The sequence below is a fragment of the Arvicanthis niloticus genome, chromosome 15 (genome assembly GCF_011762505.2).
Source record: "Arvicanthis niloticus isolate mArvNil1 chromosome 15, mArvNil1.pat.X, whole genome shotgun sequence".
In the NCBI taxonomy this organism is placed as follows: domain Eukaryota; kingdom Metazoa; phylum Chordata; class Mammalia; order Rodentia; family Muridae; genus Arvicanthis; species Arvicanthis niloticus.
Window position 1 is genome coordinate 45,847,586 of NC_047672.1, and position 144,179 is coordinate 45,991,764.

Here is a 144,179-nt window from a genome sequence, read left to right on the forward strand (position 1 = left end):
CACACACACACACACACACACGTATGTATGCGTATATACATAAACATATGCAAGCAAATTATACATATGAAATAAAATGAATAAATCTAATAAAAAAACTTTTTCATCATTTATTTTCTCTGGTCTACATTATTGTAAGTAACAGAGCCAAGCCAACTGGGTTTGTTTGTTTGTTTGTTTGTTTGTTTGTCTTCTAATGTTTTGAAGGAAAGAACCTCTTAAAGGATGCTGGTCAAATTGTACTGAGGTATCCTGAGTAGATGTTAGACTCAAGTGTAGAGAAGGCAGTGGTGGACTGATGAGATCATAATTAGGTAATTTGGAGAAATGAAAAGAAGCGTGTGAAAATGGACCTTTAAGACAGAAGAAAAACCAGAAGTCAGAAAGAGAAAAATGTTCGTGGACTGAACACAAAGGAAGAGCAAGACCAGAAGACACCAGAGACCAAGTTCAGACATATCCCTAGAGCAGAAAATAAAAATGGCTCACGGGTGGCTAACACTGCATTGTCAAAGGACTCCCATGGTTGCATTTTCCAAAGGATTACTGTGGCTAGCCTGTTGCATGTTCGAAATTAATTTAGTTCACCATTTCAAACTATTCTCGCAGAATTATTGCACACATAAAGCTAATAAGTACCCATGAATTTCAGGTGATTTACATGTCACTCTCTCTCAGGAATGTTTTATGAACTGTCATTCCCCTTGAAGAACCTTGGTACTCTAGGTCTGTTACACAAGAAAGGCGTTGAGCATCAGGGTTTTTACTTTCTCATATTTTACCTGATTGGAAAGCCAGAACTCGATGTGTAATAGTATTAAGCTGCCAAGAAGACTCAGAACCTTTCACAAATAAGGAAATCGACATGCTTCATTGCTTAAGCCCCTTTAGAGGGACCAGTTCTGATTTATACTGCTAATTGCTTTTGCCTTGCAATAGGAGGCAAGCAGAGATGATCTGGAATCTTTTCTCGTTTTAATAAAATAAACATGGTGGAGAGATAACAGACTGCTATGCTGTCCCAAATTTCTGAATTCCTAAGAATAGGGGAGATTTCTTAACTCTAATAAAAGCCTACTTTTCCTCCTGAGTACAGTGTACCCTCGCTGCAGCCACACAATACTTGCTAGTCTATTGTGCTACAATTTGAGCTTCTGTGGATTTCTTTCTTCCCCAATATACTACCAATGGCCTTTGACAGGATTTGCTGAGCACAGTATGATCACTTTTAATCTGTTCTCTATCTGCCCATGTTCTCTGTATAACTGAGCTGTTTTAACATAGTTCTCATCTCTTGGGAAAAAAGAATGAGGCTTCTCATAGCAATATTATACTCACATATTTCTACAGAAATGCAGGCTAATGGTCTTCCTATTCATCATGCAGGGTGGGTCCTGGGATAATGTAGGTGGTAACAATGAGACAAAGATGTGCACACAGATATGTGTACACACTCATATGACTCACACAGATATGTGCAACTCATATGACTCACACAGATATGTGCGCATATTCACATGGCTCACTCAAGAGGAATGAAATTTTTGTTTAGTGAAGTGGAAAGAAGATTCAAAATGCACGTTAGAAAATGGTATAAGCGTAACTTTTGAAATACATGAATAATAGTGACACATTGCAAATATAAACTTGGATAACATGTTTTTCATTCTTTGCTATTGATGAAATTCAATGTAAGATATTAATTTTTTATTTATATATAAATATAAAAATATGTGCTACCATACACGTACCAGTTTCTCCTATTACTTTATAGAAATTCCTTCCTGGACCATAAACTATTCCTCAGAATTGATTCCACACTCCCTCAAATATGACTTTTTCATAAGAAAACTTTTTCAAAAATATTATATTTCATATATTTCCCAGACTACACATCAAATCAGTTGCACACAAACATAATACTTTTACTACTTTCTTAGTGCCTGGTGTTGAGAGGGAAAAAATTTAATATATCGGTATGATATCTACATTAATGTAATGGTGGAATATTGAAACTGCTTTTATCTGCCATGTTCCTCAAATGAAAGCGGCAGCTAATTTTTATGGTAGTTAAACTGTGAACCTGGCTCACAATCTTGCCTCTGTGGTTGTGCCCTATGGTATTATTAAGCAGTAGTCTTTATTCTTCATCTTAGACTTTCAAAGTTGCTATGGATATAAGAAGCCTATCATGTGGCCATGTCTCCACCGGAAAATGTGTGCAGCAAATTCTTAATAGAATTCACAGGCCTTTCAAGAGATTGCGGGACAATTCTCCTGGCATTTCCAAGGGATGCTACAGTGAGTTCGCCACACTCTACCTGTTGCTTGTCTGACACGCTCTGTTATAACCCACGTGTGAATTTTCCTTCTGGCCGTGAGTAAAGGCTTTCATTCAGATTTTGAGGTAAATATGGCAACAATAAATCTTTCATACAAAGATACTGCTAGCAACAAGAAAGGACGTGCTGATAAGCAAACATCCCTTATGAATGCGTGAGTGGCTGGAAAGAGATTATGCTCAAATATCCTTATGCTTTTATGTCAGCTGAGCATGCCAGAATCCTTGCTGCAATGCTGATAAACTCCTTGTTTATCACCCACAGTCAACAATATCTTTTCTTTAGCTGTCCTGATTCAGTGAGTGACATTCACTGTTGGTAAATCCTCCACAGAGTAACTGGAGCTCACATGTGCCTAGCCACAATACCAGTAATGACAAGATCCTGAGGGGATTTGAAACCCTACCTCAACAAATTTATTTCTGTTTTTCAACATATATTCAAAGCAACACTTTGGCATTGTAATGTGATTCTTGACAGGGTAAGGTAAATTCATCATGCTAAACTGAAGTGTTTCTGGCAGATGTCTACTCTGTAACAATCAAATTGCATGCACTGTAATATATGACAGCCATGGTACTACCTCTAGTTGTAAAACTTACAAGTATAATACTTTATTAATGCAAACCTGGAATGCAATTACATAATGCATTATCCCACCATGTTTTTTCATTTAGAAAAAGTTTTTGCAGACAGCTTGCCAACTTACAAACAATGTTTTTTTTTTCTTTTTTTTTCTTTTAACGAATACAGGGAGAAAAAGAAACCATAACCTTTACATTTTGAAGATATTCAGGCATTTTGATACTTTTCAAAATCATATGCCTGCTGAAATTTAAGAAAGCATAAAAGTGAAATGTTTTCTCTTATTAAATATTAACTTTGCTCTCCATGGAAAAAGTCATTTGTCCCAGATGAATGCTCTTCTTTAGAGAAGAAATTATTAAAATGCCAACAGTAAGCACTGAACTCTTAAAAGTGAATAGTTTTTGCAATAACCTAAATATGAACACCATTTATATACTTCAACACAATTTGTCTTATTTTACCTCCAGGCACCTAAAACATATTTTGCTTAAAAGAAGATGCCATCCAACGCAGTGGCACCCTTTTGACTTCCTTAAAAATTCAAAGGCTCAGCATATGACTTCGGTTCTATGACATGTTTATTCAAAACAAAAGCACTCATGGGATCAAAACACAAAACCTTTTAAGTATCCGCAACATTTAGCTACCCTTATTATGGTTTTTCAGACAGCAACCATTCTTGTTGCCTCTCATCCGAGACTTTCAATAATTATTTCAAAATATGTATTTGCCTGAACAAATAACCTGTCGGTTCCTATTTGATGACCCAGTTTCCAGAGATAAATTGAGTTTCTCCTAGGAAATCTGCATTCTGAATCCCTTCTAGTCTCTACCTCTCTCAGTAGAAACACTCCTGACTCCACTCCCTGTCCAAAAACAAAAAACAAAAACAAAACAAAACCAATTGGCATTTTCTTTGCCTTTATAACTCCCCTTCTTTTACCCTTATTATTTTTGTTCTTCAAGACTTCCTTGGAATTCCATTGATATTTGAAACTCAAATTTAAATATTTACATTTGAAGTTAATTATTTAAAAATATTTAAATATTTACATTTAAAGTTAATTATTTAAAAAAAAATCCCACAGCAACTCATTCAATGTCTTTTTTATAATTTAGTGTGAAAGTTAAATAGTTAAAACAGGTTTGGGGCATTTTATTAGAACTCAGGGAAAAATAGCATATGATGCCTGGAACTCGAGGCAAGTTAGGTAACTTCTGGGCAGACCAACATGAAATTGAAACATCTCCAATTGAGAACTTGAATCAGGTGGTGCAAGAAGACAAAAATTGGCAAGAATGAAACATTTGGAAACTTTACTTACTAATTTTATTGCAGCTGGAGGCCAATCAGTGATTTGAGCCATAGAGTACCTAAGGCTGATGCCTGGAATTGGAACTACACTAGTTACAGAATTATTTAGTCAAATGATTAATTACCAGTAAACGAGTGGTTGGTGATCTGGTGACTTAGTTTTAAAAGGTCAATCTAGAGGATCTAGAGGGATGTAAATAACCCAGTAGCGACCTTTCTGGCTATTACATACCCCTCTTGTAAACTGCTTAAGTCTATGTCTGAGTCTATTCTACCTTTCTAAAGTTTCTACCATGTACACCACCAGCAGACTGTTGGGAGCCGACTTTTAGCAGAAAGCGGCTAGGTCAACTTTGCAGCCATCTGGAACCATATTCCCTGATAGAGACTTGTTTTTCAACAGCCTACAACAGCTGAAACACACTCTGACAAACATCTTGTTTATCCCACATAGCTTGTTTTGTTGTTTAGTGACCCCAGGTGCATGGTGCACGTGGTAAAGTGTCTTCACCTGTGTTCTCCTGCTTGTGCTTATAAATACCCAGGATTTCCTTGTAATAGTGTCAATAGGAGGTATGAATATAGTCTATGGGAGACAGTAAACGAGACTTGACCACACACTGGGTCTTGTCTCCATTCTTTGAGTCTCTTGCCCCTCCATCCCCACTCTCTCTCTTGACCAGAGCACTTAGCCCCAAAGTGTAGGGCAGTGTGGACAGCAACATAGTAGCCTCAAAGCGTGGGGCAGTGCCAGCCACAACAGCAGACAATGGAGCATTTCTTCTCTGCCAGCTCCTGTGGATATCTTTGTCCATGTCACCCTGTTCTTTTTCTTTCTTTTACATGTCTCTTATTTATCCCATCTCTCCACATCTCACGTGACAGTTGCCCAGTCCCTAAACTGTTTGCCTTACAGGGAACAGTAGCCAACTAGAGAATTGGAACACTCTGTTCCAATTAGTCTCCTAAGATCAACCCCAGGCCACAACATGTGCAGCCATGGTTACCACCCAAAGTCAGGAATTTTGACAAATGTTTCTACCAGTGGTAAGGCTGCTTTAAGCACCTTCAAATCCAACATGTTGAGGGAAGCATAACATTCGTGTCTTTAAGAAAAAAATATTCTTTCAAATGTTTATGAGCCTGATTTTATCTCTCACTAATATAGTTCATTTGAGAATACCAGACTTAACAATACTTAACAAATCCATTTACCTAGGACATGCTTTCCATGATCACACTTTTCAAAGGGGTTTAATTGAAGCTGTCCTGCATGTGTCTCTGCAGAGTCTTGATATGTTTTTACCACCATTTGGATAACTAAACCAGTGCACAGTTTTACTAAATTGTGCTTCATTGCTGCCTCCAATGCTCCATCCACATTGCTTCCTTGATAAAATGCAGGAAAATACGAATTTGTTCTCATTTGTCCTCATTTAGAATCCTCGAAGGCTTCATGCAAATGCCTTGTGGGAAGGAGTCCAAACATTTCCAGAAAGCATTCACAGAATCGCCTACTGTGGCTCAGTTTTGCTTCTCAGCTCTATTCCATCTCTATCCCGACCACTATCAGGTTTTCCGAATATACTGATGATTGTGAACTTTCTCCATATCCAAGTAGAGGTATTTCTACTTGGCAAAATATCTTGGTAATCAGAGGAAGCCTGGTACTCTCATCCATCTACTCTATGGACACTCTTCCCATCTCTATAGTAATGCTCTTCTTCGCTCTCTAAACCCAGAACTTGACCAATGACATTGCAGGAATGTGTGTGCACATCTGTGCGTGCAGGCCAAAGGATAACCTCTGGTATTCTTTTTCAGGCATGATTTACAGTGTTTTTGAAACAAGGTCTCTTATTGGCATAAAATGTGCCAACTAGCATAAGCTTGATATTCAATTACTCAGATAACTACTTGTCTCTTGGTACTATCATGTCACATTTTGCTTTTCAATGTCTTACAAAGATGATCAATATATGTTCCTTAACTAACTTTTTGAATAACCGAGATGGCAATAGAACTGTTTCCAGTTTCCTTGCCTAGGGGTGAACTGGTTCTGGATATATTTTAGTTCAAGAGAGATATAGTCACTAAAGGCAAACACATATCAAATTTTGTTATTTCCATTGTTAAGGTTATTTAAGTAACTCAAAAGGCCACTTCTGAAAGATTAATTTCCAGATTATGATTTCTGCTCTAGATCTGTTTATGTGTACCTGTGTGGAATCATTTCAGTTTGTGGAGGAAAGTAAAATTCTATTACACTTAACGATCTTACAACATTCTTTGTAAACCGGGATGCAAGCTGGACCATTTTGAGTAATGATGCTCTCCTTTTTGCTTTCTCTAACCAAGCTGTAATAGTATCAAATGACAGTGGGTGATCATTAAAAGAAGATTCTTGAGGCGCCATCTGGAGTGTCCAGTGTTGCATGTTGCACTTGCTCTACAATATTTCACTAGCTGTCCATGATGAAGATACTTTGATGTTTTGAATGAAATATAGAACACACAATAATATGACTAGATTCAGACATGTGCTTTTATTCAGAAAAACATATAACCTCATGAGTCAGGACACTTGTGGGAAATAGATGGCTCACTCAGAGGGCCATGATCTGTAAGCCTTCATATCTTGAACAGTGAAGCAGAACAGTGGTGATCAACTCTGTTTTTTTCTATTAAACAATGTGTGAGATTTCATAAGACATGGGTTGATATAAAGAAATGATCCAAGAGTACAAATCAGGTTTTCTTGTTTTACCAGTGAAGTAAGCAGCACTCTGGGAAACAAAATCTAGTAATATGTCCCAGTTTCTTCATCTGTAAAATGGAAGTAAAAAAAAATTATATCCAAGAAGAACTGTAACGTTGAGAAGATCAAATAAGAAAATGGATTTGGTTTGCTTTTGAAAAGTTTAACAAGCTTTACAAATGTCAAGCCCTATCACTTCTGGATGCTATCTCCCAAAGCTGGTCCCTGGGTATGTGCTTGCCAATCATCATATCCTGTCTTTTGGACTATCTTCCCTTAACACATGGAGCACTTCACTCAACTCCAACTGAAACATCACACACAAAGGAAAGATAAGCAGTGAGGAAATCCAAATGTGTTGGCAATACCACTGCATGTTAAAAAGAAAGAACAAGATTCCCGTTGAAGTTCATTTCTGCCATGCATAACTCCTCTTTCCATAGGTTCTATTAACTTCAAAGGGAGCTCCGTGCATGTAAATGATTATATTTATTGGATGCGCCAACTCCTTCTTATCCTCCGGGCACAATTAGAAATATCATAGAAAATGAGTGTTAGAGACTTGGATCCATATTTGATATTCTATGGGAAATTTCCCATCGTTACAGATGTCAAAAATCCTGCCCAACAGTCCAGCTCTGAATTTGAGGTATTCACCCTTTTATAGCCTTGAAGTTTGTTTTTCTGCCCCCTATGGTTTAGAATTCTCTTCTTCCAATAAAATAAACTTATTTTCTTTATATCTATATAAACTGGTGATAGTCTTTGGCAGATATACAACTTGATCTAATAATACAAATTTAGATTGCATAGAGAGATTGTTAGAGTTTTCCTAAAATTATCTCATAAACACAGAAATTCTGTTCCAACTTCCATTTCACTCTGGGAAATGCTATCAATTCAGGGTCCAGGATCTAAGTTCCGGGATACTCAGTTCTACTATATTCCATTCACTAAACTACAGTGTGATCCCAGGGTTCAATGTAAATTCAGGCATTATCACTATTCTTGTTAGATAGTGAGGTTTCTCTGATAAGGATCTCTTGAATCAATGAAAACCCCTTGGTGTATACACAGCCCTGAGCCTTTTACAACAATTGGTTGTTTATCCACTCTGTATTCAGGAGTCTTATAGCTTATAATGAATGAATGTGTCTCTGAGGCTGACTGTGGCAAAGAACTTGATGTCCTCATTCTGTTCTATCAGTAAATATAAAGATCTGATAAGTACTACAGACATCTGGCTTCAGCAATATTGTGGGTATGTGTTTGTATGTTTACAAATTCACCGAAGAGGACAAGTTAATATTCAACTGTACAATCTTTTAAAGTGTCACATGGAGAAAAGTAATGAGCCTTTCAAATTAAGCAGATTGAATTACTGTGAGAGAATGATATATTCACACGCTGAACATATCTGTACTGAAAGATACTCATATATAATGAATCTTTCCAATTCACCTTGCAGACCAATAAATAAAGCTACATCAAAGTAATTTAGGCCCAGCTTGATTTATTTGTAATGAATAAATAAGGAGAGTCTAGCTTTAGTAAATATTTATAAAGCAAAATAATCCGAGGTCTATATAGCAATCAAATTTTTAGTGAAAATATGTGTAAGTGGGTTTATTTTGAAAGGAAACGTCCTACTCCGAGTGTCATAACCAATTAAATTCTCCAGGTAATGACCCCATTTGCATAGTGAGCGGAACCCACAAGTGGGAATTTTAATGGGTACACCACCTGAGTACAGTAATTGGGAGTGACACAACTTGAACTAGTTTTGTGCTTACCTCACTGAAATTCTACTCAGATTATTTTGAATGTCAAGCTACAAGTCAAATTCCAAGATGATGGATTTGTTCTTTTTTAAGCACCAAGTCTGAATAAAAAGAAATGCATGGCGTATCTTCGCTTTAAGTCATCTGTGTGTCTTTCTCCCCATTGCTTCCTTTTCCTCAGTGATTGGAATTTAATTTTATTCATTAATTTGTGAATAATTAGATAAAAAAAAGAAATAATGTCCCCAGCAGCTAAATTGCTTTCAGATTGCAAGTTAATGTACATTTACCAGAATGTGTATTATATAGTTAAACTAGCATAACAGTTTACTAAAATGTAATTGTGTCAATATGCCCAATTATTCTTTCTGATGATCTAACAAAATCTAAGGTAATGAGTATTCCTGGGTATTTCACTTGTCCTTTACCCTGATGCCGATAAAACACACTTTCCACAGAGCTGATCAGAGATGACTTGTCACCTGAAAGTGCTACTTCTAAGATATTCTCTGTATCTCTCGGGCACTATTCATGTCCTTGAAAGAACTGTGCACTCTGATTGAGGGATCATATGACGGCCACATTAAATTATATAATAAAGGAGATTTTAAAACTCTTAAGAGTCAGACACATGATGAACTGTGCTTTCCAGGTTTTGGAGGTGACATTTCAAAACCTCTTTTGTTTCACTCCAAGCCTGCTTTCAGTCCTGTTTGTAGGCGTTCGACACAACTCAGCCACATCTGTAATTGGCATAGCATCCAGCAGACAGGCTCTGTACATCTTTACTCTGCAACCTACCAAGTTAAGAAATGGATTGGTTCAATATAAAACAGCAGGCTGTTTTTAGACATAGTTACTAGTGCACAAGCTTTAATATGGCTTAGCTTCATCCTATAATGAGAGCTTTTGGTTCCCTGCTCAACAGACTTTTATTCCTTTGGAAAAGGCTATGAACTATGTCAAGTGGCTCGGAAGCTTTTGTCCAGCCCTCTTTCTTGGCTTTGGAATGGAATTCCTTTGCTTCTACCCCTTTATGCATCAGACGGAACTTAAGAACCGTTTCAGTTTTTTTTTTTTCAAGTTAAACTTAGAATTTCTGTGTTTGAATTTGCTTTTTGCTAATAAAAAAAGGGGAAAAGAATAATTACTTTCTAACTAAATTTCACAAAAAAGAGCTGGTTGGAGATACATACTTAACTGTAGGGCTCTGCTTTGTCTTTAACAGATGTATTTTTAGCTCCAGGTGGCTAATATATCAAAGGACAGGTTTCCTAAAATGATTTCTTCACAGCCACCTCACAACCAGGTAAGTGATTCTTGGTTTGTGTTTGTCAAATAGGCTAAGGGGACACTCTTTGATAGAAACATAAACAGATACAAATAATGCACAAACAAGCAAGAAGACTAGAAATGGAAGCTACTGTACAGCTGGGAGACATAAAACTGCTTATTCCAGAATTCTGAGCTTCAGTTATGGCCATTAACTAACATTAGTAGAAACCATGCTCTATCTGAGTATGGTAGGAACAGGAGAGTACAGGTCACTGAAGGATTCTGGTCTATAACTAGGGTCTGGTCATGGCTTTGACTCACTTCCAGATTAGCTACTGATATCATTAAAATTTGATCTTATGAGTAGTATTTCAAGTCATAGTCCTTTATTTTTAAAAATTATCTATCTATCTATCTATCTATCTATCTATCTATCTATCTATCTCTGTGTGCCAGAGGGGCCATGAATTTAGATGCACATGTGCATATAGGTATCCCAGGAGGCTAGAAGAGGGTGCAACATCCCTCAGAACTGGAGTTAAAGGTGGTTGTTAAGCCCCCTGACGTGAGTGCTGGTAACCAAACTCGGATTTTTTGGAATACAGGTCCTCTGCAAGATCGGGAGTTGCCCCTCCAGCCCAAGTCTCAGATTCTTAAAGTAAAATGTGCTGCCATTGTTCACTGGAAATTTTGCAATGGGAAGATACAGGGTCAATTCAGTAATCAGTGACCATTTCTGCTAAACCGACTTTCATGTTACCACAATGTACCACAATGCCATTCTGTTTCCATAACTTTTTTTTCCTATTTAAAACCAAAGCTCTCATAATAATCTTAAAAAGTTAAGCAACAATGGAAGCCTCAGTGGTAGAGTTATCAGTTCCTCTCTGGAGATGTCCATTTTCCTCCTTGGGTTGAAAATTCCTGAGCATCATGTCATTTCCTTGGGATATCTGGTATCAAGTCAAGCACATAAAAAAACACTCATAGAGATGAACACTGCCCAGAAATAACAAATTCATGGTTAAAAACGTAAGGAGATGTGGAGGAAATCCTAGCAATATATTACCCATTGTTTCAAAAAAATTGGCATTAACATAAGAAGAAGGTAAAATAACATTTTATAAAACCTTAGTCCTGTGGACCTACAAATCACAAGTAAATGAAAAGAAGGATGAATAGTGTTAAACTCAAAATGATCTTAGTAGTAATGTTATTAATATATTAGTAAATATCATTGTTACTAAATGATTGATTAAGAGGATAGAAAAACATAAACAGTAAGTGGCACTGTAGAAGGCAAGTCATTCTTTGGATGGAGCTTTGATTTTGTTAGGTAGTGATGCATAATGGATAGAATTTCAGAGTCTTGGAGGATAGAGATTTTATGGACAGATAATGGCAAGTTTTTACACAAGGTTGCCTTGGCTAGTCTTTGATCTATTCAGACAACACCAGCACTTCAGATGAAGAAAATGCTTACAGAAACCCACTGTGAAGAGAAAGAATAAAGTTATTGTTTTCTTAAAAAAGAAAAAAAAAAAACAGACAAAAACAAAACAAAACAAAACCCAGCAAAAGAAACAAAAAAAAAAAAATGAAAATCAAAAAATCTTCTCATGAATAGTTATACCATTGTTTTTTGTAAAATCTCAACTCCAAAGTATCTCTAAATATTTGCCATTGCTGTCTTAGGTAAAAAGAGTTCTGACAATGGAGTTGTATGTAAAATTCATTAAATGTAACACCCAATTTTATGACTTGGAATACTTGCGTTTGCCACTCAATGTCAGCATGTACAAAACATTTTTTTTTTTTTTTGAGTTTTGTAGACTAAAACGCATTCCTTAAGTAAATAAATGAAATCAATCTACTGAAAAAGTTGGAAACCAGTGTATTGTTTAGGACTAATTCCTGCTCTTGGGTAACTCAGAAGGGTGATTGTGTGAGTTTGACATTACCTTGCGATTATAGCGTGAGGTGTGAGTCATCTCTGAATACTGTTTTGAGGGAGTGAAGTTCATGAAGAGGGAAGGAGAGAAGAGGTGGAAGGAAAAGAAGGGAGTGAGTAAGGACTGAAGAGGGAGGGGGCAGGTAATGAAGAAAGAAAGAGTGAGAAAAGAAGCTCATATTTTTTATATGCTGTGAATATTTAAAAGAACACTGTATTTTGGTATCAGAGCAGCAATGACTTGCAGACAAATGATTTCCATATATTTCTCAGTTCATTAGCAGGCATGAGTCTTGTGCAGGGAGACTAGGAAGTTTTTCAGGAAGACATATAAAAGGGTAACGAAAATCTTCAGGTTTTAAATTATTGTTGAAATTATTTAAATATAAAGCAACTAATACATTAATTACATACAAAAAGATCATAACGCACAATAAGTAGTCATACATCCTTTAATTTTGAAGTAGCCAAGATCCAGTTTGAAAATATGCCACATTTAAAATGAGACTGAATGTCTAGGTGTAAACTATAGCAATCAGTCTTGACGGCCAGAAGATTCAAGAAAACATTTTACATACCAAAATTCTAAAATATGCTAAAACTGTTTTCACATTTGCCTATTTTTTCTTTTGAATTATACAAGATGCCTTAAGGAATGGCTTGCCTGAAGTAGAGAGCTGAAGAAAAGTCCTACATGTACAAGTATGGAAATTAAATTCTGGTATTCACTAATGCTCTCTTTTACAGAAAAAAACATTTCTAATGCACTAACATTTTCATTGCAAATCATAGCAAGATATATTCAAGCATCAGACAAGTCTCTTGGTTAACAGTTTTACAGGATAACGAGGCAAATATTTTAACAATCATTAGGAGGCTTATCCATAAACAGATGGCTCTTCTTTGTCCTATGATATAAGCAGAAGCTAACATTGAGTATATAGAAATACTAACATTGCCATTATACTTGACATAGCAAATCAAAGCTTCTGTTTCAAAGACAGGAAAGAAGGCTCTACATTGTATTTAAAGTACATGCACATGTAAATTGGACTAGAAAGGAGACATACTTGCTTTTCTTTTTCAAAGAATATTTAAAATAATAATTTAATTGTAAGCCAGGCTAACTTTCAAAGGAAAGGCACTGGTGATGTTGTCATTCTTCATGAAAAATAGAAAAAAGTTCAAGTCTCCTAAAGATCTAGGCTGGCTAAAGGATTCCTAAGAATGCACAATTTCTAACAATTTAACATTCATCCAGAACTAAAAAGAATCATTAACAAAAACATACTCTCAAGAGCCTACAAGGAATTAGTCAATGTAACCAAATTTGAAATCTGGAGAGAAAAAAAACAAAACAAAACAAAACAAAAAAAAACCACATGGGAGGATGTGTATGAAACTGAACTCTCCCTTTTACATGAGCTGACTCCATCACTAAAGAATTAGTCTCATCTCAGACTCACTTCTTCTTACTTTAGTATCTTTATAATCTGCCACTTGGCATAATTTCACACACAGTTGGAATCCTAATATTTGTTGATGGTGGTGGGCCTCTGAGGTCCTCCTGTAGTAGATCCAAAACTTACATACTTATGAAATACAACAAGGTGAGGACTACAAGCCAATGAAAATAAATAAAGCCCCCCCCGCCCCCCCGACCCCTGCATGATAAAGAATTGAATCTTTCCAAATATAATCGAGCTTTGGAAAAACCCCAATGAATACTGGGATTTTTTTTTTTTTAATCTTAAAAAAAAAACTCATTTAAATGAACTTTGTTAAAAAGTGTTCTACAATTTTTTGGTAAAATATAGTTATGTTAACAAGGTATTATGTTTTCATTAAAATTTATAACACTTAAATTATGTGTAGGAAAGTGCATATTTGCATTAGTTCAGATTTTACAGTTCTAAGAAAGCTGTGTCGCTGCAATGTACAATGAAGGCAAATTCTTTTCACGTGTTCAGAGCGCAGACAGTTCAAGCTGTCCACCTTCAACTTTTTCCTAAATTTAATTAGCTCATCCTAGGGCATCCACAATGCCACATCCTCCTCCACGTCTTCCTCAGTAATCCATTATTGGCTTCTGTTTGTTCCTATGGCCTCTTGCCTTTACAGTCCTGAAGCCAGCGCGCCTTGCAGCCTGGTTCGTTTTTTACAGGTCTCCTCCTATTCTCCTTCATGGTGCTTCCTATTGCTCTGGATAGGGCAACAGGATCTTCCTCAGTGTGCTCTGGGCAGAACAAGAGAGGTGGAAAAGCCAGAGCAGACCAACACGGGAGAGTTCCACATCTGTTTACTGCTCTCTCTGCCCAATGTTTGTGCTTACTTAGAATAAAAAAAAAAAGTTTGCTTTTAACCTTTAATAGATAAACATCAAAGTGATCTGGTTTAAATACATACTGAGCAATGCTGTATTTAGAGCCAAGAGCTGCTCAGAATGGTTAGGGAAAACAGACATGTCAACAGAAAGAAGACATTTAACATTTTAGGCTGTGTGTGTCAAAATGTCTTCCGATTATTATCATCTACGAAGAAGCTTAAAAAAACCAGTTAGTCAGTTAAAACTTCACATATTAAACCACATACATCTGGTGAAAGAAGAAGAATTTCAGATATTACTCAAAAGGAATGAGTTAAACAGTGCAAATACTTGAGTTGCTTCATGGAAGTCTTACCATGTGCTTTTCCTTTCCTCTACAAGAAATATTGCAAAGTTGTCTCCAGTTTTAGTACAAACAAGAGATAAATCTTTATGACGGAAAACAGATGCCACAGCATTCCATGCAGATTTCTAAACAGTCTGAGGATTCACAGCAGGCATCCATGATGCCGCAGTCCATGTCACACGGGCAGCTACAGTCATCTCCCATCTCGTCGCCACAGCAACAGCAGCAGGCTTCGGAGGTGCAGATGCCACATGAAGCTTGTCCCAGGACAATGTTGCAGAGGGTCAGGAATTCACAGAACAAGCATGCCAGGATACAGTGGACACAACAGTCTTCATTCGAAGGCAAGAGAGGGAAGACACAGTGAGAGAAAGAGGAGACACAAAATAGCACGTGTTATACAAAGACTGGGTTAAAAAAACTGGTCCAAGTTACAACCCCAATGACACTCAGCCCTACACTTCTGTCGTTGATTGTGAGCTAGATGTACAACAAGGAGTTCCAGTTCAATTCTAGATGAGCCATCTCTACATGTAGAAACTGGGCTAGAAAAGCGAGCTGTGGTCATGTGTATGTGCATGTGCATGGGTGTTAGATTACCACTCTGACTCGCTGTGTCTCGGCTCTGGATCCCTGGTCTGGTCTCCCTTTTTTGTGTATGTCATCAATTGTTCCTGCAACCTACTGCTCTCTGGAACAGTGTGCTAAAATAAATGTACTAAGTAGAAGGTTTATACATTTGTTACACACACAGGCTTTAAAACTGGAAACAGCAAATGGGAGATATTAGACATATTAATCATTAATGCAGAATGTAAGCTAGAGTCCATTAACCTATGATCTATATGTTGTCTTTTCCAATCAACTCAATCTCTATCTCCCTCTCTATCTCCTTCTCTCTTTCTGTCACAAGGCCATTTATAGAGAAGCAGTGAGGCTGTCTAGTTGGGTTCCACTATAATAACTACCTTTACCTATTTCTAACAAAAGGGATAGGAAACACCAAGAACGACAGTAGCTTTCCCACGTCTTGATGGTGGCAAAGTCATTCAATCTCTATCATTTCTTCATGTTTTCCTAAATAACACTCACCATATTTCACCATATTTCAATATTCATATTGAATATATTTCATCATATTCAAACTGATGAGAAGAAAAAAAATCAAACAACCATCTAATGCATTTATTAGATGCTGCAAAATTCTTTTTTTAAAAAATTGTGAGAGGATTAACTGATGGAAGTATTTATTTCTCGATTCCTTAACACGTATCACAGAACCATGTGACTAATGCTTAAGACGTGTGCCAAGATCAAGGATATTTATACTTTTTAACAGTATACATTTTAGGTTATTTTAGGTTATTTTGTTGGTTATCAGTCTGTTTATATATTGTACAATGTAAGTTGTACTGTCCTGGGGATGAAACCTACATCTTGATGGTTGCTGGGCAAGTGCTCTACCCCTGAGCTACACTACCAACCTTCAATCGAGTTTCAACAAATAGTGTGAAAATTGAAGAATAAAGGGAGTCTCCCAACTGAAACCAAGGTTGTTGGCATGGATGGTCTGCTGTAATAGAGAAAAGCAGTCCTCGATCTGCAAGACTATTATTCTGTAAGCACCTGTGACCTGACAGGGTTGTTCCATTACCACTGTTCTAAGTGGTTCTGGTAAGGAAAAGCAAGCAGTAACGTTTCACTTCCACAAACCTAACACTAGCCATCCAATCAGCGTCCTAGCTCCTGGAACAGTTAGTTTGTCTGAAGTGGAGAACTTAAAGGGTGGCTGAAATAAAGGTTGAACTGCAAAGGCCTTTTCCATACATGGAACATCATGAAGGCAAAGGGGACAGAACATTCAGCAGAGAAATTACAGAACTGTTTGTGACGCTAAAGACTAACATCACATCCCTGACCTTTTCAACTTCCAAACTCATTCCCAAATACAATGCTCACGCAGAAACTAAAAGGACATGGGGGTGGTGAAGAGCTGAGATCTCTCCATCTTCCCCTAATGTGTGACTTTGGGGAGTATCCAAACATTTCGAACAAATTCTCTGTTTTTGATTACAAGAACATCTTATGAAAAACAGTGAGTCAATGTGGGAGTTTTGACTGTGCAAGTATGAAGATGGTGTGAGTCTGAAGACTGAGTTTGAGAACAAGTCTAAGGATTGTGAAGCCCATGGCCTTACAAGGTTCCTAGTTTATAGAGCATCTCGGGGTGAGTTCCTCTGACAATTCTTCTTGTAAATCTTCACCCCAGTTTCCATTTGATATTTCCTTTTTCATTTGATATTTTTCAGAATGATAATATAGTCATGATTTGTGAAATATGTGAAAAGTTATAGAGAAGTATTTATCATTAAGAAAATAGTGTTGAAGGTTTCCTGTCCTGCTGAATGCCTATAATCCTACCACTTAAAAGAGGGAGGATCATGAGTTAAAGGCCACTCCGTGCTACACAGTGAGAAAATGTTTCAAAATCAACATACTATTTAATTGGCAGTATTTCAGCCCTATTTAATTTAATGAGTCTTCAAAAATTTCCCATACTGATCAATTCCATCAACATTTCATTGAGAATTTAATTTCTAATTTCTATCCTAGGTAGAATGTTTAAATTTCAAGAATGAGAAAGAAAATTTCTAAACAGTATTCATTTCACTGAGTATTCTTAAACACTAGAACACTGGGCATAGAAATTCCTTATATAAAATATGCCACAGGAAGAATTATTTGTGTATGATAAATCTATCAAATATAAAGAGGAAAGAATGTTTGTCCTATTGAACATTATAACTAGAAATGTAGGTCAAACATGGTGGGGTCCTTGCCTGTAATCCTAGCATTTAGGAGACTAAGAGAGGTGAGTGGCAATGAGTTCTGGGCTAGCATGGGCTACACAGTGAGGCCCATCTCAAATAGAAGACAAAATAAAACAAAAGAAATTCATTGACTGAGGGAAAAATAGTGGATTTTAATATCTACTTGTGAATACTCATCCCATCAGAATGGACTCATCCTGCATGAAGTCCAGTGAGTAGCACATTTTTCTGAGAGGGCATGAGTTTCATCCACTTTGACTAGTATGGTTCCTTTTCCTTCTGTGCAGTATTTTAGTTGATGAACACACCAGATCTTAACTCTTGCAAATCTCTAAACATTCTGGTTGCTCCTGGAGTTCTGCTTGACTACACATTGCTTTTAGAGCAAACTGCATACAAGTTCCTGAGAATACATGCTAAATTAGTAGCTGTAGGATATTGGGGTTAGAGTATTGCATATATTTGATATTATTAAGAAATGGAATTGAAAAAAAGTCCCCAAAGCAACTGCTCCATTGTTTATTCTAACAAAGCAAGAGATCCTTCACTTCTTTTATCAGTCACTGAAACTGTCTCACTTTACCACATGACAAGTCATTGAATTTGACATAGCCACACCCCCCAAGAGCTGTGTAGTTTTGTGTTTGCCAATACAGACTGTTTTCATTTCTGTTGACTAATCAAGTTTTCTCTTCATTGTAATGTATTTTCACTGTGTTCATAACTGTTCCCACGTTTGCACTTTTTTTCTCATTGGTTAGTATACATGCTTTATAAATTCAAACTACAAGCCCATTGTGAAATGTGATGGACCGCTCACTGTATAACATGAGTTAGCTAAAACAAAGCAACCGAATGGAGAGCTGACCTGATCTTTAGACTTGAGCATTCTAGGTGCTAAAGGCTAATGCTAGTCAAATCTTAGAGCAGCTGTAGATACAGTATCATATGGTCAAGGCAGTGAAGTGCCTCAGACAAAATGAGAATACAAAGAAAGAACAGAAGAATAGGAACTATTACTAAGACTTGGTAGAAGAATGAACTGGTAACTTTCAGTGTTTCTGCTTTACTTGATGGTAAAGGTGAGCCTTTAAGCCACACTGAGTTGGACTGATAAACAGTCAGCCCCATTGTTGAAACAGATGTAAGAGAGCAGACAGCCTAGAGATGATACCTCACTGAAAGATATGAATCTGCAAATCTAAAACCTAAAAATATGTGTCCATGCGTATGCAAAAGAACAAAGATGTCATGAAAAATTCCAGTGGGGAAGACCTGATGAAGACAGACTTCTCAGAAGATGAAGCTCTTCACAGAAAAATTAAAATTCACAAAAACCCATCACCACATGAAAGACATGGTTCTACATGGTTTACTAGAGAGCCATTAAAATTAAGAGAGTAAAAACCCTAAACCAAAATATCCCAAACACTTTAGATCCCTTTAAAACACAAATGAAGAAAACCAATCTATTAACAAGTACCTAAGGAAGCCACAAACCAAAATTGTAATGGTTACAATGATATCAGATAAGACATCTACACATGTGCACTCATTCTCTACTTACTCTCCATAGAGAAACAGAAGAATCGACCGACCCCTACATTCTAACACACCAATTACACAGTCGTATTTATTACTTGCCAAAAATAATTCTTTTTTTTGTTTTGTTTTGTTTTGTTTTTCAGAATTCTGACTCAGCACAGTGGAACAACTACAGACACTGAGCGCAAAGATTTATTACAGATTTTGTGCTTCCTGCTGTCTAGAGGAGTCAGAGACCACAAATGACTTTAAGGTAGTGGAGACATGTGAAGCAAAAAATGGATTGTAAGGATTGTCCTGTCAGTGTGGTAGAGCATGCCAGCAAGTACCACACTAGGGAGCTAGAGGAAGAAAAAGCAGAACTTCCAGAGCAGCCCTGGCCTTAAGGAGAACAATGCCTCAAACCAACAAACGAAATCAACTGCAGAAGAGGAAGAAAATGTCAGGTGAGGAAGCACACATCATAATGCCAAGGAAGGAGCCCTACCGAGAGAGAGAGAGAGAGAGAGAGAGAGAGAGAGAGAGAGAGAGAGAGAGAGCTGCAGAGATGACTCAGTAGTTAAGGGCACTGACTGTTCTTCTAGAAGGCCTGAATTCAATTCCCAGCAACCACATGGTGGCTCACAACCATCTGTAATGGGATCTGATGCCCTCTTCTGTTGAGCCTGAACACAGCTATAGCATACCCGTATATATATAATAAATAAATAAAATCTAAAACAATAAAGAGAAAAAGAGAAAAAAGAAGGAAAGAAGGAAGAGCAAAGGAAGGAAAGAAAGGAAGGAAAAGAATAAAGAAAGGATGAAAGGAAAAGTTAAAAAAAAAAAAAAAACTAAATAAAAAATCCCAAATAACCAAACCAAATTTGGGAAGAAGAGTAGAGAAACAAAGTTTAAAAAAGAAGAGCTCTCTGCCTGTATGTGGTTCATTGTCAAAAAAAAAAATTCCTTTTCCCTGGGTCCTTGAGGTTTTCAGTTTTTATGGGTTTTATTTAGTCATGATTTGCAGTTTTTACCAAAACTGTTTAACCTTTAAGAAGCCAACTGGGTTCTGGGATGACTGCCTAGCCTAAACTGGGCCAAGCAAGAATTGTGCAATTCAGTGTACTGAAAGAACTCAGCTCAAGACTGACAGCTACTGTAACTTTAGGAAAAACAAAGGAACACAGCAGCAGGAAAAAGCTTAGAAGAACGCATCAAAAGAGATGATTAGCAGGACATTTGATTTTAAAAGCATCAGCAAATAAAAGAAAAAAAAAAAAAACAAAACGTACCATTATGAAGTACTGCTGTCACAGTCCCAAGCCAAGGTCACCACTTGTAAACCAGTGCTGCAGCCCATCTGAGGGGCTTGCGGCCCCACCCCATCCCTAAGGTAACAACTCAAGCCATAAACAGCCCCTTAGCCACTGGGGGAAATTGTCAATGACTGATCTCAGGAACTCTGTTTTGTTGAAAATGAAACTGAAGGCTTTGTTTGTGAGAAGAGCCAATTTATAATGAAAGTATCCCAGATCGACTTATCTGATCAGTATGTTGCCAAATGCACTAGGAAATACTGACATCAGGAAGGCAGTTTGTTAGAGCAAAGATTTGATCAAGTGTCATCAAGAGACAATTTGAATGATATACTCAGGTCTATGATAGACAAGTCTTTTTCTTTCTTTCATTTCTTCCTCATAAGATGTGGTACAACAGGTACTCTTAATTTCTTGGAACAAAGATACCCGGAACAGGAAGTAGAATACAGGAACGAGCAGAAAGCAGAGAATTCTCAGAATCGCCCACAACCCATTTTTGAGTGAAGAAAGGTATACATGTCTCTTATCTTGACTAATCTGTAATAAAGTTTCCTATGACTTAAAGTGAGTGAACATGAACATACTTTCCTTTCTGGGTAACTAGCATGTAAATGAGATGCTGAGAAGCAAAAAGGTACATTAGCACTTGGCAAGCCAAGGGAAGCGATGCTGCATCTTAACTGGCAGAGGGACACGCCATTAGTGTTTGAGAACACTGCTTTGAGATCAGTTTTACCATCATGGTAAAGAGAACCCAGAATTACTCGCCCATCTATTTGCTTAGTGACGATACACACAACACAGAGGCTGGGGCCTGACTGGGGAGTGCATTCCTGATGTCAGACATCACATCGCTGACCCCAGAAATTGCACCATTGTTGTTTCTTAATAGAGAATGGAAAAGCAGGCCAGAGGTATGTTTGACTTATCCCAAGTCACAGCTACAATGGCTGAAAGGCTACCCTTTGAAAAAAAAAATTCAGCTGGTAGGGCCTGGCACAAGCATCTCCCAGGGAGTTCTGCTTTTCAAGTGTGTGGAGTGTGGGTGGGTCAGGCATATTTATGAATTCTCCACAGTAGCTCAGCTGCAGGCAAATGACTGACTGAAGACAGGGGCTGCACAGCATTCCCGGCCCCCAGCCGGAGACTGACCACCTGCCTGAGAAACAGGCCTGGAGGTCACCGCCCACACAGAGCCTCTGGCACATGGCAGTCCCTAGGGCTCTGGGCCATGGCTAGAAAACAGAGGCAACATTTTCCTAATGGAGGGGAAACTGAGCTAGGTCGGGAGGTTTTTAAAAAGAAAGTTAGAGAAGAGTTAGATTTTCCATGCGGAGCTGACTTTGGGGAAATGAACAATCATCTTCATTATCATCTTTCTTCTCAACAAATTCAGAAGAATATTAGAAAAAAAAAGAAAAAAAAAAAACCACCCTGTCCTCCTGCACTCACTAAGAGACTCCTCAATGGCTTCCCTGCCCTATATCCAAGCCCTGGAACCCACCTGGCCCAATGGAGGGGTTACTATAGGTCACAGGCAGATAGCCTGGTGTTGTGTTTCTGCCCCCCTCCCCACTGCCCCCTCTGTTCTTTATTCGGTTGCCAGCATTGTACACAGCCAATGCACTAAGTATTCTAAATTCCCCAAGATTTGATCCAGAACTTGGTCTCAACTACAGCACTAGTCTAAGAAGTCTGTTTGAAGGGTCATTTTAGAGTCTAGGAAGACAACATTTATATCAGAGGATTTATTGTTTCATAGAAGTTTAACACGGACATCTGAAGAGGCAATGGCCCTTCAGGTGTTAGATATGTCACTATGAATCACTACGTTTTCATTTTCTTGATTTATTGAGTATAATATATGATGTGCATTTGAGTAAAGGCTCTCTCTCTTTTTTTTTTTTTTTTTTTTTTTTTTTTTTTTTTGGCACAGTGTGTGTGGAGGTCAGAGGACAACTTACTGGGATCATTCTCTCCACTTAGCATGTGGGACCTGGGGGTTAAACTCAGGTCACCAGGCTCGGAGGCAACCCACCTTTAGGTCTTGAGCCAGCTTGCTGCCTCAGAGGTACTTGCCTAGTACATTTTACATGTAAAGTTAAATCAATATCTGGGTTGAGAGTGTCTAGAATATCAGTGATGCAAATTATAGCAAGGGTTTACTGACTCGTTCATATTTAAGATGGCAAATTTGATAGAATGTCACTTTCCTCAGGGACATGATAGACACTAAACAAATACAGGATTAACAGGTGGCACTTGCTAAGTACTAGCAGTGTGATGATGATGGTGGTGGTGGTGTTAAAATATGGTTCCAGGGAGACTACAGCTCTCCGCTGTCCAGCCAGTCTCTGTAGTGTAGCAATAGAGGCCATTCTCCTCAAATCCAAGAAAAGAAGGCCTGGAGAAAAATTGCTCAGACACAAAAGAGGAGAAAGAACCAAAAGTAACTAATTCTAAGAGACAGACACTGCAGAAGTGAGAAACAGAAATCCAGCCCCCCCCCCACCCCCCAAAAAAGTAATCTGTGTCTGGCTATAGCAGAAGGTTTAAAATAATAGTCGAAAAGTTTCCCATATTGCAATCATTAGCTGTTTTCTTCAGAAGCAAGAAGGCTGAGAGAGAAAAAAGGCAATATTGTATGTTTTTCTTGAATGTACTATTTTTAAGTTGACCATTGGTAAATATATCTAATTGGTAAATATAAGGTTGAGTATAGTTTTGAATAATAAAGTCTACAACACTTTATTTACTCATAAAAAAGCATTTTGAAGGCTTTCTATAAGGTTCAGAAGGTAAAGGTACTTGCCACCAAGGTGGCTGACCTAAGTTTGATTCCCAGGACACATGTGGTAAGAGAGAACTGACTCTTATAATTTTTGCATTTCACAAGTGCACACACACACACACACACATACACACACACATATACACAACCCAGTAACTAAATAAGTAAATATAGCATTATTAAGAAAACATTGTTTTGCTTGAAAGAGCAATAGCCAGTAGTTTGCACAAGTTGATAATAGTGCCTTTTATGGTCAAGACAAAACAAATGTGAATAGTCCTCTAGTTTTAATGAAAATATGTATTTAAATAAAAATGATGGAAAATTTCTTTCCAGATGCTTAATTTAACATTTTTCTCAATTTTATTTTCCAAGCTGCATTTATTTCACAGCTAAACTTTTGGCTCGACTCTTCTTACTTATGTCTTTGGTTTAAGAATTGTGCAAGGCATATTTCAAGAGAACTCAATTTTTTAAATGGCAAAAGGCCCACAATGATGTGCCCACTACACTCTATGAAGTGATGATAATGAAAATAGGTAAATTAACGTCAGTGAAAGTAGTCTATTACAGACACCCATGGAGTTGGCCAGGTTGCCTGTATCTGAAATCCCCATGGCAGAGTGAAGCACACAAACATAGCAAGTGAAGGCTTGAGTCACTCAGGCTAAGAATTTCACAGGACAGGGATCATGCGCACTTCTCTGGACACTTGACTTGCTGGGACTTAGCAGGAATACAAAGGGTACCTCTGCCATCCAAATTACATAAAAGCCCCAAACAAAGCTGTCTTTGCAGCAGGGTCCTCTCCTGCAGAGGCAAGACAGTTTGTCCAGCAGGAGGCACTACGTCCTACAGGCAGGAGATGTCTGGTCTAGGAAAGGCCCAGGATGTGTTCCCTAGCCTTGACAGAAGGGAGAGGCCCCAAGCAAAAAGTCACAGCAGTCTAACACACACACCAGGCAAGATGAAGAGACAGGCAGAGTGAGCAGCTACCACGGGACAAGACACCAAAGCACAATTCAAAGCTGTGCACAGGAGGTAAATCCTATTATTTATGGAATTAATTTGTGAATCAAGGATGGTTGTTAGTCTTTCCACATCACCCTTTCTCAGCCTGTCTCATCTATTCATGTAATGTGATGCTTTTCAAAGGCACCACCGCAAGCCTCAGATGAGCAAGACAGCATGACACTAAAATTATAAGGTATACATGTCGCCACTTGAATTTAGTCCCCCAACAATTCTGAAGCCAAAACAACCTAAGGACGTGTTGGCGAGTGTCCTAAATGTGACAGCCGTGGTTTCTGGCCTGCTAAACAAGACGTTTTGTAGGCGTGTCGACTACTTTAAATTGTGGAAGAGAAGATAAAAATAAAAACCCTCTCCGTGAGATGCTTCACAGTCCCCTCTGCACTTCAGCCCTGCCACCCCCCAGCTGAGCCATCCCTCCCTCAGTCACAGCTCATTACTGACTACTGCCATTCACACTACAAAAGGCAAGGCTGTAAGTTTCCAGGTGGTTAAGGCTGTTTGTGTTTGTTTGAACAAGCATAACAGGGAAAAAAACATACTTCCGGGGTGCACAGACAAAAGGACTGCAGAGAGGAATCATCCTTCTGTCCTCCCCGAGTGTCACAGTTGGGGAAATGTCATGTTATTTAGGAGGACTGTGACGCTAGAAAGCTTAGACTGGCTTTCCAGGCTGGCTCTCTCACTAATGGATTAAGAAATCTTAAGCAAGTCATTTGTCTCTGTGTTGGTAGGCACACGGCAGAGGGGTAATAACTGCCAAGCTCTTTGTAAGCACTAAGACTCCATCACCATGGAACCTGTTATTTAGAAGAATAGATTTTTAAATCTAGCTTAGGGTCTTCTCTTGACCTTTTTTTGAGCCATTTTTATCTGTATTGCAATATTAACTTCTCTTTTAACAAAGGGTTTATTTTTATTTACAACCCCCTCCCCCCCCACACATACACACACACACACACACACACAGAGAGAGAGAGAGAGAGAGAGAGAGAGAGAGAGAGAGAGAGAGAGAGAATATGTGCCACAGTGTGCAGGTACTCCAGAAGTCCATAGTGCCTGGTATCACAGAGGTAGATTTACAGGCGGATGGATGCCTCCTGGTGTGGGTGCTGAGAAATAAATGTAGGTTCTCTGGAAGAGCAGCAAGTGTTCAAAACCTCTGAGTTGTGTCTCCATCAAGTTCCCAATATACATGTCCATTTACGTGCATGCATACCTACCTGTGTGTGTGCCTGTGTATGTACGTGTGCATGCATGTGCACGTGCATGTGTGCCTGTGTCTCCATGTGAATATGTGAATATGTGTGTGCATGTATGCGTGCATGTGTGCCTGTGTGTCTCCATGTGAGTATATTTGTGTGTATATGTGCCTGTGTGTGTCTGTGTGTGTACATGCATATCTCTGTGTGTGTGTTTCTGTGTGTCTGTGTGTGTGTGTATACAAATGAGTGGCTGTGGGTACCCATAAGTTCATACTGAAGCAGACATCAGGTCTCTTATTATATCACTTTCTCTTTCATCCCCTCAATACAGAATTTCTTGCTGAACTTGGAGCTCAGAGTACTGGAGCTGGTCTGGCTGGTCAGACAGCACTGGTGAGCCTCTTGTCTATCCCTAATGTACCTCTATTATAGGTATGTGCAGCACCACACTCAACTTTTACATGGGTGCTAGTGTACCAAACTTAAATTGCATATTTGTTTAGCAAGCACTGATCAATGTCCCCAGACTCTTACCCACTGTTCTCTGTCCTGATCTTCACTGAAATAAAGTACAATGGAAAGCTAACTAATGTTGAATAAAAGCAGACTAAAATTCAGATAAGCCTACGGGACTGGACATCCATAACATACATAAACCATAAAGTACTAGAGTCTTCAGGCAGAGGATGTAGGCTTCATAAAAATGTTGGGTGATCGTCAACATATAAACTACATTCTTTAGACCACAAGACACACAAGACAGGCAGTATTAGACAGAGAGGACTTTTGAAACTGGCAAGATAGTACGAAATGTGAAAAAAATAACCCAAATGACAAAATATTCTCATCATTTTTTTTTCAGCAGAGGAAATTCAGGGACAAGGCCTTGATGGTTAAATTCAACAAAACTTACTGAGCATTGGCTTAAGAGACAGACACTGCTCTAAGTACATAGACAAATTGCAAGAACATGATGATGTTAAGGAGAGTACAGTGGCAACAGAGTAAGACAATTGTCATGGTTCAGCTAGAGACATAGTGCTAGGGGGGTGCTGGCAAAGCAGGCTGCCATGCCACCCCCACACTACCTTGGTTCCTATTTCCCAGGCACTGATAGAAATAGTTCACAAATATGTCTTCATTAAACATAAAATTGTATAAGATAGCTGTTATGGTTATCCTTCAAAGTGAAATAAATAGAAGAGTCCCTGTCGATTCATATTTGCAAGACGGAGTTGCGAAGGACAAGAAGCATTGAGCACAGGGTTGATGGGGAAAGTCAGACGGATACACGAACTATGCCTTAAAGAAGGACAGGCTAATTGAGACAAAAATAGGGAAATGCTCCACCCAGCAGAAACATTATGCAAAGGAATACAGCAAGAATGTGCTGTACTATCTTTTTCTTTAAATAATATGATGATTCAATTTTGTTGAAGCTGGATTAATCAAGAAGAAATCCTTCAATTTTCTATGTCAGAAGCAAGGAGTCACAGAGGACATGCAGTCACAATCACAGGATCAGTGGGGTCAAACAGGTGACTTTAAAGAGATATGAGGCATTAGAGTGATATAAGTTGACATGACACTGGTTGAAGAAGAAATGAAAAGAGAAGCGTCATGTGTCACTTCCTGGCCTCTGGAGCCATTTACCAATGAAGAAATCTAGATTTGCTATAAAATTGATTTTCAGTATGACATGTCATCGATATGAGGCATGTTAATCCCGAAGATACTCAAATGGGGGTATTCAAAAGGAGCAGACGCTGGCCTGAAGCCTGGGGAGCACAAAGATCTGTAAGGAGTGGAAGCTACTACAGCTTTCATAGAGAATGACAATGTGCAGTTTCCCAGGGAAAATATACCCGGGTGACAGGAAAGGAACAGAGGAAGAGCTGAGCTATTGGAAATAGGAAGTTGCTATAGAATGCCATCCTTTAACTATGGCATGGCTACTCACGTCTTGAAATCAGAATAGCTGCAATTATCCACATAAAACCCTCACAGGATAGGTCCCACTAACATTCCCTTGTGGAGCCATAAACAGTTAATTTTGGGAGGGGGCTGTGGTTCTTTCTACATGTCACCACCTATGAGTTGCCCATAATCCTCAGTGAGGGTCCTACTAGCAACTCCAGTGAGACTCACTGTTCACCAAGGTAACTTGAATGCAATTATTTATTTGATCTGTCCTGGTGCTCTATCTGGAATGAGCAGAAATTTGTGAAAGTCTCTTGAGAAAAACTCACACAAGAGCAGTTAATAAGAACAAAGGCCGGGAAGATGGAGGTACCATGAAAGGGAGAGGAAGAAAAAAAAATGACTGAATAGGTATGTCAGGTACTCTGGCCAGAGAAATTCCAGGGATACAATGGGAACGTAGGTGAATAGCCAAGCCATCGGGAATGACTAGAAACAGACAAAACAGGTCACAAATGTAAGAAATCTATCTGCCTATATAACCAGAATGAGAAATGTAAAAGAAATGAGCAACTGAGAAAAGATCCTAAACACACACTCACATGTATGCCCGCCCATACACTCACATGCATGCCCATACACTCACATGCATGCCCATACACTCACATGCATGCCCATGTACTCACATGCATGCACATACACTCACATGCATGCCCATACACTCACATACATGCCCATATACTCATATGCATGCACATACACTCACATGCATGCACATACACTCACATGCATGCCCATACACTCACATGCATGCCCATATACTCATATGCATGCCCATACACTCACATACATGCCCATATACTCATATGCATGCACATACACTCACATGCATGCACATACACTCACATGCATGCCCATACACTCACATGCATGCCCATATACTCATATGCATGCACATACACTCACATGCATGCCCATACACTCACATGCATGCCCATACACTCACATGCATGCCCATACACTCACATGCATGCCCATACACTCACAAGCATGCACACACATATAATGCACAACACACATGTTCACAGGCATACACACACAACACATATGTTCATCTGCCTGTACACACATACAACACACGATCACAGGCACACGCATGTTCACATGCATCCACACAGAACATAATGCTCCCATGCACACACACATATATTTCTAGGAATTCATCTCTGGGCACTACACTCTGGAAGAGCTCAGATAGAGTCAGGAATGGCTTCTCCTGGAGTGCATAGAAAGCATTCACTGACAAGAAGTGGGCTACCACAAGAAGACAGGCATCTCCTGCTTTGAAGTAGAGGGAACCTGCTGAGGCTGAGGTTCAGGTGAGCATGAAGGGAGTACAGAGTAGAAAGACCTTGAGGAAAAGCTGGTGGCCTTTTCTGTCTTTGCAGAATGAGAGAGCTACTGTATAAAACAAGCAGAAAGCTCTGCTTGTCTTCCTAGCTCACTGCTATGTTAGGAACACTGAATTCCACAGATCAAGTACTCAAAAAATATGTCAGTTAAGTCTGGGGCACATACTCTGATGAGACTCTAAGAATCCTGTTTAGACCCAAGGCCACATGAGTGTAAGGAGAGCAATTTTAAGACCATCAAGATTTCTTCAGTAGTGTTACCGCCTGGAATAGACAGACGTTGAAAGTACAATATGGATCTCTAGTTTTGAAAGCAGGTCCACCGAATAATGCCAGGGTCACAAGTAAGACTGGAATTTCCGTAAGATGGCCACTGTGAACAAGGAAATCAAAGCACAGAGAATCATAGAGAACAGTTTTAGATAGGTAAGTAGATACATAGGTGGATGATAGGTAGGCAGTAGATGACAAAATGATGATGACAGACAGGTGACAGACATGGAGGGATGATGAATGATATTAGATATATAGATAATGATTACAATAAATACATTTTAGGGTGTAGCTTTTTATTTTTATGTATGTGATCATGTGTGTATTTGTACTAGTATAGGTGAACATGTGTGAGGATGCCCCTGGAAAGCAGAAGAAGATGTCAGCTATTCTTGACTGGGAGTTGCAGACGAGACTGACTGCGCCCTTAACACAGGCACTGGGATTTGAACCGCTGTCCTTTGTAAGAGCAGGAAGCGGTCTTAATCACTGAGTTATTTATTCCTTCTGTCCTCAGATAGATTTCTAAAAATGTTTTTTCTTTCTTTTATAAGCAATAGAAAAGGAGAATCACTTGACTATAATGTAAGTTGGCACTTCCCCTTCAGAGTCTAGCACACGGGCTGACCTTTGGTAAATATTCATTTACTCAGAGGCAGCCATCTGAGTGGCCTATGGTAAAGTTGGCTTGAAGTTTCACTGGAAAGTCTCCCAACAGTCCACAAACACCCAGCCTCAGGAGTGATCTACTACAGATATTGAAACACTCTTTTTAAAATAACCATTGTCATTCCAAAATGCAATTTCTGCCTCACTCACTGAGCATAATTATTAGGAAAGAAAATAAACTTCAACTCCTTGTGTCAAGTTTAAATGATGTTATGCTATTGGGATATTATTCCCCAGGAGGTCCACATCCTTCAGACTAATTTCCCCAGAGAAGCCACAGAACAAACTTAGGCAGGCTTAATATGTCTCTGGAAAACTGTATATTAATCCATTTTATTCTTTTCTTTCAATTATCCTCACATTTCCCCAAACTCTTGAGTTTTTCAGTCTTCTAAGCAACAATACTATTTACTTGTGTGCTTTTATTTCCTTTCAAAATAAGTGGATTGTTTTCTAATGATCCTACCTCACTCCTCCGATGGCCTCCCACTCCTCTTCTGACCACCTTCTCAATTTCCCTCCAGTGCACTCTGAGAGCAACAGATGGCAATACCAACACCCCCAAGCTCCAGAAGGGCCTGAGGCCACACTCATTACACACCAGTTGAGATCACATATGAAGATTTGTCTAACAGCTCAGAAATGAATATATTGTCAGGTTGTTGACGTGAAGTTTTTCCTATTTTCTCTTGTACTTATCTATAAAGATTTAAATGATAACACAAGACATAGCATATAAACGTAACATACTCCCTTCTGCTATCACTTGGCATTGCTAAGTATGTGTTAATAAAAATATGGCTTGAGCTGAAGGGGTTTGCAACCCCATAGGATGAACAACAATATCAATCTACCAGACTCCCCAGAGCACCTAGGGACTAAACAACCAATCAAAGAGTACACATGGAGGGACCCATGGCTCTAGCCAAATATGTAGCAGAGGATGGCCTTATCAGGCATCAATGGGTGGAGAGGCCCTTGGTCCTGTGAAGGCTCAGTGCCCCAGTGTAGGGGAATGCCAGGGCAGGGAGGCAGGAGTGGGTGGGTGGGGAACATCCTCATAGAAGCAGAGGAAGAGGGATGGTATAGGGAGTTCCCAGGGGATTAACTGGGAAAGGGGAAAACATTTCAAATGTAAATCAAGAACATATCCAATAAAAATATATTACTGATTTAAAAAAAGCAATACTTCTTTAGAAATTTTCTATGTACTGTAGTGTTTTTAAGGATACCATCTGCATGTGCCCTTTAGTATCAAGTCAATTTACTGAGAGTCCCCCCCAAAAGCTATTTGAAAAGTCTTTTTCCCTGTCAAAATACATAGTATATACAAATTTACAATCTATGCATGTCATAAAACAAATAATTTTCATTACAAAGAATGTTCAGACAGTAAGGAGGTAAAAGCATATGTCTCCATGTTGTTTTGTGTTTGCCTTTTGTTTTTGATGTGTCATGGGAAAACATTTTTAAATTTGTGAATTAAAATACACAGAATTTTAGGACAATCACTGATGTTAAATTACTTATGCTATTAAAAGTGAAGGTAGAACAAATACATGTTACTTTGTAAATAAACTAGGAAGATCTTGTAGCAATCAAATAGCTACTGATTTCAGAGTAGTTAACTAAGGTAAGCAACATTCATGATTTCTACAACTGTAATGCAAAAATGAAAATTCTAGTGATAAGGTCACAGGTGCTATAAATACTACAGAATTTTATTAAAGAAATTATACCAAGGAAAATATTCAATCCAATGTAAATGCTTCCCTTCGCCCTATCTAAGTAATGATCATCTCACCATTATCACCTCAACCAGCAAGGCTTAAGGGTCATAACTAAAGGTGCAAGGTTGGAGCTCCCAAATAGTTTTTCTAGTATACTCATCTTAATACCACACACACACACACACACACACACACACACACACACACCCCAACACACTATAAAGCATACTATGAACCATACTTTGATGTTCTTTGTCTCTCTCGCTATGTGTTACAAATAGTAGAACACTCTTGAGTCACCAACCAGCTTCTGTCAGAAGGTTCAACACATCTTGCACATTCTGGATCTTCTCTAACAGCCTTTCTCCCTACATGTCCTTTTGTCCAGTGCCATTGATACAACTATGAAACAACTTCGAGAACTCCTTCTACAATGTCCAGAATCAGAATCATTTAGCACATCTGACTTGGTGCCAAATCATAACATTTTTTTTTTTTACATAGATGGTTTCCAAATGACATGTATAGTATGGGGATAATCTACAGGCCATTTGATAGATTTCTATTTAAGAGACTAGAAAATGGCTCATATAATTAAGGCATGGCATAATGTGGGCACTATTATAATGTTCTCAAAACAGAACAATTTTTGTAATAATCTAAAATCAGATAGGTATTAACATACACATACATACATACATACATACATACATACATACATACACATATGCACACACACACACACACACACACAGAGAGAGAGAGAGAGAGAGAGAGAGAGAGAGAGAGAGAGAGAGAGAGACTAGCAACACAGTGTGTCATGAACTTCCTCCCCTTGGACTCTCTCAGCATCAACATTATGCATCATCAGTATCTTCCTTTATTAAATGACTTTGTCAATCAATACATTCTATGTCTAAAACTTTCATCTCTAGCCTCCAGTTCTATTACTATGTTTCTTTAAAATAAAGTCTCCTTGGGAAGAATTAAGTAATCTTCTGTCTTTTATTTTTCTGTCTAGAATCCATATGACATTCACACAGCCCCCCAAACAGACCAAAAGTATGAATATCATGGTGACAGTTAATCTTCACTGTCAATTGAGTGGATTTAAAATGATTGAGAAAACATACTTCTGATTATGCCTATGAGGGTGTTTCCAGAAAGATTTATATAAGCAGAGAAGACTCACACTCAGTGTGGACAGTTTACGAATGGAGTGGAATCCTGAGCTGAATACAATGGGAAACCTAGCTGAACACCAGCGTTAATCTTTTATCTGGCTGACTGAAGATGTAATGTGCCCACCTACCACACATTCCTGTCACCATAACATCTCTGTTCTCAAAACATGGCCATTCTTTTTGTAATGGTCTAAATTCTGATAGTACACACACACACACACACACACACACTTATAGAACAGCACTATGTTATAAATCCCCCCTCCCACTCACTCACACAGCTTCATTATCTTGCACCATTACAGAATGTACCCATGAACTGTGAGCCAATAGAAACCAGTCCTTAATTGCTTTTGTCAGATATGTTGTCATAGCAACAAGAGCAACTGATACAAGCACCACTGAGGCCCTCCACAAGTAAGTCTCATTCATCGTATTGGACTTTCAGTTGCATGTGACACATAGATACTCAATCTATTTTAAAACACTTTCTTCATTTGGCTGCCAAACTGGCTCTCTATTATTTTTTGATAAATGTCTACTCAACTGTACTTTTTCCCCAGTTCTTTTTCATTTGCTGTTTTCTACACAATGAAGTAGCCGCTCAAAGCTTTGCTCTTGAGATATTTCAGTACTTTCCTTCTTGGCAGAATGCCTATTAGACTTACATGGAAAGTGTCCAAAGGATGCTGGCTCCATGGACAAAATGAATCATAGCAAACCCCACACTTACAGTCTGTTTCATGTTCCCATCATCTAAGAGTATGATGACTCAGACATTATATACACTACACCCTCATGTCCCATAGAAAATATCTCAAACTGTAGGCCTTTCTTCTGAACTCATCTTCCTGAACTACCACACATTGTAAACCACCAGTCATAAAAATTATGGCATCTCAAATCTAACACCATCAAAACCCAAACTGTCTTCTATCTCTTGTATCACATTTAGATAGTGGCAACTTCATTCTTCTTCCGGCAGAAACTATGGGAGTCATACTTTAATCCTTTTAACTTTCCGGTTGAAATCATATTCTTCACCGAGTGTATTCTACAGTCACTGCATGTCCTCATGCAACTACACCTCATGGCCTCCAGCAATGCCATACAGATACTAAGCCATCACTTAACCTCTGAATCATGGCGAGAGCTCTTATAAAAAAGACTTTCTTTGGCTTTTTTTTTTTTTTGTACTAGTAACCTACACTCTTCGGATAATACAAGGTGATGTTTCAAAACACTAAATCTAATCATGTCAGCACAGTTTGCTGAATACCTGCTGCAGACTTCCTGTCTCAAAATTAAAACTGGCCACAGTGGTTCATTAAATTCTACCATCAGTTTAGTTCTTAGAAACACTTGATTTTTAAATAAGATATCTACATATATCTAACATCCTTAGTTACCTCAAGAATGCCACAAGAACTAAGAAGATTTTTTTTACCTGTCCTTAAGTCTTAGACAAAAAGGAACAACTTTTATGAGATTCTCAAATTAATCCATTAAACCAAACATGATCAGTAACTGTGTAAGACACAATCACAATTGCAACCCACAATTATAGATTGAATCTCAAACTTTTCAAATCTGTTCTACGATATTAATTTGTGAAGAGCAGACCATTTTAAATTGCACCTTTGTTTTCCTTGTGTAACACTTTTCTTCAAGATTAAAATCCATGCACTTCAAGGAAGATCCTAAAACTCAAGGTATAAACATCTCAATAGATTCAGGAAGTCTCTGAAACTGACTAGATTCACTAGTACTCTCCTTCCCAAGTGGATGTAAACTGTAGGGATTGCTGAGAAACAGTCTCAGGTGAGCTGAGCTGCCAAAAAAAAAAAAAAAAAAAAAAAAGCAGAGATCATGTAAGCTAAGTAGAAGAGGTAGAGTCCAAACTGAGCTGCCTGGAAAGTACTCTCTTGAGCTGTTTGTGTGTTGTGGAGTATGCTCCAAGCTTCTACTGTGATCTGTTACCTGCAATGCTGAGATGAGCTTCGGTAGTATGGACAGTTTTAAGGTATTTCTACTCCTATAAGTAACTCCTCACACATATTCTTTTAAGTGCCTCCAATAAAACTTACTAGTTCACTAAGTTGGGCTTTGGTTTTTCATTCCCTATCTAGGATGAATAACAATTGTTCATACCTCCCCAGGAATAGTATCGCACAATATCTTGAACCATATATTAAACTCAACATATTGTGTTCTGCTTGTCTCAATTACAGTGGTTTCCTGACTCATCCTTCCCATACACATGTTCTAATGCCATAAGTCTTTGTTCACCACTTTGTGTCTTGTTTATTTTCTAATTATTAGTTTTGCAAAACTGTGACTAAATTGAACACAGGGCCGTGAGAATGATAGTTACAAGAAGCTATCAAGTCCCATGGATCTGTGGACCAAGGCAAAAGTCAGAAATGTGATACTCATACTCATAAGACTTTTTAATGCCTTCCATTCAAATAATACCGTTATTTTTAAAACAGAATGAGTGTGGACTTGAGAAGAGGTGCTTTTTAAATCAGAAAAGCTTCATATCATGCCATTCCAAAAAAGTTACTCAGAAGACTTGTAGGATTAACCAAGCCCACATCACATACACAGCAGAGCCCCTGAGGTCAGAGCCTCATCAAATGTTTCTCTGGCTGCTCGATGCTCTTGCTTTGATACTGTTTGTATATTCATTTCAATGAATGAATGTATTCATTCATTTCATAGTGTACTGAACTCAAGATCTAAACTCTAAAGAAACTACATGTTGGTGTGTAAAAAAGCCATGATAATTACCTTCTTCAACCTTTTTCTCTCTCATGAATCTTTTTCATCCAAATGTAAACATACTCAAATCTTTCCCATCTTAAAACAAAACAATATAAAGACCCATTCCCTCCATATGCACTTTGTCCCTCATCTTTGATTTTGTTTGTTTGTTTGTTGTTTCGGTTTAGGTATTTTTCTTTTGTTTTTGGTTCTCTCTCTCTCTCTCTCTCTCTCTCTCTCTCTCTCTGTGTGTGTGTGTGTGTGTGTGTGTGTGTGTGTGTGTGTGTTACAAGACTTCTATTTTGTGTTTTCCTAATTACTAAATCTGTTATTTGGGGGCTAATCTTATTTTACCAAAAAACAAAACTTGGTACAAGCAGATATGGTCACCTTCATGTTCTTAAAGCCTTTGTTCTCTATACTCTTGTCAACAGGCTATAGAGTTTGTATTCTCACCTTTCTTAGTTCTTCTCAAGAAAATGGTCTTCTACTTCTCTCTTACTCTGAATTCTTCCAGGCTACCTTGTCAGTTTGGAATTACTCAGACTTGTTTACCATTTGATTTTGTATCTGGAAAAAGTCTCTCAATGCTCTGTCTGTCTCCAAAGACTCCAGCACTTACATATCCATGGCACCAAATTGCCTCCATGGATCTGATGCATTCTGATCCCTAACATCTGAATTTCACTTGGAAAACTCTACTTCGGCCATAGATGGGAGAGGAGGTCCTTGGTCCCATGAAGGCTGGATGCCCCAGTGTGGGGAAATTCAAGGGCAGGGAGGTGGGAATGGGGAGGTGGGTAGGGGAACATCCTCATAAAAGCAGGAGGACAGGGAATGAGATAGGGGGTTTCTGGGGGGGGGGGATGGGGAAAGAGGATAACATCTGAAATGTAAATAAAGTATCCATTTTTTTTTTTTTTTTAAAAAAGAACAGACCATTCAGTTTCAAATATCTTCTAGTGAGGATAAATATTAGTAAGCATCCTTGGTTCTAAACTTTCTCTCAAGCCTCTTGAGTGTGTTTCCAGATGTGCTTGGAACTTGCCACTTGAATTGTTTCAGACAGATCCCCTATAAGGCTAGCCATAAGCAGCTGTCAACTACATTCAGCTATTCCTCTTGATTTTGTAATTTTAAACCATTTTCCTAATGGCCAGAACTAAGAAAGTAATGGCCCTCTTTCTTAGAATGAGCATGTGACTTCTGGTCATGTTCTACTTAAAGGTATCCCCAGGCCAAGACCAAGACTTGTCCATCTATCTGGATCCCATGCAGCAAAATTCCAGGGCTTGTACTGTCCACACATGGCACAACCTGGGTTTGAGAACAGACCTTCTTATAGTCTTATTCCTATAGAGTACAAATTGGTCTCAAAACTAAAAAGTAAACAGGCAACACACACACACACACCCCTAGAGTTTTAAACAACTGTACTAAAAATATTCTAAAAATCATGTGTGCAAACAAGGTCATAGTTTTACTCAGTTCGTTCCATTTCAGTTGGCTCTGAATAGCCTCTTCTCCCAAGCACCCACACCCTAAAGCTTCCTGGCCAATCTATCTGTATCTCCATTGTTTGATTTCCTCCCCACCCATCTCCTGAGTGGATGCTGAGCTAATTTAAATGGTAAGATCAGTTGCCTGAGACAAATAACTACAAAACCAAAAGCCAGATATTCCATACACAGCTGACAGCTTTTAACACCATTCCTGATTGATTATTTTAACAAAGTGTTACTGGGTGGACTCTGAACACAATACTCATTCATAAAGCTTCTTGTGCCCTTCTAATGTCTCCTTCTATTTGACGGCTACTTTAAATTGTTAGCTTGACATGGTATAAAATCACCTGACAAGAGAGGCTTAATGAGGAAATGTTTAGATCAGAAGGGTCAATAGGTGGGGTAATCAATAGTCTTGATTACATTGGTAGTTGTGGAAAAACTGAGTCCATGTGGGCAACAATATTCCCTGGATTTGCATTCTCAATAGTATAGTGGTAGACAAAGCGAGCTGAGTGTTAAGCAAGCATGCATTCAGGTCTCTTTGGCATTGATCATTGATGTGACATGACTTTTGAAAGTTCCAGCTGCCTTGACTTCCTTGCTATGATGGACTCCTATTTTAAGTTGTGAAATAACATAAATGCTTTTCCCCTTAAGTTGCTCTTAACAGAGTATTTGATCACAGCAATAGAAAAAAAAAAAAAGAAAAGAAAACCAGGACAGTCTTACCTTCCACCATTTAACTCAACTCTACCTTATCTTTTAAGTCCCCACTCTTTCTAGGAAGCATACTTTCCTGCCACCAATCCCATACCCCTCAGTAATGATGACCCCAAAAGTGTGCAACCTCACTGAGTACTTATAACAATCCTATGACATAGCTACGTATAACAGTCCCATTTTTCCAAATAAGATAACTGCCACATGAACAGGCTACTAACTCACCCTCAGACTAATAATGGCCAAGGGTAGAGCTGATAAGCAAACCCAGGCAGACAGGTTCCAGAATATATGTTCTATACATCAGACTGTCCCACTTCCGTATGACTAAAAGTGAGATAACTCCAGCTATTGCTGTAGAGCCAGTGCTTTTTCCTGTCTTTCCAAGCACTGATGTTCAGTGAGATGCTGAAATCCAGTGTGTTCCTTTTACAAATACTGACTCTTGAGTATCAAGTGTGGAGCGCAAATAAATTACCAAACATCCCTAAAGAGAATAGAATTCTTTAACAATATTTTTACTGAAACCTAATTTTTACAAAAAAAATATAGCCATAACTGGCACACCTAAAAGATATTAGCATTTACCATCTCTATGAAAGGAAAAGTATCTTCAAGACTAATGAAAACCCTTGGCAATTTGAATATTAGATGATACTAAATTACGCTATAATTATTTCAAAGGTCAAGAATCTTACATTTAGTTTTACAACTCTCCACCTGGGTGATGCAATCAGAAAATTTAAGAATGTATGAAAATATTTAATTATACAAAACAGAAAGAAATCTACTAATTTAATAACCTTTAAGTAAAATGTGCTGTCTTGCGACATAAGTATTTTTCTTCTCTCTGCTACAAAAAAATTGAACATTTTAGAGGAATATATGAGCTATGTTAGTTGCAAGGAAGAGGGAGACACCATGGTTTGAAATAAATCAACACTCCACTCATGAATACTTGGGAAACTGTAAGACTAGAGACACCATGGAAAACACAACAAACAGAGTCAGAACCACCCACCAGTCTTGAGAATTCAATCTCTAAGGGGAGAAAAGCCAATACAGAGCACAAGTGTGATAGCCTCTCCTAAAATCTCAAGAGGAGCGGATTTAAGTAGATACATGCTTACTAAAATGGAAGTCCATGCCTCTACTGCAGGTAGATTGCCATTTACATTGAAGTGATGTTGGGATGCTGTGTAAATTGCTTTTAGTTCAGACTATTTAGTTATTTGGTTGGTTAGTTAGCCCAATTCTTTAAGGTCATATCTCAGTATGCAGAGCAAATTGGTCTTGAATTATGCCTGGTGTCTTCAGGGGCCAGAATTGAGTATTGGATCTTCTGGAACTGGAGTCACAAACAATTGTAAGCCCACGCAAGTGTGGGCTGCGAACGGAACCCAGGTCACATGGAACAGCAGCTAATGTTCTTAACTGCTGGGGCACTTCTCCAGTGTATTGATTACATCATTTTAGAAGGCAGATTTGTCTTTAAAGTTTTGAGTGCCTTTTTATAGTGAAGCTACTTCAGATGCAGGACAATCCTCTTTGTGAAATGTGGAAAAAAACTAAGGCATTCCCAGAAAGACAGGGCCACAGCAGGAATGGTTTAGTTCTCCTGGCATTGTCTCTGGTTGCAGAAGGCCTATCGTGCTTGCTAGAACTGTGGGTCTTAGATTAGTTTGGTTACTTAGATAAATGAACATGCATAAAATTTGTTCTTTAAAGCAATTGTCATGGAAAGTTTTAATCCATAGACTTTTTTAAATAGCTGCCTCTGTTTCTGTGTTTGGGGGATATTTTCTTTCTTTCTTTCTTTCTTTCTTTCTTTCTTTCTTTCTTTCTTTCTTTCTTTCTTTCTTTCTATTTATTTATTTTAGTAGACAGGGCCTTACTATGATGTAGCCCTGGATTTTCTAAAACAGGTTTGTGGATACCACTGACATCAATGCTCTTTGTATATTATAGGTGTGCACTTTTTTGTTTCTGTTTCATATTTACTTAAGCCTTCATCATGTATGCTTGTTCTACATACAGCAAACTAACAATAAAGTACACAATAATATTATCTGAAAACTTCAAAACCAGCTCTCCATACCCACTTTGTCACTATGCTCTCTTTTGGTTGTAACATTTTACATTGAGTATAAAAAAATATTGACAACCTGGAAGACAACTTTTTGGTTCAAATGAAAGAATTACTAAATTGCCAGTTACAACGTGCTTCATTATGAAGATAAAGGGCTTCCACTGACCCAGTATGGGAAACACTTTTAGGGACTGGACATTGTATGTACTAAGGTGAGGCCTGCATTTCAACATGGCTGAGTGTGTGGAGTGATGAGAAGTAGCTGATGCCATCAGACTCTTTCATCTCTGATGTCTCATCTAAAGAGAGCGCACCTTCTATGTACCAGAAACAGTCTACCTGCTTCGGACATGGGGACTCCTATTCCTCTCAGCCATACTATTGTTCAGTGAATTGCACAGAATTATCAAAATATAAATGAGAAAACAGGTACAGAGAGGTTCAGAGGAGACACCACAGTCATCAGGTTCAAGGTAAAACTGAGCTTCAAAACGAGATGCTGTTGTGTTTCCACAGCTTGACCTATATGCTATTTGCCTTATTCATCTTCTCTGAGTTCAAAAGAGGAGGCATATGACTGTAATCTTGAGGCAAAATTTAAGGGCACGGTCTTCTGTGACAGCTAAATTCATGAAGATCTCTAATGATGAGAACATAGGAAATTGGTCAATGAAATGATAATCTAGATTCAAAAACAGATCACAAAATATGGAGCTACCAAATACTAGAAGCTAAGAGAGAAGACATGGCCGGGTCTCTGCAAAGCATTTGATACTTTCCTTGGTGTTTCATTCTCCTCATGCCCCAACTTGATCTTCAATGCTATTTTGGGGAATTAAAGTTTAGACTCCCCATATTTCAATATTTGTGGTCAATCCTAAGTAGAGATTGGAGGACCGAGAAGAAGAAGATGGTATAATAAAGAACTGAGGAAAAACCATGGAAAAGAGAGTGTGTATGTTTCATTCATACACTTTGCTGTTTCTCCTCCATCTTTCTTCCAAAGCTGCATCCTTGCATTTCAAATAAGTGTAAACTCAATTAAAAAGCAAAATCTATTGAAAAGCTACATAGGCTATTTCCAGTTTGGCTGAGATGCCAGTGTTATCACTTTTTAGTATTAAAACAAGTAAATATCAACTGGTAGACAACGCTTGAGAGTATAACAAGTAAATTCATGTGTATAAAACAAGTAGATTTCAATTGCATTCAATTATTTTACCCAATCACCTCCAAGTAAAGATCCTCCAAAGAAAATTGCATTGCCTTCTCAACTCCTTGGAGAGCCAGTTTAGTTAACAGCCTACCTATACTTCAGAGATGACCATGCAGCTTACATGTCAAACTCATTTTCAAATGTCAATCATATCCCTTTCAATCTAATTAGTTTGGAAAGTAGTGTCACTGACCTGGAACTATGCAGACCATTTATTATCATATCATTTGATCAACCCAACACTTTGCCTCAGTTGAGTTTAAGACATCTGTAGCCAAAATGTAATATCCTTTCTCCTACTCATTACTGGTAACTCTCAATAAAATTCCCTATTTACAGCTCAATTTATCACTGTGAGTTGGCATAGCTAACTTTACAGAAGTATTCCAGAGACTCTTCTTTAAGATTTCAGAGAAATAAAAGTTAGAGAGGTAAAGGAAATATGCATAGATAGTGAAATATATGTGTATATATATACATATATGCATAAAACATATTTTTACTAGTACCAAATATATATAGCAGATTCAGAATTTTAGATAAAGAATTGCAAATAGGGAAAGGAGGAAGAACAGAAGGCTATACACAGGCTGGGGGTAATTTACAACCTTAATTACACAGGTTGCGTCTTTCATGTGACACAAGGAACCATACAAAAAGAGTCTGCAGGTTTCATCATATTGGGTTTGTTTTATAATAAAGAAAAACTGCCCTGGATTCATAGTATTTAACCTGACTTCCAGTTGGTTAAGGGCAAATGAGGTACCATTGAAGAAGAAATAACTAGCTCTCTTAAGGTCAAAGAGCACTGGCAAGAATCTCTGAGAGTGGAGCAAAAGGGTTGGGCAGGGCTGTGTGTGCTATGTGCTGGGAGCAAAGGAGCTGGAAGATGGCTCACAAAGTGACCCATCACCTGGTCCACTCGCCGGCGAGATCAGAAAAATTACATGATTTTTTTTTCCCATTTCAGCTTTGCATATTATGAATGAATTTGCAAGACAAAAAAAAATGCAAGCAGGTAATCTTATCTCTACTGCACAGAGTAACATGTTGCACCAAGGAGGGAAAGAATAGAGGCACTCTGATACGCCCCCAAATGGAATATTTATATTTTTAACTGTGGCATTTTTTTTTTTTTAAAGGCACCTGTTATATTTAAAGTAATGAGTAGTCACTCTAAGACGGCAGTCTAAAAGCAGAGTGCTAGCTGCAAGATCTCCCTTTTTTTTATCCTGGACTTTTGATTGGAGAAAGTTAAGTGGATTTTACCAAAATTTCTGTTTGTGTGATGAAAGGCAAAAAATGTTCCTGGTGTTTTCTGGGTCGATTTACTATGACTGAATAATTTTACGTGAGGTTTTTTTTTTTTTTTTTTTTTTTTTTTTTTAACACATCTATGTCACACTTACCTTCAGGTGAGGAAGCTGATTTTTGGGAAAAGACAGCATTTACTTTACTCTTCTTACTGATATCATTGTTTACAGACAAGCTGGACTGAATTTTTCTATGCATTTTCTGAGAAACAGGAGCTGACATCGTGTGATTATCCACGGACACATGTTTGGCTCCGTGATGAATTCCATTCCCATTCCCCATACTTGTGTGGCTGCCGTTCTTTATCTTGCCTGTTTCCTCCTTGCTGCATTCTGGTGCTGATGTCTGCAGTTGAGGCAGACGCTCAGGTTGGGCTGAATTAAAAAAAAAAAAGAAAAGTTTATCTAGTTACTCAGAGAAGCTATTATTTTATAATAATGAAAATATAGATTTGAAGATATAAATACAATAATATAGACTTGAGATCTAACCCATGATAATAAAACTAAAGAAAAAGGGGTCTTATGGAAGACGAAGAAGAAAAAGAAGAAAAGGTAGAAGAGGAATATTCCAGAAGGAAAGGAGAAAGAAAGGAAGGAAGGAAGAGAAGAAGGAAGGAAAAAAAGTAGATATAGCTCAGATTTAGAAAGAAAATGTAAATAAATTCAACAAAAAAAAAATCACTTCATACAAAAATATAAAATTAGAGAAATAAATTGAACTTTTTGGTAATTTAAAATAATACTTAAGTTAAAATACATGAAAATATAATTCAACACTGGTTTCGTGAAAGCTGCTCTTGGATTTTTTTTGTTTGTTTGTTTTTTTATTTTTTGTATTTTTTAACATTGTTTTTTTTTAATCTCTCCGAAATGCTATAAGTAAAACACCAAGATCTCATTACTAATCATACCAATTACATTTTGTAATGAAAAGATTAATAAATTCAGACATTCAAAGCTGGACAGTAGTCAAACATACAGTTTTCTTCAAAATAATTCTAAATCTGGGAGAAAATCTTTTCTGTGTTTATTCTTTCAATTTCATTTTAAGGAAAAACTACTTCAATCTGATCTAGTACCATTGTCAAAGGCGAATATGAACACTTCCCAACAACGCCCATTTGAGTCTGGAGCAAGCAAAGGAGCCCACCTTTTCTCTTAGACAATGCTATACCAGAAGTCCCAAGAAAAGAAATAAGATAAAAAAATTAAGAAGAAAGTCAGAGTTCTAGAAAGGAGAACACAAACTTGTAAAATTGTACACATGAATGAATGAATAATCTAAGTAGTAACTTAAGGTTAAGAATTAAGAAAATATATTTAGGATAAACTGTACAAAATAAACAGTATTACAGTACGTCGATGGTAACCAATTAACAAATGAATAAGGAAAAATTAGCTTTTCATCATAGGGTAAGAAACAAAATCTCAAATACTAATAGATAATTATCGAGGTCCAGAGCTAAAGCAGGAAGAATGGGCAGACATACATACAGGTATCAAAACTATGGCAAACTATAATTGAAAAGCATGAAGGAGTCCAAATAGTGGGCAAAAGAAAGTTAATCCTGTTATATTAGTTTGGTAATTTTTTTCTCACTAACAAAAAAAAAAAAAGGGGGGGGAGTGTAAATAAAGAAACCCTTTTTAGTTTAAAGCGGAAAGATAGAATACATTAATTGAAAGATAGTAAGAGGGACTAATACTTTGGACAATACATCATTGAACCATTGGGTGAATAGTGGTAATCTTTGTTGACCAGCATGTCTAAACAGCTACATGTGACCCCAGGAACAGTATGTACAACCCAGCCTCTTAAACAGGAGATCCACTTCATAGGAACATGCAATCATGTGATTTAGAAAATCATATGCTCTTGCTTCGTGGAACAACAAGAATGACATCCTAATGGCAGCCACTGAACCCACCAATAGTTACACAGGTGCATTTCAGAAGATGCCAAAAAAGACTGCTACACTCAATTCAGTGTCCTTTACAGAGCCCTTTCTAATAATCTTTCCAAATAAATGGAATGTTTGAGCTACCTGTTCTCTAAAAGTAACAAGTCAAGAGATCTGAGAGCTCGGTTAAGTCGAAATGTCATTGCCCAATGCTGGGCAACTCCTCGTCAATCAGTCAAAAATGTCTTCTCATACTCTCGGCCAAGATAACCTAAGAATTACTATGTAACAGTTAAACACTCTCATTAAATATAGGGACAGTGGTAGAATATGACTCTCCTGCCTCCAAACTCTAAACAATGTGAGATTTGACCTTTTCCCCACCTAACAGAACTAACTCTACAAATTACAGGTTACTGTTAAAATGATAGTTTAATGCATCCTTAACAATTTATCTACATTTCAATCTTCAAATCGGATCTATTTCTGATGGCAGTTAAATGATACTTTTATTTTTTTTGTTCCACTATCACCTAATTATTTTCTGTGGTTTCTGAATTACAATTAAATAACCAAATATTAACTCTTCCCTTACATAATTTTTAAACATTAAAATTTTTTTTTTTTTTAGTTGAGCGATTTTGCCATATGTGTGCCATACAGGAAATCAAAACTGGATAAGCTTTCTCTTACTCTTCTCAATAGATAGGAAACGTAACCTCATCCGTCAGTTTTTCACGGCTATGATTTTAATCGTATGGCCAAGATACAATTAAGACTAAACAGGAAACCCGATTTTAGGTTCAAGTGAAGAATGAAACTGCCTGCCTGATTATACCACAACTATTTGGTTTATAATAGATTTCTCCTTATTGTGTACAAATCATGTATAGCTCTGAAAGTGCATGCTAATATGGAGATGACACAATGCTTCTTAAAACACAGGCAACGCCTGGGGACCCTCGCTCTAGCTTTAATGATGCACTGTTCTCATTCAGCTGTCTCTCTTTTTTCAAATCTTTACATATGTGACAGCTCTCAAAAGTAGACCATAGACCATCTGGCATTTTCTGAGGTGTAACTTTTGCAAGTTCAGCTCTATTGGGAGTACACCGCTATCTTCTGCCTGTGTTATAAAGGGACAATAGAATGTAGAACTTAGGGGTTGTTTTGAATTATTCATTTTTTTGCCTGTATATTCAAGAAATTTTTTTTTACAAACTCTGCATTTTGTACTACATAATCACATGCGTTAAAGGTACAAAGAAACTTTTTGACACCTCTTTTCTACAGAAGGCTGGCATTTTGTTTGATATGTGAACATTCAGCATCTGCTATATCACTCCAAACAGGATGGGTGCTGCTACAAAAGACCCCATTTTAAATTTACTCTCGATGAGCAAAAATGTATTCTCCATATTCAGAAACGAATGCAATACATGTCAAAATTTCAAATACCAGGTATTAGAACATTCAGCATCTTCAAACCTGGATAGCATTGGTCACCTGATCACTATATGGGTAGGGATTTTTTTTTTTTTAACCATGGCTCATACAATGCAGCATGATTGTAATTTTAATATCCATGATGAACAGTTACAAATGTCTTAAGAAATACTGTACTTTCTAGGTTCCAAATGTTTTCAATCAGGGAGGAAACCAGTAGAATTAGGTCTAGCAGTTCTCAGTGGGAATAATAAACATGGAAGTAAAGGAGTCAATAGCATGAACTTTTTTTGATAATTTAAAAAAAAAAAAAAAAAAAAACCCTTGGTGATATTGTAGCTAGCAATAAGTATACTTGAAACTGAAGTTGCTGGAGTAGCAATAGAAAGCCATGTTTTACTCCAGTGCATAATCTATTAGCATGAGCAAATCATCTTTATTGCTGGTCACGACCAAAGCTATATCTGATAAAATTACAAGAGCTTTCATGCACTTAGTTAATTTGAATGGTTGATGTACACATAAAAATCACACTAAATCCAAATACAGAGATATCTGTAGGGTTCTTAGTGGATACGCAGTACCACATGGTCACTAAAGAACAGACAGACAGACAGACAGACAGACACACACACACACACACACACACACACACGGTAATGGTAGAGATGTTATATATGCAATACTGTACATGGATTTATGTGTATAATATAGCACACTAAATGTTATTAAGAGATAGCTCTAACCCTAACACTTTCTATGCACTGGTGTCCTTAAGTGGGAGATGAAATGTTTTTAAACATGACCCATGATAGATCTATACTAGTTTCTGGGTTGTTTGCTTGTTTGGTTTTTACTACATAATGTAAATCTAGGTAACAACCAAAGGTGACAATTTTCTCTTTTTTAATCAGCCAGGGTCAAGACTTTCTCTATGTGCAGAGGCTGGGTGCACAATTCCCCTAAACCCTGCCCAGCCAGGTATTCTATAGTACCCTCCAAGGGCTTCTGGAAATCTTTTATTTACCCCATCCTTTTATTTACCTATAAAAAGTTTCTGAACTCTTTTGGTCACATATACTATTTTCTATTTTCACTGCATCTAATGTGTACCTTAATATATTGTTATATTTTGGAATTTTTATGGTTTTTTTTTTTTTTTTTTTTTTTTTTTTTTTTGGAGCACTCATGAATTTGTGCTGTAGCTCCCTGGATGTGAGTTCAAAAGATGGAGACCAATGTTGAGTCTGGTACATTGTAGTTTATGTTAAGAGATTAAATCAATGGTGAAATAAAATGTTGACCAGATGACAATGGGAAGTAATACTATGAGAGAGAGAGAGAGAGAGAGAGAGAGAGAGAGAGAGAGAGAGAGAGAGAAAACAAATGTTCAAAATTGTTTAGAGAAATAACTGGATTATGGTTACTGCTTTTCTTAAAGAACATTTATCACATAATTAAACATATTTAAACCCTGGAGGAGGAGACTGGCGACTTCAGACAAATCCATTTCCATGATGTTCAAAGCAGGAATCTACTCCTGTGTTCAGTCTTCCCTTGAAAGCAGATTCAGCCATTCACCTATGTTCTCAGAGACAGACTTGTTTCTTCACCCTACTACCTTGGCCTGGCCCTAAGGCTTTGGGTGTGACCTCCCCTCACTGTGGCTAGAAGCCACCAAGCTTTAACCACAGCTGAAGAGCATAATTCAGGGCTATTGAAAGACCCACACACCAGGAATCTTCATGGCAGTACGGAGAAGACTGATGTCCCAGTCTCACACCGTGTTTCATCCTTCCCTTAACCTCTCTTACTGAGTTTCTCCACATTTTAAATTTTCCTTGTTTGCCTCCTGTCTTTACATTCTGTGATACTGCTCATAATTTTTTGTTTTCCTACCAACCATGGAAAAACTTCTATCAAATAAATATGCAAATATAATCTCGCATTTTCTAGAAAAAAAACGCAATAAAAATAAATAAATTCAGGAAAATTAAGGAATATAAAGCATTTTTCAGTTAAGATGCATATATATTTCTAGAAAGTCCTCAAACTATGCCAGTGAAAAACAAAATCCCACTACTTTTCCCTCTGCAGACATAGTAAATCTGCATCTACTGCTTGATTTTATATTCAAATGAATGAAATGTTTGGCCTCATATCTTAGGATGCTTCATAGTTTCCAGTTAACTTATCTGGGTAAAGAGTATATTATTCATTGATTTGAAAAGTTTATATTGTCAGGTTTGCTTATAAAGCATCATCTACAAGCTTCATGTATGTGTTTAAGATAGTAATCTTCCTGGATAATCTCACAGCATTATGCAATTTGCTATGGTATCTCTTTTTTCCTGATTCAAGAGATTTTTCTATTGCTTTCTATCACTGAATCAACTGATTAAAAATGGCTGCCACCTATAATTATTAATACTTAATATATTGTGGATATACCTAAGAATAAATGCAAATGCATTTATACATATTTTACAGAAAAGAAATTACTAAAGTATGCTTTAAATTATAGAAACAGTAACTCAATAAAATAATTAGCATAAAGGTATGCTCTTCCTAAAAGCTATTTTTAGACACTGAAATTTGTATAAGATGGCAGAGAGTTTTATGAGGATCAATGAATTCATCTCTTCAAAGGAATCATTCCTGATTTGCTTACAGGCAATAAGGGGCACATTTAAGATCAATATAACTGTGATTTTCTTAGGAGATATACAACACATTACTTTTATGTTTTATAAAGAATCAACTGGTGGACAAATAGAAGTGTGAGAAGTTATCTACATACTCTTTCACCAAACAAAAGTTCTGCTGAGAAATCACAAAATAATAGCCAGGCAGTGACTCCAGTGACATTACTGATTAATACTTCGACAACCAGATTATAACATTTTTTTTCACATTTGGTGATGTTTCTCCATAAAGGATTTAAAGATCCATTTCTTCAATTATTGTTTGAAGGGTTCATTTTTCCATGGTCATTTTAAAGGCACCCTTGAGTCTATATAAGAGAATAGGATGTACTTAAATATAATCTTGTTTAAGTTAACACTTTGGAGCCACACCACTTAAGAAAGGTTAGCATCCACAAACACACAATGCATGTTACAGTGGAATTAGGGTGAATAATAATGACAATTAGTGGGGAATTGTAAGGCTCAAGCCCAAAATTTCAAACAACTAAAACCTCAGATTTCACCTAGAGGCTTTTCACACTAATTGAAACATCCAAGAACCAGAAACCATACAAGATCTCCTTTCAGGAAGCCTAGAGCACTGGAGATTTATCCTAATGTGGAGCAAGCCCCACTACCTCTTCAGGCTGGTGACAAGAAGCTGTTAAGTGGTAACTAAAAGAAAACAGAGAACACCAGATCTCAAAAGTAAAAGTGGCAAGGTACCATGAAGACAAGATTCTCCATAAGGAAAGTGGGGGAGGAGAAGAAGTGGGGAGGGGGAGAAATTGGACTGCTACAATAAACACCTCTTGAGACTTTTTTTCACTCTGAGGTAATCCCTGAATCTAAATATTTGTTATCAACTGGAGAAGAACTGCTAAGTCTCCTCCAAGGGAATCTTCTCTGCAATGGCTGTGATGGATACCAAACAAGGAAATCTTAGCAGAGTCCTCCAGTAAACAAACTCACTGCACATAGAACTCAGGCCTAAAGCAGGGAAGAAACTCAACAGGGAAATGCTGTGCACGGGCTCTGTTCATCCAATCCTCACTACCAAGCATTCCATAGACCCACCCTGTTCTTTATCCATCCATACAGGGACTGCTCTGCATTGCCCTTGCTGTCTTAATCTACATATTGATGAAAACAAGTTGTACCAAATTTGATCTAGGTTGGTCTTCCAAATCATTTCAGAGGGGGAATACATATCACCCAGCAGTCTAGAGAAGAACAGGCACTAGATCTAGATGTACAATCTACGTGACTAGTTTCTCATGAAGAAAGATGAAGTGCATAGGTGTTCAGAAGGAGAGGAGCAATTGGATCTCATTAAGTAAAAACTATGTGAAATGAAGTGCACAGGACAAAAAGGATCTGCTGTAGATCCAAGCATAAATGTACGGTGCTGAGCTAAGGTCACTAGAGCAGACACCTATGCTTGTCTACTCAACATCTCTCTATTTCCCTGGCAACAGTGTAGATGTTAATGAGAATGGAACCTAGATTTGCTGACAGTAATTTCTGCAGCAATGAAATGTTTTTAGTTACATGCATTTGTACACAGAACTTGACAATCCCGAGTCTTTGGTGGCTCGCACTGACAGCAGAATGCTCCTTAAGGACAAGATCCCGGATTCGTAGAATTCCATCAGCCTTATCAGGCACATGCATGCTGACAAAGAGCCTTGTATGATGTTCAGCACCCAGTGGACACCCAGTGAAAATTAGCTGATGATGATGAATTACACTAGCTTTTAAGCTGTCACTTGATCCCAGAATATAATAACCTTCCTGAATAAATCAAGCAACAGTTTGGTATTCAGTACCATTATAAACTTCATCCTTCACCTTCCCGAGCCTAGGGATTTGCTGTAAAAGCATAATGCAAGGAGAGTAGAACTGTAGTGAGTATTCAAGAAACCCCGTCTGTTAAAATAAGGGAATTAAAGATTCAGTTACCAATATCGGAGGATGTGTGGAGAAATGCATCAAAAATGCTCACTAAGTAACCTTTCTGAAAAGTAGAATACAAGAAGTCGTCGCCGAATTATATACCTAAGAGGTCCTTCCCATAGTAAAAGCAAACTCAACTTAGTGTGCAAGTAAAGACTGGATGTCTTTGAGCATAGAGCAATGGATGTACAATGGATGACGTCACGGGTAAAAGAGATGGAGTCAGATAGAATGCTAACCTAAAATGCTACCAAGCAATTTACTACCTAAGAAGAAAAAAGGTGTTTCTGATAGCTTAAATAAAATAAACCAAAAGAAAAACAAAATCCCAAAATAAAAGGCCCTAGCTTTAACTGAGCACATGGTCCCCAAGTTCACTGGTGAGTGGTTGTGATGGGAAGAACTTCAGTAAATTTTAAGGGGATGAGCTTTCTCTTAAAATGTGGCCTGAGACTAGGAAACCTCTGTGCTTTACTATCTGTAACACTACTTGTTATCAATGACATTCCTGCTGAAATAATGTGAAAATTCAAGACAGAAAATAAAGTTTGAAGAATTGACTCAAGGACTAATCAGGCCCTAATAACCATATCTGACTCCTACAGAGGGTCCTGGCAACATTCCTGTACGTGCACATTTAAATATGTACACACATAGCAGATATATAGCAGATTCTAGTTGATAATAAGAAAAATAAATATGTGAATGAGTAAGGAAACAAAATATTGTTTTCTCATGCACAACCCCCCCCCCCCAAGGTTAAAATCTTGACTCCTCTTTGATGTGGTTGCTTTAACTTTCCGGATTCTGATTTAGATTATCGGAGTCATCAAATTGCAGTATTACTTGACAGAATAAAATATTACTTAAAACAAAAGCATCAACAAGTGGCTACATATAGAGGGACAAAGCCATTAACCACACTTGAAGAGTCACAGATTGAGACCATTTACATAAATGGTTCCTCTCCTAATTTCTCCATTAAAATACACTAAATCTATCAAGGTCACTTTGCCTGCAAAACGGCTGAAATAAGTCATTATAAAATATTTGTTATGTACTATTCTAGGGACAAGGGATCTAGCAGGGAACAAATTTACAAAGACGTCATCCACCACCATCGAACTTATGGATATTTATGATCTCCAGTAACAATAAATCCAGAGAACATCCCTACGAGTGTTAATTTCACATTATTGTCATTAGAGGCAAGGATTCAAAAGTAGGGAAAGTAGCTATCAAAACGACATCACAGTTTTCCCGTGTGCCAGACACCAGACTGAATAATGTGTGGTACCCTCTCACTAACTGCAATTCCTTCAGTGGTTACTTGATGTACATTCTGCTGTCCTGTGCTCAAGGACATACTCGCTTCACTTGTACAGTGAGTTGAGTTTGCTTTTGGTGTAGGAAGGGAAATACCAAAACAAAAAACCATAATCACTTTCAGCTATACAGCTTGGCACATTTTCCTGAGCAACACATTTCCTCTGCAAATGTGCGTATAAACACCACACTGCAGAAGCACAGTGCACAGTGCTATGTTGTTTGTCGGTGATATGTTTAAATCACAGTGTTCTTAAAGAAGAAAAACAAAGACAAAACTGAGATACAATGTCAGAAAGCAAGGATGAAACAAAAGACTGAATGAAAAACACAGCAGAATAGGAGATGAAAGAGGATGCAAGAGAATAAAAGAGACGGATGAAGGCAGGGTTGGGGGATGAGCAAGAGCACATCCAAAAGCATCACAACTCCACAAGCTGGCTCCCTGAGGATCTCAACTGCTTCTCCTCTCACTGCGTCTTCCACACAACCCTGTATCACATGCCACCAGTACTAACATTCTTCCTTCTGCCTGGGCCCCAGCAGTCACTGTCATTTAGTACATAAGTCACCGAGGCCACCTAATCAGAGCTCTCTAGCTCCAGCCCACTTTCAAAGTAACACAAACAGAACCATCCCAGACTCTATTTGCCTTATTCTCCCCATGAATAATTCTATGTGTATTTTTCTATCTTTAGGATAAAATCAGTACTTTATTGAAACATTCCCAATAATGTCATCTCCTATCACACCATTTTCCTGGCCCCCAGCTATAAGGCACTTGTCCTGTTTCTCAAATAGTCTTTCCAGGCTATTGTGACATTCTCTTCTATCCACTGCCTTGGGATGCCTTCCACTGTCTCTTATTTCAAATCTACACCACATTTCATCAACTCTCCATTTTTGTTAAATGGTTCTTCCTGAGATGTCTGTGGCTCCCTCCTTTTGGAATGAAGAAGAAACATGTATAAAACTCCGCCCTCTCCACCAAAAGGTGTATTCCTTCACATCAAGCATCTTGTTGGTAGTGCACTGATACAATAATACTGTTTACTAGGACATGCATGTGTCATGTGCCTATTAGCTCTGCACGGTATCTGCTCCAGCACCTAGAACAACGAACATTAGGAAAATGACAGAAACAGAAAGACGAAAGCAATAGTTCTCTTTTTGCAGCTCCCAATTTCAATTCTAAAAAAAAAAAAAAAAAAAAAAAAAAAAAAAAAAAAAAAAAAAAACCTGATGACTATATAGTGTTCTTATGGAAAATCTAAGCATAATTTCCTTTCCTTACACTCTCTAATAGAATCTGGTTTTTTTTTCTTTCCCTTGGTGATGTTTAGAACCTGTGTCAAGTATCTGAATCCTCTAAATCCCCAACCACCCAGCATAGCTTGTAATTCATTAAGCCTATCCTGATTTCTCATTCAAATGAATTAGGAAAAAAATGTCAAATTTATGTATTATCATGAACTTCATATTAATTTTGCATTAGTATAATATTGCCATGTATTTCAACAGTGGACAAGAAATTGTAAATAATTAGAGATAATAAAAAGCTAAAACAACAAAATATTTTATCACTTGAGGTGAAGAGTTGATGCAAACAGCTGTTGTGCAGAGACCTGGGTTTGTTTGGGGGGTGGGTGAGGTTGTTGTTGTCTTGCTTTGTTTTGGATGTTCTGCCGCCTATTATCAAGTGCTTACTGAGTATATTTTAAATATCAGACACAATACACAGGCTAGTGAAACAATGGTGAAGAACACAAACAATGCACAACTGAAGAGTATGTTAACTATTACAAAGCAAAAAAAAAAAAAAATAATAAAAATACCACTCAAAACAGTATTTTCCCAATAACAAGAAAAAAAAAAACTTTTCCATTTTTGGAAAGCTACAAAGGCCATCTAAACAAAGAGCTGAAAGGAAAAGGACTTCCCAAAGAGAAGGAAGAGGAATCTGGCCAGATGAACAACCTGGCAAAGCCTTGAGGCAGAATAGACCTCAGGGTTTTTGCTGACCTGAAATGAAGCCAGCCTCCCTTGGGAGTTCACAAACTACCCTTTGGACAATCCATTTATCGCCTAATTAAAACTATAAACAGTAATGAATATTCTGGAAAAATACAGGATGTGCTTCCATAACTGTTCCTGGAAATACTTTTCTGAATCTTCTGCTTCTTTACCATAACCCCGTTACTACAAAAAATTATTCATTTACAAGACCATTCTCAGTTTCCATTGACCAGAAGCTGGCATAAATACTTTGATATGATTCAAGACACTCCGAATAAAAGGGCTCTTAGGAAGTTACTGAGCACAATCGTCAACAATATACAAATGTAACATGAAACCACAACTGGGATGTTAGGAAACATTTACGGAAATTTTACACTTTAATTACCTCCCCAAAACAAAAGACATATACTACTATGCCACTGAAATGGACTAACCAGTTTATGCTGCAATTCAGAGAAAAGTGATCGCAGGCTCCACAGAAGAGCAGGAATACCTTGATTCTCTTTCAACAAGGAAAAGGGTTTAAAGAATCACACTGCTCTTTTAAACCGATCTTAGGAGTGAGACTCTAAGTCCAGTTTGTCTTTACCTTATATGTTCTTAAACCTGTTTCCTTGATCAGCTAAAGTGTGTAAGCCTCAAGCAATAGTTCTCAAACTTTGTCCAGCTTCAGAGAGCTAAGCAACAGATTTACCTCACGTCACTCCTTCTCCGGGAAGTATCTCATCTCTTCCAGCGTGTTCTGTGCTCACACCACCATAGATAACTTGCTGAACATCAGCACGTCCTCAGAAAGACAAACTACCAGAATGTAGATAGACAATGTGATGGTGAGCTGAGTAGGTTTGCCTACACAGGACTTTAAAAGATTCCTATTAGCTTTGATTAATTGATTCATATTAATATACCTTTTTATATCCTAAATTGTGGGTTAAAAAATGCAAGTGGTTAGCACATATTCTAGTGTATAAACAAAGCCCATTATCAAGAATTGCATACAACCCCCATTTTATTTTAGGCATCCTTGGGCAATTCCTTACCTACTTCATTTAACCTCAGTCTGTCAACTGAGAAACACAAGACACACACACTAATACCTATGGCATCTCATTGATCCATAATATTCCAAAAGCATAGGCCAGATGTTCATTGTCAACAGGTAGGTACATAATCTGTACATACCTTGATATCTAGAAATCTAGTAAAATAGAATAAACAGTGAAAATACTCATTTCTCTAGGAACCTGTAATTTTGAAAACTAAGTCATCCAAATATCTATCTTGTTGGAAGGTTGACTCAGCAGTTAAAACAGTTGTTGCTTTTGCCAAGGGCCAGGGTTTAATTCCCAGCACCCTTACGACAGTCCCAGTCTCTGTGACTCTAGTCCGAGGGGATCCACTGCCCTCTTCTGTCCTCCTGGGACATCAAGCACAGATGTAGTACACACTCATGTAAATGCAAGTAAAACACTCATACACACAAGATAATAAAATAAATAAACCTAACAATAAATGATATCTATCAATGACATTATTTAGCTTTTCTTAGGGAAAGAACAAAAGAGTGCAAGTATTGCATCTTTTCTAGAAAAAAAAAAAAAAAAGAGTTTGGGAGCAACACCGGCCTGCATGAGTAATAGAAGAGATCAAGTACTTTTCTACATGAACCAACAAATATGAACTGAGCAAGTGCCAAGTTCCTTCTTCTCCAGGCTGCTACAATGACATGAGCAATCAGCAGGGGGTAAGGCTACATCTCTGCCTCTCTTTGTCATTGCTCTTCCAATTGGAAAACCACTGAACAAAAAGGGAATATGAAAATAAACATTTCCTGTGTCTGATTCATAGCATCTGGTTCATATGAAGAAATGCTTAAGGGGGAAGGGGTAGGACAATATATGTGTCAGTCACTATGTATATATGTCACTATGTGGCCCTGCCTGGCCTGGCTACTCAGATATAGATAAATAGAGCAAGCTGGCCTCACAACTCAGAGATCTGCTTGGCTTCATCTCCCAAGTGCTGAAATTAAAGGCATGTGCCACCATACCCAGCTTCTTAAAAGAAAATTCAAGCTTATGTAATATGACAAAATGTTAACCCACATTAAAAATGAACGGCAATACATCAGGGCTTGGTTGTACTGTTCCCCTTTTTCATCTGATTAAGGCAAGTCACAAATTAAAACTCAAAGTTAACCTTAATTAGACTCTGCTCACTGCAATGGCTTCCTGCCTTACACGTTGAACACAATCTGGTCAGATACATTTTTTTTAAAAACGTGTTTTTATGATCACAAAATAGAAGCCACAATAGATCTTCTGCTTGCTTCTCCCAAAATGCTGAGTGATGAATGAGGTGTGGAGTCACACTCTGCTTTAGTCCCTTGCTTCCACTTTAAATCTCTACTTGGGTCTGAAAAGGCAGTATTTCCAGAGTAGCATAGTCTACAGTGTGCCCACACTTCTTCCTCTAGCCCTGTTATGGGACACCCCATCACTGAGGACTTAGACAGTGAAGAGTGTATTTAGACTTTCTTGCTTGACATATCACCAACTGAATAATGAGGAGAGGGATTACCTCCAAGTGTAGATCAAAGTTGGCCCTGAGTTTGCAGCTTAAAGACAGAGTAAGATTTGCTTAGAAATAAAATCTAAACCACAGGACCCTCACCCTCCCTAGGCCTCAGTTTGTCTATGTACATAAAGTCTTTCTCTGAATCTTGATGTTGTATTCTGCCTACACCCTGCCTGTGTCATACTCTTGTCAAAAATAGAGCTTGCTACTAGCAAATTAAATTTGGGCCAATAATTCATTTTCAAGCTAATTGACTAATAATGGCATGTGTACTTTCTCTTTTCCTATAAATACAATGCTGCATTTATCTGTCCATGGCGACTTCTCCAGTTCTTTCAAAGTGTTCGTACGTTAACTTTAGAGTATGGGAGCTTCCCGCACACCCATCAGGTAGACAACGGATGGAAATTATCTGGACTGAAATGGCTCTTTAGAAAGATTTTAAAAGTAGGACCTGTGACTAAGAAAGCATCATTGTAGCATGTAACAGTCAAAGGACTGTGTTTTAATGTGGTGTGCCAAAAGGCTACCACCGTGGTGCATTTAGGATGCGCATAAATATGGTAACAAGCTGATCTTCTAAAGAGACCTCCTGCACATATTGTCAGTTTTCTTACTCGTATGCAAAGAAACAAAAACGATCGTGTCAGGTAAGCGGGAGACTAAGAAGAAAGCCATCCATAAAGGATGTCCCCAATCCTGAGACGTGCTATTTGAAAACTACAAACTGCCCGTTTTTCAATTCACTGTAATTTAGTGTTTCATACACTAAAATGGACACTAAAATCTGTCATTATTACTGACCAGACTGTAATTGTTTCCCTCTCAGTTCTGCCAAAGCTCTAGATTCTGACTCTGAGAGCTTGGAGGTTTAGGCTCAAAATGTGATGTGGTTAGCCTTTGTTTTTAGTTAAAAAAAAAAAAAAAAAAAAAAAAAACAACTAACTGCACAAAATGAGCACGCCCACATGGGCTTTGCACATTAGATATATACTCTGGAAACTGGAACATTCAAATATGTTCACCTTAACACGGTTGACAGCATGAGGAAAACAGGATAAATTAAAGGCTTCTTCCCAAGCTGTGTTATACTAAGCCCCTGTTTCCTATAATTGTAATGAACTCAAGTAATGTAATGTTTTGTTATCAAAACAAGCAAACCCGAGAAAAAAGGAGAATCGAAGGGTAGTGGACAGAGCAATGTCACGGGCTCCGTTGTTCAAGAAGCAAGGTTGCATTGTTTAAAAACATGATGATCATGCAGACCACCTTCAGGGTATACATTTCAAAATCTCAAAGCACTAAGTCTTAATGCAGTGACACAGACTTGTAATCCCACCACTTAGGAGGCAGAGACAGTCTGATCTCTGTGAGCTCCAGGCCAGCTTTTGATTGAACTAGGAAATTATAGGTCAGCTAGGGCAACATACTGAAACCCTGTCTGAAAAGAACCAAAAGAAGTATAGATTTCGGTTTTGTGGATTTGTATTATTTCTATAGAGAATGCAGAAATGTGAGCATTTGTGATACTGTGCTATATATTACCTCTTTCCTAAGTGGTATTTATCATACACCAGCCCTGACTATGCCATGCTTATACCATGAATTATTTTACCCTAAGGTACCTTGGCGTCATTTTAAGTTTTTGACAGTTATTAAGGATGCTGCTTTGAAAGCATGTAATAGAAGTCACAGCCAACATGAGGAGGCACAGTATTTTGTTTGAGAGCATCTTTCAAAAGGGGAAGCAATAGGAAAACTATTCACACATGTAATTCTTTGTACTATGCATTCTGTACCCTCATTTGCTTCCATGATGAAAGTGGACTCTTACTCCACATGAGGATGAGCGGAACTCCTACTGGATAACCAAATTTTACTTTAGTATATGCACTCCCTGCAACAAATCTGTTCCTTGCAGAAAGGCCCTTCCTTCTATTTCACCTAAGACACTGTAAATATTACAGTCTCTATTCTTCTTTCTTACCCATTGTTTATTTCATGATTTCACGTTTTCTTATTCTGTGAACGCTGACTTTTCAGCATTGCTCATCAGCAAAGAAAAACTTATCATAATTTAAATAGTCAAGCCCTATGTAGTGTTAAATATTGTCATACCATAGCTCACATACAAACAAGTGATCATTATTAGTTCACTGACTACAAAAAATGGCACGAGAGTGTATAAAAGCTGTATTCTCCCAGAGGCTCTAAGCACTGGCTATCATCCTTGTTTTACTTTCTGTCTTAAATAAGCAAACTATGAACCTTTATATCATAAGAATGGTTTAAAATCGCACCTAATAAATCTTCTCAGACTTCTTCTGTATTTCCATACCATTGAAAGAAATAGCTGATATTGCACAAAGTTTAGAAATACACTGTTCTCCAAAGTATATGCTTCATCAGCGATTTATTCTAACATTCACATCTTTCTCTCAAAGGGAATTGAAACTAATTATGTATTGTCCCAAATGCCTTGATACCACTGATACCATATGGATTCATATATTATTCAAAAAGCTGATTTTTTTCTCTTATGAATATGGCTCTTAGGTAAACCATATCTCTATTACGGAAGACCTCACTTTCCTCCAAGAACAAGCTCTAGATGTAATAGTTAAGATATTCTTTCCAATTTATCTACAAACACTTGATTAGAGACTGCTTATTCTAGGCATTTTTAACTGAAAGAGAAAGCTTACTCCAATTCAAGACACAGTATCAAAGGAAGATGAAAGAGGCAGGTGTGTGTAATTCTTCATAAAATAAGATAAAATGATTTTCATCTTTAGAATTGCACTCATATATAAGATAAACTTTGATTTTTATTTAAGGTATCAAGAATACTGAGGCAATCAAATAATTCCTTAAGATTACATCTAAAAGACTCTGAAGTCCTTTCATTCTGCCATTTAACAAGGCTACATGTGCAAATTAAATAGTTCTGTTTTAATATAATGAGACTGACAAGCCGTGCATAGTGAAACTAAAAGTAAGAAACATGTCTGAACATTGTTTGAGAAAACAATTTCCCCAAAGGACTATGGGATTTAAAAAAAAAAAAAAAAGCTGGTACCTGTTCTACCAGTCACACGGATGGGGTTTTAGTAATCATAGGAAACTGCCTTCTTTTTCTTTTCCTTTAAGGCAATTGTTTAGCTGATAACTAATGCTCAGATTATTCTACAAATGTATCTGTTCTGGGGCAGTATGTTCAAGTGCAAACCTTACTGGGTTTCTCTGCAGGCTGAAATTATCCAGGGAACTCAAGGATGGGTAAGTTCTACTCCCACAAGATTCCAAGTTAATTGGTTTGGGCGGGACCTGGAAAAGTGTTTGTTAAACTAACATGAAGAGTGGGAGCCATTGCTCCCCACAGAGGGATGTGACCACAGCATCTTGTCTCTGCCCCACCCACATCTTCAACTTCAGTCATCTAGGTTTCTTTGTATTGAAAAAGAAATGGTGTTTTAAAAAAGAATGGCATATGCCAAGGTCCTTATCTCTCCCTTGGAATGAGACCAAGCTCAAATTATGAAAACCAAAGCAGTTTCTTTTCTAAGATGTCAAGTTTATATTAAACCCAGAAACTGTCTTGAATTTATTACAACAAAGATGAAATATGGAAGGCACATACAATATTGCAATTATTCCAACTTTTCCCACAGCTCAACAGTAAGGCAGGTTACAGACTCATGGTTAATGATAGTGAAGCAACGGGAACTTTCAGCTAAGGTAGTGGTCTAGAATTTGGGCTTCAAATACTTACATGTTAGAGGAAAGAAAGAAAGAGAGAAAGCAAGCAAGCTAGCTCTAGAGGACCCAAGACATCAGAAAAATCCTTCCCCTCTAATAACAAGAAAAAACTTGCCTTTATCCAACAATGAACACAGAATAGATGGAACAACCTGAGAATGGCCTTGCCCTATACGTAAAAAGGGCACCACAAAATTCATTGAGATGCGAACTTTGCCTTGAGGAGACCTCAGCCCAACAGTAGATAAGCAGGTCACACACAAGTGGACTGCAACCATAAAACCAGTGAGTTTGTCCTGAGGGAGGCAGACAAGCCCTAACCTAATGAGAGCAAAGGTACTGGCCTTGCTATTGGCTGAACAGATAGAAGAAGCACAAACTAATGCCAGCCCTGAATAAGGAAGTAGAAAGAGCCTGGAACAAGATCATGAACAGAAGTGGTAAGAATGAAGGAGGAGGAACCTGGAATGGGTTCATGAACAGAAGTGATGAGATCAAAAGCAGGCCTGATGTTAATCCCAGATTCAATCACCAAGAATCATCCCTGAACATTTCCTTTGGTCCTGAAATTGTGCTAATTTCTATGACTTAGAGCCAGGTGACTGTAGGCACAGACTTGAGCAAAGTCACAAATGATAGAACTGGCTAAAAAGGAAAGAGCATTGAGTGAAGCAGGATGTGTATTTCTGGGAATTCACGAACGTTGACATGACCTTAAAGCTGAACATCATGAAGGTGCTCACAGGGACCTGAGAGAAGGGAAAGCCAGGCTCGCTACAGAGGCAGACAGTGGAACTAGAGAATGAGTTGGGGGGGGGTGCGGGGGGGGGAGGGAATATACCTCAGGAGTCCTGTTCCATCAAATACTACAGAAAGGATAAGTAGGAATATAACCATCAAGCACAAAAGAACCTTGAATGGTACCTATATAATTTTCTTCCTCTATCATCTACAGCCCTGGAAACCACATTTACTTCTAAGGTAAAGTTATGAAAAAACAACAAAGTTAATTTTGGATTTGAAAACCTTAGGTAGAACAGATTTTGGTGCTAATAAAGATGAAGGTATGTCCATATTTGTAAAATAGCAGAAACGAAGTCATCTCTTCAAAGGGAAGACTATGTCAATCAATGATGCGAAAAGAAGCCCTGGGTCAACCAAACACTGTGTAGTCATGACTGAGAAGGCAAGACGCTAGTCAGAGTTCAGATGTCACCTTCAGGTTAAACCAGAAGTATGCATGCTGGGTAAAGTGTCACAGTCGTCTAACACACTCTTTGATTCACTAAGTATCTGCTCTCTCCTTTCCACTGTCATCCAGAAATCTCTAACATTAAGAAAACAGGGCTGAGATGCACAACCAATATCACATTTAAAATCATTAAATCAATGAGATTTTATTCAATAAGTCTTCAGTAATTTTAAACAAATTTGGAACTTAGAGAGACAGTATTATTCAAATTATCTTTTAAAAGGATATTTTAATAATTATACATGTTTTATTTTATTGAGTCATTAGCTTAGAAATTTAAGTCATTTAAAAATTAGCCAAGTTACTTAAAGGTATTTAGAATATCGGTTGTGTCAATATAAGTATGTTATTATAATCTTTAATTGTCAACACAAACATCAGCCACCTTAACTCAAGTATTGAAAATTTGAATGTATAGGAAAATGGGTTTACCTTTGTTTCCAATAGTAAATTATTGTACATAGCATTATTTAACGTCATAAAAGAAGCAGGACATGTTGTTGATCTTATCACTCTCTGTGACTAGGACAGCAGCTTTGAAATGTCTAAGGAATAGTGACAGGACAATCTGCAAAGTGGGACAGGGGACAAGGAATGGCAGGCAGTATCTGGAGATGAGCCGAATGGCCATTTTCTGGCTACACTGGCATGAATCAATTATTCATGACAATTGGAGATGGTGGGAATCTCTATTTCTTAAATTTTTCAGGCCAAGTTCTCACAAGTTCTCAAGAGCCATGGCAAATGTATTTAATTAAATAATGTTCCAAGGCAGAACACATTCTGTATCCGCTCCCTTCTCTGTTTCACTTAATGTAATTTTCACCCTCTAATAACACCATTTGAGGGCTTCAAGGCGATTTCCCCTGATTTTTGTGTATCTTGCTGCTGAACCCAGGAAACTTGGGAAGAGTTCAGCTTTTAGTGGAGAACTGTGTGGCAGCGATTTGCTACTGACTCCTGAGGACTAGTTGAAAGAAACAGGACAAGTGGTAGCATTGATTCTTCCCTCTGCTGTGGCGAGAAGGGAACAGAGCTTCTGAAAGGGGTTAAAAGGGGTTTCCACAACCTCTCTCATTGTGTACACCCTCACCCTCTGTTCTGAGCCATGAACTGAGCTGAAAGCGAGTCTCACCGTCTCTAGGCTGTGGCTGGTGCAGATGGAGAAGAAGCTTCACTGTGCAGAGATTCTCAAGAGTTCCTTCTCCCTCAGCTATATCAGCTATTCAGTATTGTTACCTAAGAGGTCAACAGATTTACCTAAACCCAGAAAATCTCATTCACCGTGAATTGCAAGAACTCAGAGAGAAGTAAATTATAAAATTAGGATACGGTAGTGTTTCATGATTAGCAAGATTAGATCCCTGCTCCTTCATGAACACTACCACTCAATCCACACCCAGCTTTACTGATGTATAACCTGTATGGATATCTACAGAGAGCCCAGTTCTTAAAATGGCCCAGCATTGAGTTCAATGCTCTGTCTCTGTTTGCTTAAAATTCACAGTTGTTTTGGAATAAGAGTTTCTCTCTTACTCTTTCTGTGTGTGTCTAGCTCTGTCTTCTGTCTTTCTCTCTGTGTCACTCATATCTCTATGTCACTTTGTCTTTCTCTCTCTCTCTCTCTCTCTCTCTCTCTCTCTCTCTCCCTCCTTGCTCTCTACCTCTCCATTTGTACTTATCCTCCATCCCCCAAATTGTGTGGTGGTTTCTGCTGTTTCCAGAATCCGAAAAAACAATTAAAATTTCCTAGCCTGCCTATAACCTGAAGTTTGCCCTATATATGCTTGGGTGAGCTCTCTGTTGTCTCAAGAAGCTGGTCTCTACCCTTTTATTTTTCTGTGTGGGAGCGCTTGGATTTTTGTTTGTTTTGTTTTAATATCATTGAATTACATTTAATGTAATAAAATAATTCTCTTAAGGAGAAGATCAGAAATGCAGACTAGGTACACACAATATGTGGATACCCTTTCCACCTCTACACTCAATTTCACCAAACTCTCCAGTAGAACTACTCTAAATGAGTGGCCATATACCTAGTAGTAAGAAAATATATATGCAATGATAGATAGATAGATAGATAGATAGATAGATAGATAGATAGATAGAATCATTCAAATGTTGTGTATTTACTATACTCTATGAAAAACCCTCCTTAGAGTCCCATAATAATCAAGACCAGCCGTTCCAAATGATCTGTATTATGTCCCATCATTTCAGAGGCTTAGTTTGGAGATATCAAGCTACTGTCCTATTTAGACACAAGCAGATACAAGTGCAAAGCAGAAAACAGCAATATACTCTATTGAGTATGTGTACTACTGAAGGACAGTGAAGCACTGAACCCAGATGTAGCACACTGGCAGCTAAAGCACCAGCTTTATTCCTCACTGAGTCAGTTAACAGGAAGAAACACCTGTATCTCTGCTTCCCTGCTAAGTAGCATGGGACTTTTTTTTTTTAAAGCCTCCAAATTTTGTTTTTGAAGTTAGCCCTCTGAATTTGACATGAACCATTCAGTTGTCCATCCCCCATGACCACACTTAGACCCTGAGCTCATCTAAAATGGTTTCACCTACAAACCTTAAATCCATATTTTCCATTACTATATTTGAACTTATCTTTCCACATTTCCTGTCCAGCAACAACGACTAGTCCTATATCTTGAACTTTTCTGAAATATTAATTTTTGTTATTTTAGTTGTAAGCCTCTTCATGTCACCTTTCCCCGTATATCCATAGCTCATCACCTTAAACCCTCTAATGACAGGACCTAAAGTGCTTTGCCCCATTGTCCTTATATAACAAGTAACATTTATTCGAACCAAAATCCTTGGCCTTGTTCCCAGTATTTGTTTCATCTGGCTCACAAAATAAGGAACCTTGTGAATAATACCAAAGGATTCACATCTGTATTCTCAGAACTCTGGAGACAGAGGCAGGAGGGTTGCCATGAGTTTGAAGCTAGCCTGGGCTCCATACAGTTCCAAACCAGTCTTGCCTAGAGTGAGACCCTATTGAAAGATCTGAGAGGAAGTCTCTTGAGAGAAACCCACTTCCTGTTTCTTCCTTGCTGCAATCCTCCGTGACAAAAATCTAAACAAAACATCTTGTTTTCTTATCTTGATTAACACAACAGTCTATGAAATCAAGAGTTTGTTGCTGACTTCAGTCCTTTTCATTTCCATTTACGTCCCAAAGTATTACAAAAACAATCTTCCAAAAATAAGTCGAGATTGAAACAGCATAAACCTTATCAGCCCCAAACTCCAACACCATCACTCTTTACCTAAGAAAGTCTTTTCCTACCATCACTCTCTAACTCTAAAGCACACACTTTATATCCCAGTTTATGCAAAACTTCAACTCCATTCAACTATTCCCTTTCCTATTTCTAGATCCAAAAATGTGCTATGTTTAAGGCTTGTAACACACACACACACACACACACACACACACACACAACCACATTCCCGATTTCAGTTTAGATCTCACAGGCATGGTTTCTTCATGGCTTTTCTCTGTAGAGTGCTCTCTCTCTCTCTCTCTCTCTCTCTCTCTCTCTCTCTCTCTCTCTCTCTCTCTGAGATGCTCTTCCCATGTCAGGACTTGGATTCTTCTCATGTAAACATACAGGATCTCTGCACTTTTCCCTGAAGTATTGCTAACACAAGCAACCATCTCAGGAGCAACTACCTCTCCCACAAGATCATAAATTTCACAGGAGAAAGCCACACCTGCACAGATCATGACTTAATCCTCAATGTAACTCCGTAGTAAACAAAGCAATCATAATGTGTTCTTTCAAAGTTTTAGTTAAATTTCTAATCCCAAAACTTTTGTATAAAAACAGTCTACAAACAAATAAATAATTTCAGTACAAGTTCTCAGAATTTTCAGATGCAGGAAGTTTGAGGTTGGCAAACTAAAATTATCTAGACCACAGCACTTGTGGTCATGATAACTAAATGCTATTTATTTCTTCAGAGGTTAACATTTTTAAGATGATCTCTAGGATAATTCCCAAGCCTCAGTTCTTCTTAGAGGCTTGAAAAATTTACAAATGAGAAACTAAATCTCAGGTCAGTGGTAAGCCCTAATCCCCTACCTACACTCCAGCTCAACCACATAGCTGGCAAGGAAGGATCAAAAGACTTTAGGATGACCAGAAAGAACTTGAAAATCTGTGGCAGACAAATATATGATGTGTATTAAAAGGCAAATGCCCTAGCATAGGATGACAAACATATGCAAATATGCAAATGAATTAGAACAAAAACAGGGGCATAAGAGCAATAAAGACCACATGTATTGTGTAGTAGATAACTAGAGGAACTTTAATGTGCAGCCACACACTCTTCACAGAAACAACCATGAGTTCTTAATTTTGAATTAATCCAAAGCAGTGGTTCTCAGACTTTTTAATGATGTGACCCTTTAATATAGTTTCTCATATTGTAGCAACCCACAACCATTCATAACTGTTGTTTGATACTGTTATGAATCCTAATGCAAATATGTAATATGCAGAATATCTGACAGGAGACTCCTGTGAAAGGTTTGTTCGACCTCTAAGGAGGTCTTGATCCACAGGTTCAGAACCCCTGATCTAGAAAAAGAAAAAAGAAATGGTTTGGGGAAAGATAAAGACGCATGCACACAAACACCTATTTCTATAAGTGCAACACAATATTATTTTACATTCTGTATAATGGATTATAAACATTTTGCTACTTTATAATATACTAAAGCTCTTAATAAACTGAATGCAGCAAACCTGTGGCCATGATATCAGGGGTCTTGGAAAACTTAGTCTATGTATCTTAGTGCTTCCATTTGGCCCAGTGGAACCATAATGAAAAGAATCTTAAAATTCATAGCTCAGCTCAAGGATGATGCTAATACACACTGATGAACTAACTCACCATCCGTTCATACAATGGAACAAGAAGTCACTGGTATAATCCTCACAAGGACACAATGAGCCTCCTGGTATTAGCAGCTCCATTTGGAAAATAAGAAACAGGAGTTCACTGATCTTAGGCAACTCACTCAACACCAGTAGTAACCACCCAATCAGGACCCTTTCCCTAGCAGCTCATTTCCACGGGCCTTCCCATACCTAATATTAAGATGTTCAACACAAAAGATGAACAATATTACTCTCCAGTTAAGGGAAAGGACCATGGGTGAGCATGGAAGACTCTACCCTGAAAGTGAATTGTGTACGGAAACTTCACCTCTGCTCTAGACTAGGGGTCTAGATGGCTACAATTATCAAAGGAGGTAAATACAGAAGAACATCCAAAAAATTACCCATAACTACACCACACCCCACCTGGAAACCGAGCCGTCAGCTTGATTTTGAAATAACTGATGATTAAGTGTTCTGCTCTGGGACAATAAGCAACTGCGCTAGTGGGTGTAAACAACTTGGTCAGCATAGTGAAAAACAAAGAATTTACTGACAGCCGGATAGAGCAAGAAAGGGCACTGAGCAACTCAAAAGTCAGAACGACTCGATCCTAGTACTTCTCAGAGACACGAATGAGCACGAAGTGTCAGGCAATACCTGAAATTAATAAGACGTGATTTTTTTTTTTTTAAATAGGCTACAACTACCAGTCCTCGCAAGGTGTTACATCAATGGGGGGGGATAATTTTTAGTTTCATCTAAACAGAAGTCTAAAGAAAGCCAAATAATAGTTGTCAAAATGCGCATTCAAACAAGAGAGCTGCGGGAAAACTCTTAAATCAAAAACTCTTCATGCTCTCTCTCACTCTCTCTCTCCCTCCCACCCACCCACCCCACCCCACCTCACCCCACCCCCCGTCGAAAATGAGAAATGTTCTAAGTATATGACAGTATGCCCGAGCACCTGCCTTTCTTTCTGTGTTTTCCACACAGGCAGAATCCCCTGGAGTGATGGAATGGTGTTCATTAAGGGTGATCAGCTCTAAGCTGGCAGAGGCTCAGAAAAGAAATAATAGAGTTCCTAACAGCAGAGCCTGTTGATATGGAGAGGAGATTCAGAGGATGCCAAGAGGAAGGCTTCAAGTAGGAGGGTGAGTGGCAAGGCAAGGAGCCGAGGCTGCAGAAGGGCTGCAAGTGTGAATTAGAGAGCGGCTTGCATTCTCCTGCCAATTAAGTGCTTACTATTATGAGAGCTAAAAACTCTTCAAAATGAATAAATGGGTTAAACAGAATGGGGATTACCTTTTAAGTAGAGCATTCTAACTTTGCTTCAGATCATGGGAATTCTATAAAACCACAAAGGAGAGAATTAGCTGAACCAAACTGTTTAATTTAATGGGAAATTTATTTCAGAAGAGAAGCTGAGGAAAATTTCTGGAGTTAAGTAATAACATTTAGAATTGGAGGCATTTACGCACAAAGCGATGTCCATGGATAAAGTTAAGTAACAGGAATGTTCAGAAAGACCTAGAAAAATCTGCAGTAGAGACCTCAGGCACTTAAGAAGAACAAAGGAAAATGAAAGCTCTTCATAGGAAATAACCAGGATAGTAGAATTTGACCTAAATTAAATGAAAACATTGTCGACGTATGCTATCTGCCTGTCAATAGAGGTTCATGTGTGCAAACATGTACGTTCACATGTCAATGCATATACACAAATTTATAGGTGAACACACATGTATGTATCTGCATATACACACATAAACATCCCTTCCTATTTTAGAAATCACCCCAAGATCATTTCTTTTTAATTATAATTAAAACATGCAATGTTGCCAATTACCTTTTATGAATTTGTGTGAATTACAGATTAAATAGAAAAATGAATATTAACTCAGGTGTCATTTCATTGCAATGTCTATTTTATGAGGTCAGAAAACCGGTGATTATTAAAGCAAAGCACTATTAAAAAGTATAGGTTCCAATTATACAGCACACTATATATGAAGGAATATATATTTTATATTATATTAATTATGTTAATTTATATTATAATTTATAATTATATATATATGGAAAAACTGATATCTCAGCCCATGCTCTCAAGGAAATCAAAACAAAATTATATAAATTCTGAAATCTGAAATAAATTCCCCCAAGTTAATTCTCCCCAAATTAACTTATACTCAAAAGTATTTTCTCAAAATATGAATGCTTTTTTAAGCATTTTAAGGATCTCTTTTTAAAATCATAAAATAGAAAAGCAGCTTTCCAATTATAAAATTCCCTCAGAAAACTGCTAATGGGCTCTTAATTCTTTGCTAATTTAAGACCTTTTAAAAACAAACAAACAACAACAACAACAAAAAAAAAACTCTAAGTAGCTAGGGCTGTCTTTTTTTTTTTTTTTTTTTCATTTAAATTTTGTAAGAAAGATATTCACAGGGCACAATTCCTGCACTAGACTCTGTGTGGCCTATTTATTCAAAATGTCTCATTCCTTATGGATTTCTTCTTTTATTTATTACTTCCAGGAAGGATTTTCTCTAATAAGTTAGCAACACAGGGGCAACAGATTTGAAATACAAGCCTTCAAATAACAGTCGCACTCGGGCCACCTGCCATGTTTCTTCTAGAAGTCCTATGGAAAGGAGAGAGGCTCACCATCCCACCCAGCATGGCACAGGAGCCAACTCGGTGTGAGCTACAAGCAGGTGGTCCACAGAGGTCAAGGTTAAAGTTCGTGGACTAATTTAGAAATAGTTCTCTGCTTCATCTCATCTAGGAAGCCTGAGAATACACCCTCTAATTAGAATGTAATTTCCAAAGCAGCCACTCCCTTGACTTTCCAGGGCTGTTTTATTTTCAGTGAAGAAAAGTGCAAACAGCCTCTGCACATTGCCAGAGATATGGTCCATCATAAATTACCCCCTAAACGTCCAGTAGAGCAGGCAGCAGGCATCCTGGACCGTGGAGATAGCCAGTGAGTCATCGGCCCTCAGTAACTACTCTCAAGAGCAGATAAAGAAAACTCACTCAGATTCAACAGTTGCTCTTTGCACTTTTGACTTAGGCAGCTGAGCCATCCCATGGAAGACTGGAAAAAAGAGTGGGCTGTGCGCTTGAAACTGTTCCCACACCCCGGCCATCTACTTTTTCTTTTCTTTTTCTGAGGCTCTCTCTCAGTGCAGCCAACCTAGCACCTCAGTGGGAACATTCACATCAATTCTGTGGAAGCCAGCTGTCCTGTTCTTCCACGGCCCTCAGGGAGCCACACAGGACTCCTGGAACCAGAGTGAGCCAGTACTGACTCATCGCTCATGTTCACTTCCAGCCCAGCAGAGTTCTGAGCTGCCAGCTCCCTTTCCAAGGCCCATTGTTATTACAAAAGATCTGCTGAGCCTTCACAATGCCCTGAACCGTAAGTAAATCCAGAAGAAAACCTAAAGTGGGAAGCAGACAGACTTAGAAAGAAATGGCTGAGGACTCTGTTGGAGAAGGCCATGAAGGAAAGGCAGACAGACAGCTTCATGGAGTACTGAATCAGGGAGATGGACTAGCTACATGGAGTACTGAGTCAGTGAGATTGACAAGCTGTTACTAATCACAATGGGAGACTTCTTGGTGCTGGCTGGGATGGAGCCACGTTTAGCATGCTCCAAGTTGCTCCACTTCATATGTTTCTTATACATCCAACCAGATAGCCTTCAGCTACAAAAGTATGACTGGGAAACTAGCAGAAATAAGAGCGTTTGGAATTTTTAATCCTCATTCTGAGTCAGATGTTCACCCACAAGTATTTGAAAATGCTCGCCAGCTCGGGTTTCCAGTAGTATTACAAGCGATGGCCATTATTTCCCCAAGTCTATTTATCTGCCAAAGGTCACGAAGGCACTCACATAGGAGGTGATAGATCTCAATATTTGTACATTCTTTCTGTGAACATTAGTCGAAACCTGGACACTTGTTCCCAAATGCTCCAGTGTCCCACGGCACACATTGCATCATTATCTCAGTAAGGAAACTATTTCCTGCAATATTTTTGAGCCGTGTCCACTTAAGCGGAGAAGACAATGGAAAGAACAATTCACTTTAAATCCTGTTTTTAACAAGATGAATTCTGTGTCTAAGATGAGCCCTACCAAGTAGCAAAAAAACTTTAACACGTTAATCCGAATCTCCAACTACTTATGCCACCTTGTATTTGGGAGTTTGCTGTAAGTGAATTTATTTACATTTTTTCCCACTATGGGCTTGGAAAAGAAGACTGAAGAAATAGATCAATTAAATGGAACTCTTACAATTCTGCTTCTACAAAGAGGGGAGCGGAACTACACGTGTCCCCAATAAGTGGAGGTTGAACTCTCTTCTGTAAACCTTAGCACCAAGTCTACTTTCTAGGAAATCACATACAAAATATGCCAGCATTCCACCAAATCTTATGTTTTCCAATTTTAGAGTTAATATTTCGATAAAAGAGGATCAATATATATTGAAAGATAAGTGTTTTCTTCAAATGCTGTTTACTTGATTCTTTAGAAATGGCTATATAAATCCCGTTCGTCATGAATTTCTACGTTGCATTTCCTTCCTTCCTATTCTCTTCTCTAAGACAAAAGTATCTCAAATCTAAAGTTAAGAGAAAGAAAGCATGTTGGGGAGCTTTTGTAGAAAGGAAAACTATAAATATCTTTCAACAATATTTGTATTACTATTGGTAATTTTCTGCCAAGTTGGTGTTTTTCTACTATTCAGTGAAGGCCAGGAGCTGAGCATTCTTCAGAAGAAAGAAACTTCAAAACTTTTGACGAAAAAAAAAAAGTAACACAAGTGGGAATCTATATTATAAATTGTCTGAAATGATGAATTAACATTAAATTAGCTAGTACAACACTTTAATCTGAGAAATGCATTCTCTCTGCACTCTGGCATACTAATACCGAGGCACAGTAACCATGAACAAGAATTCAAAAGATTTCCTTCTATGCGTTTTCAAATGTGTCCATTTATACTCTTCCCTTTGCTAAATACTTTTCAATGCCAAATGTAATCTGAGCAACATAGGGGGACTCCGGGACTAGACATAAGTTCCACACGTCTAAGGCCTCACACTGAAGTCACATTTTGAACGTCACCCAAAAGATACTAAATATCTTAACATCTTCAGAGTGAAATAAATACACCAATGCTTTATAAGTACTCTATAAAGCCACCTCAGAAGCAAGAGACGTGCCAAAAAGACATAAATAGCAACATAAAAACAAGTTAGGTATCAATTGCCAAAAGAATAGCAACCACAGAGCATGTTGTCCTTCAGATCTTATATTGTGTTGGACATGTACTTAGAGACGCCTGCTTTCCAATGGTTGCTCACTCAAGAAAGAGCTGGCTAACTCTAACAGTGGAGCATAACGTTTGCAGGCCAGTTATTCCATTCTAAAGAAGATATAAAAGCTCATAGTATATTTACATTCTAGTTTTAGCTCTGATGTTTTAGCACCAGTAGAAACACTGTCAGATTTAGAGATGTGTCGCAAAATTACTTGGGAAGGTAACTGAGGGCGGGCTATCGTAGCTGAAGCGCCCCAGTTCTCTCTTAAGAAATACTTACTTCTGACGAGTTCACCATCTGAAGGATTTCTCCAAATGGACTGGTCCCGCATTAGCCCACACCTGGTGTGGTTACTGGTAGCTTGCCTTTTATCTTTCTCGGTATTTTCCTCATTACATGCTTCTGAAAAAGATTAAACATTTATTAGCACTTGAGGAGTGCTACCAGTCTTTCCGTATTTTGGGGAGGGTTGTTTGTTTGTTTGATGATTTTTTTGGAAACAGCATCTCCTAAAACACAGGCCTGGAACTCTCTATGTAGCTGACAATAACCTTGAACTCCTGCTTTTCCTACCAGCACCTCCCAAGTGCTGGAATCATAGGTGTGCAGCCCCATACATGGCTTAAGTTTTTCCTACTGCTTCCAAGTCTGCCATAGGTTAAGGAGATATAATAATAGCGTTATCGGCTGTTGCATATATTCTTGGCCCATTAACATTTGTTGGGCTCCTACTATCTTTTCATCATTAAGGAAACATGCTCCAAAGAAAATAAAACCTATCAAGATTGCAGTAAATAAGTTTTAGCACAGCAAGTGATCTGTCATCACAGAGAAATGTAGAAAGGTTACATCAAGGATGAGAGCGAGTGAGTCCATACAGGTAGGAGGCAGGTGAGACAGAAAAAGTATCAAAGGAGAAGAGACTACAAATGATTGATGGACATGAAAGCCAGAGCACAGTTGAATGAGAAGTAACTGGGCAGTGAGGATATAGGAAACAGGTACAGAGGTCTCTGTAGAAACCGAAGGAAAAAGTCAAAGAGTGTGCAATGCCTCCTCGGAGAGGCAAGTGTTTAGGATGAGAGGTTGATATGTAGGATTATGAGTTCTCAGGTGGAAAGACAACATGTAAGAAAATGGAATGTCTTATTGGGAGCATAAGTCAAACAACAGAGAAAGAGAGACAGAGACAGACAGAGACAGTTGGAAAGAGACAGACAGAGACAGAGATAGAGACAGAGAGAGGAAGAAGAGGAGGAAGAACAGAAGAGAGACAGATCTAGGGGGGGAGAAAGAGACTGAGAGTACCTGCATAGGCTCACAAATGTGAACAGCTTCTCCAGGCTAATGGACCTATTTGCAAAGGTTGTGGAAATGTTATGAGGTCAAGCCTCAATGGAAGAAATGGATCACTTGGGGTAGGCCTTGAGGTATCATAGCATGCTCCACCTTCCATTCATTCTGGGCTCCCTAATCGCAGAAGAAATGTAACCACTCAACTTCCTGTTCCTGTCACAGTGCTTTCTCTTCCTGCTACCTTGTCTTCTATGCCACGAGGACCTGCCTTTTTCCACAGTAAACCTTGTCTCTCTTAAGATGGTTTTGTCAGGATAGTTTATCATAGCGACAGGAAAAGAGCTAATACAGGCACTGAAGTGGAGAGTTAGCCAAGTCCAAACAGACACTGAGAAGAGTTTAATTGAATGACATATCAGAAACGGTGGTAGATGTGAGAAACTAAGTAAAGTTTGCACAGATAAATGGACAGGGTTGGAAAAGACCCAAAGAATGGGAGAATAAATTATACATTATGTACTAAAGACCTATGGTATATACAAACATTTATTCATTTCACTGGGTGATGTCCATATCTTGAAATATAACATGTTACCCAACCTCATGCAGTTCGTAGTCTGGGAGATGAGTTGAAAAGTGAGTATTATTTGAGTGTGCAAACCAGAAACAAAGGTATAGTTAGCTAATCTGCAGGGAGTGGGCGAAGTCCTGAGTAAATGTGTATTGTTGGACATGAGCCAGCCATGTCAAGGACCAAAGCCTTGGATTCATGGAGAATTGGCACATTTCACACTATGTGAGGCTCAGATAGATTGCAAAACCTTCCTCTAGTCAAAGAGTGAATATTCATGGTGTATGAAGAAAATATATGCCATGTCCTCCTACCTTACAACCTGAAAAAGAGCTATCCTGTAGAGACTGCTTCTACTGATTTTAGCTAAATCTGCCTCTGCTTCAGCATCTGTAAACCCTCCATGACTCAGCTGTATACTGTAAACACTGCCTTCATGTTCCACTGTGTAAAATAAACATGAGCTTCCATCATGCTGCGGCATCTATCAGAGAGCCCAGAACACCTGATCCCTACTAGGTGTGTGTGTGTGTGTGTGTGTGTGTGTGTGTGTGTGTCCATGAGTTTTGTCTTCTCTTCACTTTCTTGCTGTTCCAGTCAGGTCAGTCCCTGGTACCATATTGAATACACACTAGTCATCATCCTCACATTCCACTGCTGAAGCATTTCCAATTGCTGAGCTCATCAGCAGAGAGACTAGAGTCTGTACTATTAGGGAGGAGTAGAGAAACTACATGATGTCAAGCTACAGAGGCAAAGAAAGGAAGGAGACTCAACTCAGACAGTTGTTAAAATTTCCAACAGAAGAGAGAAGAAATCTCTGCACTTGCAAAAAAGTTTCATGACATCACAGAGATTTCACAACAAATTAACAATTCTGTCACAAAGCTCATTTCAACACATGAGAAATAGTTGGGTGTAAACTCAGGATGAAACCCAGAGGCTAAGATTGCTACAAAAAGTGGGGGGGGGGGCGCGAGGTCAGGCATTTTTAGACTGCAAAACTATATTCAAACATCAGTGAAATATAGATTAAAGCATGCTAAAACAGTATGTTCTAGATTTTTATAACATTCAGCATTATCGGAGGGGAAAATGTAATCTTCAAAAGATGTGTTAGTTTCAATTAAAATCTTAACTTTCTTAAACAATTGCAGAATTCATTACTGCTATAGTCAACCCCAGCCTTCCGGAGATTATCAGTAAAGAAAAGACTTTCTGTGACCTCACTAGTACACACGAACTGGCTTATCAGCAGTCCTACATGCTCACACTGTTACGAAGCTGACTGCCGCCAGGTGTCATGCTAGTAGGCTTGATTCAATTAGTAACTTTAATTGAAGCTGAATGAAATTAATTATATAATTTTGAGCTGTTCAAGTTTAATTCCATTAAAATTAATTCATGAAACCGAGGCATTATGAAGCATTGCTGCCTAGAAGAAAATAGGTATGAATAAACCCTCTAGACACACTTGACGCATATTTGAATCATGTCCAATATTCGAGTGCTAGGCACAGACCCTCTCAACTCCTTGCAGAATAAATGGCAATGACACGTGCTTCATAGACACATGGATTTATGATGATGATGTAACCTATTCCCGGGGTGGGGGAGGGAATGGAGTTCCTTCTACCCCAAATTCTTATTAAGAGACAGTTGATCATGCTTTTTTAAATGAGCTTTCGTATCTGCAAACTATAATTAGATGATCCCTACTATCCTGAAGTCAAAAGAGGAAAAAAAAAAAAAAAAAAAAAAAAAAAAAAAAAAAAAAAAAAAAAAACCTACCACTCCATGTTTCATTAGATTCAAAGGGAAATAAGTTATGTGTGATTCCTGTGACATCACAATCACCAGGATGGTCAACTTCGCCTCCTTTGAAAGCTAAGTGTCTTGGCTTGAAAGCTGGTCTCTAGTTTGTCCTATGATGATCTACTGCACCCAGCCCAAGGCAGGGCTCAGTAAAGGCTCCAAGTAAAAACTTAAATTGTCTTAGGCTAGTTCTTCAGTTGTATAAACTAAGCTTCTGTGGCCACTTGACAGTGCTAGGAAAAGCTAATGCATGGACACCATTTCATTTGTATTATTTTACATTTCCTCATCTTAAAGGAAGATCAGATATTAGCCTCATAAACAGTGGGTATTTACACACATCACTGAGGAAATGGAAGGAAGGGAGAAAGAAGGATTTTACTGATAGACAATCATGCATGTTACAGACAACACCCAAACAGAATTAACCATAGCAACAGGTTTCAATCAGCTGTGTCCTTCTTCAGAAGAGTTAATTATTAGATATTTATCAGATGACCATTATCAATGTAGGCATGGTACAATGTTTAATAACATGATCATCATTAATATAGCCCTGCAGTGTTGCATGTGCATTGGAAAGCCAAGGATTCAATCCATTTCATTTTGTATATGCGTAGATTTGTGGTTGCAATTCAGTTACTATGTGTAGGCCTAGGATGGAGACCCCCAATACCAAGTGATTTCCCTAGCATGGGACATCACTGTGGACCCAATTGTAAGAGTTTACAGGTATAGCCAATGGGTTCTTTCCTCTGTTTGATTATTCTAAGCCATGCTTCTTGGTTTTGATGATGAGTCAGAACCATACAGAGAACTCTTGCCACATATAGATGGGACAGACCCTAACCTTAGAGGATTTAGTGCAGGTGGCTTTGCTGAATGGAAGAGTGATGTCAAAAAAGAAATATGGCCAAGCTGGACAGGTAGTAAGATTCATATCTTACTGTTCACCTCCTCAACACAGGATTCCAAGGAATCAGAAAATGAAAGTTTGCCTAAGCATCTAATGAACACATCTATATTTAGTTATACTTTCTTGTCAGGACAACTATGAAAGCACAAAATCTGAATGATTTATAATACTATCCAATTCTACCATTATATGGGGTAACATAAATATATTTTAGTACCAAAAATTGAAAGTCTTTTAAAATTACCACAGGGCCAAAGGTTTGGCGTGTATTTGTGGGTGTGTCAAACTTTCCCGTGTGTTTCTTCTACACAGAGAAGTGGAAAACAATTTGTAGATAAACGAGTTGTAGAGGAGACCATGTCCTCCAACAAATCTCTCAGCCAGGGAGACCAAACACACTCACATGAAACAAGCAAGCCCCAACAGAACAGAAGGTGGTGGAACCGGTCCAGGGTCAGCCTTCTGGCTCCATGGCTGACAGCTGTGTAAGGAGGGCAAGGCCCTACTCTCCTCTTCCTCCTCCTCCTCCTCCTCCTCCTCCTCCTCCTCCTCCTCCTCCTCCTCCTCCTCCTCCTCCTCCTCCTCCTCTCCTTCCTTCTCCTCCTCTACACGGGAAAACAGAGATATTGGACTACCAAGGCCATCTCACACTCAGACAATGTAATTGACTGCATTGGGTAAACAATAGAACTCAAATTCCCATAAACACTAAAGGATGCTCAGAATAGAAGAAATCATAGGAAAAAATGTAGGCACAGGACTTGAGTTCATTCTTAGAGAATTATGAATTATGAATTCTGTTAAAGAAAACTGAAGAGGTAAAAAAAAATAAAGGTTCTAAATGATCAATTTAAGTATATTATTTTTTCCTCCAAGATCACTAACATGATAGAAGTTCTGCACCAATAGTGAGAGACTGCCCACACCAATAATCTTGATTGTTTCTGCTGAAGGAGAGTAGGAGATTTCAAGTAAGTACAATTTTTTATTTCAGTTAAAATTCTATACTATTTTACTTAGCTGGTATTATCCAAATTTCAAACCTTGATAATGTTACTTATCTCAGACACTTGGGGAAATCAAATAATTGATTCATAACAAGAAAGAAAAGCTAATAACAAGCAAGAAAAATTTAAAAACATTAAATAAATTGGATAATAATTTACATGAAATTTATATATGCCATATAACAGCCATTTACTTGATATCTGGTAGTTCGGTAATTTTTTTTTTTAAGGGAAAGATAAAAATGGTTTGCTTTGTTGAAAGAAAAAGTTAATGAATTCTCACAATTAGAGTACTGTCGTGGAGATTTCCAAAAGACTTAAATATATATCATTTAGTTGATCTTCACAAGCATCAGTGATATAATTAGGAAGAAAACAGTTCAGTTTTACAGATGAGAGACTCATCATGTCTCAGAGTCAGATAACAAAGTGGAAACAGGAGGACAATGGAGGAAATGGGGCACAGGGGCAGAAGAATCTTGTGGCCCAGCTGATTTCAGCAGAGAAACCTCAGTGCTCAGTCAGCCCTTCTCTCAAACTGTATGACCCCACCCGGGAACATGGTCTGCTCTTAGTCTGATATGTCAGTTAGGTGTTCTTTGTTTTAAACGAATGTGTCATCAGGGAGTCTATATCTATGTTATCTCTTTTGTAGACAAAATGTAGTGAACTCAATTCCTTCTATTAGACAAATTACTAAAGCTATAAAACTGGAATGTGCCCACCAGTCTATATGTAAACAAATGTTAATTTTAATAGCTGATATGTGTGTATATGTATATGTCATATGCATGTGTGTACTTGAATGTGTGTGTGTGTGTGTGTGTGTGTGTGCTCACTCATGTGTGTGGATGTGAAGATAGGAAGCTGACACTTTTACTACATCATTCCTCCACTGTTTGTTTGATTGAGACAGGTTCTCTCACCAAACCTGAAGTTTACCATTTTGGATGCAGTGGATCCCAGGGATGGTCCTGTGTCCACCCCTGCAGTGCTGGGACAAATATGTCCACATGCCAAACCTTAATGTGAGTTCTAAGCATCTGAACTCAGGCTCTCGTGCTTGTACAGCAAACACTACCCACTGACCCATCTCTCCAGAACTAGTAACTGAATGCTTCCAACAAACCATAGTAACAAAAGAATACAGACTGCTTCTTCCAGTGAGCTATGGTTAGTGAAGTTTTTGGACAGGGATGCTTGATTAACCTTTGAGACACTATAAAGTCTAAACACACACAGCCTTCCAAGAAGTAAGGATAATGCCTTCATTTTAAATCATAGACGTGTGCATCCTTCCCTGTCAATAAGCAAAGATTACCTTTACTATCTCTAGGACAGACATAATATCCCTAATTTGGACTCTGCACTAGAGAAATACTTAGGAACACAGGTTTGAAATCAATTTGCCACACCAAAGGGACAACTACTAATTATGAGAATCCTATAAAAATTATTCTTTATTAAGATTCTTATCTTTAAAGTTCCATCTTTAAAAGGAGAACAATAATATACCTAGAACATAGGTTATGTCATAGTAAATGAACTCATATATAGAAAGCAGTGTCTTGTTCATACTAAGAGCTCATCAACAGTGACTATTAACTTTTACATCTTTCAAAGTCCTGCAATATATATATAATGGGAAAGCTGTTGAGGTCAAAAAACAAAAATACAATTGGTAATCCCTTTCTGAAATACCATACAAGCTACCTGTCTGTAGATTGACTAAGGAAAAGTACTATCCTATGGGAAGTTGTGGAGTTTTGTTTTGTGTTTTGTTTTGTTGTTGTTGTTGTTTGTTTTTTGTTTTGTTTTTGTTTTCCTTCGTGGATAAGGCAGTTCTAAGAGGAGAAGAATACTTTGAAGTCAAATTTGGATACCTGCATCTGACTTAGCATTCTGTGGCCACAAAGTCTGGGTTTTCCTCAGCCTTTTCTAGTAGTCTATCTAAATATTTTTTTCTTTTTTTCTTTTTTTTTTTTTTAACATACTATCATGTCCTCTCAAATATTCTTCTGAAGTAAGCAAGGGTAAACTCACAAAGCAGTCATCAAATATGTTGTCCTTTGCTTATCTGTGTATAATAATGTGTACATTACTGGATGTATAAACAATCATAGAACTAGGAAACTATCTTGCAAGCCCTCCTAAGCCTGAGTAATTGTTCAATGCACTTATATTTCTACAAAAAAGAAAATACAGATCACTGTGCTTAAATTTAGGGAATTATACAAGTTAGGTCTCATATACTTTAATTAAGTACTCAGTAATCTATAAGATACAGTTTAGAAAATATCTACATTTTCACTGTTTACTAACCTCTATCTCTATTTCTTCTATCTATAAAAATTGTCTCCTATAACTTCATTTTATTATCCATTCAAAACCCAGACAATTGTATTCTTGTTGACAATTTCCTTTAAAAAACATCTTAGGTGAAAATCACTAAAAAAAAGTGAAAAAATCTGTGACTATCTTTTCCCAGAAGCTCAGAACAATGTGGAAATTCTGCAAATATAACCTTTAAAACCAAAAACAAAGTTAAGCCAGCTCTCAGGAAGACCTGGGGCCTGGAATTTCACTTCTTCACTGATCCAAAAGGAAAACAAAACAAAACAAAACAACAACTCTCAAGCCTAATGACCTTTACAGAACAATGCAAATCCAACCTTCTTTGTCCATTTCCCCAATGGATTACAATCTCCTTTTCCAAAAAGCATGTAAGATCATATAAATAACCACTCTAACACACATTGGTGGACAAACAGGCATATAGATAAACATACATGATTTTATAAACAGAAAAGTGCATGTAATCACAGATAAATAATGAGTATTTCTGGATTGAGTTGAATGCTTACGTCAATTCAATAAATTCATCATTACCCAAATTTTGAAAACAGGTGAGACTTTTTAGCAAGATCTGAAATGTATTCCTTTGAAAGAAATTTGGAAGTCTATGGTCTGATTGGATTCAAAATGTAAAAAACCAAACCAGAACAAAAATATAAACAAAACAACTTTAAATGACCCGGCTTATCTATTGAGGTAGCCAAAGGAAAATATACATAAGCAAAATGGAAATACTTACAAAATAGAAATATATGATTGGATATGAACATTAAAAGAAAGTATAAAATGCATTGCTGGTTAAAAATATGTCTCAGTAAATCAGAAAGGGAGAGAAGGGTACTACACTGTCCATGTTTAAATGCAGGGAAGGATTAGAAAGAGAAATTTAGTAATGGAAAAAGAATGTATTACCTCTTAACATCTTAATCTCAAGTACCTTTATGCTCTTAATCTGGTGAACGTGCTTTTAAGTCATCTGATCCTGAGGTACAGAATTCCCAAGCTTAACAATGTTTTCTCGACCAGGAACACTCACACTATAGCCAAACATTCAAAGGTTCATGGAATGTAGCATTCTTGTCTTAGCAGCCTCCAGAATTACTCATGACAGGAACTCAGACGAAAACATTCAGTACTCAGCATGCCCCCAAGAAATGACTAAAGACACAGACATTGGTCCTAGAGAAGAAAGGAACCAGCTAAAGCAGAACTACAGTTGCCAATCAGTTTTATCCATAGACCTCCTCCATGTCTAGCTAACGTCATCTTCCATATCACTTTGATTGATTTGCTTTAGTTTGCTGTTTACAAAATTGACAGGCAAACAAATCTACATGAATGTTCATCCTTGCCTTATGTGACAACTGTACCTTTTAAAATGTCTCCTGTTCTCTCTCCCCTATGAGAACTACCTCAATTCATTCTCTTTATTTGCATTCTAGTTGTCTTTACATACACAGTAGTCTTACTTAACCTTACCTAGAAAACAAACTGTTGGGAAAACTGTGCTGAAATCCAGACATGGTGTCCACAGTAGCTTCCTTACTTAGCTGTCTATGAACACCATGTAGAATGAACTAAAACTCTGCCATCTTCTCCTGTGTCAACATGATGATACTCTCAACTTTAATCTTGTCAAGTTCACCTTTCTTTTTTTTATTCCTCCTTTAAAAATTATTAGTATGTAGTGCTTATAGCACATCATGGGTTTCGTTATGATGTTCTTGTTCGTGCATATAATGTACTTTTGAATCCCTCTTTCAGTGGGTCTCGGCTTTAAACACTTTTCTGCTAGCTCTCAGTGATTTGATCAGGACCAAATTCCTTTTCTGGTTCTCTGGCCAAGCAATGAACCCTTATTTGGCAGTTTTACAACAATGAAGAGCACTGGAACTCGACAATGAGCCAAAGGGGTTGTTTAATCTGTAACAGCATTTCAAAGCTCAAGACTCAGACTTTGAAGTAAATACACAAGAAAAGACAGAGCAGGCCATTACAAGTTGTGGTAAGGACACAAACAAAATAATGATGTACGAATTAAAACTTTATTGACATTGATTTCTTACACTGCTGATGAGATTTCTTACACTGCTGAATGATTGATAGAGATTCGATTTAAAGTTGGGGTAGAGCCTCTGCTAGTTCTCAGAAACACTTAAGCCAGAAGAGTCTCAAATAATTCCCTAACTCACCTTTGGGACACTCTCAGCCCTACCTCTGGGATACTACATTTGTCAAATTGTCCCTTAAGCACACCAACCCATTTTTCTGTAGCTCTGCAATCCCTATCATCTCTTTGTCTTTCACCCATTCAGCAGCTATTGCATGGCATTGTATGGGTGGGTCCCTTGTCTTAGATATCCTGATAGGCCTATCGTCATTAGCAAAGGAAACACAGTGATTTACCAAATCCCTTCCAGTCTTCAACTCTTTCTGCCTGTTTCCCTAGTGAAGTCCGAATCCTGGGCAATGGTAGGAACAGAACCATCAGCAACTTTTATTTTCCAGTTTTCCTTGTGCCTTAAACATTAATCATTTACCATTCCTGCTCGTCAGGAGTCCTGAGTCCCCACCTGCTTACAAATCTCCAGTCACTACCAGGATGCGCATTTGTTTCCGTCCCAAGGAGAAGTGCTTTTCTTTCAGAAAAACTCAACAAAGTGTTCCTTAGATCAAGAATTACACAGAAACTCTATTTTCTGTTCTCAGATTATGCTATTTGGTTTTATATGTTTTTATGAAAATTATGTAAAACACTTGTTTGCTAAGCAACCAAACAAAAAGAACTGCCTTTCACATTGTGCACTGGCCAAAAGCTTCTTTGCTATTTTCCCATGCTTGATAATTTATCTTACTTCTTATTGAGAAGTGATATGAACCCTTTCAGGAAAAAAAAAAACAACTAAATATTCTGCTAATAACTTGGGTAAAATAAAAGTTTATATTCATAAACGTTCTGAAGGTCAGAAGCTGCTCCATCATGAAACAGATGAGGAAAGCTATACTTTGGGTAGAGAAGGCAGAGCTGGCTCCTGACCACTCCGCCACCTGACTTCAGAGTTTCTGACACCTGCTCTACCACAAGCTACCTCATTTTGAGTGTCAGCTCTACACAAATTCAAACCAAAATAGACCAGTAAAGAAATAAAGCCTAACATCTGTCATACGTTCTCTAAGTTATGTCACCAGCAACACACGCCCAACAAAACCAAACCCTTCCCATCACCCTGAGAGTCTCTCCCAGTCACTACACGTTCTGATAAGCTCTAGAATTAGACCACAACCGCCTGAGTGACAATTGGCATCACCTAATCTGTCACACATTCTTGTTGTAATCTTCCAGCGGTAGGTAAGCAAGGATTGCAATTCCCTTTAGCAGCTCTCACGTCCTCCCTCACCAATTTGCATATAGCTATATGCCTTATGGGTACATCTATGTGCATAAACATTCTTAATCTTCAAGGGGCCATGTACATAGCAGGTGCACAAAACACTCGGGGACAGGGTCTTCCCTTTCAAATGTCAACACTAAAATGTATGTGTTAGCGTAAAACTCATTTCCAGCTTCATTCCTGAGACTACAAAAAGACTGAGCCAAAAGGCACATGTATATGAATCATCATCGTTGTTCAGATCATGTGGGCGTGAATCTGAAAACAGAAGTAGATTGCAAGTAGAAACCACAAGCAAAATCAACATTTTCGGGCTAAAACAGTAAGTTCCTGCTTACTGGAGTTTGAGTGATCAGAATTAGAATTCTACACTAGAACTCGTCCTTCAGAACCTTAAGGTTGAAGAGCTTTACTCCTCCCAGGTATGCATGCTAAGGCGAAAAGAGGAGCTGGACTTTTACATCCTTCCGGGAAGAGCTACTGTTATTATCAAGAGGGACGGAGCAGGAAGGGAGAGGGAAGAGGAGGAAAATAGGAGGGAGACAGATCTAAAATACTGGTTCATATACACAACCTCTCTCTGAAATAGAAGGGCTGCAACGTCTTCAGTCTGCCCCCCCCCCCAGGGGAATCACCAACATTAAAATCATTCCAAAGTCTAGAATGATGCAACACACAGTTGTCTTTTTAACAAAAGCAGAACACAGATACTTAGGGACAGAAACAGAAATCACCCTCTTTAGCCTCGGCCTTCACTCAAGAGAACCGCATTATCTCATGCGGTTAGATGGAATTTTTTCCCCCTGTTGTTTGTTGTTCTAAACAATTTTCCATTTTCAAATGCCATAACTGTAGACTATGTCAATTTATGTTTCCTTATTTTTCCCCCACCCTTTTATTGCTACAAAAATATAATACTGGTAAAATGCACTGTTATTTGGCTTTCTTTCCATGAAATCATCTCAACCAGATCCAGGAAATAAGGTTGAAAGAAACAGGAAAAGCCCTAACACGCCCCAAAATTCCACAGCTTCCCTCACAGCTCTGTAAAGGTCACTGGATCATATATATCAAGTCCTTGAAGGCAGACTGACCAAACAAAGCCGCCCTCGCTCTGCTGGAGTCTTCACCTGCCTGTGGCAATGTTTGCTAGCTGGGAAGCTTTCCTTCACTATCTTCCTCCTCCTCCCTTCCTCTCTCTCTCTCCTCCTCCTCCTCTATCAACCTGAAATGATGACAGAAGAGTATAAAGACACTCCCGTCACATCTGCAGGATATTTGTCCTTTGTTCTTTTTTCTTCCATGGCTTCTAAAACCCTGCCAATTCCCAGTCTTATGCCAATTCCACAATCCATTCTCTCTGCTTCTATTCCCAAGCTCCCACATGATCCCTTCTGAGAAAGGCAATCAGCCATGCTGATGCCTGTCCAGCAGAATTCATGCCACTCATTCTTAGCTAAGCCCTCAGCCCCACTGAGTAGCCCTGGGTTTGCATCGGTTTGATTCCCTCTTGAATACTTTTCTCTTTCAACAGTTCCCACAAATCTCAAATGTCTTGACTCATCCTAACCTCCCTTGCTCCTCACAAATACTCCCATCTACTTTAGGGAAAGGAACTGAGCCTTCCATAGTCTCTTTTTCTCTAACTTCCTCCAGATTATAGTTTAATCCTTTTCTCCCACACCATTTCAAAGGGAAATATCCCAACCCTTTAAACCCTTTCTAGAAATTGACTCTTTGTTCTACAAGTGCTCGATACAACACAGACACCCAAATCAACCCATGTTACATTTTGATGCCACTGTCCTGAGCTTTCTTCCCAGTAAGGTGAGAATTCTCAACCAACCATTCTGGGAGAAGCTTTCTATGCACATTCTTTGTCCTTCACAAATGACAATTCTTACCTCTTATAACCAACAGGTATCACTAAATATTCAATACTTCTGGAGAACCATTATATACTCCTCTGTTTTGTTTTGTTTTGTTTTGTTTTGTTTTTCGAGACAAGGTTTCTCTGTTTAGCCCTGGCTGTCCTGGGACTCACTCTGTAGTCCAGGCTGGCCTCGAACTCAGAAATCCACCTGCCTCTGCCTGCCAAGTGCTAGGATTAAAGGGGTGCGCCACCACTGCCTGGCCTATACTCCTCTTCTGTATTCTTCCCAAGGTATAGACTTCCCTCAAGATTTCATCCCTTCCCTGACTCTGGAGCCCACCATCTCCCTCTGCAATGGTGACAGTCACCCTAGTTACAAAGCCACTGTTTGGCTACCTACTGGTGACTATGACTAATGTGAAGCTCCCTGGACTCAACATACTCAAAACAAGACTAGTGACAGAGCAAATCTATAGATGACCTTAAATTCTTACCTTTGCAACAGCTTCCATATTTTATATTTTACATAACAATGCCAATTTAATTCATCAACATGTATAAAAAATACACTTGCTGTTCTTAAATACATTTTCTCAGTGTCCCCTGCACTGGCACTGTCCCAGATCTTCTACTATTTCCAGGGTACTGTAGTAACACTCTAGATAATTGCCAATTCAACTCTTTATCCTACTCCAAAATCACCCGTTGACCTGTCATCATGCTTGGTCTCCTAAATGCAAACGGTCTTCTACATTCCCCTTCTAAAGAACCTTCAAAGGCTCACTGATGCAACAATAAAAAATGTACATGTTCCACAACAGAACAACACCTCCTGACCCAGACTTTACCCAGTCTTGATTGTTTTCACTGTCATTTTCTGCTCTTTCATGAAGCCCATGCACTTACCTGTCTGGAGTGCCCAACATTCTATAATCACCCTCCTGAGTAAGTCATGCTTCAGCAATACATCCCACCACCATGCTTCCTAGCCCATGTCATACTAAGTCTTCCTGAAGGTTTTGCCAAAATCCAACTAGAGATGACTGGTGTCTTCTGATTTCTGCCATTGAACTTTCTTTGTGCTTTTTTTATGGTACATAATAGTGTGTGTGTGTGTGTGTGTGTGTGTGTGTGTGTGTGTGTGTGTGTGTGTGTGTGTGTGTGTGTTTATATATACACATTCATGTATGTAAATATAATTAACATGCTAGTCACCTGCCCAGTTTATACCAGACTAAACCATAAAACAGATGTTTCCTACCATTCAATTTAGGCAATTCAAATTTTCCAAGTACTTAAATCAATGCATAGGTTGATGAGTTTTAACTCACTCCTTCCTCCTTTCCTTCGTTTCTTCCTGCTTTCCTTTCTTCCTTCCCTTTCCTTCTGTTCCTTTGTTACTAAAATTTTCCAGTTTCCATTCCTTGACTCATTTGACTCTTAGCAAAGGAAGAAACAATACAATGCTGACAAGCCTTGCCCTCTTGAAGCTAATCTTATAAATTGGACATTACTCCTTTCGTGCTTATGAAAGAGTTAGGACTTTGGCTTTCACTGTGCCTAAAAATGTTCCCACATTCCCTTTAAATCTCAACAACTCTTCATCAATTTTATTAATTATCTCTGTCCTTTCTCAAGAATATATATGCAAAAAGTGTTTTAGGACAGTTTCTAACGGGTTTATTTTTAATTTTTGTTACTTGTCTGTGGCTGCCAGAGTTGTAATAGTATATTGTGTGAGATTTACCATAAAAAAAAGAAAGTTTCAATAAAATTTATTTCCAACAATCTTTTAGGTTTTTTTAAGGATCAAAATATAACTTCCTACTATTTCTAGGCAAAAATATAATCCAGGCACCAAAAGTCCAACATACAAATAAACAGGACTCCTGTGAAAGGTGAGAACTGTCCCTGTGTCTTGCTACCCAGTAGCATCTCCAAGAAGCTGTGAAGGGATGCAGGACAAGCATCTCTATGGAGGTGGCAAAGGTATTCCAATGCTATTTCATTGTGGCATGCCTTTGATTTTCCTCTTCCATCTCTTTTATGCTATTTAAGACATACTTTGTTTTAAATATATGGTTTCAAAGATCAGAAGTACTTTGGGATTGAGCTAAAATGTAAAATCAAAATTTAGAGGCTTTACATCAGTAGAGCATTTTTATGGACTATAAAATTTAAATTTAGAATTGTTTGTACAGCTTTTTGAAAAGTCTCTATTGCACTCCCTTCTACCCTGCCCAGCATAAAAAGAAAGGACTGTTCTCTATTTAAAAGTCAATAAAATGGGTATTTTTATGAATAAAGGCTCTGAATTAATAAACTTTAGACAGAATCAAATACCACCCGGACCTTGTTGCACATGCAGATCCTCTGATTTTCTACCTAGAGAATCTTATTGTGCACCCGAGTAAGGATGAATTCCTATTGGTGCCCAAGAAATAAGGACAGAAGGTTTTTCTGTCTAAGCAGTACTGACTTTGGGCCAGGCTGTTTATTGTTTGGTTACTGTGCTGTCATGTGCCCTGAAGGATGCTGAACAGTATCCCTGTCCTCTGTTCACCAAGTGTTGGTAACATACCCTGCCATATTGGGACCACCTAACATGTCTCCAGATGTAGTTAAAGAATCTTCCTGGGGCCAAAATCATCTCCGGTTGAGAAGTAATGACAGAAGCTGTCCAAAGATAATAAATTTTGAGAAATGCCATCTTTAAAAGAGATAAAACAGCATGACCAAAGTAGAGAAACTCAGATATGTAAAGCTTACATTATATAAATTGAAACAAACAGGCTTCCCAAAAGGAAATCTGATTAGCTCTATAAACTCCTGACAACACAGCTAAGCTTCTAAGTCGGAGCTCCTCTTAAGCAGTTTCAGCTTGAAGAACCTCTCCCTCGCTTCTATTTTAGATTATTTTTAATTAACTTCACTGGCATTTTGCATCCTGCTATGAAAAGTCCGCCTAATAGTCTCAGAGGACTCTCCCTAGAGACAAGAGTACATTAAATCACACATTATCACATTAAAGTATATACCAGCACTGAGTCCAACAGTGTACGTCTTGGCAAGTGCACTGAGGTGGGGGCTGGGATGGAAACGGGCTCCAGTGATTCACACTATCCAGAGCCTATTAACTTCAGTGCATCCCTTCATGTGACAAGGTTGTATTGATTTACTACTGCAACCGCATTTATCACTATGGCATACGTTTTACAATTTGTGCTCCACCTGCTTTCTTGTTTGTCACTGCATGTGGGGCAATCGCTGTATTGAGCAAGCCCCTTACGTTCTTTGGGCATCCTTTTCCTCATGTAAAGACATAACCCATTGAAATAAATTATTTCTAAAGATTCCACTACATATAAGTTAAAGGCTCTTTCAGTTACTGTACTGCATGACAGCAGAAAGAGCATTCAAATGCTTAATCCAAAAGCAAAGAAAATGGCAGTGAGAGGAATCATATCTACAAACCCATTTTCTTAGAAGAACAAGCATGGCCCAAATAGCCTTTCACCTACCAAGGTATTTCTACAAGAATTTTGCATGACACTATAACTCAATATTTTAGAAGTTGGTTATAAACAGAAAAATCATTTTAAAAGACATTTATTTTCTGTTTGCAAAAGCAAAGACAACAAATCAGAGGCCCAGAGTTCATATCCAACCTCCAAGTGTGGTTGGGTCTTTGCCATAGGAGAATCAAAAAACAAAACAACAACAACAACAACAACAACAAAAAACCCCACTCAATTAGTTATTATAAAATGATGAAAGAATACACATACACACCTAGAGTTCCACTAGCCCTTAGGACATCAGAAAATATGAGCCCACATGACAGTACATAACTAGAACTAAGTCATGCTATCTCCTGGCCCACTTCCTCTCCTGGACCTTGAATCCCAGAAATACCTTGCCTGCCACTTTCCTGGTTCCCATGTACAGCTTGTAGCATGCAAGCACCTTACTCTGTAACACCTTTCAGAACACGCCAGAAAGAGTCCTAATATCTATAATGCTTTCAAAGCAATAGAAAAGATTGCAGAAGCACAACAGAAAGGTAAATGTTTGGGACTGTCCTCTCAGTAAAGAAAACCTTTCCAACTCAATGTTGAAAAAACGCACTGGATTATTCTGTTGCGTTTCCCAATACCACCTTAAAGGTTGTAGAACTGATTCCAAAATTTGGAAGTTCAAACCAGATTTAAAAAAAAAAAATCCCTAAAATTACTTCCAACTTTTAAGGATTACACCTGGGGTTACTATAGTGTAGTGAATAGCCGATTGCAACATACTAAGTGTGGTATTACATATATGAGCACAGTGTACATATAATAAGGATGCTTAACTCTGCAGAAGACATGTCTCACTCTTTTTTTCTTTTACAAAACATCTTCTGTAAATGTCCCTAAAGAATTATACTTTCCTTACTATATGTTGTGTGTAGAATTTTAAAACTAAATTTTGATGAACTGGACGCTAATGTCCTACTATGCTCAGACACTATGTTTTGTTTTTCAGAAAGAACAACAAAAACCCAGTGATGGGGTAAGAAGGTGGGACTACTTGAGGAAGGTGATGTTCAGTTGCAACCGGACATTGATTTTTCCATAGAAAGATATGCATGTTGTATGCAACTAGCATTTAACTCAGGTCCTGACATCCAACAGCTTTGTACTGCACAGGTACACTAGGTATCACAGCAAGTTCTTCCAGGAGATTTTAAACTTCCATTACATTAACATTGGGTTTTGTGCATACTGACTATTTTCAAAATCAAATCATTTTACCTGGCGTGTTGGGTGCTGATTTTTGGCGTAAGCATTGTTTAACAGCAGTGATTAATGGTCCAAGTGGGGTTATAAAGAGCCTATCCAGGAGTGGCTAGGACTGTGGCTGGCATAGCTAATGACAGAGAAATGACAATGTTGACAGTAGTGTGTGTAAGATGGGCTGCTTCTGAGAAAACATGTTTATCAGCCTATGTCTGTGCTTTTCTACAGCTAATCACTTGGATCCTCTCTGTTTAGGAAAAGAAATGAGTCACTCTTCTAAAACAAAATGATAAACAAAACATTTCAATTTAAGCATGGATATTTTCTGCTATTATCTACTCTGGCTAGAACAGCAACTTCTCTTCCTTTTTGCATAAAAAAAGAAGAAAAAAGAAAGGAAGAAAAAAAGAGAAAGGAAGGAAGGAAGGAAGGAAGGAAGGAAGAAAGAAAGAAAGAAAGAAAGAAAGAAAGAAAGAAAGAAAGAAAGTTAGTTAAGGCAATATATATTGGGGTACTGGGAGACAAGATTTTGGACATGCTTAAAATCAAGAGTTTTGGAAACCTGCAAAGTTATCTGGTGTCTGCCAATCAGAACTCTCCTCATTTGAATTGTCCTTACTGGAAAAGGTAAGAGGAAATGTACCAGTCTGGTTCTGCCAACACCTGAAATCTATTACCTTCAAAGAATTTTAAAATGTGGTTATGGAAGCTTCCCAGAAGCAAAAATGTTGTTTTCCCTTTGGAAGAACTCAAAAGAGTTAATTCAGTCTTGGGACATGTTTATTTCAAAACCAATGTTATTGAAAACATATGCAGGAGCCATTCCAAAAGACACTGGTCTCAGAAACCTGGATGCTTAACCTGGGGGTCAGAGTACCCCCACAAGAAGCAGAAAGATGAGTAGAGCCCCACACTTGCTCAGAGAGCAGAGACAGTCCTGTGTGAGAAAAGAACATAAGAACTTAAGAGAACTAGACAAGTTTTGGAGACCTCACACCCCTCCTGGGTCTCTGGCCAAGAAGCGCTTACTTAGGCAGAAGGTAGAAGCCATTCTGTTTCTCACAAGGAAGGGGGAGTAGAGGGACCAGGGACCCCGCCCTCCTATCCGGTTGTTGATCTGGGGCAAGGATCCACGGGCAGACTTGTTTAAGTAACACGAAGTGTGCAAAAGTTCACAACTATGAAGTTGGAGCCCATCCTCGCAGCCCCTCACCATCCCCACCCACCCACCGCCCCATCCATAAGTGTGCAAGCACTCGTTACTCACCACGGGCCGGGGAGCCCAGCCGGCCGCCGCCCGCCTCGGCCGGGCACTGCTGCCCCGCGGGCCCCGGAGCGAGGGCTTCACCCGCGGCGGACATGGGCTACGCTCCGAGCCCGCGCCGTCCCCGCGGGGTGCACCGACCCCGGCTGCTTAGGTGCTGGGTGCAGGAAACGGCCTGCCTCTGGCGGGAAAAGCAAAAGGGACAGTAGGATCAACTGTTTTTAGAGCCCAACACGCCGCCGCGCCGGGGCCATTCCCTCCCCCTCTGCGTCCCTCCTCCAACTCCACCCCGGGGAAGTTAGGATTTGAAAGCAGCCTAAGGGGACGCTGCGAGCGGGAAGCGCGCGCCGGGAGGGGACGCGCGGGGACCCCAGAGGCAGAGCGACCTAAGGGACCTCCACCTACCTCGGCATCTCCCCCCACGCGGGCTGTTCGGAGTCCCTTCCTCCCGCCACCGGTAGTCAGAGAGGCTCGGGCCGCGGCACCATCGCGTCCCGGCAGCCTGACCACGTCCCACCGCCCCCGGGAGTGGTGGCGACAGTGGCAGCCGCCCGCGCTGACTCTGCGCGCTCTCAGTCCCTTTCCTCCGGGCAGCCCCGCTCCAGGAAGGACTTTAGGATCCTCTTGTGCGCCTCTTTCACCCTCGGGCTGCCACTCCTACACTCTTCAAACACTTCTCTCTCTGTGGCTCCCTTTCATCATATCCGGATTGGGGTGGCCTCGAACTCTTGGCAGACAGCCCCGAGGCTGGGGGCGGTGCGACCTAGGTTTGGCCCTGCTCTCCCTTGCCGGAGGGAGCTGTCTGGGTCAGGAGGACAGAGCTGGGCAGGCCAGATGCACTATCCCCAGCCCAGGTCCACCAAGGTTTGGGAAAACAGGGAGGGAGCTAACCTTGACAGCTTTGAAATCTTCAGCCTTTCTGGGAAAGTCCTCCCCAAAACCACTTGTAATCCTGCCCTCCAAAAAAACTATTAAATGTTGAGGAATGCCCCAGAGAAACAACCTTTGAAAACAGGGAAGTGTGTGTGTGTGTGTGTGTGTGTGTGTGTGTGTATACATGTGTGTACATGTGTGTATACATACACACATTGACTTTCCTGGTACTATGAACAACGAAAACGTGTATTTAAAACCTTGTTCCCAGGTCCCAAGTACTTGTTTAAATCTCTTCATCTTTGCTTTAGTTTTTTTTCTACTTCTTTGTGTCTGTCAAACAGGATTCCTGATCTGGTTAAACCAGTTGCAGTTATGCAGAGACACTGAAACCACCCAATTGTGCAAGGTTAACATACTTGACAACATCTGTCCTACTACAGATTGAATGCCTCCCTGACCTTATGACATCTCCAAGAACTTAAACTGTAGTCAGAAGTAAAAAGCTCCTCAGCTGTGGCTTTATAAATGAAATGTTCTGATTGTAGCCGACCAGATGTTAGAGGGCTGAGAACAAGTGTAACTGCTTGTAAAGTCCTTTTATATATCTGGTTAATGTTTGTTCTTTGAGTGAAATGCAGAATTCAGTTGAGGTACACACCATCTGTGGATGGACTGTCTAGCACAAGAGGAGTCAGCCATGTTATCAAAACTGAAGAAACTTAGTGGATTTACCTTCTCACTGGCCCCCGTCATTACTAATACATCAGGAATATCTTCAAAAAGTGATCATTCAAGGTCTTTTCAACTGACAAAAAGGTCTATTTCTTACCTCTAAAGAAGCAGTGTATTAAAACTTGATTTCAACGACTCTGAGAAATCAACCTTCAAAGGTTCTGAAGACACATATTTGGATCTCAGAAAGATGATGACATTTTACTCAGTGACCTATAGCTAATAGATATGCCCACCCCCTTTTTAAATTAAATTTGTAGATTCATAGATGGCATTGTAAAAGGTGCCTTAACTCTTTTTAGAATGTGTTAAGAGTCTTGACTATAAAGAACCTGCTTCTTGGGACCAGGTCAGTTGTGCAGAAGTCTTGTCAGCATTAAGGAACACACAGGAAAAGTCGTTGTGATTTTTTTTATTATTATTTCAGTCTTTAGTTGAGCAAGCGTATGTCCCATAGGAAGGCCTCTATCTGCCAGTCCTTACCTTTCACTTTGTTTGAACAGGGCCCCTGTATTGTTCCTAGCTACACATGCCAGGGTTCAGACTCATGAATTTCCATCTATTTATATGTCTCCAACACCCATCTTCCTGTAGGGATACCAGAACTATAGGACACACTTCTAGCTCTCCCAACTCAGCTCCTCATCCTCCCACAGAGCCATCTCCCCAATACATATTTGTTCATCGAATTGCACGTCATATTTCATTTTTACACAAGGCATATGGTACCTAAATTTTCTGATAAGATGTGCATGAGAAATTTTGATCCTCTTTCACTGTGGTATGTGTGTTGGAGAGCCAGCCAAGGCTCCAAAATGAGTGGAGTTCTGAAGGAGTGAGGGTAAGAGAGTGAGGGCAGAGAGCTGGGATAGAGGAGAGAGAGGTGAGAGAGACCTTCTCTGAGGATCTTAAGAGTTAACGATCATTTGGGCAAAGGCCTTCCTTCTCTGATTATCTTCAATGAAACAGCTCCTTTAGATGTCCTTAGCTTGTGTGAATACCTCCCTTAGGGGTGAATCGGGTATAAATGGACCTTGGAGAGTGCTAAGGAGGTTTTATGGTAAATGAAAATCTTTAGCTAGAAGTTTGAAGTTCTGTGAATACCTCATTTGCATGGGAGGCACTCCAGGAATCCCAGGTACATGCTGGGTGTGTTCTTATTGAGAATAAAAGCAAGGGGAAAAGAGGAAATTGAACTTGTAGGTGTGCCAAGGACTACTGGACCTTCCCCCGGTGGAGGGTGTAGGAATTCAGGCTTCCCAGACAAGGTCAGAGAAGGGGAAGTGCTGATGAAGGAGTCCTCTATTTTGTGCTGAGTCTAGAGAAGCTATCTGGTCACAGTAGAGTTCAGCCTTAATAAGCAGGGTTTCACCATATTCTACCACAGCTCCTTGAATTACATATTAGCATGTTATTCTAGTGGGGGAAGAAATAAAATTCAAATAAAAAAATATTAGGAACAAACCAGAGGACTGTGTTGTAGAGTCACCAGGTTGGTCACAAGCTGCATCTTGCTCCCTCTTGATTTGGAAGTATGTCAGTCAAACACTCTGTGCTCTGGTTGCCTCATAAAGGGGTGAATAATACGTTTCTCCATGAGGACTCAATAAGGTGATATCCCTATGGCAGTCGGAAAAGTGTCAGGTGTGCAAGAAATGCTTCAAATGATTAACAATTGCTCTCCTAAAAGAGTAGAATTGTGAGTAGCAGAAAGTAAGGTGAGGGAGAGGATGGAGAGAGGGTGGCTAATAGTTATTGAAGTCTACATGGGGGAACAACTTTAAAAGCACACTACAGCAAATAGAGTCAACAACAATTACTTGTAGGTATGAAGAAGCAGATACAGAGGATTTTCCAAGATAAAGAAATGAAAATGCACAACTACTATGCATTAAATAAAAATTAACAATTTCAATATTAATGCACCTCTCTGGCACATTGGAGCATTTTTTCTATTTAAAAGAAAGAAAGAAAGAAAGAAAGAAAGAAAGAAAGAAAGAAAGAAAGAAAGAAAAGGAGCATGAGATGTTTCCACTGGTGAAATGAGTCAATTCAAACCAGATTAGATTAGATTAAACACAGGTTTATTGGGAAGCTGTTTTCAGACATATTAACTGGCCTCAAGCACTGAGGCTGAGGAGTCACCATGGAAAGAAAAAGAGGGGAGAGAGAAAAAAAGAGAAAGAGCAAAAGAGAGAGAAGGAGAAGGGGAAAGCCCACAACGTGTTGAATATATAAGAAAGAGCCTTTGAGGAAAGGGAAGACCAGCCCCTAGGCTAGAAAGTCCAGGGTTGGGGGCAGGATACACCAGGTAGGGATCAAGGGATCCTGAGAGAACCTGGAGGCCAGGTATGCTTTGGAAGGTAAAATACACACCTCAGGCCCTTGTCCAGGTCTCTCAATCCAAACAACTATCACCAGGCCACATGAAAACAATGGGTTTGAGGCATTAGCTCAGTAGGTGAGTTCAGTCACCAGAACACGTGTTAAAAAGGACATGTGTGGGGGCATGTAATCCCAGTGCTGTGGACAGACAACACAGCCTAATTACAGGAGATCCTGGGCAGTGAGAGACCCTATCTCAAAGTTGGGGTTGGAGGGTGGGGGATAGTGGTTGGGACCTCTGGTCTCTGTTTTTATACACATACACACTCAAAGTAATGATGTCATGTACTGCCAGCAAGTTATAGCAAAGAATTTTTACACTAGCCTAGCTGGGGTTCAAGCTCAGCTTTGTAAACTCAGGTCTTCTCTCCTTAGATCTCATGCCATGAACCTTGTCTTAGTTAGGGTTTTACTGCTGTGAACAGACACCATGACCAAGGCAAGTCTTATAAAAGACAGTATTAATTGGGACTGTCTTGCAGGTTCAAATGTTCAGTTCATTACCATCAAGGCAGGAACAAGGCAGCATCCAAGCAGGCATGGTGCAGGAGGAACTGAGAATCCTACATCTTCATCTGAAGGCTGCTAGTAGAATACTGGCATCCAGGCAGCTAGGATGAGGGTCTTAAAGCTCAAACCCACAGTGACACACCTACTCTAACAAGGCCACACCTTCTAATCATGCCACTCCCTGGGCCAAGTATATACAAACCTAGTGTCTGAGCAGGAGTTAGATGTGTGTTCCTGAGGGGTCTTTAGGATTCCATCTCCCTCTTCTTGCTGCCTTTACTTATTCTGACTACTTAGCTTGGCTCCTGGTGAGCCAACCAATGCCTACACTTCATTCTTTAAGTTCTGTGTCATGGGGTGTTTATGTGTCCCTTACAGTTCATGTGTTGGAATCCTAATTTCCAGTGTGACAGTATTCTCAGAAGCAATTAGGTCATGACATTAGTGTCCTTATAAAAAGACACGGCAGCTTGTTTTGTCATGGCAATAACTAATCACCTTCTCAAGTCACCCCACCCCCACCCCATCATCTAATGTCTTGATGATTAGCATTCAGTAAAAGAAACTGGGGATAACAGAAGGATTCAGACTAGAGCATGGGCATGCACTATGCAAATTATGATTTTTATGACATTTCTGTGTTTGGGGGTGTAGCGGTGTATGCATTCACAGGTTCAAAGAGCTTTGTGGAGGTCAGAGGACCTGTTCCACCATGTGGGGCCATGGAATGAAATTCAGGTGTCAAACTTGGTGGTAAGGTCTTTTAGCTTCTCAGCCCTCTCACTGGCCCTAGAGTGTTTGAAAAACTGCCCTGGTGTTCTGTATGAAATAGTTTGGAAGCGCTTGGATGCTCAATTAGGAGATCAGAAGTAATGCAGGCAATAAGAATGGAGCCAAAGATTCAGAGGTAAAGATGAAGGCTAGAGGACTCAAAGGTTTCTGTGTCTAAGAGAAGGGCAAGAAACACAACACCTACAGAGATGAAACCTAATCCAGAGAAGCAGACTTAGTTAATGACATGAATAATAGGATCTACAAGGCACTCAGTGAGAACTATACAAGAGATTGCTAGGTGTTGCATCTGCAGTATAGTAAAGCATTGTTGGGACTTTACTAGCTGGGCAGTTACAAGGGTGCCCAAGGTTAGTAGGCAGACTCAGACCAGAGGGCCTAATGGAGAGGTTCTCTATTCAAATGTGTCCCTGGTGCTTTGTTTGTTTCTCACTCCTTATTGACTGGTTTAGAAAATCACAAGTAGCTAGGTACCCCTGGTACCACTGCTCAACTTGGTGTTCTAAATATCTCTGGTTGATCCTCATGCCTAAGTTTTCCAGGTTCTACTTCACAGTAATCTAAATGGGTAGAAGCATCCTGTGGAGGCTTGTCTTCCAGTAGAATTGAATGTGTTAATCCTAGATCAAAGCCCCTGCCATAGACATCCCAGTGTGCTCTGTAACTATTCCTCCTGAGTGATGCAAGTGTCTAATGATCTATGTGAAAAGGTAGTCTTGAGTTAGGACAATGACGTTAGGAAGCATCCTATGGACTACTTAAGTTTCACCATTTATTTATTACATGTGTATGAGGCATTTCTCTACACCTTAGGTTATATGTTAAGCTCTGGAAATAAGTTTGATGTTTGAAGATCAGCTCTTGCAGAGAGTTTAGTCTGCCCCCCCTCATATCAAAGTTATACACCTCACATAGATATCTAAACCAGAGTTTTAGGGTATTTTACTTGCATATGTGTTCCAGGAGAGTACAATATAAGCAGAATGATCTTAAAATATGCATGTATCACAGGATCAAGGACCTCCTCTCCCATCTATGCCTGACAAGGCCATCCTTCACTACATATAAAGCTGGAGCCATGGGTCCTTCTCTATGTGCTCCCAGGCTGGTGGTTTAGGCCCTGGGAGCTCTGGTTGGTTGGTATTGTTGCTCTCCTCATGGGGCCGCAAACCCCTTCATCTCCTTCAGTCTTCTAACTCCTCCATTGGGTACCCCTTGATCAGTTCAATGGTTAGCTGTGAGCATCCACCTCTGTGGGAGTGGGTAGGTGGGTAGAAGCACATCCTCATAAAAGCAGGAGGAGAGGGATAGTATAGGAGGTTTCTGGGTGGGGGGGAATAGGGAAAGGGGATAATATCTGAAATGTAAATAAAATATCCAATAAAAAATTAATTTAAAAAATATGCATGTATGCTTGTTTTCACATGATCATATACTGAGTATTATAGAGTACAAGATGTGTAAACTACTATATATATAGTATATATATATAGTATATATATACTATATACTATTATATATAATTACTATATACTATTGTATATAATTACTGAATGTAGACACAATGAGGGTTCATACTCAAATATTTCATGAGCTACTTTTTAAAACCAAGTGACTTTGACCAGTCGAGATGAATTAGTAGGTAAGGCTGCTTCATAGCCATATTGACATGAATTCAATGTCTACACCAAAAAGAAAATTGACTCCTATAAGTTGTCTCTTACCCTGCATGCATGGCAGGGGTGTGGGCCACCTCTCTTTTAAATAATGATTACTATTGTTATTATGCATATGTTTTCAGAATAAGTGAAGTAAATGTTTTAAGTCCTTTCAGGAGCATTCAGTGAGTTATCCCCAGATTTTACGAATGTGTTTTTTCTAGAAAACGTATGTATCAGGTTTATGTAAACCCATAACTTAAGAAATCTCCAAACCTAAGGATGTAGAAACTAGAAATGATTACCCACAATCCTTTTCAGAGCTGTCACAAAATATCAGCACAAGCCACATATACATTCTCAAGTTCTGTTTCTTCTTTTGTGAGGACCAATGAAACAAACTTTATTATCTACCGTTTTCACCCTCAGTATCTTGGAAGAGGAAAATTTAGGATGTGGGGACTTCGAGGAGGGAGCAGCTAAGGGAGCTATTAGGTCAGTGAAATGACAGGCAGAGGAATGGCAGCAGACAGACATGGAAGGCACAGGAAAATAAACATGTCATAACAACGCCTTAGTGAACTCAGCATGGTGGAGGCACTGTTCCTAATGAGGACCAGAGTCATTAAGGAAGGAGTCGCTGATGGGAGTGTTCTACTCCATTGTTCAGGAAATCAGGTCATTATTTTTATATTTGAGAAAAAAATCCACTGGAACGAAACAAAACAAAAGTTTAAATTAAAAACAAAAGTATTGTTACTAACCATTGTAAATTCCATACAGTGACACACACACACACACACACACACACACACACACATGCTAAGACAGGGCAACATTTTTAAACAGAAAAAATAATGTTTTTTTTTTTTCCAGATTTTAAAAGATGCAAATCACCAATGTTGACAATTCTTTTTTTTTTCCCCCTCAGGTAAAGAAATAAATGTAAACTTTCTTCATTCAGCAATCTCACGGCAGGTGCATGTGTATAGAGAAAACCTTTTTTATATTTCCTGGAACTTCTAAGCAAAGGAGAGGCAGGGGAAGGGAACAGAGTAGGAGAGTAAAGTCCTACCATTAAGGTACCGCAGAAAGTCACAGAAAGTAGCATCTAAATGCTCAGGCGTGGGTGGGGGCTCTCAGGGGGTGTGTCTGAGAGGAAAAGACACCAGGCCAATGCTTCTGATGAGTAAAATGTGCTCGTCAAAGAGGTCAGGGAATTCCAGTTAGAAGAGAAAGCAGCCCAAAAGCACAGACAGGAGGAAGCCCCAGAGAAGCTAAATGACTTAGCAAAGGCATTTTGATACCAGAGCTAGTACTAGAGGCCCCGTTTCTCTCTGTGCAGGCTTTCTCCAGTTCTCCTAAAACACATATAAATGAATCCATGATTTCCATGCAATGGTGAAGCAAATACTCACCTGATGTTATAGTTTGGAGTTTCAAAGATTTTTGGTGTTGTTATTGTGAATACGTGGGCAGAGACAGCAGACGACAAAATCTTCTGCAGTTACCTAGCTTGTCTTGTCCTTACCCACTAGGCTCTTAGCTACAGTCTCTTTTCGCTGACTATCTTCTTTGGACTAAGGCACTGGTTTTCAATGCCTCTGCTTGCTTTACATTCCTGCTTGTGTTCCACATAAAGAGATAGGAAGCATATGGTGGTACTTGTCACATAAGGACAGCATGACTGAACATCAAACAGAAATGGGTTTAATGAATGCAGTGAACAGTAAACAGGCCTTTGATTCATATACAGAAAGAGAGCCAGAGAAACGGGGAGGAGACTGGTGTGGAAGTAGATGAACTGAGAAGCCGAGAAAATGACAGCTGGACCACTGGCCTGCTGAGGCTGCTATTATAACCTCAGCCTGATGTTCATGATCATATATTGCCAGTGACAGAGAAATGGGGACTCCTGAACTCACTTAGATTCTCGGATAAAGATATATTATATTTGGCATTTAAACTAGTACTATTATTTCGCAAAATTCTAAATTAAAAAAAAATAAATAGTAAACAAAATGTACAGGATTGTAACTAAACTATGTAGTTCGCTTCCTCCTGACACTGGCTTTGCTCAAGACCTAAATGCTTAGAGCAGGAAATCTCCTCCCAGGTCTCAGAGGTTGAAAGCTTGGACCCAAGTACAATGTTCAGAGGTAGGACTTAGAGAAAAGGAGTGGATCACGAGGAATGTAAGTGATCAGTGGAACTCAGTTGATAGATGTGTGAATTGGTGGCTCTCTTAAGATGAAGAAGAAACTAGAAAAGGAAGCATAGGTGGAGGAAGTAGGTGGTTGGAGACGTGCCGTTGGTTGGCTTTGACTCTGTGGTGATTTGTATGAGAATAGTCCCCTTCTTCACATATTTGAGTACTTGGTCCCCAGTTGATGACATAGTTTGAAAGGGATTAGGAGGTATGTCACTGGGAGAGGGGTTGAAGGTTTCCGAAGGTATGTGTGATTTCTAGTGCTTGCTCTCTCTAACTCATGCTTGCGACTCAAGATGTGAGTTCTCTACTGTTCCTTTCCGCACAGCACTCTAGAGGCAGTGGAACATGGGAGAGCGGAGCCCAGAAATGAGGTGACTAAACTCACACGCAGTAGCCAACTTTATTCAGAGCATCAGACAATTGATACTCAGAGGGTTAAGAGGAGTCACATAAGTAAAGTATACAATCACTAGGGCAAGCTACACTTGGCAGGCAAGCCATACATGTCAAAAATCTGTTTTGCCCATAGAGACATGTAAGAGATAACAATAGCAATGTGTCATGAATAATCTGAACTACCCTCCATCTTACCAGCTTCTTAAGTCGCACAGAAGCATAATCCGAGAACAATTCCATGTTTTTTGAAAAAAACTGGGGTTACAAGACTTGTCTGCTTTCTTGGTGTTTTCTCATGAGCATTCAGCATTCTCCTCACAGGACTTCATTCTCAAGCCTTCACTCTGCCACCTTCCCTACACCATCATGGACTCCAACCTTAGCTAAACTAAATACTTTGTGCTATAAATTGCCCTGTTTTGTTTTCAGTAATAGAAGAACAACGTAAGAAAAGCCCTTTCTTTGCTTTCTGCCCACAATGAGGTGAGCGGCATTGCTTTCCCATACTCTCTTGCCCTATGAGATACTATGTCATGGCTCAAACTTATGAAGTCAGACAATATTGGCTTGAAGCCTCTGAATCCATAAAGCCCTGAGTCAAATCCTTTCAAAGTTGTTTGCTTCAGAAGCACTTTATCACAACCGGAGAGAACTGACTGCCACAGAGGCTTCCCCTACATTCTCTATTCTAAATTCTGAGAAAATCTGTGCCAAGCTTACATAGAACAAATTTTACTGTACCCATTCATTGCAGATATGATCAGTGTAGTCCTCTTTACTCCAGGAGACACAATTCCACTCCTGTACTCACTGCCCCTCCAGAATGATTTGGGCTCACAGTGAGATGTGTAAGGTTATTCACTGCAGTGTTAAGATTCATACTGCTGATAACAATCACAACAAGGACATTTCTTCCGTTGTAGACAATGTGATAAATTTATGAGAAGAAAAGAAAAAATTGTGAAGGTATATGGGAAGAGGTACCTTACACACATCCCAACAGTCACCAGAGAGATCAGCATAACATTTTTGTTTCTCTTAGATCAACAATAGCAGACCATTCTAATTGAACTATCCAATCTATAAAACAGCATGATTCCACTTATCCAAGCCATGTAGAACATTGTAGCCAGCTGAATGGCAACCCCTTAAAAGATAGTCAGCCTCTTAATAGCTAGAAGCTGTGCACATCACCTTATTTAATAAGAGTCCTTGCAGGTGTAACTAAGTTGGATATGTTGAGATGTAGAGAACACCCTGTATTTTCCATGATACACTGAGTAGCTCTATGTCAATCTGACACAAGGTAGAGTCATACAAGAGCAGAAAACCTCAATTCGAAAAAAAAAATACCTCCATATGAGTGGCCTATAAGGAAAATTTCTTAAGTAGTGATGGATGTGGGAGGACCTATCTCTTGTGGGTGCTGCAACCCTTGATTGTGGTCCTGGATGCTGTAACAAAGTAGTCTGAGCATGCCACACAAAGCAACTTTGTAAGCAGCATCCCTCCATGCTCTTTGCATCAGTTCCTGCATCTGCGTTCCTGCCCTGTTCTAGTTCTTGACTTGATTTCTTTGGAGATGAATAGTGATATGGATGCGTAAGCCGAATAAACCCTTTCCTCTATATGTTTCATCACAGCAATAGTAACCCTAACTATGACACACAGATCTGGATTTTACTGGCAAGGATCCTTGTAATAGACACACAGACATGACAGTGGCAGAGGAGAAGTTGTTGTGAAGATGGAAATAGAGACTGAAACTAAATGGCCCCAAGCCAAGGAATCTGGCAACCATCAGAAGCTAGAAAACGCAGAGGTCAATGTCCCTAGAGACCCTGGATACAGTGTGGCCCTGTCATCACCTTCGTTTTAAACTCTGGCTTTACACATTGAGTTGTAAAGCACTGCTGTTTTCATTTACTGACTTGAGGGTAATTTGTTACAGTAGCCAAAAAAATAAACACAAGTGTTTTTTGAAATATAAAATTGAAGCTATGGGGGTTCCGTGTGTTTGAATTATTTGAATTGAATTGAATTATTTAAAATTGGCTGTTCTCTTACCATTAAAATAGAAAACTATAAACTAAATTTATGAAGGGCCTCAAACTTTTCACCAAACCCATTTTCCCAGTTAGATATTAATACATTGCTATCCACATTCTATAAGTTGAAAGGCTTGACTTTTATCTGAAATTAGTAGCTATTAATATTCAGATATTATTGAGAGTATATTCTACATCAGACCTCGTGTTAGAATGTATGTTTCAAGCACAAGGTGTTAAATGATTTTTCTGAACATAAAATAAAATGGAAAATAAAGAAAATGATTATTTAGCCTTGTAAAGCTTTGTCTTTCCACATTTAATAATAAAGCAAATACAGGTAACCAGATGTAAGTAGAAATAATAATGTATGATGAATAATGATAAAATGATGAGCGTGTAGTGTGAGCATATAGCTATAGACAAAGACACGGCTCTAAATGATCTTCAAAATAAAGTGTGGCAAAGGGACAATAAATAGAAGGCTGGAATGTAATAGATTGTATGTGATGATACATGAGGTAAGACATGTGGCAAGACAGATAAGGGGAAGTTAACCATGGGGAGGTGGAGAGGGAGGACAGAAGGATCAGCTAGTGCAGGCTGCAGGTGAAAGTGGGAGGAAGCCCAGTAGGAACCCACACACTTCAGGCCCATCCTATGGTGTGTCTCACAGCACATGTACCTCTCTTATACATCCCACAGGCTCCAGTTATCTCCAAACTCTACTAGAGGATGCTCTATACTAACCTTTCTTCACTCTAACAAGATCGTTCATTCAGTTGTAAGGAGACCTCCCATTTGAAATGGACTTAAAGAGGTTAGCCATTTGATGTCAGAAAAAGCCTATCTCAAACACATTTGAGGATGGGAGAAAGGAAGGAGGTGAGGTAGGAAGGGAGGGAGACTGCTTAGAACGCTCGTACAACTTAAGCTGGGGCATCAATATCGCAGACCCTTGCTTCATTCCATAAGCCACACGGTTCTGACAGAATGCCACAAGGGTTAGTGTCACCATCTCTTTTCCATTCTCTAGTTTTCATCTCATTGGTTCTGAAAAGCAGAAAACATCTCTGTTGCTATATAATCAAAAGAATGGTATTTGGAAACCCTATTGATGAATGAAAGATAGTTTACAAGCAAAAGAATATGTTTGAAGATTCTAAAGTTTCAATTGTTGAACAACGGAAAAATAAAATACCCAAAGCTAGGTAAAATGTGACCATTGGTATTGAAGATTGTAAGAAAATGGTACGGTTAAAATGAATCCTTGCAAAATAACAATTCCTGCCTTTTTTCTCTTTCTCTGGTTTTCTAAGACATTTTCTTGGTGTGATCCAGCTGGCCTTGAACTCCTTAGGTAGCCTGTAGTTAGTGATCCTCCCAACACAGCCTTCCTTGTGCTGACACTGCAGATGTAATCACTGAGCGTCTTTTCCCAGACCCCTTTACAAGTTAACAGTGTGAAAGAAACAGCTATACCATTCAATAGTCATTTTTAGTGTTTTTATGTCGTTTTGTTCATTGAAATGTCCAGACAATAAGTCATGGATTGTTCCTGTAATTAAGTCACATGCATGCATTGTAAACATAAACTATTAATTTAGAGCATGTACGGATTGCTATTTCTGAAAATAAACCAGCTAGCTAAAAAAATTTAGATTAACCTTACGAGGCCAGGCGGTGGTGGCACACGCCTTTAATCCCAGCACTTGGGAGGCAGAGGCAGGTGGATTTCTGAGTTCAAAGCCAGCCTGGTCTACAGAGTGAGTTCCAGGAAGGCCAGGGCTATACAGAGAAACCCTGTCTCGAAAAACAAAAAAAAAAAAAAAAAAAAAAAAAACCAAAACAAACAAACAAACGCCTTACGAATGCTATGCTATATTCTCTTTAGAATTCAATTTTATAAAATACAGTGCAAATGTAATCAATTAAATGAAAATGTTTGAGTGACTATCTTAACTTAATTGTGTAATTTTTTTTAAAATTTGTGAGTTAGGTACTATAAAGTGATTTTAAAAACTATAACAAAGTTAGGTTCTTTTGTCCAACTTTTAATCTGTGTTTATATCATGTACTCTATGTTATAAAGGCTTACTTAAATTTTCTTATATTTCTCTATAACATTGTACAAAGTTATCAATAATACTAAGATTCAACATTCTGTTTTTATTTTGAGTATTTTTATTTTAATTTTATTTTTTATTCTTTAATCTCTTTTTACAGTCCAGTCTTCATCCGCATCCTGGTCTGCCCTGAAATGGCTCCCCATCCCATACCTCCTCTCCTCTCCCATCTCTAAAATGATGTCCATACCCCTCCACCGCCTCCACCCCCCACCAAACCTCCCCACTCCCTGGGGCCTCAAGTCTCCTGAGGGTTAGGTGCATCTTCTCTCACTGAGGCCAGACCAGACAGTCCTATGCTGTATATGTGTCAAGGGCCTCATAATCAGCTGGTGTATGCTGCCTAGTTGGTGGCTCAGTATCTGAGAGATCTCAGGGGTCCAGGTTAGTTGAGACTGCTGGTTTTCCCATGGGGCCCGCCCTCCTCCTCAGCTTCTTCCAGGTTTTCCCTGATTCAACCACAGGAGTCTCTGACTTCTGTTCATTGGTTGTATGCAAGTATCTGCATCTGACTCTTCTTTTTTAAAAAAAAATTTTATTTATATAAGTACACTGTGGCTGTCTTCAGGTACACCAGAAGAGGGCATCAGATCCCATTACAGATGGTTATGAGCCATCATGTGGTTGCTGGGAATTGAACTCAGGACTTCTGGAAGAGCAGGCAGTGCTCTTAACCTCTGAGCTAGTATCTGACTCTTTCAACTGCTTGTTGGGCCTTTGGGGGCAGCCATGTTAGGCTCCTGTCTGCAAACACACCGCAGTATTAATATCAGTGTCAAGCCCTGGGGCCTCCCCTTGAGCTGGATCCCAATTTGGCTCTATCATTGGATTTCCTTTCCCTCAGGCTCTTCTCCATTTTTGTTCCTACAGTTTCTTCAGAATGGAACAATTGAATAAGAGCTTTTGACTGTGGGGTGGCAACCCCATCCCTCCACTTGATGCCCTGTCTTTCTACTGGAGATGGACTCTACAAATGGCCCCTCCCCATTGTAGAGCATTTCATCCAAGGTCCCTCCCTCTCTTTGAGTCCTGAGAGTCTTTCACCTCCCAGGTCTCTGGTACATTCTAGAGGGTTCCCCTACCTCCTATCTCCTGACTGAGGTTGCCTCTTTCCATTCTTTCTGCTGGCCATCGGGGCTCCAGTCCTGTTCTCCTCCCACCCACAACACCTGATCATGTTCCCCCTTCCCCTCCTTGTCCCCTCACCACCCAGGTCCCTCCAGCCCTCTGTCCTCTAGTGATTGCTTTCTTCTCCCTCCCAAATGGGATCACCAACTTGTCTGCTCCTCTGAAGACAACAAAGTCTGAAGGCCTCCCAGGAGTTCTACTGCAAGCAGGGCAAGTGATAAGAGAGGCTCCCTAATAGCCATAGCTGCTGGAATTAAAACATATTTATACACATCCATACCCTAGGGAGTTTGTCTCCATTCATGGGGCAGACCCATGATTCCCTTCATTTCTTCCACTGTAGCCCTTCTCAGACAGTCACACCACTCATCTCTATTCCTCAATGACTCCCTACTGACTCCAGACCTACTCTCTTCTCAGGACACCAGAGCCACCATACTCAGCAGGGACCTAAGTAGACTACCAGAGCCCTCCTTGACCTTCTCTATTCTGGTCCTTAGGGGATCCTGAGAGGGGACCTCTGCTACCTACTTCAGTCCCTCCTCTGATAGAGCAAACAAGAACCCATACTGGGAGATGTTTCAACTTGATAAACTCTATGAAAAACAATTCAGATGAAGTGCTGAGTTATTATCATATTTCAAAATTTCACAGAACTAAATTGAGATCCACGAGTCTTTTTAATAAAATTCAAAACCAAATATTACTCAAAATAGCCAATATTAAACCTAGTTGAATCAATATATCAATAATTATTTATAATTAACCATAAAGTCTAGTAAGTATAATACAAATGGAAACTAAATGATAACTTCTGATAGTATGTCAGTGGTCACAAGTAAAAACCCTTTATTACTTTAATTGGATAATCTGTGAGGAACTATAAAACATATAACCCAGTAGTTTTTATCATGGTCATGTTCATGAGGAGAAGATAATTTTTTAATACGTATTTTTTTCTCTAAATTGGCAATAGAACATTAGAAATGAAAACGAGAATATATCAGTTCTTCAATTCCTTTTTCTCCTTTCTGTGGCAACTCATAACCACAGTACCTTAGAGGAGAGGGGGATTATGTGTTTGTTTGGCTGGTTGGTTGGTTGGTTGGTTGGTTGGTTGGTTGGTGATTTGCATTATGGCTTAAAAGAATACAGTTCATGACAATGGGAAGGTATGGTAATGAGAGCTGAAGGTATTCCTTCATATTTCATTCCTGGTGAATATCAAAGGCAGATGCTCCTACCTGTTGACTTCTTTCTGTTCTTTTTATTCAGTCTGATTCCAGCCTAGGGAACTGTTGCATTAGAATCTAAGGTGAAAGGCTGGAGAGATTACTCCATTGTTAAGAGCACTGCCTGAGTTTTTCCAGCAACCTCATGATGGCTCACAACCATCTGGAATAGAATATATATGAATACAACAAGGTGCGTCTTCCCTTCTTACTTAAGCATTTCTGGTCTGGAGTCATCCTCAGTGATACATCCAGAGGTCTCTCTCCTAGGTGTTGTAAATCCAGTCAAGTTGAAAATCAAGGTAAGCTGTCATAAAGAACAAACACTGCTCCTTCCTCTAGAGTGGCCAGGATTATTGAGTTGCTAGAAATAAACTCAATGAGATAGGTGTCCTGGGAAGAAATTTTGTTTAAATTTTGTTTAAGTCATAAAGTGATCTAGCAATGGATTTATGACCTTAGATGAGAAATTACACTATGATAATAGCATTCATGTTAAAAGTGACTTCTACATTAAATGTTGAAACACTTACAATTTTAGATTCTTTCATTTTTCTCTTTATTTAGGGGCAAAATCATCTTTAAATTAATGTGAAGGATGAACCTCCTAAGAACAGCTGTACCTGTCTACCCCTGCCTCATCCAAAAAAGTGTAAATAGAATGAACTTTGGTATTGACTGATGTTGACCTGCCTTATTAGAAATAGTTAGACTATTTCTTAAGTCAAAGTAATCAAATCAACATAATATTAACAAGAAAATAAACCAAAAGATTAAGAAATTATATGTATATAAAAGCACATACATATTTTCAAGTATTTTGCCCATATGTTTCAATATGAAACATATAGTTATTTACTAAATAAATAATTCTGATATACTAAACGATTGTGATGATTAATCTCAGTTGTCAACTTGGTAAGGTTTGGAGTTGACTAAAAAACAAGCCTTCAGTGAGGAATTATCTTGATTTAATTAATTAAATAGGGAGAACCCACATTAACAGTGTATGGTGAGCCAGCAAAAGTGAGAAGGCTGAGTTAGTAAAGCACCTGTGACCAAGCCCATATGTTGGCACCTGAGTCCAATGCACAAGACCCGTGTTGTGGAAAAAGAGAATTGACTCCCCAAACTAGTCCTACGAACAAATGCATGCTGTGACAAGTGTGTGATCCCCCTCCTATACAGAGAAATACAATATGAAAATATAGATTGTGTTTAGGAATATAAATATAAAAATGATATAAATATAAATAAATGGTTATGAATATGAATATAAATACAAATGCATATAAAATATGTATATATTTAAGTAACTGCAATTTTAAAAAGAGGTTATAAATTTTAAAATGAGTAAGAGTACCTGGGAAGGATTGGAGGGTGGAAACCAAGTGGGGTAAATCATGCAATTATATGATAATTTCAAAAAGTAAAAAAAAAAAAAAATGATAAAAGATAATATGAGTCTAGGAGCTTTAAAAAATGTAATAAAAATGTAAGGGAATTAAATATGAGCACCACCATCCCCTGAGCTCATGTCCTGGACTGTGTAGATAGGACAAGGCAAGCTCTGAGTGAGCAACCTGCCTTCCCTGCTTCATGACTCAGATGCACTGTTACCAGTTTCCTCCAGTCCCTGTCTGTCACTACTATTTGACCTCAGTGGTCATTGCTACCCACTCAGCCACCACACAACATAAAGCCTTTCTCTCTGAAGTTGCTTTCTTCAAAATATTTTATCATAGTAATAAGAAAATAACCAAGACATTTTTATTGGATATTTTATTTATTTACATTTCAGAAGTCATCCCCTTTCCCCACCCCACCCCCAGAAACACCCTATCCCATCCTCCCTCCTCCTTTTTGCTTTTATACCATTTTAATTACATGCAAGTTTTAAGGTCATTTCTAGGTTGAGGAACTAGCAATACAATAGATGCAAATAGTCAAGGAACAAGCAAGACAATAAACACAAGCAAGGCAATAAACATAAGCATATTATTTTTTAAACTACAGACACAGTTCTCTCACAATTTTCACGTCAACTTGACACAAACTAGAGTCATTTGGGAAGTGGAATTACAACTAAGAAAATGTTCCCCCAAGATTGGCTCGTGGGCAAGCCTGTAGTGAATTTCCTTGTGTAGAGACTGATGTGGGAGGAACAGACCCTGTTGGACAGCATGATCCCTGGGATGGAGGTCCTGGGTGGTATAAGAAAGCAGGTTGAGCAAATTGCTCTTCAGGAGCAATCTAGTAGGCAACATTCCCCCATGGCCTCTGCATCAGAGACTGCCTCCACGTTCCTGCCTTGAGTTTCTGCTGTGACTTTGTTCAGTAATGGCCTACAATTTAAATGCAAAAGTAAACATTTGATTGCAAAATAAGACGGTCTAGTAACTTAAAGCATAACAAAAATAAATATAAACCTTCTTACTATGTCAGAAAACTAGAATGTTTTTCTTAATACCTTTCTGCCAACTGTAACTTTCCTCCAAAATATTAATTCCCATGAATAAATGAGGTTACATGTACCATGTTGTTTATGGCACAATTGTACTGAGAGAACAGAAATGGAAATAATGTGGCTAATAATTCAATTAAATGTATTATATCATAGTCCACATTACATATTAGTATGCAGCCACTAAAGAAAAAGAATTAAAGTTCAGTTGAAACAATTCCCATGGATGTTGTTAAGCTACAACAAAATGCAAAGACATGCATCTAGCATAGCATTTTGCAGAACAAAGACCAAAACAAACAAGAGAGTATTAGGTACAGATGTGAATAAATACTCATGTTGTGTATTATGTAACTTCAGGGGCTCTATTGACCCAAGGGAAGCAGTTACAATATGCTTGTGCAGTTGTTTGCAACATGGATAAGATGTGCTTTGGGGTGTAAACACAGATGCAAATATACACAAAGATAAAAATAAACATAAATATGACTGGTTGTATGTAAAAACACAGATATGTACAATCCAGGTTACTGGCATTTGTTACTCTGGGCAGCAAGAAAAACACTCAAGGAAACACTACTTTAGTGAAAGAATATTGGAGAAGGGGAGAAAAATAAACAGAAAATGACTATAAATGTATTAACACCTAAGCAGTATGCTAGACCTACATAGTAATATATAAATACTAAATAATTACACAATAGCCATTTCTAAAATGAACTATTATAAAATTGACTAGTAATATTTATTGAGCTTTTTTATTTCATGCCTACAACTTCCTTATCACAACACCAGGGTCAACTCATGAACGTGATCCTGACTCTCTATGCAAATTTAATTCATAAGCTTATTTTCTCTCAAGTCTCCTTAACATTTCTTAAAAATTGTAGTATTGATTTTTTTATTGGTCATTTATCCATTCCTGTATTATGGATGTCATTCATTTCTTGCTTATTGTAGCAGAGTCTACATGCTTTCCTATTTACCCAGTTTTTAACATGGATTGAAGTGTGTGCCCTATTGCTTTATAAAAAGTTATAACAATCAGTAATCATCTCTGAGACCAATGGAAAGAACTCAGTTCCTAACTCACTCATGGTACTAACTACCAAATTCAGTACTTGGTGTGTGCTTGGGCTGTGGCTCTCTCTGTAAGTTGTATGACATCTAACCAACAGGCAGCAAGAGGGCAACAGAGACTGCCAGGAGGACACAGTTCAAGAAAGCATAGTCTTCTGGAACTTAGTTACAACAGTACCACCAGTCACGTTGCTACACTGTTTTGTGGAATCATCACTTTACTGTATCAACACTGCACTGGAGACCATGACATACCCCAGAGAGTGAGCATCCAGAGCCTCCTGGGAGGTTCATCAGAAGCTTGCAGACAGTGTGTTTAAGCTGCTGTGACATTGATGTGGTACTCTTCACTGTCTGCCTGTGGCAGATGCTTCAGGACTTTACACCTCTGTTTTTAGAAAACAACAGTAACAAGTTTCCCAAATTTGTACCTTAACAACTTTATTGTAACGGAATTGCTTTTGTGTGTATTTTTTTTTGACAAAATCTTTACTCAACCCAATCACAGATTGTATTTTAAGTAATTTAAACATTATTAGATATGAATATTTAAAAATTTTTTTTGGTATTTTTCTATCTGAAAGATATGCTTTGACAATTTATCACTATTTTTTGGTTTTGCTTTTCATGATCCATTAAGCTAAAATTATATCAGTTATTTTTATGCTTTTAAGGAATCAATGTTTCATTAAAAATATATTTACTGTTTGATTAAGTCATTTCTAGTACCTTTTTTCTATAAATATTGTAGTTACTTTTCTCTATTTTTCCTAGGTTTCTAAATTACATTGTTGACTCAGAACTTTCTTTTATATTATTTTATACACATTCTTTCATTTATTTTCCTCTCTCTCTCTCTCTCTCTCTCTCTCTCTCTCTCTCTCTCTCACACACACACACACACACACAAACACACACATCTCTTGCTCTCTCAACAAAGCCTGCCTTAAATTCCTGCTCCTTCCTCTGCTCTCAAGTACTCCTCTTATACGTATAAACGTTTGATTACTAATGTTTATTGTCTCTCAGATATGCTATTTTAAACTTATAATAATTTTACATTATTTTACTTTTTAAACATATGGAATATTGTATAATTGTCTTTCATGTACATGGTATTGGTAAAAATATACTCTTTCTCAAATATAATGTTCTGAAACTACCAGTTGCTTAAATTTGCATTATTCTTCCAGTATTCTTCGTGTTTATTTGTATCATGTCTAGTTTTTCTGTAGCATTAATACTTTTATTAGTGAATGCAATTCTTCTGTATTCCAACATTTAGCTGGATGTATCACAACTCTGAAGTCCCTTTTACAAACCTAAGTCGTCGCTTTGATTGTTAATTCTACTGTTAACCTTTTGAGGTGAACTACTGATCCTAGACTCCAAAAAGTCAGCACTTCCATGTTCACTACTTGTTACAGAAACACAGGATTCTTCAAAGTCAATATTCTGATATCTTTGCTTATGCCTTAAGGTCTGTCTATGAGACTTGGGGCAAGGTGAAATAATTTAAGAATGGAATGCCTTGTGGGCTTTGCTATGAAATATAAAGTCCTTTTGATCTGATCCAGGAATCCTATATTTTCAACTAGCATTTGGAAAACAATATCTGGCTAATTTAATGCTCTGTAGAGAGAAAAAGTTAAATTACAGACACTAGAGTGTTCTTCTATAGTGATAGAGTTATTTGTTTCTTTTCTTAATTCTATTAACTCTACATTCTATAAGAAGCCATATTATAGTCCAAGTAGAAAGGACAGGCAGGTGTCCTCTAGAAGGTTATGGGAAAACATCATAAGCTTTATTTTCTGTCTTGCCAAACTAGGAAGACCACGTGATCTCTTATAGTTTTACCTTTCTAGTCTTAATTGAACTAGACCCACAGCTCAGGAGATTTGATACACCTGTCTAACCTTCATGGATATTTGCATACACATTTGTATATGCACACATAATATAAACACAATTACAATAAAATTTTAAATCAACACATTCTCAGTATGAGTTAAAGATTCTTTATTCTTATAAGCCCTGTAATAGATGTCAAAGCTGGAATAAATTTTCCAAAGTTCCTAAGTTCTGCAAGATATAAATGAATTTTTAGACATTTAATCAAGTTGAAGAGTTTTCATCAACTATGAGAGTCTGAAATGACTTAAACTCACAATGGGAATACAACATATCAGTTTTCTGAGAAAAAAAAAATGAAGATCAATTACCTACTGAAAAATCAGAAGAATTATTTGTGTTATTTTATGTGTTTTGGTTATTATTACAGAACTATCAACAAAATGTGTATAATATTAAGATACGCAGCAGTGTCTCTAATTCCAGCAACATGCAACTCCTGCATAGTTTTAAGCCAGATGGGGTCCCAGCACTGAGAGGGGGAAGTGGACACAGACAGGGCTTGAACTCTTAATCAAGAAGCAATTGATATCCACTGACAGAGAGAAAATAAAATCCATTTTTCTGGGTTCACTGGGTATACCAACCACACTCTAAATCAAGCTCCATGCCTAGGAGTAGCTGGCCAATACAAATTATCTCAATGACTCTTTGGTGAATGTTTTCTTTCATTTTTCTGTGTTTGGACTTTGGGTTTGTTTGTTTGTTTGTTTGTTTGTTTGTCTTACTGGTCTTTGGTCTGCTTGTTTGATTTTCATTTTTGCGGTTTTATGGTATTTTTAAAAAGACAGAGCTTCTCTAGAAAAGCAGAGTATTTAGGGCCCCCCCATCATAATTGAATCAAATATCACGATAGAGTGAAATACAAACCACCAAGTATTCTTTTTAAATTTAATTTTTATTGGATTTTCTTTATTTACATTTCAAATGTTAACTCTTTTCCCTGTTTCTCCTCCGGAAACAGCTTATCCCATCCTCCCCTCCCCCTGCTTCTATGAGGGTGCTCCCCCCACCCACCCACCCACTCCAGCCTCCCCTACCTGGCATTTCTCCACACTGGGGCATCGAGCCTTCACAGGACCAAGGGCCTCTCCTCCCACTGATGCCCAACAAGGTCATCCTCTGCTACATATGTGGCTGGAGCCATGAGTCCCTCCATGTGTACTCTGGTTGGTGGTTTAGTCCCTAGAATCTCTGAGGGATCTGGTTGTTTGATATTGTTGTTCTTACTGTGACTGGGCAAACCTGTTCACTACTTCAGTCCTTTCTCTAACTCCTCCATTGAAGACCCCATGCTCAGGTCAATAGTTGGCTGTGAGCTACCGCCTCTGCATTTGCCAGGCTCTGGCAGAACCTCTCAGGCTCTTGTCAGCAAGCACTTCTTGGCATCCAAAATAATCTGGGTTTGGTGTCTGCATATAGGATGGGTTCCCACATGAGGCAGTCTCTGGATGGCCTTTCCTTCAGTCTCTGTTCCACACTTTGTCTCCATATTTCCTCCCATGAGTATTTTGTTCCCCCTTCTAAGAAGGACTACAGCATCCACATTTTGGTCTTCTTTCTTTTGAGCTTCATGTGGTCTGTGAATTGTATCTTAAGTATTACGAGCTTTTTGGTTAATATCCACTTATCAGTGAGTGCATACCATGTGTGTTCTTTTGTGACTGGGTGTGAGTGAGGTTCACTCAGGATGATATTTTCTAGTCCCATCCATTTGCCTAAGAATTTCATAAATTCATTGTTTTTAATAGGTGAGTATTACTCCACTGTCAAAATGTACCACATTTTCTGTATCTATTCCTCTGATTGAAGGGCATCTGGGTTCTTTCCAGTTTTTGGCTATTATAAATAAGGCTGCTATGAACATAATGGAGCATGTGTCTTTGTTATTTGTTGGAGCATCTTTTAGGTATAAGCCAAGGAATGGTATAGCTGGGTCCTAAGGTAGTACTATGTCCAATTTTCTGAGGAACCTCCAGACTGATTTTCAGAGTGGTTGTACCAGTTTGCAATCCCACCCAAATGGAGGAGTGTTCCCTTTTTTTCACATCTTGCCAGCATCTGCTGTCACCTGAGTTTTTGATGTTAGCCATTCTGACTGGTGTGAGGTGAAATCTCAGGGTTAAAACCACTGACTTTTATACTCAAGACTTAGAGTTATCATGATCAGGACTTCAATGGTCTCTACTCCACTGTGTACAGTCGTCATTTTCCTTATGTTCTCTTTGTCCTTTTTCTGTTGTTTCTACCTCTTTATATCCTTCTTCCTCTTCCTTTTATTCTTAGTCATCTCCTTCTTTCCTTGGTCTGGTGATTGATCTCAGGAAATAAATTATACTACATATGTGTCCTATCACTGCATTCTAAAGTCACTTCACAACCAAGATCACATTATTCTTATTTTGTTTGTTTGTTTTGTTTTTTCAAGACAGGGTTTCTCTGTGTAGCCCTGGCTATCCTTGAACTCAGTCTGTAGACCAGGCTGGCCTTGAACTCAGAAATCCACCTGCCTCTGCCTCACAAGTGTTGGGATTAAAGTCATGTGCCACCACTGCCAGGCCACATTATTATTACTAGTTGTCATTCATACTATTTGTGTGATTAATAAATATAGAAGTAGTATATATTTAATTCTCATGCAAATGCAAGACAATACCAGTGTGAAATAAGCCTATGATATCATTCTATGAGAAAATGCTTACTCTGTTAAGTGAAAAGTATTTATATCTGAGGAAAGGAGCTATCTCTCCTTTTTTTAAAACAAGTTATCTGACTCCTCGCAAAATTATTTGAAAAAGCCGTGGGTATGAATGTTGAGAAAAAAATAGACAAAGAATAAGAAGTGTTTTGTATCCAATTTGTTTTAAAGAAAAGTATTCATAAATACATAATTACATGGTTGATGACATGTTTTTTCTTTACCCCAAATGTTCTGATTCTATGTGTTACTCAATTTTATTAGACCGTTTCTAGAGTTTTTTTTTCCTTTAAATAAAATATTTTTCCAGACAAGGCACAAAATATAAGTAAAGAGTAACTTCTTTTGACATTTCATACTAATTTTCAGAAATCTTCTTCAGCTTTTACATTGTCCATCTACAAAGATGGAAGGCTTAAAGAAGCACTCTGGAATTCAAGGCACAAGACAGCCAGCTTTTAGAGATGAGGAACCATGAGGATCTTATACCTTGGAATTCTTTCTGTTCCTTGAAAGGTACCTGATCAGTAATGGAAACACTAAATATTTTTGATTGGAGACAAGTGAATGTCCTCAAGTGTTCATTATGTTATCTTTTGTGTAGATAAACTCACATATTAGGAAAGTTTTGAAAATAAAGGTATATGTACAGAATAAAATTGTAGAATAATTTTTTTTCAGAAAAAGGTATCAGACAAAGTTTCTCATCTAGATGGAAGTCACACATTTAGAATGGATTCAATGTTCTTTCCTTACCTTGGAAGGTTGTCACCTCTGTGCCAGCATTGCCTAATCTGAAAACCTCCCCATACTGAATCCTTTAACTCTGAGATTGTCTCTAATGATAAAATTCATATAGTGGCCAAGCCTTAAATATTACAAAATCTTTCTTAGTTGATGATAAAACACATACCCAACTATTTCTTCAAACTTCACACAGTGTTGATGTATATTGGCCATATGGACCCACAAAACAAACATTCCAGTCACATAGCTTGCTCTGAATTCATCATTCTCTCATTGTTTTAGTATTTAAATATACCATTGAATCTCAACAAAAATGAAAAGACAAAGGTAAGGAAGAAAGTAGAAATGACAAAGAGACAGAAACATGTCTCCCAACTCCTACAAAAATTGTCAAGTTTCCCCTCTCAATGAAGAGTGATGACATTCTAAAAACTACAGAGAGACAAATGTTCTTTGAAAGTTGGAACCCATCAGGCAAATGAGAACTTAGATCAGGTTGACATTATATGACATGAAAGTTAATTTTTGAGAGTAAGTAGGATTTTAAAATTTCTTTCTGTCATTTCTAAAAATTATTTTAGCATTGAGCCAATGTTCTCACATAACACATGACTTAAAAAAATCAGAAAACAAGTTAACTCTCATAGTATATATGTTGCTTATTTTATATAAAATGTATTTATACACAGCATTAATTCATATAACTTGATTCATTAAATATCTAGAAAAATACATGCTATAATTCAGGAAATGAGCTAAGTAGTAGGAAGAATTTCAAAGAAGATGATTTTGCCTTAAATATCTTAACAATAAATTAAAACTAAAAAGAAGTAGGGGTTGTAAGAGAGATAAAGCTGACAACATGAAATGGTTTGTGCAAGTATATCGCATACTGAGATATCTCAGAAACAACCATGCACCAACAGAACAGGGGGCCTGCCATGCTGTGAGATGCAGCTACATTTTACTCAAAAGCTTGTTTTCACCTTGCCATTGTCTCTGGACTCAATCATTAGTTTCATAGAAAATAAGTTTTATTTTGTCACCAGCTTTACTCCTGCTAATCTGCTTTATGCTCTTCCAGAAACAAACTTTTCATGCTGCCTATGGCTAACCACAACAGAAAGATTAATGAAACACAGTACAATCATAATTTTAGCCCTTGGAGGTAAAGAAAGGAGGATGTCATCATGAGTTCAAGAACTTATGGACTACATAACAAGGCTTTGTCCCCTTCTGTACCCAAAAATGAAACAAGATGATAGTTTATTTTTTCTAATGAGACTTCTAAATGATATCCTGATATTATATCCTTTCTCCTACATACCAGACCATTTTCTCTTTGTCTCTGTCTTCAAACCTTTTTCCTAATAGAGAATCTGAGATGCTGCCATAAAATGTCTGGGCTCTAGTGTGTGTGTATATGTGTGTGTGTGTGTGTGTGTGTGTGTGTGTGTGTGTGTATCTTCCTTCTGAGGGCTCAGATCTTTATGGGAGAAATGTTAATTGGAAAGAAAACAATGGCAAAATGTGGGAAACCTTCAATAAAGAGATAATATCAGAAAATAGTTGAGGAAAGATAATAGTTTTTCAACAGAAAGTGAAGATGGTCCAAGTCCACATTGGTACTGTGCCTTCCCAAGGTAGATTCCATCTTTACAGATTCTTTTCCTCATAAGAAGTAATTCAAATGATCCATGTTATCCCACAATTTCCTTTCTCTGTTTCTTGTTCCCTCACCAAAGAGCCATGGAAAAAAGCACAATGGTTAGAAAAATCCAGAAGGAAGCAACTCACCGTCCTTTGCTCTCTAGTTTGTAAGACTGGACAGCAGGGATGATATGACCACAAAACTGGACACCATCACATCTGCTTACTAGGGAATTTCTATACAATTGATTATGATATGATGTCATGGGCAATGAAATTACAAAAATGTTCAGTTTTAAGTTTTCAGTTCTTAGTGTCAAGTAAGTAAAAAGACATTTACTTCAAGAGAGCATACAGATTTGACAATGAAGAGGAATATGAGTCATGGACTTTCCCAATGATCTTGACTAATCTATGACTTATCACCTCCTAGGAAGGAAAAGAGAAGCTTCTCCAGTGCTCAGATCTGCAAAAGAACATAGTTTCTTTTTCATTCTCCCTTCTACCAGCACATGCTAAGCACTTGTTATTTAATACTTTGACTATTGGAATAGTTTCCTAGAGTTTCCTAGGTTTCATATGTGTGTGTGTGTGTGTGTGTGTGTGTGTGTGTGTGTGTGTGTAGCAATTAGAGCATCAAATACTTAAGTTTTCTTGATAATTCAAAGTATGGCAAGTCCATTTAGTATTATCTCATCTACTGGTTCATTCAAGATAGATCTCACAACCTTCAACCTGTTATTTAAGCCCCCAAACTCACTGTGCTCATTAACCTGCATTTTGGTTCTCTCTAGCCTAGTATGTTTTCTGTCTTTTTCCTAGCATTCTCCTCATTGCCCAGTGGTATCAGGTTCATGCAACATCACTGCCCAAGTTTCTTCCTCTCTACTGTTTTCCAAACTGTGACTCTTCTATTTTAACCAGTCATTAGAAAGATCATGTTGACCTTTTCATGTTCTGAATTATACTCCCGAGAAAGACCTGGGAACATGGCCTTGGCCACAGGGCTCAGTGGAGAAAGCCTGATCTCAGTTATAGTCATTCATAGACAGTCTCCTCTCTCTCTTTCCTTCTTTCTCTCTTTCTCTCTCTCCCTCTTGTAGTTTAATGTATTTTAATAGCAAACTTACAGCAACAGCACAGAAGACAGACAATATTAAAAACATGTACTTTCATGTAGGACAACTCAGAAAAGTCTTGTTAATGGATGGAATCTACTGTATGATAAAAATGCTACAAACACCATTTAATTGCCATAAATAAAAAACGTATTTATTTTAAAAGAAATTCAAATGCTGACATTGTCCAGAAAATGTTAACAGGTTTATTTATAACTGTTATCAGGTTGAACTGTTGGAATGTGTTAACTGAAACATCTTGATTCCATTGATGCTTTACATCTTGCATTTATATTAAAAATTCACACACAAATGAACGTGGAGAAACTGCCAATACCTGATTCTGTCCCTTATGTTTTCACTCGAAATCTATATTCCTGTGTACCTTTGACCGAATGGAAAACATATACAACATTCAGAACTACTGATAACAGGAAGAAGAGGGATTTTTTTTTTTTTTTTTGAGAATGAAATGTTTCTCCTTATAGTGGACTCTTTAGCACCCTCTCCGCGAATGCAGCCTGCCAGCTGGATATCTTTTGGCATAACTGTTACACGTTTGGCATGGATAGCACCCAGGCTGGTATCTTCAAAAAGGCCAACCCGATAGGCCTCACTTGTCTCCTACAAAGCACCAATAGCTGCACTCTGGAAGCGCTGATCTGTTTTGAAGTCTTGAGCTAGGAGAGCTTGCGAATCAGAAGTTCAGTAGACTTCTGATGGCTTCTGATTTCATGGCATGCCACAGTACTAGGCCTGTAACGATGAGGTTTCTTCACCCGTCCAGTAGAGGGCAAACTCTTGCGAGCCGCTTTTGTAGCCTGTTGTTTCCTGGGTGCTTTACCACAGGTGGATTGCAGGCAGTCTGCTTTGTATGAGCCATGGTATGGGCACCTCCTTACTGACCCCCCTTCTCCTTCGGCTGGAGTTCTGCAAGCAAGAGGAAGCACCGGCATTAGAGAGCAGTGGCAAGTCTCCTCGTTGAGTCACAGATGGTAAAAACACGCTGAGGCTTCAAGTATCCGTATTATTTGCCAGCTAAAGCATAGTAAGATAAAAAGAGCCTAATGCCTGACTTTGAATAAAGCTGACAGATGAGCTGGGTTGATGGTTTTAGTTTATAGACTCAATTCATAGAAATTGAAATATCTCTGAGGTCTCCGACCCTAGAGACAACACATTCTCGTTTTGCTTAAGCAAATCTGAGTCGGGCTTTTAGTCATCTGTTCCACCAGACATGGTTGATACAGGAACCCAGTGCTAACAATATGTGTTACAAGAAACAGGAAACTAAAGATAGAAAGGAGCCTGTTACTTTTTAACTGTACGAAGAATTTCTGAAAGCTTAACTAAGAATAAAATTCAGTTCAAATGTTTTCTTGAATAATGCCTAGGATGACAAAAATCTTCTTGAGGGCTTATTCTTGTTACTTGATACCACATCACCAGTGAGACACAGCTAATAGTTTGGGTGTAAGGAACAAACCAAACTCCCAGTATGACAGTCCATATTATTTAAACTTTAGAAAGGAGATGGCAAATATAAACTACAAGGGGAATTTAGTTTAGGTTAAGTCTGACTATTCAGTGACTAGGAAGCAGTTCTGACTAGTGAATTAAAGCTATGTAAACCCAGCTGATACCCTGTTCTGAAAGATATCTGTACTCCCCCTGAACACCTATGCTCCTGTGTCATCCCCTTCCCCACATCTTGTATTTTTGTGTTTATAACCCCCATGTTAAAAAGTAAAAATTATGATTTGATAAAACAAACACACACACACACACACACAGTGTTCCCCTGGTTCTGCTGACTTAGCTCCTGACAATCTATTTTCTTGTTCTCAGAAATACTTTGAATTATAAAACGTTATTGTGGTTTTTGATAATATGCTGGGTAAAATAATCTTTATTGATCTCATTTTAAACATCAAAGTTTGTAGTGAGTTAAAATGTCCTTTAACATAATTATAGGTCATATTTATTTTCATATTGTAAAATGTTAGTTAATCTGTTGAACATTTTAAAAAACTGGATTCCTTTTTGAGAATTTCATATATGAACACTGTATTTACATAATTTCCCCCTTTTTCTCCTTCCTCCCACTTTTCCAAACCCCCATACTTTTTGAATACATCTTATTGTTTAATTATTGTTTATATATGTAAATGTGTATAAGCATATATGTTTATACAAATATTGATAAATAAAGTGTTTTGGAAAAAAATGAAAAAAAAAACCAGCTAAAAATAAATAAACAAACAAACAAAAAAGATGTGTAAAATCAGAAGATAATGTCTTTGTTTGGGAAACCCACGTCCATAAAACTCTTTCTCATAGACTAAACAACAGTGAACTAAAATCACATGGAGCTGAATGACAAAGTTAACACTAGCTAAGGATTGGAAGGCATCCCAAATGGGAAAGGCATAACCTATAGCAACAAGGAGGTTAGGAGTCTTATACATTGTAAGAAATGAAACATATTTTAACATATGTTAAAACCACTTGACAACTCTTTTACCTGTTAAGATTGTCATTTAAAACACGGATTTTTTTTTAACTGTAAGTTCTTTTGCTGGAGGTGTTGCAATTAGTCAGTGCATTACTCTCTGGGGCTAAGCAGGAATCCCTGTCTCACACTTAGGACATTTTTATTTTTCCTTAAGAAACTGATGACTCAGAAATAGTCTAATGTGCAAATGTAATAATGTCTTCTAATAAGATACTTTGTAGCCTCGATCCAAATATAAATCAGAGGGCACAATATGCTTGCATTTTGTAAATGAGAGCTAATGATGGTCCTCCCTTCTAGTGAGCTCTATGAGGGAGTCCCTGGGACCCTGAGCATGGGATATTTATATTCTCTGGTCATTATCTCCAGGTTGTGTACATTGAGCATGGAAAACTTTGTTTCAGAGCCAGAAAGAATGGTTTTTTGTTGTTCATTAGATTAGTATTGTGCTTTTAGACAGAATACAATTTGATTGAGTTTCTTTAGATGACCATAGTGGTAACAATGGTAACGATGAGTTTACTAAAGGAACATCTTTTGGGTATATGCCCAGTAGTGGTATAGCTGGATCCTTGGGTAATACTATGTCCAATTTTCTGAGGAACCAGCAGAGTGATTTCCAGAGTGGTTGTACCAGCTTGCAATCCCACCAACAATGGAGGAGTGTTCCTCTTTCTCCATATCCTCACCAGCACCTGCTGTTACCTGAGCTTTTGATCTTAGACATTTTGACTGGTGTGGGGTGGTATCTCAGGGTTGTTTTGATTTGAATTTCCCTGATGACTAAGGATGTTGAACGTTTCTTAAGGTGCTTCTCGACCATTCAAGTTTCCTCAGTTGAGAATTCTTTGTTTAGCTCTGTACCCCATTTTTAGTAGGGTTATTTGATTGTCTGGAGACTAATTTCTTGAGTTCTTTGTATATATTGGATATTTGCCTTCTATCAGATGTAGGATTGCTAATGATCTTTTACCAATCTGTTGGTCACTATTGTGTTCTCTTGACAGAGTCCTTTGCTTTGCAGAAGCTTTGCAATTTTATGGGGTCCTATTTGTCAATTCTTGATCTAATAGCACAAGACATTGGTGTTCTGTTTAGGAAATTTACCTCTGTGCCCAGATATTCGAGGTTCTTCCCCACTTTCTCTTCTATAGTTTCAGTGTATCTGGTTTTATGTCAAGGTGGGGAGATCTCAGTCTGAGGTCCCAAGGGGTCAGAGCTCCTGGGTTGGGGTTCTCTGGGCCAAGGCAGCTGACCTAAGACTGGCTGGTCTCAGCCCTTGGGCACCCAGGTGCCACTGGGAGACCACAGAAGGACTGAGACAGGGGCATACTGGCTGGACTGGCTGGCAGCTGAGAGGGACGAGGGAGAGAAGCTCCGGTGTTGCTCTGCAAGGTGGATGAGACTCATGGTCGAGGTGACTTGCTTGGCTGTGTCACATCTGGCTAGCTTGCTTGAGTTGACAGACCTTTATGGCAGGAAAGCAGAGAGTTCCTCCATGGAGATTAGGCCATGGCTCTGTAGTTGAAGACCATCTCCATGATCTCCCATTGCAGGCTGCAAGTATGAGAGGAAGTCCATGGTTTTAAAAGGTTTACTATCATGGTGGAAAGTGGATGAAGCTGTACCCCTTTGTCCTTAGGGCAGGCCTGAGGTTAAATATCTTTTTTGAGTAGGAGGAGGGTCTGAGAAGGAATGCTTAATTGGCTACACCTTCTGGCCTTTAGGTAACTCATGAATATGGAGATCTCTTGAGGCTCTGTAGCTTGTAGTCATGCCCTCTACTTGTGCTACCAGTGTGACATGACCTAAGGCCACAAACCTTTCTTTGGGTGGGGCTGTGGATAAGTGAAAGGAACCAGGACCGAGGAGCAAGGCTGAACACCTCCCATCCCATTAGGATATTATCTGGGGTTCGAGGCCTTTGCTAGACCAGGTATCCAGTTGCCTCTCACAGCCAACTGCCCCACAACCAATTATATGTTCAATTTTGGAGAAAGTACCATGAGGTGCTAAGAAGGCATATTTTTTTGCTTTAGGCTGTAATGTTCTATAGATATCTGTTAAATCCATTTGGTTTATAACTTCTCTTAGTTTCACTGTGTCTCTGTTTAGTTTCTGTTTCTCTGATCTCTCCATTGCTGAGAGTGGGGAGTTGAAGTCTTGTGTGAGATGCTACGTGTGCTTTGAGCTTTAGTAAGGTTTCTTTTATAAATGTGGGTGCCCTTGCATTTGGAGCATAGATGTTCAGAATTGAGAGATCATTTTGGTAGATTTTTCATTTGATGAGTATGAAATGTGTCCTTATCTTTTTTAATAATTTGTGTTCTTGTCTTTTTTATAATTTTTTGTTGAAAATCAATTTTATTCAATATTAGAATAGCTAGTCTAGCTTGTTTCTTGGGACTATCTTCTTGGAAAATTCTATCCTATTACTCTGAGGTAGTGTCTGTCTTTGTCACTGAAGTGTGTTTCCTGAATGCAGCAAAATGCTGGGTCCTGTTTATGTATCCAGTTTGTTAGTCTATGTCTTTTCATTAGGGAATTGAGTCCATTGATGTTAAGAGATATTAATGAAAAGTGACTGTTGCTTCCTGTTATTTTTTTAATTAGAGGTGGAATTATGTTAGTGTGGCTATCTTCTTTTGGGCTTGTTGGAAGAATATTACTTTCTTGCTTTTTCTAGGGTATAATTTCCCTCCTTGTGTTAAAGTTTTTCTTCTATTATCCTTTGTAGGGCTGGATTTGTGGAAAGATATTGTGTAAATTTGGTTTTGACGTGGAATATCTTGGTTTCTCCTTCAATGGTAATTGAGAGTTTTGCTGCGTATAGCAGTAGCCTGGGCTGGCATTTGTGTTCTCTTAAGGTCTGTCGGACACATGCCCAGGATCTTCTGGCTTTTGAAGTCTCTGGTGAGACTTCAAACTCTGGTGTAATTCTGATAGGTCTGCCTTCATAAGTTACTTGACCTTTTTTCCTTACTGCTTTTAATATTCTTTCTTTGTTTTGTGCATTTGGTGTTTTGATTATTATGTTATGGGAAGAATTTCTTCTCTGTTCTGGTCTCTTTGGAGTTCTTTAGGCTTCTTGTATATTCATGGGCATCTCTTTCTTTAGGTTAAGGAAGTTTTCTTCTATAATTTTTTTGAAGATATTTACTAGCCCTTTAAGTTGGGAATCTTCACTTTCTTCTACACCATTATTCTTAAGTTTGCTTTTCTCATTGTGTCTTGGATTTCCTGGATATTTTGGGTTAGAATAATTTTTTTTTTGCATTTTGCACTTTCTTTGACAGTTGTGTTAATGTTTTCTAAGGTATCTTCTTCACCTCAGATTCTCTCTTCAATCTCTTGTATTCTGTTGGCGATGCTTGTGTCTACGACTCCTGATTTCTTTCCTAGGTTTTCTAACACCAGGGTAGTCTTCCTTTGTGATGTCTGTATTGTTTCTATTTCCATTTTTAGATCCTGGATAGTTTTGTTCAATTCTTTCACCTGTTTGGTTGTATTTTCTTGTAGTTCTTTAAGGGATTTTTGTGTTTCTTCTTTAAGGGCTTCTACCTGTTTACTTGTGTTCTCCTGTATTTCTTTAAGGATTTTATTTATGTCCTTCTTAAAGTCCTCTGTCATCATCATGAGAAGTGATTTTTAAGTCAGAATCTTGCTTTTCCAATGTGATAGAGTAACTGGGACACGCTATGGTGGGAGAACTGGGTTCTGATGATGCCAAGTAACCTTCATTTCTGTTGCTTATGTTCATGTGCTTGCCTTTTGTCATCTGGTTGTCTCTAGTGCTACCTGCCCTCACTGTCTCTGACTGGAGCCTGTCTCTTCTGTCATCTTGGTTGTGTCAGGACCACCCAGAGTCCAGCTTTCTCTGTGATCCTGTGATCCTGAGATCCTAGATATAAGAATTCCTGGGAGTAAGGCTGCCTCTGGGATCCTGCAATCCTAGTGTGACCAAGCTCCTGAGATCCTGTGATACTATGATCCTGTGTTCCTGGGTATTTTAAAGCTCCTTGGAGTCCAGCTTCCTCTGGGTGTTATAGGACTGTGTGCAGTGCTATGATCCTGGGTATGTTAGAGCTCCTTGGAGTCCAGCCTCCTCTGGGTGTTGTAGGATTGAGTGCAGAGCCCTCAGGTCTGCTCAGGGCACCAGTGTAGACTGAAAGGGTGTGTATTTTATTTTTATCATCCTCAAATTCCAAGCAAATTTTTTTGTGCTCTATGGCCCACCAAAATGTAAGTAAACCAAGCCTCAAGCTCTAATCCATATGGAAACCAGAACATTCCAGCTACTCCTGTCATAAACCTTCCCTTTCCTTGAAGCTCTCAAGTATCTAAACTATCATGAACAAGGGAAATAAAATATCTTCCTTTAAGTCACCTTTATCCCCTTCATCTTTGTATTAGTCAGGGTTTCTATTCCTGCACAAACACCATGACCAAGAAGCAAGTTGGAATGGAAAAGATTTATTCAGCTTACACTTCCACATTGCTGTTCATCACCAAAGGAAGTCAGGACTGGAACTCAAGCAGGTCAGAAAGCAGGAGTTGATACAGAGGCCATGGAGGGATGTTACTTACTGTCTTGCTTCTCTGGCTTGCTTAACCTGCTTTCTTATAGACCCCAAGACTACCAGTCCAGGAATGGTGCCACCCACAAGGGACCCTACCCCCTTGATCATTAATTGAGAAAATGCCTTACAGCTGGCTCTCATGGAGCCATTTTCTCAACTGAAGCTCCTTTCTCTGTGATAACTCCAGCTTGTGACATGTTGACACAAAACCAGCCAGTGCAATCTGTTTGTTGTCATATTATTCTTGCTAGAACCCTAAATACTATATTGAATAGATATGTGGAGAGTGAGCATCCTTGTTTTATCCCTGATTTTATTGGGATTGCTTCAAGTATCTCTCCATTTAATTTGACATTAGCTGTTGGTTTGCAATTATTTGCTTTTATTATGTTGAGGTTTGGGCCTTGAATTCCTGATTTCTCCAATACTTTTAACATGAAGTGGTGTTGTATTTTGTCAAATGCTTTTTCAGCATCTGAAGAGATGGTTATGTGATTTTCTTCTTTGAATTTGCCTATATAGTATATTACATTAATGGATTTTCATATATTGAACCAACTTTGTATCCCTGAGATGAAATCTACTTGATTGTGGTAAATGATGGTTTTGATGTGTTCATGGATTCAGTTTGCAAGAATTTTATTGAGTATTTTTGCATTGATATTTATAAGTGAAATTGGTCTGAAGTTCTCTTTTTATTCACATTTCTAACCTTGTTTTATTTTTTGTGATTTGTACATTTTTTATTGAATATATTATTTACATTTCAGATGCCATCCCCTTTCCCCATTTTCCCTCCGTAGCAAACCCCTATCCCATCCCCCCTTCTCTTTTTTGCTTTTATATAATTTTTTAAATGTTAATCAAAGGCTTTATAGGTTTGGTAATGCTCAATTACAAGATACTCATACAATCAGAAGTGTAACCCAATACCCAACCTAGATATATCAACTATCTTTGACTGACGGAGACACGTGAACATCCGCCTCCATGTTCCCACCTCCCTCTTGTCACCTAGCTCCTCCTCTCCTTACTCCCTCCTCTTCCTCTCTTTACTTCTCCCACCTTAGCTTTTCCTACATATCATCCTAACTGTTAAAATAAAACTTTTCTCTTAAAGTACAATTAGAGCATAACTATACCAATTTGTGTCAGTAAGGTACAAGATAGACCCAATACCCAGTCCATCATTTTATTGACTAACCAGAACCTTTGTCATCCCACCTAACTAAAAGACTTAGTTCTGAACCTGGATTTTTTTTTTTCTTGGCTTTAGAATGAATGTCAGCTGAAAACCAGCCTCTCAAATTGAAGTTCTCTTTTTTGTTGCATCTTTGTGTGTTTTAGGTATCAGAGCAATTGTGGATTCACAGAATAAATTAGGTAGTGTTCCTTTTGTTTCTATTTTGTGGAATAGTTTCAAGAGGCAAAGAAGAAGCAAAGGTATCATTATTTGCAGATGATATAATAGTATGCGCAAGCAACCCTAAATTTTCTACCAGAGAACTTCTATGGCTGATAAACAACTCCAAAAAAGTGGCCAGATATAAAATTAACTTAAATAAATCAGTAGCCTTCTTTTAAACAAATGATAAACAGGCTGAGAAAGAAATTAGGGTAAAAACTCCCTTCACAATAGCCACAAATAATATAAAATATTTTGTGGCAACTAATCAAACAAGTGAAAGGTCTGTATGACAATAACTTCAAGTCTTTCAAGAAAAAAAAATAAAAAAAAATCTCAAAAACTGGAGATATCTCCCATGCACATGAATTGGCAGAATTAACATAATAAAAATGGCCATCCTACCAAAGGCAATCTACAAATTCAAGGTAATTGCCATCAAAAATCCTAACACAATTCTTCAAAGACATGGAAAGAGCAATTCGCAAAATCATCTGGAAAAGAAAAAAAAAAAAAAAAAAAAAAAAAAAAAAAAAAAAAGAAAGAAAAGAAAAACCAGGCTAGCAAAAACAATTCTTAACAATAAAAGAACTTCTGGTGGAATCATCATCCTCAACCTCAAACTATACTAAAAAGCAATACTGATAAAAACTGCATGGTATTGGTATAGAGACTGATGCATTGATCAATGTAATAGAATTAAAGACCCAGAAATAAAACCACACACTTACGGACACTTAATCTTTGACCAAGAAGGCAAAAAAGTATACAATGGAAAATAGAAAGCATCTTCAATAAATGGTGCTTGTCTAACTGGCAGTCTGTATGTAGAAAAATGAAAATAAATCTGTGTTTGTCATCTTCCACAAAGCTCAAGTCCAAGTGCATCAAGGACCTCAACATAAAACCAGATAAACGGAATCTAATAGAAGAGAAAGTGGGTAGGAGCCTTGAACTCATTGGCATAGGGGAAATTTTCTTAAATAGAACTCCAATGGCTCAAGCTCTAAGATCAAGAATTAATAAATGAGACCTCATGAAACTGGAAAGCTTCTGTAAGACAAAGGACAGAGCCAATAGGCAACCTACAGATTAGCAAAAAATAAAAAAAATAAAAATAAAGAAATAAACTCTCCACTAACATGACATTCAGTATTATTAGCACATATTTGGGCTAATATCTTAAATATATAAAGAATTCAAGAAGCTAAGCACCAAAAAACTGAAACAACCCAATCAAAAAATGGGGTATGGAACTAAACAGGGAATTCACTAGAGAGGAATCTCAATGGCTGAGAAGCACTTAAAGAAATGTTCAAAGTCCTTAGTGATGAGGAAGATACAAATCACAACTACACTGAGATTCCACCTTACAACAATCAGAATGGCTAACATCAAAAACTCAGGTGACAGCAGATGCTGGTGAGGATGTGGAGAAAGAGGAACACTCCTCCATTGCTGGTGGAATTGCAAACTGGTACAACCACTCTGGAAATCAATCTGGAGATTCCACAGAAATTTTTAAATAGAGATACCTGAAGATCCAGTTATCCTATTCTTGGGAATATACTCAAAAGCTGCTCTACCAGCCACAGGGATACATGTTCCACTGTGTTCATATTGGTCTTGTTTGTGATAGCCAGAAGCTTGACACAACCCAGATATCCCACAACAGGAATAGATACAGAAAATGTGGTTCATTTACACAATGAAATACTGCTCAGCTATTAAGAATGAGGATCTCCTGAGTTTTGCAGGCAAATGATGGAACTAGAAAATATCATCCTGAGTGAGGTAACTCAGACCCAAAAGGATATGCATGGTATGTACTCACTAATAAGTAGGTATTACCCCCCCCCCCAAAAAAAAGTACAGGATACAATCCACAGAACTCAAAATGATTAACAAATTGAAGTGTTCATGTGAAGATGCCTCAATCTCACTCGAGAGAGAGAAGAAGGCAATCACCAGAGTGGGGGGGGGAGTGAGGGACTTGAGTGGGAAAGGGGACAGGGAGGGGAAAAGTCACTTTTATCAATTGTTCTGTCGCAGAGACAGCAAAGCTAAGTAATGCATTATATATGTTTACACACACACACACACACACACACACACACATAAAACTTTAATTCTTTCTCCATATATATATTTGGCATTTTATATTATACAATGGCTGGCATAAAGTGAGGTAGGGTAAAGATTCATTGGGGAGTCTTAGTTTCATTCTAGAGATTTTGGCTCTTAGACCCATTGATTTGGGGCTTGTAATGATGCAGAAAATCATGGTGCTTAGAAGCATGTAGAACAAGCTACTAATATCAAGTTGAACATGAAGAAGATGTAGAAAAGAAAAAAAAGGGCCCCAAAAAGATACAGCATGAAGAAGGTACCATGATGGTATAATTTATCTAACTTCCATTTATTCACTGGACCATCTACACAGCTCATATTTTAACTTCTTTAAATAAAAACCCTCCTTAAAAAATATGTAAGCCCATAACTTGGGATGCAGAGGTAGCTGGATCTCTATGACATCTAAGTTCCCATGGTTTATGTAGTGATTTTCAGGCCAGGGAAAGCTGTGTATTTAAGACCCTATCCCAAAAATTTAAACAAAACACAAAGAAAAATAGAGATTATATTAGTCTATTTAAGTTTTGTTGGGGGCCGACTTTTAGCAGAAAGCGGCTATCAGCTTTGCAGCCATCTTGAGCCATATACCCTGACATGAGACTTGGATTACAATAGCCTACAACAGCTGAGAACACTCCGATAATCTTGGTTTAGATACCTTGAGATTAAAGGTGTGTTAGGAGCCATTCTGTGTTTGCTGAAGTAGCTATACGCTCGCCATTATAAGATGGCGCTGGCTTCCTGTTCCTGGTTCTTCTTGGCCTTGGTGTCTGCAGCTGAATTCTCCCGCTGATAGTACTATCAGTGGATATGTAAATGAGACCCCAGTCTGTAAGCCAATGAGGACAGATCATGTCTCTTTGATAGTATATAAGTCAGTACATTCTGGGGCTTGGGGTCCTTCCTTTGTTCTCCATCTTGCATCCTTCTAACTAAAAGAGCTGTAACAATAAAAGACGCTGTCAGAAGAATCTTGAGTGTGACGTGCTCCTTATCAGCGAGGTAGCGTGTCGAAAAGGTGTGTGAGATTAAAGGTGTGTGACTTAAGAGTATGACTTATCTCTTAGTATAGAGATCAGAGTTAGAGACAAGACCTAAGGGCATGATTAAAGGTGTAACTTAGAGGCGTGGCTTAGAAGTAAGACATATAAAAGGCAGAGACAGAACAGATCAGAAATGAGACTATAGAGGGAGAATCAGACAGGAGACACTTAGAGGAAGAGAGACTGAAGAATAAACGGGATTGAATCACACCCTGTCTGGTCTCCATTCTTTGAGTCTGCCCTCACCCTCGCTCTTGCTGAACCCCGACCCGCAGACTGGAGCAGCAGCTTGGGCCAGGATACAGTGGCTGCCCAAACGTGGGTCGGCCCGGCCTCAACATTTTGCCTGGGCTGCAACATTTATTTTGGCCGCCCCCAACGTGGGGCTAGTGTGGACCCCGACATTATTTTGCCACCCAAACAGGGACTCGAGCTTGGACCTCAACATTATTTATCAAAAAAAGAGAAATGTAGTATATAAAGTTATGGTGAGACATACACCTTAATTTAATGAGTACATATATAGAAGAGAGAAGAAGAAAAAAGTAGAAGGTTGAGGAAAAGGAAGATAAAGCAGAAGAAGAAGGAGGAGAAGGAGATGGTGAGACAAAGACAGAGATACAGAGAGAGAAAGAGAGTCTGAGTTAGTGTGGACATGCACTTTTAACTTGGAGACTTGGATAATGCTAAAGTTGTTTAAAATATGGGGTCTCTTAAGAGATGGGCTGAATGTATCTTGGTGCTGAAATGGTCATGAGACTTACAGAGACAGGCACATAATATTGTGGTTTGGACATAAAGTGTCACCCACATTGTTTGTGTAATAATGTCATGATCCCACGACTGATGCTACAGATCTGGGAGGGTTCTGAAAATTTTAGGTGATTTGTGTCTGTAACTCCAGCACTGAAGGAACAGAGACAGGTAGATTCCTGAAGCTCACTGCTAGGCCACCTAGCCAATCAGTGAGAGATTCTATCAAGAATATAAGGTAGACAGCCTGGTAGAGGAAAATACCTGACATTGATCTCTGGCATCTGCATGAAAATACATGGCCACACACACATACATACATACACACACACAGAGAGAGAAAGAGACAGACTATATATATGCATATATGGAGAGAGAGAGAGAGAGAGAGAGAGAGAGAGAGAGAGAGAGAGAGAGAGAGAGAAGCAAAATCAACAAGCACAAGTAATGGAACTTATGGATTGTGAAATAAAGGGCAAGTCTTTGGTGGAAAATGGAGTGAATAAAGAGGAAAAGAAAGGAATGGGGGTATGTTGTAGGGGGAAGTAAGAACAATGTATCCTGAAACACATGTATGACAATGTCACACTGCAGTCCCTTTGAGTGTATACTCACCAACAGAAGATGAAAAGGCTATAAAAGAAGCTCCTGCATTCATTTATTCACTTGTTCAGTATAGTTAAAGAAACTAGGAGGTTAATGACAGATAAGACAGAGGACCTTCACTTCTAGGGTTTATAGTAGAAATGAGACATAAAGCTGTAATAAAGCTCCAAAAGAGGAGAAACATGGTGCCATGATGGGACACCTCTGAAGGTCTTGGTCACATCTGTTTTAGTTACAGGGTTAGATCAGAAATGTTGAAATGTATGCAAATGCACACAGTTACATGGTGACAATTAAGGAAGAACTTCACAACGAATGCCCACCTCTACGGACCTAATATCATTGAGACTCATAAATAAATTCTAAATAGATGTTTCTGGCTTTGGCCTCCTTATTTTCAACTAACCCTACAAAGTCCTTCACCATTGAGATTTTGCTACTATGAGCAATAGAGACAATAGAAAGATATACATATATGGCTGTTTTAGACAATAAGTAAAATGGGTGCCTCTATGGTCAAACTCATATATCAAACATTATTCAAACTCTCCTTCTCTTTTGCTGAGACTTTGTGGATTATTCCCACAGAGAATTCTCAGAGACAGTCCTTCTGGCTATCTCTATGCTAAGAATCCTCATATATGCTCCCATTCACAGTTTCTATGTTTAAGTAGTACGCTTCATTCATTACCATGAGCTGAACACAGCCAAACGTGTCTACTATCTTTATTTTTGAGCTATGCCCTTAAATTAGTCACACTCAGGAATGAACGCACTTGTTAACTTAGCATGCTCATGATTGCTCTCCCCTTACAGCCTGCTCACACCATAAAGTGGTGTATGAATGAGTAGGAATAGGTTCTCCAAATAAAATCACCTCAATCGTTTAGTTAAAAGCATTGCTTTTAATTACTACCTGTGCTGTTGGTGGGAGTCTGTTCTCCATTGCTTTATTTCCAGGTCAAGCAAGTTTTGGTTTCACATGCGCCAAGATGAACACTCAGCCTATCTCACTGAATTTCTATCTTTTTGGTTGGCTGGATTATGGTATAAACCAAGGACATAAGAAATTTTAATCTTAAGGCCTGTTGTCAGTTTCGAACTGAACCAGCATTCATGTTGTCTGTCTTGTAGTTTATCAGGAGAGACAATATGGTCTTTTCACTCTAATTCTAAATTAAATGTTGTTCTATAAGACTGCAATGAAATTATATTTAACTATCTAGGTTCATACAAAGGCATGAAACATTCAAGAAATATCATCAATCTTGCTTTTGTGTGTGTATGACTTAGTGATAGGAGTATAGGAGTAAAACTTAAGTCCCCATGCACAGGAAGTGAGCACTTCTTCACTGTGCTGTGCCCTCAGTTATGTCACATCAGTGTTTCAAAATCCAGTATGTTTTTAATCTAACCCAAAGAAGAAGCCTGGCATGTTTAAAATACTTTATTTGCGTGTAACCCTTTCAGTGCATTCACAAAACTCACTTGAAATGAAATGCCAAAGTAAAAGCTTTTGTGACCTTTCTTCATTTTGGCCTTTATCTTTTAAGTCCCATTCAGAGCAATTGTCTAGATCACAGGACTCTTTGCCCATGAATATTTATGGGCACTATCCTCAGTCTAGTTGTATGAGAGGTGCCCCAAAATACTATTCATGTTGCCCTTTCTTACAACCATTCTCAATAATCCGAAGAATATGTTGTTTTAGTTTCTTATACGAATCTCATGTGTATCTTGGTATTTTTAGAATACAAAAATATAGACTGGAGAACTTTTTTCACAACAGTTTTAATCCAACGGACAGAAAGAATAGTCCAGGCAATCTGATTTGAACATTTTGTTCAAGTATTTAGTGAGAGGACAGGCCGACCCAAGCTGTTGGGTTATTATGTCTTGTTTATTCTTCTAGCCTATTTTGCACCAATCATAGATCTTTAATAATCTAGTCCAGGAATCCAAATGTGATTAACTTTTATATACTTTAAATTCTTTTTGCAGGGGAGAACCAAATAGATCAAATTTTAATAGTCTCACATCTCTGGCTTATTTTATTTCTCAAAATGATAATGTATGTAAATACTTTGCTTAATGTATGCTACATTCATAAACTCAAAAACACCAGAAGATGGTAATCATTTCATTTATACCAGGTTAAGTAAAACATGATAAGTTAAGCCTTTTGAGATTAATAAAGTTCAGATAACAATAACATAAATAAAATGCTTTTAAATAGTTTTGTTCCGTTTTTCCATTTGCTTGAGGCAGTTTTATTGTGCAGCCTAGGCTAGGCTTAACTCATTATTGAACCTAGTCTGGCCTTGAACTTGGGAACTTCTTGCTTCGCCATCCTATGTGCCTAGTTACAGGGCTGCACCAAGCATGCCTACTGGTTATTTGGATACATCGTATATCAGAGTTTACTTGAAGTGCCTTTATAGCTCTGTTCTCTTGTGTCCAGATGTCTCCAATTGTACCACTGTGTGGTGCAGTGTCAGCGAACTGGAAACATTTTCCATCCAGATGTTTTAATAGTATGCAGAGACAATCATTGGCTATTAACACTGACAAGTGAAAAAAAGGAATGGCTTTTCTGAGTGAAGGTCAATTTTAAATTGTTTTTATTTCCATTCAATTTTTTCTCATTTCATTTTATTCTGTAGTATTTTATGACAAGAAAATGAAACGAAAGAAAGAGGAAGTTTACACACATTTTATTTTAAGTTACAGTTTATAGGAGTATCAAACACGAGCGTTTTATTTAATTCCTTGGGTTGATACCTTTCTGGTTTCCTGAAATATAATACGCATTAATCCCTGTTTGCAGACACCTTGAAATATTTATTGAATAATACAATACAGATTCTAAAACATAATCTTCTTTTATGAATACTGGCACAAGTTCACCCAGCTCTGTGGAAGATTTAAGAAGAATGGCAGGGCAAGATCAGACATTGTTTACATCTCACCTCCAGCAAGATATAACTTTACTCTTGGCTGACCTTTAAGCAAAAGCAATGGTTATGTAACCACGTAAGCTAAAAACTAAACAGGAAAAGACAAGAGAGGGGTCACAGAGCTGGGAATGAACTACAAACTTACTCTATTTGTTAAACTTAGATTTTTATCATGTTGCTCAAAGAAACACTGAAGTTTCCCAAATGGGAAAATGTGACTGATATTTTATCTTTGCTATCTGAGTGTATACATAAATATTTCACTATTTAAGCAAAGTTATTTGGGAGTCTACAATAAAATGCATGGCAGTATCTTGCAATATTAACTGTATTCACTGTTGACAAAGTAAAATTTTGGAATGAACTAACTGCATTCTGTCACTGAATAAATATTAGTTGTAATGAATGCCTATGAATACTGTTCTTGAAATACATCATCTGAGGTTGTTCCAAGAGCAAATAGATTTAATCTTTGGAAAATTTTAGGAACAAGATTTATTATTTGTAGCATATAAATAAAATTGGTAATAGCTGCATGGATTTTTTTCTACTGAAACACTTTCTGAGAAAGAAACAAAATAAATTAAATATTAGCATATAGAAATTCTCTCAGATATTAAAAGATATTGATTTTTAGTAATACACAAAATTTTATTAACAAATTAAAGGATTTCTATATGTGTGTCCTTAACACTGGGATTTCCCCACAGAATTGAGAAGTCACTTAGTATATTTTTGTTTCATATCTAGTAAACATAATAGTATGACTATATGCATTTTAAATATTTAAACAATGGAGCTATAATATAAATTGCCCTGGAAAATATATGAAGAGAAAAGTTGAGTATGAGAGACACTAAAATTGTGCTGTGTGTTCCCAATAAGACACAGATTGTTTCAATCCTGCCTGTAGAAAACCTAAAGATATCAGGTGAATAATTAAAATGTTATATGCAAGGAGCAATACAGGCTATCATATCTGAGTACCCAGAAGCAAGAAAACCCAGGGTTTGGCAAAGGGGTCTTTGGACAGGACATCTTGTTGAACAGGATGTGACAGCAAGCCAAAAGTTCCCACTGGACAAATATAGATGCTCGACGCGACTTGAGCATTGGGTCTGAGAAAGTAAAAGGTGAGGCTGAAGGAGATCAAAGTTATGCAATAGCCCTGAAACAGGGCTGAGGACTTCAAAACAGAAAGAATGAAAAGTGACAGCCCAAAGGGTACTGTATGAGGTCATGGTTGTCACATGATTAACAAGATCACATGTGGCATTCTGGATGACTAATGTGTTGCACTTAGAGAACAAATGCAAAGACTGAAAGATGAGATTCTGGAAGAGGAGTCAGGGTTTGGAGCCTGTGGTATTAATCTAACTGAGAAACTACAGTAACACTGGGGAAGTAGGTGAAAAGAATTTGGGAGCAGTTCAGGAGGTAACTGATTGAGGGAGCTCCTTGAAGGAAAATGAAGTGGTTCTGGAATTTGTTGATATATGAACTTGCAAAGAGTATCAATTGTGGGAAGATAAAGTGGCAAGTATAACTTTAGGTATATTCCTCATCTCTTGTAAAACCTGTATATAGATATTTAAATAAATCCCATGCCCCCCCCGTATGTGTGTGTGTGTTTGTGTTGTGTGCATGTTTACATGATAAAGCCAAAGGGAGATATCACTGTCCTGCTTTATACTCGATGACTTATTTCTTCAAGACAGCATCTCTCAGTGGACCAATGACTCTTTCTTTTTCCATACAGTACTGGGGTTACATGTACAAGAGTGGCCTTTCCCTGCTTTTTTTTTTCATGGATGCCTGTATCTGGATTCAGGCCTTCATGATTTCAAAAATCATCTTACTATTTTGATTTACTCATTTCTATTGATTCTAGATAAGCAACTTTATGGACAGAAAGTATGAGTGGACATGAAGTTTTTATATAGCTGAAAAAATCTTTGTCATTCTTTCTAAACATATGCAACTGAGTGAGCACCACTCTCAGAGTATTCCAACTTACGGTTTGCCTTAGTTTGTTTCCTGTTGCTCCTATAAACACACTGACAAGAAGCAACCTGAAAAGGAAAGAGTTTATTTTACCTTGCATGATCTGGCAACAGTCCATCATTGAGGGAATTCAGGGCAGGAACCTGGAGGCAGGACCTGGAGTAGAGACCAAAAAGGAATGTTACTTACTAGCTTGCTTCATCTGGTTTGTTCAGATTGTTTTCTTATATAACTCGCTTGTCTGGAGATGGTGCTTTCTATGGTAGAATGGATCCTCTTTCACATTTATTATCAATTAAAACACATTTACATATGTCAGTCTGACGGATAAAAATGTCTCACTTTAAGTTCAGTTTTCTTAGGTGATTCTAGTTTGTATCAAGTTAACAATAGAAATTAAACAGCATATACATCTAGTAAGAAAATAATATTGTAATCAAAAGATATGTGATTGTGGTAATTTGAATGTGAGTGGACATCATATTCTGCTATATTTGAATATTTGGTTCCCAGTTGGTATAACTGTTCAGGAAGCATTAGGAATTGTGTCCTTGTTGGAATCATTGTGTTTTTTTGGAGTATGCTTTGAAGTTTAAACAGTCCATTCAAGGCTCAGTCTCATTTTCTGCCTCCAACTTGAGGATCAGGATGTAAAGTCTCAGCTAACATTCTAGCACCATGCCTGCTTGCTTGCTGCCATGTTGTCCATCATTATTTCAAGGAATCTAACCCTCTAGAACTGTGAGCCCCCAAATTAAATCCTGTCTATTATAAGCTGTCTTGGTCATGGCATCTCTTACCAGAAGTAGAAAAGTAACTAAGACAATGATAGAGGCAGGAAACTGTTTCTCTTGAGTATTGCAAAAATTAACAAAATGTATTTTTTATAGAAAGGAACATAAAATTAGACTGATGATAAAAAAGTATAATCGGGCTAATTCCAGGCAAGGCTATTTAGAAGTAAGATTCGGCTAGCTATTTTGTAGTGTTTCTTGTTTGTTTTTCTGTTAGTTTGCTTGTTTTATAAATCAGTGTGCTTAATAAGATTATAAGGTTTTTTTTTTTTTTTTTTTTTTTTTTTTTTTTTTTTTTTTTTTTTTTTTTTTTTACAGTATTGCAAGGTGATTTGTCTTAAGAACCAGCTTTGACTATTTCCTGTGGAGGAAAGATCCATAAATTACAGTTCAGGTTATTTGTCAGTTATGTAGTTTAAAAATTTTTTGGCAGACAGGATTAAAGTATGAGAATTGATCCTGAACTCCAGCTGAGGGGCCTGTGAAATTATAAAGATAATATGTTCAGTACAACATTTCCTGCTGCCCAATTTAAAGGTTCTGAGTAGGAGGTCAGTGAAAAGAGAAGGCAGTTGGATGGCACTATTTGAAATATTTTTAATAAATGTTTTGTAAAAGAATAAAGTGTTATGTTAAGGAATGATTTTCTTCTTAAGCCGAATAGTTATATAACCATCTGATTTATGAGTGAGAGCATTCTTAGAGTCGTGGGGCTTTTAGTCCATCTAGTTCTCAGAAGAACATTTTTTTCTGTGGTACAATGTCTACTGCCTTTTTAAAAATAATTTCAATGATCAGTAAGAAAGAATCTATTATTTTATTCCTCCGTTTTTTTTCAAATAATACAGAAGCCAATATAGAGAGAAATATACTTAAAGATTTCTGCATGAGTTCTTCATCATCTTGGGTTTTATTTGCTACTCACAGCCTTGAATAACATATAGATTTCAAGAGCAATAACTATAGCTGTACTATAAATCAAAGCAACAAGAGGTCTCTTAGTTTTACAAGTCAGATATCAAGAATTAAAAGATAAATAACACTGAAAATCCACAGTCAGAAGGGTGCTTTGTTCCATAGAGTTTCAGATACCCAAGACTCATACTGAATAGTAGAATAAACATAATCTCACACTTATAGAAAATATGAGGTAAACAAAAACAGGGATAAAAGGAAGATGGAACTAAAAATGAAGAAGACGACACAGGATGAATAAGAAAGGGTCACCTGCTGAAGATGGGCTCAAAATGTTCTCTAAGCTTGCAATACTGGTGAACTTATATTTCATTATAAAGTTGATGACATTCATGAAAAAATACTGAAGTCCAAGTATAGAAATTTGTCAAGTTGATTCGTAACATGTGAGGAAGGAAAAGGATATTTTAAAAAGTGATACATGGGAACACATATCACTGGAGACAGAATAAGGAGTTCTCTACTGTGTGTAAGGATACCCTCATCTTTACAACAAAGCCTATATAATAAGGAGAATTTTTAGAAATATAAAAAACTACATTTTAAAACTACTAATATTACTTCTAGTTTACAAAATGAAGATTCCCCAAACCTACTCTTTTTGTTTCATATTGATAAATACCAGTACAGTGTGCAAATCTCTTTTTAAAATTTAATTAAAATATGACACAATTTCCTCTTCCCTCTCTTCATTCCTATGCCTCTCATAATAATCTGATCCCCTGCATTTACAGCCTCCTCATCTTTAATGATTGTTATTATATAATGGTTTAAATAAAGAAATATAGGTACCAATCTGGGATGCCTTGAAATCTGAGCTCAGAGTTCTAACCAGAACTTCAGTACATTGGTGCATTGGTTAACTCCCACAGAAATGCTTCTTTTTGAAGAATGTGGTAGTTAACATAGAGACTCACAACTCTACAACGTATAGAGAGTGACTTTGGAGCACTGAGTTCTAAATGGGATGTCTTTATCATACCTCTCCCCTCAAAGCTTGAGTATCTATGGAGAAAAAGGGGCAAAAAGATTTTAAGAGCTGGAGGTGAAAGATGACTTTAAGAATACAGAGTCTTCTAGACACAACAGGGTCTTTGTACAGAAAAATTCACAGAAACTATGAAAGCATGCACAAAAGTTGTACAAGTTTAAGCTCTGAGAAGGGAAAGTAAACAGAAAGTTCATCCACTACCCTTAAACCTTTTTGTAGGTGATAGTACACACACACACACACACACACACACACACACACACACATGTATGTATGTATGTATGTATGTATGTATGTATGTATGTATGTATTTAATTTGGGCTTAAAGTTCTAAAGGGTTAGCTCCTGACCATCAGGGTGGAGACCATGGTAGCAGGTAGTCAGCAATGGTTTTGGAGCAATAGCTAAGAGCTTCATACTTATCCTCAAATTATATGTGAAGAGAATGAGACTAAACCTGGCATAGATTTTTTTAAATTAATTAATTTAAATTATTGGATATTTTATTTACATTTCAGATGTTATCCCCTTTCCCCACTCCCAACCACCCAGAAACCCCCTATCCCATCCCCCTTCCTCCTGTTTCTTTGAGGATGTGCCCCAACCCACACGCCCACTCCCACCTTCCAGCCATCAAATTTCCCACACTGGGTCATCCAGCCTTCACAGGACCAAAGACCTCCTCATCTACCTATGTCCAACAAGGCCATCCTCCCCTACATATTCAGCTGGAGCCATGGGCCCCTCACTATGTGCTCCCAGGCTAGTGGTTTAGACCCTGGGAGCTCTGGTTGGTTGGTATTGTTACTATCCATCCTCCCCTACATATTCAGCTGGAGCCATGGGTCCCTCACTATGTGCTCCCAGGCTAGTGGTTTACACCCTGGGAGCTCTGGTTGGTTGGTATTGTTACTATCCTCATGGGGCCACAAACCCTTTCAGCTCTATCAGTTTTTTTTTTTTTCTATATCCTCTGCTGGGAACATTGTGATCAGTTCAATGGTTAGCTGTGAGCATCTGCCTCTGTATATGTCAGGCTCTGGCAGACCTCTAAGGAGACAGCCATATCAAGCTTCTGTCAGCATGCACTTCCTGGCATCCATATCAGCGTCTACCTTTAGTGACTGCACATGGGATGGATACCCAGGTAGAACAGTCTCTGGACAGTCCCTTCTTCAGTTTCTGTCTCACACTTTGTCTCCATATTTGCTCCCAAGAGTATTTTGTTATTCCTTCTAAGAAAGGATGAAGCACCCACTCTTTGATCTTTCTTCTTCATGAGCTTCATGGGGTCTGTGAGTTGTATCTTGGGTATTGCGAGCTTTTGGGCTAATATCCACTTATCAGTGAGTGCATACCATGTGTGTTCTTTTGTGATTGGGTTACTTCACTCAGAATGATAATTTCTAGTTCTATCCATTTACCTAAGAATTTCATGAATTCATTGGTTTTGATAGCTGAGGAATACTCTATTGTGTAAATGCATCACATTTTCTGTATCCAGTCCTCTGTTGAAGGACATCTAGGTTCTTTCCAGGTTCTGGCTATTATAAATAAGGCTGCTATGAACATAATGGAGCATGTATCCTTGTTATATGTTGGAGAATCTTCTGGGTATATGCCCAGGAGCGGTATAGCTGGGTCCTCAGGTAATGCTATGTTCAATTTTCTGAGAAACCACCAGACTGATTTCCAGAATGGTTGTATCAGCTTACAATCAGACCAACAAATGGAGGAGTTTTCCTCTTTCTCCACATCCTCACCAGCATCTGCTGTCACCTGAGCTTTTGATCTTAGCAATTCTGACTGGTGTGAGGTGGAATATCAGGGTTGTTTTGATTTGCATTTCCCTAATGACTAAGGATATTGAACATTTCTTTAGGTGCTTCTCAGTCATTTGTGTTTCCACAGTTGAGAATTCTTTGTTTAGCTCTGTACCCCATTTTAAAATAGGGTTATTTGGTAATCTGTAGTATAATCTCTTGAGTTCTTTGTATATATTCAATATTAGCCCTCTATCAGATGTAGGATTGGTAAAGATCTTTTCCTAATCTGTTGGTTGCCATTTTGTTGTATTGAAAGTGTCCTTTGCCTTACAGAAGTTTTGCAATTTGATGAGGTCCCATTTGTCAGTTCTTGATCTTATAACATAAGCCATTGGTGTTCTGTTCAGGAACATTTCTCCTGTGCCTAGCTATTTGAGGGTCTTCTCCACCTTCTCTTCTATTAGTTTCAGTGTATCTGGTTTTATGTGGAAGTCCTTTATCCACCTGGACTTGAGCTTTGTACAAGGAGAGAAGAATGGATTGATTTGTATTCTTATACATGCTGACCTCCAGTTGAGCCAGCACCATTTATTGAAAATACTGTCCTTTTTCCACTGGATGGTTTTAGCTCCTTTGTCAAAGATCAAGTGACCATAGGTGTGTGGGTTCATTTCTGGATCTTCAATTCTATTCCATTGATCTTCCTTCCTATCTCTGTATCAATACCATACAGTTTTTATCACTATTGCTCTGTAGTACAGCTTGAGGTCAGGGATGGTGACTTCCCCAGAAGTTCTTTTATTGTTGAGAATAGTTTTTGCTATCCTGGATTTTCTGTTATTCCAAAGCAATTTGCAAATTACTCTTTCTATCTCTGTGAAGAAATTAGTTGAAATTTTGATGGGAATTGGCATGGACTTTTAAAACCTAAAAACCCAACTCCAGTGTCACAACTCCTGCAACAAGGCTACACCTCCAAATTCTCTTTAAACAATTCATTCAATTGGGAACCAAACATTCAACTGTATGAGCCCATAGGAATCATTTTTATTCAACTGCTCACAGAGGACAACTGACTGTTCTTCAGTGGAGTGACATTAGATATATCAACCATACCTTAAGGCCTCATGTTCAAGATTAGTAGAACATTACAAAAGAGACTCTGTAGTTTATTTTTTTAAGAAATAGAAAAAAAAAATTGATGTTGGGTGAGTAGGGGGCAGTATCCAAGAGGGGTTAAAGGAGAGAAAGTAATACAATTAAAATATATTGTATGAAATTTTCAAAAAGTGAAAACATTTTAAAAGAGAAAAAATATGCATAAATGCAACATGTTGAGTGTGTTCTGTGTTACCTGCATGTGTATGTTTCCAGGGCTGTCCAGTTTGTATGGGATAACCAATTAGGGGGCTCATCCCTAGGGAACAGTAACTTTTTTCTCTCTCAACAGCTGCTGATTGCATGTAGCTTTTCTTCTAAGGGTAGATTTCTGTGAGATTTCTTATATCTTTAGTAGGATGCTCTCTGTAGGAATTGTTAAAACCTTTTTTAAGCAGCCATGCTGTTGAAATTTATTGGGGGGGGGTAGCTTTCGTGTCATAGGTAGAAGTTACTGTCTTTCACGGTCTTACAACAAATTCCTTGGTCTTCTGTATCTTACAATCTTTATGTCCAATTTATTCCTTTTGGGGGCAGTGGTTATATTTTAACTGTATCAACTGGGGATTGGTACTTTAAGGTCAATTGTTCTTTGTACTTTGACTAATTGTAGCTTTCTGTAATAGTCTCTTTCTGCTACTTCTTTGATGAGGGGGTAAGTTCTCTACTTATCTGTGTGTATAGAGATAGTATTTAGAATGCATTTAGGAATCATGCAGGCTTAGGAAGATGAAGTAGTAGGTTCTTGTTTAAAATGCATGGCTTCACTAGCCATATGTACTTTGCTATGTTTCTGGCACCAACCATGAATTTTATCATGTTGAGCAGTTTAAATTGCACAGCTGTTAGCTACCCAAAGATATAAATGCCACCATTGCACCTCTAGAGATATCTTACCGAGGGTGGTTGTTGCTGTAGTTCCTAGGTGTCACAGCTGGATAGGACTACCGATTGGTTCCTCCTCACTTGGCAGTTTACATATCACCTTCTGTTGCTGTGAAAATCTTCAATGAGGATTTCTAGTGAATTCTAGCTCAAATACTGAATACTACCTCCAACATGTATGATGATGACATCAACAGGGACTTATCCTTAACTCCTGGGAGGTAATCAAATGCAATAGCAATATTACATATTATTTGGGAGACATGGATTCCCCTGGCCCCTCACTCCAAAAAAGGTTTTTATGGCTGGTGCTAAAGATTCTGTTAGGTAATCTGTGGCTTCATGTATATATGTTCCTGGGAAAATATAAGATAATGCAATTATTTGAGGCTTTTCTACCCTTATTGTTATTTACCCCCATTCTGTATTTTTCTCCTTCTTCTTCTTTGACTAAAGCACCCTCCTTGTTTTCTCCCCTTACCCTTTATATCACCTTTATCCTGCTGTTCTCTTCTCTAGTCTCCCCAACAATGGTCCCTTTTTATTTTTCTTGTTTCTGTGTTTGTTCCAGGTTATATACTCATATCTGAAGTTGCTTCATAAGTTAACACACAAACAGAAGGTTAAATGTCTCTGAAATCCAACTATGACTGGATTCATTTGCCTGAGTTTTAGGCAAACTTCAAACAATATAGTTTTGCTGAAGAAAGTTCTGGATCACTAATTCAGAAAGTTTATTTTTGTGAAGAAACATTGTCTATAAATGTATTTGTTTTGCATCACCAAATATTCTTTTTCTATATATTATATGGTCTTAGTTATGGTTTCTATTGCAGTAATATGACCAAAAAGCGAGTTGGGTAGGGAAAGACTTTTTTCACATTACACTTTCACATTGCTGTCCATCACTAAAGAAAGTCAGGAGAGGAACTCAAACAAGGCAGGATTCTGGAGGCAGGAGCTGATAGAGAGGCCATGGAGGGATGCTCCTTTCTGATTTGTTTCCCATAGCTTGCTCAGCCTACTTTGTTATAGAACTCTGGACCACCATCCCAGGAATGGCACAACCCACAATGGGTGGAGCCTTCCTCTATTAAAAAAAAAAAAAAGAAAGAAAATGACTTATAGCATTTTTATGGAGGCATTTTCTCAGCTAAGGTTCTTTTCCTTCAGATACCTCCAGTTTGCATGTTTAATTGACATAAAACTAGCCAGCAC

The 144,179-nt window shown here is 38.3% G+C and overlaps 1 protein-coding gene across 3 annotated transcripts; it reads right to left on the minus strand.

Annotated features, from left to right (window-relative positions):
* Nucleotides 1-12,444: 12,444 nt before the first annotated feature.
* Nucleotides 12,445-91,373, minus strand: Mdfic (MyoD family inhibitor domain containing). 3 transcript variants are annotated; one of them, XM_076913677.1, is made up of 5 exons: nt 91,036-91,360; nt 90,634-90,811; nt 71,643-71,762; nt 42,284-42,562; nt 12,445-15,014 (listed from the first exon to the last, which is right to left on the minus strand). In XM_076913677.1, the coding sequence occupies exons 2-5, from the start codon at nt 90,725-90,727 to the stop codon at nt 14,767-14,769; spliced, it is 741 nt and encodes a 246-aa protein (XP_076769792.1). In that variant the 5' UTR covers nt 90,728-90,811; nt 91,036-91,360; the 3' UTR covers nt 12,445-14,766. The 3 variants fall into 3 exon arrangements, with proteins under 3 accessions (XP_076769792.1, XP_034375458.1, XP_034375460.1); XM_034519567.2 differs by having other exon boundaries at nt 71,643-71,765; nt 91,036-91,351; XM_034519569.2 differs by lacking the exon at nt 71,643-71,762 and having other exon boundaries at nt 91,036-91,373.
* Nucleotides 91,374-144,179: the final 52,806 nt, after the last annotated feature.

Excerpts from the sequence above, each read along its gene's own strand:
- Mdfic (XM_034519567.2), bottom strand. The coding sequence starts at position 90,727 with ATGTCCGCCGCGGGTGAAGCCCTCGCTCCGGGGCCCGCGGGGCAGCAG. Across the intron at positions 71,766-90,633 it reads GCTGGGCTCCCCGGCCCGTG|AAGCATGTAATGAGGAAAAT; the intron begins GTGAGTAACGAG and ends AATCTTTTTCAG. Across the intron at positions 15,015-42,283 it reads ATCAGCTTCCTCACCTGAAG|ACTGTTGTGTCCACTGTATC; the intron begins GTAAGTGTGACA and ends CTTCGAATGAAG.